Source organism: Telmatherina bonti (assembly GCF_933228915.1).
Source record: "Telmatherina bonti genome assembly, chromosome: 24".
NCBI lineage: Eukaryota > Metazoa > Chordata > Actinopteri > Atheriniformes > Telmatherinidae > Telmatherina > Telmatherina bonti.
Window position 1 is genome coordinate 27833555 of NC_136633.1, and position 110488 is coordinate 27944042.

The window sequence follows — 110488 nt, forward strand, 5'->3', positions numbered from 1 at the left end:
TGCTGTAAACGTGTTTATTCCTGCAGCTAACGTGTGTATTCCTGCTGCAAACATGTTTATTTCTGCTTTAAACGTGTTTATTCCTGCTGTAAACGTGTTTATTTCTGCTGTAAATGTGTTTATTTCTGCTGTAAATGTGTTTATTACTACAGCTAACGTGTTTATTTCTGCTGTAACCATGTAAATTCCTGCTGCATACGTGTTTATTTCTGCTGTAAGCGTGGTTAGTCCTGCTCTAAACATGTTTATTCCTGCTGTAAACGTGTTTATTTCTGCTGTAAACGTGTGTATTCCTGCTGTAAACGTGTTTATTCCTGCCTTTAAAATGTTTATTCCTGCTGTAAAGGTGTTTATTCTTGCTTTAAACGTGCTTATTCCTGCTGTAAACATGTTTATTTCTGCTGTCAACATGTTTATTCCTGCTGTAAACGTGTTTATTTCTGCAGCTAATGTGTTTCTTTCTGCTACAAACATGTGTATTCCTGCTGTAAACATGTTTATTCCTGCAGCTAACGTGTTTATTCCTGCTGTAAACATGTTTATTCCTGCTGTAAAGGTGTTTATTCCTGCAGCTAACGTGTGTATTCCTGTTGTAAACGTGTTTATTCCTGCTGTAAACGTGTTTATTCCTGCCTTAAAAATGTTTATTTCTGCTCTAACCGTATGTATTCCTGCTGTAAACGTGTTTATTCCTGCAGCTAACGTGTGTATTCCTGCTGCAAACATGTTTATTTCTGCTTTAAACGTGTTTATTCCTGCTGTAAACGTGTTTATTTCTGCTGTAAATGTGTTTATTTCTGCTGTAAATGTGTTTATTACTACAGCTAACGTGTTTATTTCTGCTGTAACCATGTAAATTCCTGCTGCATACGTGTTTATTTCTGCTGTAAGCGTGTTTAATCCTGCTCTAAACATGTTTATTCCTGCTGTAAACGTGTTTATTTCTGCTGTAAACGTGTGTATTCCTGCTGTAAACGTGTTTATTCCTGCCTTTAAAATGTTTATTCCTGCTGTAAAGGTGTTTATTCCTGCTGTAAACGTGCTTATTCCTGCTGTAAACGTGTTTATTTCTGCTGTAAACATGTTTATTCCTGCTGTAAACGTGTTTATTTCTGCAGCTAATGTGTTTATTTCTGCTGCAAACATGTGTATTCCTGCTGTAAACATGTTTTTATTCCTGCAGCTAACATGTTAATTCCTGTTGTAAACGTGTTTATTCCTGCTGTAAACATGTTTATTCCTGCTGTAAACGTGTTTATGTCAGCTGTAAACGTGTGTATTCCTGCTGTAAACGTGTTTATTCCTGCCTTTAAAATGTTTATTTCTGCTCTAACCGTATGTATTCCTGCTGTAAACATGTTTATTCCTGCTGTAAACGTGTGTATTCCTGCTGTAAATGTGTTTATTCCTGCTGTAAATGTGTTTATTCCTCCAGCTAACTTGTGTATTCCTGCTGTAAACATGTTTATTCCTGCTGTAAACATGTTTATTCCTGCTGTAAACGTGTTTATTCCTGCAGCTAATGTGTGTATTCCTGTTGTAAACGTGTTTATTCCTGCTGTAAACGTGTTTATGTCTGCTGTAAACGTGTTTATTTCTGCAGCTAACATGTTTATTTCTGCTGTCAACATGTTTATTCCTGCTGTAAACGTGTGTATTCCTGCTATAAACGTGTTTATTCCTGCTGTAAACGTGTTTATTCCTGCAGCTAACGTGTGTATTCCTGCTTTAAGCGTGTTTATTCCTGCTTTAAACGTGTTTATGTCTGCTGTAAACGTGTTTATTTCTGCAGCTAACGTTTATTTCTGCTGTAAACGTGTTTGTCTCCTGTAAACGTGTTTATTTCTGCAGCTAACATGTTCATTTCTGCTGTAAACGTGTTTATTTCTGCTGTAAACGTGTTGATTTTTGCTGTAAATGTGTATTTCTGCTGTCAATGTATTAATTTCTGCAGCTAACATGTTTATTTCTGCTGTCAACATGTTTATTCCTGCTGTAAACGTGTTTATTTCTGCAGCTAATGTGTTTCTTTCTGCTACAAACATGTGTATTCCTGCTGTAAACATGTTTATTCCTGCAGCTAACGTGTTTATTCCTGCTGTAAACATGTTTATTCCTGCTGTAAAGGTGTTTATTCCTGCAGCTAACGTGTGTATTCCTGTTGTAAACGTGTTTATTCCTGCTGTAAACGTGTTTATTCCTGCCTTAAAAATGTTTATTTCTGCTCTAACCGTATGTATTCCTGCTGTAAACGTGTTTATTCCTGCAGCTAACGTGTGTATTCCTGCTGCAAACATGTTTATTTCTGCTTTAAACGTGTTTATTCCTGCTGTAAACGTGTTTATTTCTGCTGTAAATGTGTTTATTACTACAGCTAACGTGTTTATTTCTGCTGTAACCATGTAAATTCCTGCTGCATACGTGTTTATTTCTGCTGTAAGCGTGGTTAGTCCTGCTCTAAACATGTTTATTCCTGCTGTAAACGTGTTTATTTCTGCTGTAAACGTGTGTATTCCTGCTGTAAACGTGTTTATTCCTGCCTTTAAAATGTTTATTCCTGCTGTAAAGGTGTTTATTCTTGCTGTAAACGTGCTTATTCCTGCTGTAAACGTGTTTATTTCTGTTGTAAACATGTTTATTCCTGCTGTAAACGTGTTTATTTCTGCAGCTAATGTGTTTATTTCTGCTGCAAACATGTGTATTCCTGCTGTAAACATGTTTATTCCTGCAGCTAACATGTTTATTCCTGTTGTAAACGTGTTTATTCCTGCTGTAAACATGTTTATTCCTGCTGTAAACGTGTTTATGTCAGCTGTAAACGTGTGTATTCCTGCTGTAAACGTGTTTATTCCTGCCTTTAAAATGTTTATTTCTGCTCTAACCGTATGTATTCCTGCTGTAAACATGTTTATTCCTGCTGTAAACGTGTGTATTCCTGCTGTAAATGTGTTTATTCCTGCTGTAAATGTGTTTATTCCTGCAGCTAACTTGTGTATTCCTGCTGTAAACATGTTTATTCCTGCTGTAAACATGTTTATTCCTGCTGTAAACGTGTTTATTCCTGCAGCTAATGTGTGTATTCCTGTTGTAAACGTGTTTATTCCTGCTGTAAACGTGTTTATGTCTGCTGTAAACGTGTTTATTTCTGCAGCTAACATGTTTATTTCTGCTGTCAACATGTTTATTCCTGCTGTAAACGTGTGTATTCCTGCTATAAACGTGTTTATTCCTGCTGTAAACGTGTTTATTCCTGCAGCTAACGTGTGTATTCCTGCTTTAAGCGTGTTTATTCCTGCTGTAAACGTGTTTATGTCTGCTGTAAACGTGTTTATTTCTGCAGCTAACGTTTATTTCTGCTGTCAACATGTTTATTCCTGCTGTAAACGTGTTTAGTTCTGCTGTAAATGTGTGTATTCCTGCTGTAAATGTGTTTATTCCTGCTGTAAACGTGTTTATTCCTGCAGCTAACGTGTGTATTCCTGCTGTAAACATGTTTATTCCTGCTGTAACCATGTAAATTCCTGCTGCATACGTGTTTATTTCTGCTGTAAACGTGTTTAATCCTGCTGTAAACGTGTTTAATCCTGCTGTAAACATGTTTATTCCTGCTGTAAACGTGTTTATTTCTGCAGCTAATGTGTTTATTTCTGCTGCAAACGTGTATTCCTGCTGTAAACATGTTTATTCCTGCAGCTAACATGTTTATTCCTGTTGTAAACGTGTTTATTCCTGCTGTAAACATGTTTATTCCTGCTGTAAACGTGTTTATGTCAGCTGTAAACGTGTGTATTCCTGCTGTAAACGTGTTTATTCCTGCCTTTAAAATGTTTATTTCTGCTCTAACCGTATGTATTCCTGCTGTAAACGTATTTATTCCTGCTGTAAACATGTTTATTTCTGCTGTAAACGTGTTTAATCCTGCTGTAAACATGTTTATTCCTGCAGCTAACATGTTTATTCCTGCTGTAAACGTGTTTATTTCTGCTCTAAACGTGTTTAGTTCTGCTGTAAACGTGTGTATTCCTGCTATAAATGTGTTTATTCCTGCTGTAAACGTGTTTATTCCTTCAGCTAACGTGTTTATTCCTGCTGTAAACATGTTTATTCCTGCTGTAAACGTGTTTATTCCTGCAGCTAATGTGTGTATTCCTGTTGTAAACGTGTTTATTCCTGCTGTAAACGTGTTTATGTCTGCTGTAAACGTGTTTATTTCTGCAGCTAACATGTTTATTGCTGCTGTCAACATGTTTATTCCTGCTGTAAACGTGTTTATTCCTGCTATAAACGTGTTTATTCCTGCTGTAAACGTGTTTATTCCTGCAGCTAACGTGTGTATTCCTGCTTTAAGCGTGTTTATTCCTGCTGTAAACGTGTTTAATCCTGCAGCTAACGTGTGTATTCCTGCTGTAAACATGTTTATTCCTGCTGTAAAAAATGTTTATTTCTGCTGCAAACATGTTTATTTCTGCTTTAAACGTGTTTATTCCTGCTGTAAACGTGTTTATTTCTGCTGTAAATGTGTTTATTTCTGCTGTAAATGTGTTTATTACTACAGCTAACGTGTTTATTTCTGCTGTAACCATGTAAATTCCTGCTGCATACGTGTTTATTTCTGCTGTAAGCGTGTTTAATCCTGCTCTAAACATGTTTATTCCTGCTGTAAACGTGTTTATTTCTGCTGTAAACGTGTGTATTCCTGCTGTAAACGTGTTTATTCCTGCCTTTAAAATGTTTATTCCTGCTGTAAAGGTGTTTATTCCTGCTTTAAACGTGTTCATTTCTGCTGTAAACGTGTTTAGTTCTGCTGTAAACGTGTGTATTCCTGCTGTAAATGTGTTAATTCCTGCTGTAAATATGTTTATTCCTGCAGCTAACGTGTGTATTACTGCTGTAAACATGTTTATTCCTGCTGTAAAAATGTTTATTTCTGCAGCTAACGTGTTTATTTCTGCTGCAAACATGTTTATTCCTGCTTTAAACGTGTTTATTCCTGCTGTAAACGTGTTTATTTCTGCTGTAAATGTGTTTATTTCTGCTGTAAATGTGTTTATCATTGCAGCTAACGTGTTTATTTCTGCTGCAAACATGTTTATTCCTGCTTTAAACGTGTTTATTCCTGCTGTAAACGTGTTTATTTCTGCTGTAAACGTGTTTAATCCTGCTGTAAACGTGTTTAATCCTGCTTTAAACGTGTTCATTTCTGCTGTAAACGTGTTTAGTTCTGCTGTAAACGTGTGTATTCCTGCTGTAAATGTGTTAATTCCTGCTGGAAACTTGTTTATTTCTGCTGTAAACATGTTTATTCCTGCTGTAAACGTGTTTATTTCTGCAGCTAATGTGTTTCTTTCTGCTGCAAACATGTGTATTCCTGCTGTAAACATGTTTATTCCTGCAGCTAACGTGTTTATTCCTGCTGTAAACATGTTTATTCCTGCTGTAAAGGTGTTTATTCCTGCAGCTAACATGTGTATTCCTGTTGTAAACGTGTTTATTCCTGCTGTAAACGTGTTTATTCCTGCCTTAAAAATGTTTATTTCTGCTCTAACCGTATGTATTCCTGCTGTAAACATGTTTATTTCTGCTGGAAACGTGTTTAATCCTGCTGTAAACATGTTTATTCCTGCTGTAAATGTCTTTATTTCTGCTGTAAACGTGTTTATTCCTACTTTAAACGTGTTTATTCCTGCTGTAAACGTGTTTGTCTCCTGTAAACGTGTTTATTTCTGCAGCTAACATGTTCATTTCTGCTGTAAACGTGTTTATTTCTGCTGTAAACGTGTTGATTTTTGCTGTAAATGTGTATTTCTGCTGTCAATGTATTAAATTCTGCGGCTAACATGTTTATTTCTGCTGTCAACATGTTTATTCCTGCTGTAAACGTGTTTATTTCTGCAGCTAATGTGTTTCTTTCTGCTACAAACATGTGTATTCCTGCTGTAAACATGTTTATTCCTGCAGCTAACGTGTTTATTCCTGCTGTAAACATGTTTATTCCTGCTGTAAACGTGTTTATTCCTGCAGCTAACGTGTGTATTCCTGTTGTAAACGTGTTTATTCCTGCTGTAAACGTGTTTATTCCTGCCTTAAAAATGTTTATTTCTGCTCTAACCGTATGTATTCCTGCTGTAAACGTGTTTATTCCTGCAGCTAACGTGTGTATTCCTGCTGCAAACATGTTTATTTCTGCTTTAAACGTGTTTATTCCTGCTGTAAACGTGTTTATTTCTGCTGTAAATGTGTTTATTTCTGCTGTAAATGTGTTTATTACTACAGCTAACGTGTTTATTTCTGCTGTAACCATGTAAATTCCTGCTGCATACGTGTTTATTTCTGCTGTAAGCGTGTTTAATCCTGCTCTAAACATGTTTATTCCTGCTGTAAACGTGTTTATTTCTGCTGTAAACGTGTGTATTCCTGCTGTAAACGTGTTTATTCCTGCCTTTAAAATGTTTATTCCTGCTGTAAAGGTGTTTATTCCTGCTGTAAACGTGCTTATTCCTGCTGTAAACGTGTTTATTTCTGCTGTAAACATGTTTATTCCTGCTGTAAACGTGTTTATTTCTGCAGCTAATGTGTATTTCTGCTGCAAACATGTGTATTCCTGCTGTAAACATGTTTATTCCTGCAGCTAACATGTTTATTCCTGTTGTAAACGTGTTTATTCCTGCTGTAAACATGTTTATTCCTGCTGTAAACGTGTTTATGTCAGCTGTAAACGTGTGTATTCCTGCTGTAAACGTGTTTATTCCTGCCTTTAAAATGTTTATTTCTGCTCTAACCGTATGTATTCCTGCTGTAAACATGTTTATTCCTGCTGTAAACGTGTGTATTCCTGCTGTAAATGTGTTTATTCCTGCTGTAAATGTGTTTATTCCTCCAGCTAACTTGTGTATTCCTGCTGTAAACATGTTTATTCCTGCTGTAAACATGTTTATTCCTGCTGTAAACGTGTTTATTCCTGCAGCTAATGTGTGTATTCCTGTTGTAAACGTGTTTATTCCTGCTGTAAACGTGTTTATGTCTGCTGTAAACGTGTTTATTTCTGCAGCTAACATGTTTATTTCTGCTGTCAACATGTTTATTCCTGCTGTAAACGTGTGTATTCCTGCTATAAACGTGTTTATTCCTGCTGTAAACGTGTTTATTCCTGCAGCTAACGTGTGTATTCCTGCTTTAAGCGTGTTTATTCCTGCTGTAAACGTGTTTATGTCTGCTGTAAACGTGTTTATTTCTGCAGCTAACGTTTATTTCTGCTGTCAACATGTTTATTCCTGCTGTAAACGTGTTTGTCTCCTGTAAACGTGTTTATTTCTGCAGCTAACATGTTCATTTCTGCTGTAAACGTGTTTATTTCTGCTGTAAACGTGTTGATTTTTGCTGTAAATGTGTATTTCTGCTGTCAATGTATTAATTTCTGCAGCTAACATGTTTATTTCTGCTGTCAACATGTTTATTCCTGCTGTAAACGTGTTTATTTCTGCAGCTAATGTGTTTCTTTCTGCTACAAACATGTGTATTCCTGCTGTAAACATGTTTATTCCTGCAGCTAACGTGTTTATTCCTGCTGTAAACATGTTTATTCCTGCTGTAAACGTGTTTATTCCTGCAGCTAACGTGTGTATTCCTGCTGTAAACGTGTTTATTCCTGCTGTAAACGTGTTTATTCCTGCCTTAAAAATGTTTATTTCTGCTCTAACCGTATGTATTCCTGCTGTAAACGTGTTTATTCCTGCAGCTAACGTGTGTATTCCTGCTGCAAACATGTTTATTTCTGCTTTAAACGTGTTTATTCCTGCTGTAAACGTGTTTATTTCTGCTGTAAATGTGTTTATTTCTGCTGTAAATGTGTTTATTACTACAGCTAACGTGTTTATTTCTGCTGTAACCATGTAAATTCCTGCTGCATACGTGTTTATTTCTGCTGTAAGCGTGGTTAGTCCTGCTCTAAACATGTTCATTCCTGCTGTAAACGTGTTTATTTCTGCTGTAAACGTGTGTATTCCTGCTGTAAACGTGTTTATTCCTGCCTTTAAAATGTTTATTCCTGCTGTAAAGGTGTTTATTCCTGCTGTAAACGTGCTTATTCCTGCTGTAAACGTGTTTATTTCTGTTGTAAACATGTTTATTCCTGCTGTAAACGTGTTTATTTCTGCAGCTAATGTGTTTATTTCTGCTGCAAACATGTGTATTCCTGCTGTAAACATGTTTATTCCTGCAGCTAACATGTTTATTCCTGTTGTAAACGTGTTTATTCCTGCTGTAAACATGTTTATTCCTGCTGTAAACGTGTTTATGTCAGCTGTAAACGTGTGTATTCCTGCTGTAAACGTGTTTATTCCTGCCTTTAAAATGTTTATTTCTGCTCTAACCGTATGTATTCCTGCTGTAAACATGTTTATTCCTGCTGTAAACGTGTGTATTCCTGCTGTAAATGTGTTTATTCCTGCTTTAAATGTGTTTATTCCTGCAGCTAACTTGTGTATTCCTGCTGTAAACATGTTTATTCCTGCTGTAAACATGTTTATTCCTGCTGTAAACGTGTTTATTCCTGCAGCTAATGTGTGTATTCCTGTTGTAAACGTGTTTATTCCTGCTGTAAACGTGTTTATGTCTGCTGTAAACGTGTTTATTTCTGCAGCTAACATGTTTATTTCTGCTGTCAACATGTTTATTCCTGCTGTAAACGTGTGTATTCCTGCTATAAACGTGTTTATTCCTGCTGTAAACGTGTTTATTCCTGCAGCTAACGTGTGTATTCCTGCTTTAAGCGTGTTTATTCCTGCTGTAAACGTGTTTATGTCTGCTGTAAACGTGTTTATTTCTGCAGCTAACGTTTATTTCTGCTGTCAACATGTTTATTCCTGCTGTAAACGTGTTTAGTCCTGCTGTAAATGTGTGTATTCCTGCTGTAAATGTGTTTATTCCTGCTGTAAACGTGTTTATTCCTGCAGCTAACGTGTGTATTCCTGCTGTAAACATGTTTATTCCTGCTGTAACCATGTAAATTCCTGCTGCATACGTGTTTATTTCTGCTGTAAACGTGTTTAATCCTGCTGTAAACGTGTTTAATCCTGCTGTAAACATGTTTATTCCTGCTGTAAACGTGTTTATTTCTGCAGCTAATGTGTTTATTTCTGCTGCAAACGTGTATTCCTGCTGTAAACATGTTTATTCCTGCAGCTAACATGTTTATTCCTGTTGTAAACGTGTTTATTCCTGCTGTAAACATGTTTATTCCTGCTGTAAACGTGTTTATGTCAGCTGTAAACGTGTGTATTCCTGCTGTAAACGTGTTTATTCCTGCCTTTAAAATGTTTATTTCTGCTCTAACCGTATGTATTCCTGCTGTAAACGTATTTATTCCTACTGTAAACATGTTTATTTCTGCTGTAAACGTGTTTAATCCTGCTGTAAACATGTTTATTCCTGCTGTAAACGTGTGTATTCCTGCTGTAAATGTGTTTATTCCTGCTGTAAATGTGTTTATTCCTGCAGCTAACTTGTGTATTCCTGCTGTAAACATGTTTATTCCTGCTGTAAACGTGTTTATTTCTGCTCTAAACGTGTTTAGTTCTGCTGTAAACGTGTGTATTCCTGCTATAAATGTGTTTATTCCTGCTGTAAACGTGTTTATTCCTTCAGCTAACGTGTTTATTCCTGCTGTAAACATGTTTATTCCTGCTGTAAACGTGTTTATTCCTGCAGCTAATGTGTGTATTCCTGTTGTAAACGTGTTTATTCCTGCTGTAAACGTTTTTATGTCTGCTGTAAACGTGTTTATTTCTGCAGCTAACATGTTTATTGCTGCTGTCAACATGTTTATTCCTGCTGTAAACGTGTTTATTCCTGCTATAAACGTGTTTATTCCTGCTGTAAACGTGTTTATTCCTGCAGCTAACGTGTGTATTCCTGCTTTAAGCGTGTTTATTCCTGCTGTAAACGTGTTTATGTCTGTTGTAAACGTGTTTATTTCTGCAGCTAACGTTTATTTCTGCTGTCAACATGTTTATTCCTGCTGTAAACGTGTTTAGTTCTGCTGTAAATGTGTGTATTCCTGCTGTAAATGTGTTTATTCCTGCTGTAAATGTGTTTATTCCTGCAGCTAACGTGTGTATTCCTGCTGTAAACATGTTTATTCCTGCTGTAAAAATGTTTATTTCTGCAGCTAACGTGTTTATTTCTGCTGCAAACATGTTTATTCCTGCTTTAAACGTGTTTATTCCTGCTGTAAACGTGTTTATTTCTGCTGTAAATGTGTTTATTTCTGCTGTAAATGTGTTTATTACCGCAGCTAACGTGTTTATTTCTGCTGTAACCATGTAAATTCCTGCTGCATACGTGTTTATTTCTGCTGTAAACGTGTTTAATCCTGCTGTAAACGTGTGTATTCCTGCTGTAAACATGTTTATTCCTGCTGTAACCATGTAAATTCCTGCTGCATACGTGTTTATTTCTGCTGTAAACGTGTTTAATCCTGCTGTAAACGTGTTTAATCCTGCTGTAAACATGTTTATTCCTGCTGTAAACGTGTTTATTTCTGCAGCTAATGTGTTTATTTCTGCTGCAAACGTGTATTCCTGCTGTAAACATGTTTATTCCTGCAGCTAACATGTTTATTCCTGTTGTAAACGTGTGTATTCCTGCTGTAAACGTGTTTATTCCTGCCTTTAAAATGTTTATTTCTGCTCTAACCGTATGTATTCCTGCTGTAAACGTATTTATTCCTACTGTAAACATGTTTATTTCTGCTGTAAACGTGTTTAATCCTGCTGTAAACATGTTTATTCCTGCTGTAAACGTGTGTATTCCTGCTGTAAATGTGTTTATTCCTGCTGCAAACATGTTTATTCCTGCTTTAAACGTGTGTATTCCTGCTGTAAACATGTTTATTCCTGCTGTAAACGTGTTTATTTCTGCTCTAAACGTGTTTAGTTCTGCTGTAAACGTGTGTATTCCTGCTATAAATGTGTTTATTCCTGCTGTAAACGTGTTTATTCCTTCAGCTAACGTGTTTATTCCTGCTGTAAACATGTTTATTCCTGCTGTAAACGTGTTTATTCCTGCAGCTAATGTGTGTATTCCTGTTGTAAACGTGTTTATTCCTGCTGTAAACGTTTTTATGTCTGCTGTAAACGTGTTTATTTCTGCAGCTAACATGTTTATTGCTGCTGTCAACATGTTTATTCCTGCTGTAAACGTGTTTATTCCTGCTATAAACGTGTTTATTCCTGCTGTAAACGTGTTTATTCCTGCAGCTAACGTGTGTATTCCTGCTTTAAGCGTGTTTATTCCTGCTGTAAACGTGTTTATGTCTGTTGTAAACGTGTTTATTTCTGCAGCTAACGTTTATTTCTGCTGTCAACATGTTTATTCCTGCTGTAAACGTGTTTAGTTCTGCTGTAAATGTGTGTATTCCTGCTGTAAATGTGTTTATTCCTGCTGTAAATGTGTTTATTCCTGCAGCTAACGTGTGTATTCCTGCTGTAAACATGTTTATTCCTGCTGTAAAAATGTTTATTTCTGCAGCTAACGTGTTTATTTCTGCTGCAAACATGTTTATTCCTGCTTTAAACGTGTTTATTCCTGCTGTAAACGTGTTTATTTCTGCTGTAAATGTGTTTATTTCTGCTGTAAATGTGTTTATTACCGCAGCTAACGTGTTTATTTCTGCTGTAACCATGTAAATTCCTGCTGCATACGTGTTTATTTCTGCTGTAAACGTGTTTAATCCTGCTGTAAACGTGTTTAATCCTGCTGTAAACATGTTTATTCCTGCTGTAAACATGTTTATTTCTGCTGTAAACGTGTTTATTCCTGCTGTAAATGTGTTTATTCCTGCTGTAAACGTGCTTATTCCTGCTGTAAACGTGTTTATTTCTGCTGTAAACATGTTTATTCCTTCTGTAAACGTGTTTATTTCTGCAGCTAATGTGTTTATTTCTGCTGCAAACATGTGTATTCCTGCTGTAAATGTTTATTTCTGCTGTAAACGTGTTTATTCCTGCTGTAAAGGTGTTTATTCCTGCTGTAGATATGTTTATTTCTGCTGTAAACGTGTTTATTTCTGCTGTAAACGTGTTTATTCCTGCTGTAAACGTGTTTATTCCTGCAGCTAACGTGTGTATTCCTGCTGTGAACGTGTGTATTCCTGCTGTAAATGTGTTTATTCCTGCTGTAAATGTGTTTATTCCTGCAGCTAACGTGTGTATTCCTGCTGTAAACATGTTTTTTCCTGCTGTAAAGGTGTTTATTCCTGCTGTAGATATGTTTATTTCTGCTGTAAACGTGTTTACTTCTGCTGTAAACGTGTTTATTCCTGCAGCTAACGTGTGTATTCCTTTTGTGAACGTGTGTAATCCTGCTGTAAACGTGTTTATTCCTGCCTTAAAAATGTTTATTTCTGCTCTAAACGTGTTTATTTCTGCAGCTAACATGTTCATTTCTGCTGTAAACGTGTTTATTTCTGCTGTAAACGTGTGTATTCCTGCTGTAAACATGTTTATTCCTGCTGTAACCATGTAAATTCCTGCTGCATACGTGTTTATTTCTGCTGTAAACGTGTTTAATCCTGCTGTAAACATGTTTATTCCTGCTGTAAACGTGTTTATTTCTGCAGCTAATGTGTTTATTTCTGCTGCAAACGTGTATTCCTGCTGTAAACATGTTTATTCCTGCAGCTAACATGTTTATTCCTGTTGTAAACGTGTGTATTCCTGCTGTAAACGTGTTTATTCCTGCCTTTAAAATGTTTATTTCTGCTCTAACCGTATGTATTCCTGCTGTAAACGTATTTATTCCTACTGTAAACATGTTTATTTCTGCTGTAAACGTGTTTAATCCTGCTGTAAACATGTTTATTCCTGCTGTAAACGTGTGTATTCCTGCTGTAAATGTGTTTATTCCTGCTGCAAACATGTTTATTCCTGCTTTAAACGTGTGTATTCCTGCTGTAAACATGTTTATTCCTGCTGTAAACGTGTTTATTTCTGCTCTAAACGTGTTTAGTTCTGCTGTAAACGTGTGTATTCCTGCTATAAATGTGTTTATTCCTGCTGTAAACGTGTTTATTCCTTCAGCTAACGTGTTTATTCCTGCTGTAAACATGTTTATTCCTGCTGTAAACGTGTTTATTCCTGCAGCTAATGTGTGTATTCCTGTTGTAAACGTGTTTATTCCTGCTGTAAACGTTTTTATGTCTGCTGTAAACGTGTTTATTTCTGCAGCTAACATGTTTATTGCTGCTGTCAACATGTTTATTCCTGCTGTAAACGTGTTTATTCCTGCTATAAACGTGTTTATTCCTGCTGTAAACGTGTTTATTCCTGCAGCTAACGTGTGTATTCCTGCTTTAAGCGTGTTTATTCCTGCTGTAAACGTGTTTATGTCTGTTGTAAACGTGTTTATTTCTGCAGCTAACGTTTATTTCTGCTGTCAACATGTTTATTCCTGCTGTAAACGTGTTTAGTTCTGCTGTAAATGTGTGTATTCCTGCTGTAAATGTGTTTATTCCTGCTGTAAATGTGTTTATTCCTGCAGCTAACGTGTGTATTCCTGCTGTAAACATGTTTATTCCTGCTGTAAAAATGTTTATTTCTGCAGCTAACGTGTTTATTTCTGCTGCAAACATGTTTATTCCTGCTTTAAACGTGTTTATTCCTGCTGTAAACGTGTTTATTTCTGCTGTAAATGTGTTTATTTCTGCTGTAAATGTGTTTATTACCGCAGCTAACGTGTTTATTTCTGCTGTAACCATGTAAATTCCTGCTGCATACGTGTTTATTTCTGCTGTAAACGTGTTTAATCCTGCTGTAAACGTGTTTAATCCTGCTGTAAACATGTTTATTCCTGCTGTAAACATGTTTATTTCTGCTGTAAACGTGTTTATTCCTGCTGTAAATGTGTTTATTCCTGCTGTAAACGTGCTTATTCCTGCTGTAAACGTGTTTATTTCTGCTGTAAACATGTTTATTCCTTCTGTAAACGTGTTTATTTCTGCAGCTAATGTGTTTATTTCTGCTGCAAACATGTGTATTCCTGCTGTAAATGTTTATTTCTGCTGTAAACGTGTTTATTCCTGCTGTAAAGGTGTTTATTCCTGCTGTAGATATGTTTATTTCTGCTGTAAACGTGTTTATTTCTGCTGTAAACGTGTTTATTCCTGCTGTAAACGTGTTTATTCCTGCAGCTAACGTGTGTATTCCTGTTGTGAACGTGTGTATTCCTGCTGTAAATGTGTTTATTCCTGCTGTAAATGTGTTTATTCCTGCAGCTAACGTGTGTATTCCTGCTGTAAACATGTTTTTTCCTGCTGTAAAGGTGTTTATTCCTGCTGTAGATATGTTTATTTCTGCTGTAAACGTGTTTACTTCTGCTGTAAACGTGTTTATTCCTGCAGCTAACGTGTGTATTCCTTTTGTGAACGTGTGTAATCCTGCTGTAAACGTGTTTATTCCTGCCTTAAAAATGTTTATTTCTGCTCTAAACGTGTTTATTTCTGCAGCTAACATGTTCATTTCTGCTGTAAACGTGTTTATTTCTGCTGTAAGCATGTTGATTTTTGCTGTAAATGTGTATTTCTGCTGTCAATGTGTTTATTTCTGCAGCTAACATGTTTATTTCTGCTGTCAACATGTTTATTCCTGCTGTAAACGTGTTTAGTTCTGCTGTAAACGTGTGTATTCCTGCTGTAAATGTGTTTATTCCTGCTGTAAATGTGTTTATTCCTGCAGCTACCGTGTGTATTCCTGCTGTAAACATGTTTATTCCTGCTGTAAAAATGTTTATTTCTGCAGCTAACGTGTTTATTTCTGCTGCAAACATGTTTATTCCTGCTTTAAACGTGTGTATTCCTGCTGTAAACATGTTTATTCCTGCTGTAAAAATGTTTATTTCTGCAGCTAACGTGTTTATTTCTGCTGCAAACATGTTTATTCCTGCTTTAAACGTGTTTATTCCTGCTGTAAACGTGTTTATTTCTGCTGCAAACATGTTTATTCCTGCTTTAAACGTGTGTATTCCTGCTGTAAACATGTTTATTCCTGCTGTAAATGTGTTTATTCCTGCAGCTAACGTGTGTATTCCTGCTGTAAACATGTTTATTCCTGCTGTAAAGGTGTTTATTCCAGCTGTAGATATGTTTATTTCTGCTGTAAACATGTTTATTTCTGCTGTAAACGTGTTTATTCCTGAAGCTAACGTGTGTATTCCTGTTGTGAACGTGTGTTTTCCTGCTGTAAATGTGTTTATTCCTGCTGTAAATGTGTTTATTCCTGCAGCTAACGTGTGTATTCCTGCTGTAAACATGTTCATTCCTGCTGTAAAGGTGTTTATTCCTGCTGTAGATATGTTTATTTCTGCTGTAAACGTGTTTATTCCTGCAGCTAACGTGTGTATTCCTGTTGTGAACGTGTGTATTCCTGCTGTAAACGTGTTTATTCCTGCCTTAAAAATGTTTATTTCTGCTCTAAACGTGTTTATTTCTGCAGCTAACATGTTCATTTCTGCTGTAAACGTGTTTATTTCTGCTGTAAACATGTTGATTTTTGCTGTAAATGTGTATTTCTGCTGTCAATGTGTTTATTTCTGCAGCTAACATGTTTATTTCTGCTGTCAACATGTTTATTCCTGCTGTAAACGTGTTTAGTTCTGCTATAAATGTGTGTATTCCTGCTGTAAATGTGTTTATTCCTGCTGTAAATGTGTTTATTCCTGCAGCTAACGTGTGTATTCCTGCTGTAAACATGTTTATTCCTGCTGTAAAAATGTTTATTTCTGCAGCTAACGTGTTTATTTCTGCTGCAAACATGTTTATTCCTGCTTTAAACGTGTGTATTCCTGCTGTAAACATGTTTATTCCTGCTGTAAAAATGTTTATTTCTGCAGCTAACGTGTTTATTTCTGCTGCAAACATGTTTATTCCTGCTTTAAACGTGTTTATTCCTGCTGTAAACGTGTTTATTTCTGCTGCAAACATGTTTATTCCTGCTTTAAACGTGTGTATTCCTGCTGTAAACATGTTTATTCCTGCTGTAAAAATGTTTATTCCTGCTGTAAACGTGTTTATTTCTGCTGCAAACATGTTTATTCCTGCTTTAAACGTGTTTATTCCTGCTGTAAACGTGTTTATTTCTGCTGTAAATGTGTTTATTTCTGCTGTAAATGTGTTTATTTCTTCTGTAAATGTGTTTATTACTGCAGCTAACGTGTTTATTTCTGCTGTAACCATGTAAATTCCTGCTGCATACGTGTTTATTTCTGCTGTAAACGTGTTTAATCCTGCTGTAAACGTGTTTAATCCTGCTGTAAACATGTTTATTCCTGCTGTAAACATGTTTATTTCTGCTGTAAACGTGTTTATTCCTGCTGTAAAGGTGTTTATTCCTGCTGTAAACGTGCTTATTCCTGCTGTAAACGTGTTTATTTCTGCTGTAAACATGTTTATTCCTTCTGTAAACGTGTTTATTTCTGCAGCTAATGTGTTTATTTCTGCTGCAAACATGTGTATTCCTGCTTTAAACATGTTTATTCCTGCAGCTAACGTGTTTATTCCTGCTGTAAATGTTTATTTCTGCTGTAAACGTGTTTATTCCTGCTGTAAAGGTGTTTATTCCTGCTGTAGATAGGTTTATTTCTGCTGTAAACGTGTTTATTTCTGCTGTAAACGTGTTTATTCCTGCTGTAAACGTGTTTATTCCTGCAGCTAACGTGTGTATTCCTGTTGTGAACGTGTGTATTCCTGATGTAAATGTGTTTATTCCTGCTGTAAATGTGTTTATTCCTGCAGCTAACGTGTGTATTCCTGCTGTAAACATGTTTATTCCTGCTGTAAAAGTGTTTATTCCTGCTGTAGATATGTTTATTTCTGCTGTAAACGTGTTTATTTCTGCTGTAAACGTGTTTATTCCTGCTGTAAACGTGTTTATTCCTGCAGCTAACGTGTGTATTCCTGTTGTGAACGTGTGTATTCCTGCTGTAAACGTGTTTATTCCTGCCTTAAAAATGTTTATTTCTGCTCTAAACGTGTTTATTTCTGCAGCTAACATGTTCATTTCTGCTGTAAACGTGTTTATTTCTGCTGTAAACGTGTTGATTTTTGCTGTAAATGTATATTTCTGCTGTCAATGTGTTTATTTCTGCAGCTAACATGTTTATTTCTGCTGTCAACATGTTTATTCCTGCTGTAAACGTGTTTAGTTCTGCTGTAAACGTGTGTATTCCTGCTGTAAATGTGTTTATTCCTGCTGTAAATGTGTTTATTCCTGCAGCTAACGTGTGTATTCCTGCTGTAAACATGTTTATTCCTGCTGTAAAAATGTTTATTTCTGCAGCTAACGTGTTTATTTCTGCTGCAAACATGTTTATTCCTGCTTTTAACGTGTGTATTCCTGCTGTAAACATGTTTATTCCTGCTGTAAAAATGTTTATTTCTGCAGCTAACGTGTTTATTTCTGCTGCAAACATGTTTATTCCTGCTTTAAACGTGTTTATTCCTGCTGTAAACGTGTTTATTTCTGCTGCAAACATGTTTATTCCTGCAGCTAACGTGTTTATTCCTGCTGTAAACATGTTTATTCCTGCTGTAAACGTGTTTATTCCTGCAGCTAATGTGTGTATTCCTGTTGTAAACGTGTTTATTCCTGCTGTAAACGTGTTTATGTCTGCTGTAAACGTGTTTATTTCTGCAGCTAACATGTTTATTGCTGCTGTCAACATGTTTATTCCTGCTGTAAACGTGTGTATTCCTGCTATAAACGTGTTTATTCCTGCTGTAAACGTGTTTATTCCTGCAGCTAACGTGTGTATTCCTGCTTTAAGCGTGTTTATTCCTGCTGTAAACGTGTTTATGTCTGCTGTAAACGTGTTTATTTCTGCAGCTAACGTTTATGTCTGCAGTCAACATGTTTATTCCTGCTGTAAACGTGTTTAGTTCTGCTGTAAATGTGTGTATTCCTGCTGTAAATGTGTTTATTCCTGCTGTAAATGTGTTTATTCCTGCAGCTAACGTGTGTATTCCTGCTGTAAACATGTTTATTCCTGCTGTAAAAATGTTTATTTCTGCAGCTAACGTGTTTATTTCTGCTGTAACCATGTAAATTCCTGCTGCATACGTGTTTAATCCTGCTGTAAACGTGTTTAATCCTGCTGTAAACGTGTTTATTCCTGCTGTAAAGGTGTTTATTCCTGCTGTAAACGTGCTTATTCCTGCTGTAAACGTGTTTATTTCTGCTGTAAACATGTTTATTCCTTCTGTAAACGTGTTTATTTCTGCAGCTAATGTGTTTATTTCTGCTGCAAACATGTGTATTCCTGCTTTAAACATGTTTATTCCTGCAGCTAACGTGTTTATTCCTGCTGTAAATGTTTATTTCTGCTGTAAACGTGTTTATTCCTGCTGTAAAGGTGTTTATTCCTGCTGTAGATATGTTTATTTCTGCTGTAAACGTGTTTATTTCTGCTGTAAACGTGTTTATTCCTGCTGTAAACGTGTTTATTCCTGCAGCTAACGTGTGTATTCCTGTTGTGAACGTGTGTATTCCTGCTGTAAATGTGTTTATTCCTGCTGTAACTGTGTTTATTCCTGCAGCTAACGTGTGTATTCCTGCTGTAAACATGTTTATTCCTGCTGTAAAGGTGTTTATTCCTGCTGTAGATATGTTTATTTCTGCTGTAAACGTGTTTATTTCTGCTGTAAACGTGTTTATTCCTGCTGTAAACGTGTTTATTCCTGCAGCTAACGTGTGTATTCCTGTTGTGAACGTGTGTATTCCTGCTGTAAACGTGTTTATTCATGCCTTAAAAATGTTCATTTCTGCTCTAAACGTGTTTATTTCTGCAGCTAACATGTTCATTTCTGCTGTAAACGCGTTTATTTCTGCTGTAAACGTGTTGATTTTTGCTGTAAATGTGTATTTCTGCTGTCAATGTGTTTATTTCTGCAGCTAACATGTTTATTTCCGGTGTCAACATGTTTATTCCTGCTGTAAACGTGTTTAGTTCTGCTGTAAACGTGTGTATTCCTGCTGTAAATGTGTTTATTCCTGCTGTAAATGTGTTTATTCCTGCAGCTAACGTGTGTATTCCTGCTGTAAACATGTTTATTCCTGCTGTAAAAATGTTTATTTCTGCAGCTAACGTGTTTATTTCTGCTGCAAACATGTTTATTCCTGCTTTAAACGTGTGTATTCCTGCTGTAAACATGTTTATTCCTGCTGTAAAAATGTTTATTTCTGCAGCTAACGTGTTTATTTCTGCTGCAAACATGTTTATTCCTGCCTTAAACGTGTTTATTCCTGCTGTAAACGTGTTTATTTCTGCTGCAAACATGTTTATTCCTGCTTTAAACGTGTTTATTCCTGCTGTAAACGTGTTTATTTCTGCTGTAAATGTGTTTATTTCTGCTGTAAATGTGTTTATTTCTGCTGTAAATGTGTTTATTACTGCAGCTAACGTGTTTATTTCTGCTGTAACCATGTAAATTCCTGCTGCATACGTGTTTATTTCTGCTGTAAACGTGTTTAATCCTGCTGTAAACGTGTTTAATCCTGCTGTAAACATGTTTATTCCTGGTGTAAACATGTTTATTTCTGCTGTAAACGTGTTTATTCCTGCTGTAAAGGTGTTTATTCCTGCTGTAAACGTGCTTATTCCTGCTGTAAACGTGTTTATTTCTGCTGTAAACATGTTTATTCCTTCTGTAAACGTGTTTATTTCTGCAGCTAATGTGTTTATTTCTGCTGCAAACATGTGTATTTCTGCTTTAAACGTGTTTATTCCTGCTGTAAACGTGTTTATTTCTGCTGTAAATGTGTTTATTTCTGCTGTAAATGTGTTTATTTCTGCTGTAAATGTGTTTATTACTGCAGCTAACGTGTTTATTTCTGCTGTAACCATGTAAATTCCTGCTGCATACGTGTTTATTTCTGCTGTAAACGTGTTTAATCCTGCTGTAAACATGTTTATTCCTGCTGTAAACATGTTTATTTCTGCTGTAAACATGTTTATTCCTGCTGTAAAGGTGTTTATTCCTGCTGTAAACGTGCTTATTCCTGCTGTAAACGTGTTTATTTCTGCTGTAAACATGTTTATTCCTTCTGTAAACGTGTTTATTTCTGCTGTAAACGTGTTGATTTTTGCTGTAAATGTGTATTTCTGCTGTCAATGTGTTTATTTCTGCAGCTAACATGTTTATTTCTGCTGTCAACATGTTTATTCCTGCTGTAAACGTGTTTAGTTATGCTGTAAACGTGTGTATTCCTGCTGTAAATGTGTTTATTCCTGCTGTAAATGTGTTTATTCCTGCAGCTAACGTGTGTATTCCTGCTGTAAACATGTTTATTCCTGCTGTAAAAATGTTTATTTCTGCAGCTAACGTGTTTATTTCTGCTGCAAACATGTTTATTCCTGCTTTAAACATGTGTATTCCTGCTGTAAACATGTTTATTCCTGCTGTAAAAATGTTTATTTCTGCAGCTAACGTGTTTATTTCTGCTGCAAACATGTTTATTCCTGCTTTAAACGTGTTTATTCCTGCTGTAAACGTGTTTATTTCTGCTGCAAACATGTTTATTCCTGCTTTAAACGTGTTTATTCCTGCTGTAAACGTGTTTATTTCTGCTGTAAATGTGTTTATTTCTGCTGTAAATGTGTTTATTTCTGCTTTAAATGTGTTTATTACTGCAGCTAACGTGTTTATTTCTGCTGTAACCATGTAAATTCCTGCTGCATACGTGTTTATTTCTGCTGTAAACGTGTTTAATCCTGCTGTAAACGTGTTTAATCCTGCTGTAAACATGTTTATTCCTGCTGTAAACATGTTTATTTCTGCTGTAAACGTGTTTATTCCTGCTGTAAAGGTGTTTATTCCTGCTGTAAACGTGCTTATTCCTGCTGTAAACGTGTTTATTTCTGCTGTAAACATGTTTATTCCTTCTGTAAACGTGTTTATTTCTGCTGTAAACGTGTTGATTTTTGCTGTAAATGTGTATTTCTGCTGTCAATGTGTTTATTTCTGCAGCTAACATGTTTATTTCTGCTGTCAACATGTTTATTCCTGCTGTAAACGTGTTTAGTTATGCTGTAAACGTGTGTATTCCTGCTGTAAATGTGTTTATTCCTGCTGTAAATGTGTTTATTCCTGCAGCTAACGTGTGTATTCCTGCTGTAAACATGTTTATTCCTGCTGTAAAAATGTTTATTTCTGCAGCTAACGTGTTTATTTCTGCTGCAAACATGTTTATTCCTGCTTTAAACATGTGTATTCCTGCTGTAAACATGTTTATTCCTGCTGTAAAAATGTTTATTTCTGCAGCTAACGTGTTTATTTCTGCTGCAAACATGTTTATTCCTGCTTTAAACGTGTTTATTCCTGCTGTAAACGTGTTTATTTCTGCTGCAAACATGTTTATTCCTGCTTTAAACGTGTTTATTCCTGCTGTAAACGTGTTTATTTCTGCTGTAAATGTGTTTATTTCTGCTGTAAATGTGTTTATTTCTGCTGTAAATGTGTTTATTACTGCAGCTAACATGTTTATTTCTGCTGTAACCATGTAAATTCCTGCTGCATACGTGTTTATTTCTGCTGTAAACGTCTTTAATCCTGCTGTAAACGTGTTTAATCCTGCTGTAAACATGTTTATTCCTGCTGTAAACATGTTTATTTCTGCTGTAAACGTGTTTATTCCTGCTGTAAAGGTGTTTATTCCTGCTGTAAACGTGCTTATTCCTGCTGTAAACGTGTTTATTTCTGCTGTAAACATGTTTATTCCTTCTGTAAACGTGTTTATTTCTGCAGCTAATGTGTTTATTTCTGCTGCAAACATGTATATTCCTGCTTTGAACGTGTTTATTTCTGCTGTAAATGTGTTTATTTCTGCTGTAAATGTGTATTACTGCAGCTAACGTGTTTATTTCTGCTGTAACCATGTAAATTCCTGCTGCATACGTGTTGATTTCTGCAGCTAATGTGTTTATTTCTGCTGCAAACATGTGTATTCCTGCTTTAAACATGTTTATTCCTGCAGCTAACGTGTTTATTCCTGCTGTAAATGTTTATTTCTGCTGTAAACGTGTTTATTCCTGCTGTAAAGGTGTTTATTCCTGCTGTAAACGTGCTTATTCCTGCTGTAAACGTGTTTATTTCTGCTGTAAACATGTTTATTCCTTCTGTAAACGTGTTTATTTCTGCTGTAAACGTGTTGATTTTTGCTGTAAATGTGTATTTCTGCTGTCAATGTGTTTATTTCTGCAGCTAACATGTTTATTTCTGCTGTCAACATGTTTATTCCTGCTGTAAACGTGTTTAGTTATGCTGTAAACGTGTGTATTCCTGCTGTAAATGTGTTTATTCCTGCTGTAAATGTGTTTATTCCTGCAGCTAACGTGTGTATTCCTGCTGTAAACATGTTTATTCCTGCTGTAAAAATGTTTATTTCTGCAGCTAACGTGTTTATTTCTGCTGCAAACATGTTTATTCCTGCTTTAAACATGTGTATTCCTGCTGTAAACATGTTTATTCCTGCTGTAAACGTGTTTATTCCTGCCTTAAAAATGTTTATTTCTGCTCTAAACGTGTTTATTCCTGCTGTAAACGTGTTTATTTCTGCTGTAAATGTGTTTATTTCTGCTGTAAACGTGTTTATTTCTGCTGTAAATGTGTTTATTTCTGCTGTAAATGTGTTTATTTCTGCTGTAAATGTGTTTATTTCTGCTGTAAATGTGTTTATTTCTGCTGTAACCATGTAAATTCCTGCTGCATACGTGTTTATTTCTGCTGTAAACGTGTTTAATCCTGCTGTAAACGTGTTTAATCCTGCTGTAAACATGTTTATTCCTGCTGTAAACATATTTCTGCTGTAAACGTGTTTATTCCTGCTGTAAAGGTGTTTATTCCTGCTGTAAACGTGCTTATTCCTGCTGTAAACGTGTTTATTTCTGCTGTAAACATGTTTATTCCTTCTGTAAACGTGTTTATTTCTGCTGTAAACGTGTTGATTTTTGCTGTAAATGTGTATTTCTGCTGTCAATGTGTTTATTTCTGCAGCTAACATGTTTATTTCTGCTGTCAACATGTTTATTCCTGCTGTAAACGTGTTTAGTTATGCTGTAAACGTGTGTATTCCTGCTGTAAATGTGTTTATTCCTGCTGTAAATGTGTTTATTCCTGCAGCTAACGTGTGTATTCCTGCTGTAAACATGTTTATTCCTGCTGTAAAAATGTTTATTTCTGCAGCTAACGTGTTTATTTCTGCTGCAAACATGTTTATTCCTGCTTTAAACATGTGTATTCCTGCTGTAAACATGTTTATTCCTGCTGTAAACGTGTTTATTCCTGCCTTAAAAATGTTTATTTCTGCTCTAAACGTGTTTATTCCTGCTGTAAACGTGTTTATTTCTGCTGTAAATGTGTTTATTTCTGCTGTAAATGTGTTTATTTCTGCTGTAAATGTGTTTATTACTGCAGCTAACGTGTTTATTTCTGCTGTAACCATGTAAATTCCTGCTGCATACGTGTTTATTTCTGCTGTAAACGTGTTTAATCCTGCTGTAAACGTGTTTAATCCTGCTGTAAACATGTTTATTCCTGCTGTAAACATGTTTATTTCTGCTGTAAACGTGTTTATTCCTGCTGTAAAGGTGTTTATTCCTGCTGTAAACGTGCTTATTCCTGCTGTAAACGTGTTTATTTCTGCTGTAAACATGTTTATTCCTGCTGTAAACGTGTTTATTTCTGCAGCTAATGTGTTTATTTCTGCTGCAAACATGTGTATTCCTGCTTTAAACGTGTTTATTTCTGCTGTAAATGTGTTTATTTCTGCTGTAAATGTGTATTACTGCAGCTAACGTGTTTATTTCTGCTGTAACCATGTAAATTCCTGCTGCATACGTGTTTATTTCTGCTGTAAACGTGTTTAATCCTGCTGTAAACATGTGTATTCCTGCTGTAAACATGTTTATTTCTGCTGTAAACGTGTTTATTCCTGCTGTAAAGGTGTTTATTCCTGCTGTAAACGTGCTTATTCCTGCTGTAAACGTGTTTATTTCTGCTGTAAACATGTTTATTCCTTCTGTAAACGTGTTTATTTCTGCAGCTAATGTGTTTATTTCTGCTGCAAACATGTGTATTCCTGCTTTAAACATGTTTATTCCTGCAGCTAACGTGTTTATTCCTGCTGTAAATGTTTATTTCTGCTGTAAACATGTTTATTCCTTCTGTAAACGTGTTTATTTCTGCAGCTAATGTGTTTATTTCTGCTGCAAACATGTGTATTCCTGCTGTAAAGGTGTTTATTCCTGCTGTAAACGTGTTTATTTCTGCTGTAAACATGTTTATTCCTTCTGTAAACGTGTTTATTTCTGCAGCTAATGTGTTTATTTCTGCTGCAAACATGTGTATTCCTGCTTTAAACATGTTTATTCCTGCAGCTAACGTGTTTATTCCTGCTGTAAATGTTTATTTCTGCTGTAAACGTGTTTATTCCTGCTGTAAAGGTGTTTATTCCTGCTGTAAACGTGCTTATTCCTGCTGTAAACGTGTTTATTTCTGCTGTAAACATGTTTATTCCTTCTGTAAACGTGTTTATTTCTGCAGCTAATGTGTTTATTTCTGCTGCAAACATGTGTATTCCTGCTTTAAACATGTTTATTCCTGCAGCTAACGTGTTTATTCCTGCTGTAAATGTTTATTTCTGCTGTAAACGTGTTTATTCCTGCTGTAAAGGTGTTTATTCCTGCTGTAGATATGTTTATTTCTGCTGTAAACGTGTTTATTCCTGCTGTAAACGTGTTTATTCCTGCAGCTAACGTGTGTATTCCTGTTGTGAACGTGTGTATTCCTGCTGTAAATGTGTTTATTCCTGCTGTAAATGTGTTTATTCCTGCAGCTAACGTGTGTATTCCTGCTGTAAACATGTTTATTCCTGCTGTAAAAATGTTTATTTCTGCAGCTAACGTGTTTATTTCTGCTGCAAACATGTTTATTCCTGCTTTAAACATGTGTATTCCTGCTGTAAACATGTTTATTCCTGCTGTAAACGTGTTTATTCCTGCCTTAAAAATGTTTATTTCTGCTCTAAACGTGTTTATTCCTGCTGTAAACGTGTTTATTTCTGCTGTAAATGTGTTTATTTCTGCTGTAAATGTGTTTATTTCTGCTGTAAATGTGTTTATTACTGCAGCTAACGTGTTTATTTCTGCTGTAACCATGTAAATTCCTGCTGCATACGTGTTTATTTCTGCTGTAAACGTGTTTAATCCTGCTGTAAACGTGTTTAATCCTGCTGTAAACATGTTTATTCCTGCTGTAAACATGTTTATTTCTGCTGTAAACGTGTTTATTCCTGCTGTAAAGGTGTTTATTCCTGCTGTAAACGTGCTTATTCCTGCTGTAAACGTGTTTATTTCTGCTGTAAACATGTTTATTCCTTCTGTAAACGTGTTTATTTCTGCTGTAAACGTGTTGATTTTTGCTGTAAATGTGTATTTCTGCTGTCAATGTGTTTATTTCTGCAGCTAACATGTTTATTTCTGCTGTCAACATGTTTATTCCTGCTGTAAACGTGTTTAGTTATGCTGTAAACGTGTGTATTCCTGCTGTAAATGTGTTTATTCCTGCTGTAAATGTGTTTATTCCTGCAGCTAACGTGTGTATTCCTGCTGTAAACATGTTTATTCCTGCTGTAAAAATGTTTATTTCTGCAGCTAACGTGTTTATTTCTGCTGCAAACATGTTTATTCCTGCTTTAAACATGTGTATTCCTGCTGTAAACATGTTTATTCCTGCTGTAAAAATGTTTATTTCTGCAGCTAACGTGTTTATTTCTGCTGCAAACATGTTTATTCCTGCTTTAAACGTGTTTATTCCTGCTGTAAACGTGTTTATTTCTGCTGCAAACATGTTTATTCCTGCTTTAAACGTGTTTATTCCTGCTGTAAACGTGTTTATTTCTGCTGTAAATGTGTTTATTTCTGCTGTAAATGTGTTTATTTCTGCTGTAAATGTGTTTATTACTGCAGCTAACGTGTTTATTTCTGCTGTAACCATGTAAATTCCTGCTGCATACGTGTTTATTTCTGCTGTAAACGTGTTTAATCCTGCTGTAAACATGTTTAATCCTGCTGTAAACATGTTTATTCCTGCTGTAAACATGTTTATTTCTGCTGTAAACGTGTTTATTCCTGCTGTAAAGGTGTTTATTCCTGCTGTAAACGTGCTTATTCCTGCTGTAAACGTGTTTAATCCTGCTGTAAACATGTTTATTTCTGCTGTAAACGTGTTTATTCCTGCTGTAAAGGTGTTTATTCCTGCTGTAAATGTGCTTATTCCTGCTGTAAACGTGTTTATTTCTGCTGTAAACATGTTTATTCCTTCTGTAAACGTGTTTATTTCTGCAGCTAATGTGTTTATTTCTGCTGCAAACATGTGTATTCCTGCTTTAAACATGTTTATTCCTGCAGCTAACGTGTTTATTCCTGCTGTAAATGTTTATTTCTGCTGTAAACATGTTTATTCCTTCTGTAAACGTGTTTATTTCTGCAGCTAATGTGTTTATTTCTGCTGCAAACATGTGTATTCCTGCTGTAAAGGTGTTTATTCCTGCTGTAAACGTGTTTATTTCTGCTGTAAACATGTTTATTCCTTCTGTAAACGTGTTTATTTCTGCAGCTAATGTGTTTATTTCTGCTGCAAACATGTGTATTCCTGCTTTAAACATGTTTATTCCTGCAGCTAACGTGTTTATTCCTGCTGTAAATGTTTATTTCTGCTGTAAACGTGTTTATTCCTGCTGTAAAGGTGTTTATTCCTGCTGTAAACGTGCTTATTCCTGCTGTAAACGTGTTTATTTCTGCTGTAAACATGTTTATTCCTTCTGTAAACGTGTTTATTTCTGCAGCTAATGTGTTTATTTCTGCTGCAAACATGTGTATTCCTGCTTTAAACATGTTTATTCCTGCAGCTAACGTGTTTATTCCTCCCGTAAATGTTTATTTCTGCTGTAAACGTGTTTATTCCTGCTGTAAAGGTGTTTATTCCTGCTGTAGATATGTTTATTTCTGCTGTAAACGTGTTTATTCCTGCTGTAAACGTGTTTATTCCTGCAGCTAACGTGTGTATTCCTGTTGTGAACGTGTGTATTCCTGCTGTAAATGTGTTTATTCCTGCTGTAAATGTGTTTATTCCTGCAGCTAACGTGTGTATTCCTGCTGTAAACATGTTTATTCCTGCTGTAAAAATGTTTATTTCTGCAGCTAACGTGTTTATTTCTGCTGCAAACATGTTTATTCCTGCTTTAAACATGTGTATTCCTGCTGTAAACATGTTTATTCCTGCTGTAAACGTGTTTATTCCTGCCTTAAAAATGTTTATTTCTGCTCTAAACGTGTTTATTCCTGCTGTAAACGTGTTTATTTCTGCTGTAAATGTGTTTATTTCTGCTGTAAATGTGTTTATTTCTGCTCTAAACGTGTTTATTCCTGCTGTAAACGTGTTTATTTCTGCTGTAAATGTGTTTATTTCTGCTGTAAATGTGTTTATTTCTGCTGTAAATGTGTTTATTACTGCAGCTAACGTGTTTATTTCTGCTGTAACCATGTAAATTCCTGCTGCATACGTGTTTATTTCTGCTGTAAACGTGTTTAATCCTGCTGTAAACGTGTTTAATCCTGCTGTAAACATGTTTATTCCTGCTGTAAACATGTTTATTTCTGCTGTAAACGTGTTTATTCCTGCTGTAAAGGTGTTTATTCCTGCTGTAAACGTGCTTATTCCTGCTGTAAACGTGTTTATTTCTGCTGTAAACATGTTTATTCCTTCTGTAAACGTGTTTATTTCTGCTGTAAACGTGTTTATTTCTGCTGTCAACATGTTTATTCCTGCTGTAAACGTGTTTAGTTATGCTGTAAACGTGTGTATTCCTGCTGTAAATGTGTTTATTCCTGCTGTAAATGTGTTTATTCCTGCAGCTAACGTGTGTATTCCTGCTGTAAACATGTTTATTCCTGCTGTAAAAATGTTTATTTCTGCAGCTAACGTGTTTATTTCTGCTGCAAACATGTTTATTCCTGCTTTAAACATGTGTATTCCTGCTGTAAACATGTTTATTCCTGCTGTAAAAATGTTTATTTCTGCAGCTAACGTGTTTATTTCTGCTGCAAACATGTTTATTCCTGCTTTAAACGTGTTTATTCCTGCTGTAAACGTGTTTATTTCTGCTGCAAACATGTTTATTCCTGCTTTAAACGTGTTTATTCCTGCTGTAAACGTGTTTATTTCTGCTGTAAATGTGTTTATTTCTGCTGTAAATGTGTTTATTTCTGCTGTAAATGTGTTTATTACTGCAGCTAACGTGTTTATTTCTGCTGTAACCATGTAAATTCCTGCTGCATACGTGTTTATTTCTGCTGTAAACGTGTTTAATCCTGCTGTAAACGTGTTTAATCCTGCTGTAAACATGTTTATTCCTGCTGTAAACATGTTTATTTCTGCTGTAAACGTGTTTATTCCTGCTGTAAAGGTGTTTATTCCTGCTGTAAACGTGCTTATTCCTGCTGTAAACGTGTTTAATCCTGCTGTAAACATGTTTATTCCTGCTGTAAACATGTTTATTTCTGCTGTAAACGTGTTTATTCCTGCTGTAAAGGTGTTTATTCCTGCTGTAAACGTGCTTATTCCTGCTGTAAACGTGTTTATTTCTGCTGTAAACATGTTTATTCCTTCTGTAAACGTGTTTATTTCTCCAGCTAATGTGTTTATTTCTGCTGCAAACATGTGTATTCCTGCTTTAAACGTGTTTATTTCTGCTGTAAATGTGTTTATTTCTGCTGTAAATGTGTATTACTGCAGCTAACATGTTTATTTCTGCTGTAACCATGTAAATTCCTGCTGCATACGTGTTTATTTCTGCTGTAAACGTGTTTAATCCTGCTGTAAACATGTTTATTCCTGCTGTAAACATGTTTATTTCTGCTGTAAACGTGTTTATTCCTGCTGTAAAGGTGTTTAATCCTGCTGTAAACGTGCTTATTCCTGCTGTAAACGTGTTTATTTCTGCTGTAAACATGTTTATTCCTTCTGTAAACGTGTTTATTTCTGCAGCTAATGTGTTTATTTCTGCTGCAAACATGTGTATTCCTGCTTTAAACATGTTTATTCCTGCAGCTAACGTGTTTATTCCTGCTGTAAATGTTTATTTCTGCTGTAAACGTGTTTATTCCTGCTGTAAAGGTGTTTATTCCTGCTGTAAACGTGCTTATTCCTGCTGTAAACGTGTTTAATCCTGCTGTAAACATGTTTATTCCTGCTGTAAACATGTTTATTTCTGCTGTAAACGTGTTTATTCCTGCTGTAAAGGTGTTTATTCCTGCTGTAAACGTGCTTATTCCTGCTGTAAACGTGTTTATTTCTGCTGTAAACATGTTTATTCCTTCTGTAAACGTGTTTATTTCTCCAGCTAATGTGTTTATTTCTGCTGCAAACATGTGTATTCCTGCTTTAAACGTGTTTATTTCTGCTGTAAATGTGTTTATTTCTGCTGTAAATGTGTATTACTGCAGCTAACGTGTTTATTTCTGCTGTAACCATGTAAATTCCTGCTGCATACGTGTTTATTTCTGCTGTAAACGTGTTTAATCCTGCTGTAAACATGTTTATTCCTGCTGTAAACATGTTTATTTCTGCTGTAAACGTGTTTATTCCTGCTGTAAAGGTGTTTATTCCTGCTGTAAACGTGCTTATTCCTGCTGTAAACGTGTTTATTTCTGCTGTAAACATGTTTATTCCTTCTGTAAACGTGTTTATTTCTGCAGCTAATGTGTTTATTTCTGCTGCAAACATGTGTATTCCTGCTTTAAACATGTTTATTCCTGCAGCTAACGTGTTTATTCCTGCTGTAAATGTTTATTTCTGCTGTAAACGTGTTTATTCCTGCTGTAAAGGTGTTTATTCCTGCTGTAAACGTGCTTATTCCTGCTGTAAACGTGTTTATTTCTGCTGTAAACATGTTTATTCCTTCTGTAAACGTGTTTATTTCTGCTGTAAACGTGTTGATTTTTGCTGTAAATGTGTATTTCTGCTGTCAATGTGTTTATTTCTGCAGCTAACATGTTTATTTCTGCTGTCAACATGTTTATTCCTGCTGTAAACGTGTTTAGTTATGCTGTAAACGTGTGTATTCCTGCTGTAAATGTGTTTATTCCTGCTGTAAATGTGTTTATTCCTGCAGCTAACGTGTGTATTCCTGCTGTAAACATGTTTATTCCTGCTGTAAAAATGTTTATTTCTGCAGCTAACGTGTTTATTTCTGCTGCAAACATGTTTATTCCTGCTTTAAACATGTGTATTCCTGCTGTAAACATGTTTATTCCTGCTGTAAACGTGTTTATTCCTGCCTTAAAAATGTTTATTTCTGCTCTAAACGTGTTTATTCCTGCTGTAAACGTGTTTATTTCTGCTGTAAATGTGTTTATTTCTGCTGTAAATGTGTTTATTTCTGCTGTAAATGTGTTTATTACTGCAGCTAACGTGTTTATTTCTGCTGTAACCATGTAAATTCCTGCTGCATACGTGTTTATTTCTGCTGTAAACGTGTTTAATCCTGCTGTAAACGTGTTTAATCCTGCTGTAAACATGTTTATTCCTGCTGTAAACATGTTTATTTCTGCTGTAAACGTGTTTATTCCTGCTGTAAAGGTGTTTATTCCTGCTGTAAACGTGCTTATTCCTGCTGTAAACGTGTTTATTTCTGCTGTAAACATGTTTATTCCTGCTGTAAACGTGTTTATTTCTGCAGCTAATGTGTTTATTTCTGCTGCAAACATGTGTATTCCTGCTTTAAACGTGTTTATTTCTGCTGTAAATGTGTTTATTTCTGCTGTAAATGTGTATTACTGCAGCTAACGTGTTTATTTCTGCTGTAACCATGTAAATTCCTGCTGCATACGTGTTTATTTCTGCTGTAAACGTGTTTAATCCTGCTGTAAACATGTTTATTCCTGCTGTAAACATGTTTATTTCTGCTGTAAACGTGTTTATTCCTGCTGTAAAGGTGTTTATTCCTGCTGTAAACGTGCTTATTCCTGCTGTAAACGTGTTTATTTCTGCTGTAAACATGTTTATTCCTACTGTAAACGTGTTTATTTCTGCAGCTAATGTGTTTATTTCTGCTGCAAACATGTGTATTCCTGCTTTAAACATGTTTATTCCTGCAGCTAACGTGTTTATTCCTGCTGTAAATGTTTATTTCTGCTGTAAACATGTTTATTCCTTCTGTAAACGTGTTTATTTCTGCAGCTAATGTGTTTATTTCTGCTGCAAACATGTGTATTCCTGCTGTAAAGGTGTTTATTCCTGCTGTAAACGTGTTTATTTCTGCTGTAATTATGTTTATTCCTTCTGTAAACGTGTTTATTTCTGCAGCTAATGTGTTTATTTCTGCTGCAAACATGTGTATTCCTGCTTTAAACATGTTTATTCCTGCAGCTAACGTGTTTATTCCTGCTGTAAATGTTTATTTCTGCTGTAAACGTGTTTATTCCTGCTGTAAAGGTGTTTATTCCTGCTGTAAACGTGCTTATTCCTGCTGTAAACGTGTTTATTTCTGCTGTAAACATGTTTATTCCTTCTGTAAACGTGTTTATTTCTGCAGCTAATGTGTTTATTTCTGCTGCAAACATGTGTATTCCTGCTTTAAACATGTTTATTCCTGCAGCTAACGTGTTTATTCCTGCTGTAAATGTTTATTTCTGCTGTAAACGTGTTTATTCCTGCTGTAAAGGTGTTTATTCCTGCTGTAGATATGTTTATTTCTGCTGTAAACGTGTTTATTCCTGCTGTAAACGTGTTTATTCCTGCAGCTAACGTGTGTATTCCTGTTGTGAACGTGTGTATTCCTGCTGTAAATGTGTTTATTCCTGCTGTAAATGTGTTTATTCCTGCAGCTAACGTGTGTATTCCTGCTGTAAACATGTTTATTCCTGCTGTAAAAATGTTTATTTCTGCAGCTAACGTGTTTATTTCTGCTGCAAACATGTTTATTCCTGCTTTAAACGTGTTTATTTCTGCTGTAAACGTGTTTATTTCTGCTGTAAATGTTTATTCCCACTGCAAACGTGTTTATTCCTGCTGTAGACGTGTTTATTTCTGCTGTAAACGTGTTTATTTCTGCTGTAAATGTTTATTCCTGCTGCAAACGTGTCTATATCTGCTCTAAACGTGTTTATTCCTGCTGTAAACGTTTATTCTTGCAGCAAATGTGTTTATTCCTGCTGTAAACATGTTTATTTCTGCAGCTGTCCTGAGATACGGTGAGACAGCAGCAACCCATCCAGACTAAAGTTAGCGTGTAGAAAGCCTGTAGACATGGAACTTCTGAGGTGGTTGCGGTCATGCCTAATTCATGACATATGACAGACTTTCTCTTTTCCTCATGTGGATTTTATTTTAAAGCTGCACAGACTTGTGAAGCTGTCAGTCTCTTATGTCAAAGTACATGTTGTTCATACAACCCCTCCCCCCCCCAGCCCCTCTAAAGTCACGCTAGCATCACGTTACAGAACATGGCAGAGCAGAGAGGAGCTTCAGGGAAAACTCCTGTTGTAGCGCTTAGAAATGGCAGACTGATCTTCACATCACCTTCACTCTGTGGCTTTTAGACCTTTTAGTCAGGTTTGTTGCAGGAGCGCCACGCTTCACGCCGCCGCTTCACGTCGCCGCTTCATGTCAACACCAAGAAACATCTTTCATTTCATTTCAAAAGCGGAGAAACTCTAAATGTAAAAAATAAACAGAATGATGCAAGACTTTCTCCACACTGCTGTGGGACGGATGTCTCGTCGTCATCGTGAAGAGTCTCGATAACTGTTCTGGAAAGTTTCGGTCCGATCCGAAACGCTGTGGGACGGTTCTGATGAGGATCATCCCTACAGTTCCATCCTCATCGGCTTCCCGTTGAACCCAGAACTGGATTTAAACTTCTCCTCGCTGATGAAACTTGCAGAGACCAGGATCCACTGGATCTAAAAGACCCGAAACTTCCAGATATTCCCGCCAGAGCTCCTCTCTCAGACTGCAGGTTCACCGCCGGTTCCTGAACTGGACCTGGACCCAGACGCTGTAGAACCGGATCCCAGTTCAGCTTCAGGATCAGAGCTCCTCTATACCTTCAGACAGTAGGAGGTGTCTCTCCAACCAGTAGGAGGTCTCTCTCCAACCAGTAGGAGGTCTCTCTCCAACCAGTAGGAGGTCTCTCTCCAACCAGTAGGAGGTCTCTCTCCAACCAGTAGGAGGTCTCTCTCCAACCAGTAGGAGGTCTCTCTCCAACCAAAAGGAGGTGTCTCTCCAACCAGTAGCAGGTCTCCCTCCAACCAGTAGGAGGTGTCTCTCCAACCAGTAGGAGGTCTCTCTCCAACCAATAGGAGGTCTCTCTCCAACCAATAGGAGGTGTCTCTCCAACCAGTAGGAGGTGTCTCTCCAACCAGTAGGAGGTCTCTCTCCAACCAATAGGAGGTGTCTCTCCAACCAGTAGGAGGTGTCTCTCCAACCAGTAGGAGGTGTCTCTCCAACCAGTAGCAGGTGTCTCTCCAACCAGTAGGAGGTCTCCCTCCAACCAGTAGCAGGTGTCTCTCCAACCAGTAGCAGGTGTCTCTCCAACCAGTAGCAGGTGTCTCTCTAACCAGTAGGAGGTGTCTCTCCAGCCAGTAGGAGGTGTCTCTCCAACCAGTAGGAGGTGTCTCTCCAACCAGTAGCAGGTGTCTCTCCAACCAGTAGGAGGTGTCTCTCCAACCAGTAGCAGGTGTCTCTCCAACCAGTAGGAGGTGTCTCTCCAACCAGTAGGAGGTGTCCCTCCAACCAGTAGGAGGTGTCTCTCCAACCAGTAGGAGGTGTCTCTCTAACCAGTAGGAGGTGTCTCTCCAGCCAGTAGGAGGTGTCTCTCCAACCAGTAGGAGGTGTCTCTCCAACCAGTAGCAGGTGTCTCTCCAACCAGTAGCAGGTGTCTCTCCAACCAGTAGGAGGTGTCTCTCCAACCAGTAGCAGGTGTCTCTCCAACCAGTAGGAGGTGTCTCTCCAACCAGTAGGAGGTGTCCCTCCAACCAGTAGGAGGTGTCTCTCCAACCAGTAGGAGGTGTCTCTCCAACCAGTAGGAGGTGTCTCTCCAGCCAGTAGGAGGTGTCTCTCCAGCCAGTAGGAGGTGTCTCTCCTACCAGTAGGAGGTGTCTCTCCAACCAGTAGGAGGTGTCTCTCCAACCAGTAGCAGGTGTCTCTCCAACCAGTAGGAGGTGTCTCTCCAACCAGTAGCAGGTGTCTCTCCAACCAGTAGGAGGTGTCTCTCCAACCAGTAGGAGGTGTCCCTCCAACCAGTAGGAGGTGTCTCTCCAACCAGTAGGAGGTGTCTCTCCAACCAGTAGGAGGTGTCTCTCCAGCCAGTAGGAGGTGTCTCTCCAGCCAGTAGGAGGTGTCTCTCCTACCAGTAGGAGGTGTCTCTCCAACCAGTAGGAGGTTTCTCTCCAACCAGTAGGAGGTGTCTCTCCAACCAGTAGCAGGTGTCTCTCCAACCAGTAGGAGGTGTCTCTCCAACCAGTAGCAGGTGTCTCTCCAACCAGTAGGAGGTGTCCTACTGCTTGGTGTTGCATCAGCATGAAGGGAGGATTAAACCAAACGATGGGAAACGTCCAGGTCCAGACCCTGCAGGTCCAGAATCATCAGGCCTTGATTAAAAATGGACAAGAATCATAAAAACACAGCAATGCGTGTCGGCTGAGCCTTCCTCCGGCTGTGTTTTTAATAAAAACTGACCACTTTTAATGGCTGGACCTGGATTTTTTCCCATCTTTTGGATTTAACTCTTCTCCCTTATTTCTCTTTTTCATTCCCAGTGAAACTCCAGATGAATACATGGACAAAAAAGTTATTTTTCAAACAATCTTCCTTTGATGCGAATCTTTCTGTCCAACATTTCTCAGGTCGGGCATTCAGGCGTTTAAATCTCTACTTGCTGGAGCTTTCAGGCTCAACAAGCTTCTGAAATGTTTCTGAGCAGAAACAAGAAGAGCAAAAACATTTTCAGACAAACCAAAGATTCTGGATGAAAGAATGAAATGAAGTCGCGTTTTGTTGCTTTTTGGAGGAACTGGAGCGTCTCGTCGTGAAGGGAAACCTCGTCTTCTCGTGTCAAACCGTCCGCTCCACTGGCCCCACATCTCCAGTCTGCAGTGTTTTCTGTGGAAATGAAGAGAAGTGGAATCATGTTTTTCTGTATCCAGACTCAGGAAAGCTTCATGCGGGACTAAAAATGTCTCAGATGCAGAGCTTTAAATCTAAAGCCTTAAAAAGTCTTAAAAACGCCCAGATTTTCATTCAGTCTTCAGCCGTTCAGGTCCGACGCAGGAAAAAGCGAAGAAAAGCATTTTCTTTTATATATTTATTTGGACCTTTAACAAAATGCGACTAAAAGCCAGAATATTTAGCATTTACCACCATGCAGTTTGTCAGAACTATGGTCCAGGTATGTATGAGGAGGCAGGAGACACGTATCACACTGTGTTCAACAGGATTCTCAGCTATTTTTCCATAAAATGATGCAAAACATCTTGAAAACTTTCTGTCTCAAATATGAAATGTTTAGCTTCACTACAGAAACTGGACTAAATTAGATAGAATTTATTTTTACTGACAGATGTTTCGGTTTGTTAAACTCGTGACAACAGAGTTTTTTACCGTCCTGAGTTCCTCAACGTTCCGTTGGCCTGATAAATACAGCAAAACGGCGTGATCACAAAGGGGTCATGATGCGTTTAAGTTGGGGATTCTGAGCGCTCCACGTGACATCAGCAGGACGTTGCAGCTCCCGTTGCGCCGACTGGGAAAATACAAGCGGCTGAAAAAGTCTTACAAACCAAGAAAATGAGAAACCTGCTGGAAAAACGCGTAAACAACGGGAACGCCACGACGTTTAACGAACAAGCCGCCGCATCAACGTGATCAAGGCCAAAAGACGCTGCTGTGTACGTGACAAGCTAACGGACACAAATACGTCATAAAGGGTTTTAATGACTCAACAACAGACAAGCGGGAGCAGCATCTTAAAATCTGGGATCTCTGGTTTCAGTTTCCAGCCGAAAGATCGTGTCGTCATTTCCGACAGAAATTTCTGGTAATTCTGCGTTTGGAGGACGAGCAGAACGCTACTGGTGATTAAACTACAAACCACACCTGCTGGCAACAAACCGAGCAGTTGGAGGAGTTTCTGGGATGGACTGAATGTTTCTGGCAATTCGCCGTGTTGGTCCGACATTCCATTCGCTAGAACCCGGTGGCGGCTCGGTCTGGTCCGGCTCACCTGTCTGGCCGCCTCCATCAGGGCTGCTGCCTCCGCCTGGCCCGTCTGCTGCACCATCTTGTAGAAAGCGCCATCTTTGTTCTGCAGGAGGGTGAAGGGTCGGTCTAATTCCTGGACGACGCCGCCGTCCAGCACCTAAAAGGAAGATGTTTAGTCGCAGACTACGACAAGGTGAAGCATCAGTTAGAAGGGCGACTCACCAGTATGCGGTCGCTGTCTACGACGGTGTTGAGGCGATGAGCGATGGTGAGCACGGTGCATTCCCTGAACTTGTCCCGGATGGTTTTCTGGATTCCGTCCTGAAGCAAAAAAACAGGTTTAAAAAAAAGCCGCCGAGCTCCGTGTGACTCCCGTGTAGCGGTTCCGTCTCTGGGGTACCTGGGGTCTACGTTGGCCGTGGCCTCGTCGATGATGAGGATGCGGTTCTTCCTCAGGATGGCTCTGGCCAGACACACCAGCTGCCTCTGACCCACGCTGAAGTTGGACCCGGACTCGGCCAGAACCGTCTCCAGCTTTCCAGGCAGCTCCTCCACCACCGCCTTCAGCTGCACCTGGATCCAACATGGAGGACAGTTCAGCCAAACCAGGAACCAGTGGCTGCTGGGATCGCTCGATTCGTTTTGAAACTTCTCTTTCTTTCAGCAAGAAGTACAGAAAAAAAATCCAGAGTTTAAAAAAAACGCAAAACATTCGTCCCACATTTTACACGCCAACTCAAGAACCAATCAGATTTCTCTAATTTGCCGTCCAATCCCGGTTTGACGTGGTGAAGCCTGACGAGCTGCCAACGGTAACACTCCGCTATAAATAGGGGTGGGAAAATTCAATTGAAAAATCAGAAATCTGGATATTTTTCAAATAAATAAAATTAATGCACTATAAAATTTTTGTCATTTATTGATCTTTTTACTTGTCTTCTTGGGCATTATAGCAGCAGAATGCTGTTCTGGCTACTTTGTTGTTTTTTCACATTAAAATAAAGAAAAATGACGAGAAAAAAGTTTTATACATTTTTTTTTTAATCTACAAAAATCAGCAACATTGGAGAATTGTGAGAATCGCAATTTAAATCGAATTGGCACCCAAAAAAAATCACAATTGAATCGGGACAGAAGCATATATATATATATATATATATATATATATATATATCGTTGTCTTCTTCTCTGGTTTGTTCCTGTCTCTGGTTGCATGTCAGCTATACAACTCAACGCTGCCCCCGTGTGGTTTCCGCTGGTATTGCTCTGTTTTCTGCATTACGACGTAACCAGACAGGTGAAACTACTCGTCTGCCTGCGTCTTCATCTCCTGCACCTGTTCTGCAGGACACTAACCTCTTCCAGAACTCTCCACAGGTCTTCGTCGGTATGCTGGTTGAAAGGGTCCAGGTTCTTCCTCAATGAGTCTGTGAACAGCACCGGGTCCTGCAGAGAAGTTGGTTTACCCAGCAGTTATTACGGAGATATCTCAGCTTCCTTCTGTGGGTAAAAACAGTCCAGCACGTTTAAAACTTGCTCACTGGAGGAAAAATGTGCATCTGGCCTTAACCTGACCTGAAATGATCCTGCATTCCCTTCAGGGTTCGACAGGAACATATCGTGCTGAGCCTCTGTAAGTCATTCAGGCGCCTCGAGCACACCTGTATGATGTTCATGGTCTGTCTGACTGCAGCACACTTACATTCATTCCGCGACAGATTGATGGTCTAAGCCTCCCACACATACCAGGCAGCTCGCTGTCATGATCATCTCTGCTGCAGGAACATATTTACAGCATATTTACAGAATTTTAATTTTACTGCTGCAGGAGGAACATTTGCCAAACCTAGAGGACTTCGTCTTCATTGGAAATGGACTGATGTGCATGAAAAACTGCTGACTCTTGACTTCTGCTACAAAAAGGCCATGCAGGTTATTCAGGTTGGCATAAACTACACTGACTATATGGTTGAATTAATACAAAAATAATTTATGTACTGTTTTTTTTTTATGTGTGTGACAAATCTTCATATAGAATGTTGTAACGCCTCACGCGGTTTCAGATTGTAAAGTGTATCCGACTGCAGAAAATCCAGCCAACATGGAGGCAACGTAGCGTTTAAATCCACTCCTCTGATCCCTTCAAGCCCGACCAGAGATATATGAGAAAGATTTTTTTCAATTCTTAAAATTTCAAGTCTTTTTTTGACACAAAAATATTAAGTTAACATTTTTTGCTCAATATTTATTACAGTTTGATGCATCAGAATTTTGCATATGATGTCCACCAGGGGGCAGAAGACTGGTAACATATTAGATAGAACAAGAAATTAAATGTAATAAATGCAGGATTTAAGGGTTAAAGGGTTAAAAATGTATAAAAATGCTGTAAATGTAAATAATGATTTGCTTCTAAATTAATTTTATAACGATTAGATGACTGTGACTTGTATAGCAGACGCGCAACCAGAGGAAAGAACAAACCAGAGAAGAAGAAGAGGAACAGGGAAGAAGATGCCAAATAAAAAGCACCTGAAGAAGAGAACAGCCAAAACTTTGTGGTTTTCTTCTTCTGGTGTTTTCAGACGGTTGGAGACAACTTTATAGCGCTGCGTTACCGCTAGCAACCGGTGTGAAAATGTGGAACTGAACCCAGCACTGCCCACTAGTGGAAGAACTGACTTAACCACGACAAAGTAAAAGACACGCTGAGGACAGCGAACTGAAACCGATGTCCTCATTAACGTAAGTAAGAAACGGACCGTTAACTTACAGCTAGGTCTCCGCCGCACGTTGTCCAAGTTCCAGCTGAACCTCTGATTGGTGGTCGAACTTATTACACGCTCCATCTTTTATGTTTCGTTGCACAGTGGAGATCCGGAACGGCACTGGAATATTTTTGGTTCTGCAGTCCGACCCAGACCAGGAGAACCTTTTTAAGTCATCTCAAAGAATCGGAACGGGATTGTTCACGCTGCTCACATCCTGACAGCACAAGTTGTAAATATCATAAAATTATCCAATTTATTTACATTCTAGTTATTTCTTATGGTTTACTGGGATTATCGTCGTTTCTATGACAACTGAGATTATGATGGTTCTGTTTGTGGATATAATTACTAAAACTGAGTTACTATCTTTCTTTACTTGCATTTCATTCAGCTTTACTGACATCTGAACAGCCTACTTGGGGAATGATGGACATCTTCTGGCGAAGGTCACGGAGGCCGATGTCAGAGGTCAGAACGCCGTCGATGTAGATCTCCCCGCGAGGTTCTGCCAGGCGGAACAGAGCCGAGATCAGGGAGCTTTTCCCGGCACCAGTTCTTCCAACGATACTGACCTGCTCCAGAGCAGAGACAACAGATCCATCATCATCGCCCATCAGGCCGCGCCTCTGCTGGCGAGAAAGGGTCACCTTCTCGCCGGGTTGGAACGTGGCGCTGATGTCTTTGAGGACCAGCGGGCCGTCTGCGCTGTAGGAGAAGCTGACCCGGTCAAAGGTCACCGTTCCTTGGCTCGGCCAATCAGAGGGAGGACGCTGATGAGTTTCCAAAGGTGCTTCGCTTCCAAGTTCCGAATACTCCACCACCCTCTCCACCGAGGTCATCTGACAACACGAGAGGATAAAAAGCAATAAAGCGCTTCCTGTCAACAATCGCTGCCTCTGCAGGACACACACACACACACACACACACACCTGTACAAGTTTAATGTCAGGAATACCATCACACCACGGCTTAATGGGAAAAAAAAGTCTTAACTTTACATCTGTTTTTTAAACTGTGTCAAATGTGAGATTTGACTTTATAGGAGTCAGACTGTTTTTTTATGCTGTACAATGTTTCACCTTTTAATGTATATTTGAGTTGGATCCCGGGAAGAAGGGGATCTAAATTAATTAATAAACAAGTAATTAAATCTGCTCTTACCATGTTCTCCATCTCAGCGCTTTGTCTCACCGTCCACTGGAAATTTCCCACCAGGGTCATAGCGTAGGTCAGCACCAGGCCCACCTGTCCAGCCTCCAGACCTGCTCATAAACGACAGGTAAAATAATGTGAATATTGAGCTGAATGCAACATATTTGTAAATAAAGAATCTGATCGAGTTCAGATTACGCAACAGACACTGTCTAAGGTTTCCAGCATTGCACCAGCTTCACTATATTACCCACAATGCATTGTGCTTTCTCCACATAAACTGGCATCGATGTAGTCCTGCTCTGAAATGGAAGCGAACGTTAAAGATAAGAGCTGCAGATGCAACATCCACGTCACCTGCTTCATGAGCTTCACCTGCTTCGTGAGCTTCACATGCTTCATGAGCTTCACCTGCTTCATGAGCTTCACATGCTTCATGAGCTTCACATGCTTCATGAGCTTCACCTGCTTCATGAGCTTCACATGCTTCATGAGCTTCACATGCTTCATGAGCTTCACATGCTTCATGAGCTTCACATGCTTCATGAGCTTCACATGCTTCATGAGCTTGACCTGCTTCATGAGCTTCACATGCTTCGTGAGCTTCACATGCTTCATGAGCTTGACCTGCTTCATGAGCTTGACCTGCTTCATGAGCTTCACATGCTTCGTGAGCTTCACATGCTTCGTGAGCTTTACATGCTTCATGAGCTTGACCTGCTTCGTGAGCTTCACCTGCTTCGTGAGCTTCACATGCTTCGTGAGCTTCACATGCTTCGTGAGCTTTACATGCTTCGTGAGCTTTACATGCTTCGTGAGCTTCACATGCTTCGTGAGCTTCACATGCTTCATGAGCTTGACCTGCTTCATGAGCTTCACATGCTTCGTGAGCTTCACATGCTTCGTGAGCTTCACATGCTTCATGAGCTTCACATGCTTCATGAGCTTGACCTGCTTCATGAGCTTCACATGCTTCGTGAGCTTCACATGCTTCATGAGCTTGACCTGCTTCATGAGCTTGACCTGCTTCATGAGCTTCACATGCTTCGTGAGCTTCACATGCTTCGTGAGCTTCACATGCTTCATGAGCTTGACCTGCTTCGTGAGCTTCACATGCTTCGTGAGCTTCACATGCTTCGTGAGCTTTACATGCTTCGTGAGCTTTACATGCTTCGTGAGCTTCACATGCTTCATGAGCTTGACCTGCTTCATGAGCTTCACATGCTTCGTGAGCTTCACATGCTTCGTGAGCTTCACATGCTTCATGAGCTTCACATGCTTCATGAGCTTCACATGCTTCGTGAGCTGTACATGCTTCGTGAGCTTCACATGCTTCATGAGCTTGACCTGCTTCATGAGCTTCACATGCTTCATGAGCTTCACATGCTTCATGAGCTTCACATGCTTCATGAGCTTGACCTGCTTCATGAGCTTCACATGCTTCGTGAGCTTCACATGCTTCATGAGCTTGACCTGCTTCATGAGCTTCACATGCTTCATGAGCTTCACATGCTTCATGAGCTTCACATGCTTCATGAGCTTCACATGCTTCGTGAGCTTCACATGCTTCGTGAGCTTCACATGCTTCGTGAGCTTCACCTGCTTCGTGAGCTTCACATGCTTCATGAGCTTCACCTGCTTCGTGAGCTTCACATGCTTCGTGAGCTTTACATGCTTCGTGAGCTTCACATGCTTCATGAGCTTCACCTGCTTCGTGAGCTTCACATGCTTCGTGAGCTTCACCTGCTTCATGAGCTTCACATGCTTCGTGAGCTTCACATGCTTCATGAGCTTGACCTGCTTCATGAGCTTCACCTGCTTCATGAGCTTCACCTGCTTCATGAGCTTCACCTGCTTCGTGAGCTTCACATGCTTCATGAGCTTCACATGCTTCATGAGCTTCACATGCTTCGTGAGCTTCACATGCTTCGTGAGCTTCACCTGCTTCGTGAACTTCACATGCTTCGTGAGCTGTACATGCTTCGTGAGCTTCACATGCTTCATGAGCTTCACCTGCTTCGTGAGCTTCACATGCTTCGTGAGCTTCACATGCTTCGTGAGCTTGACATGCTTCGTGAGCTTCACATGCTTCGTGAGCTTCACCTGCTTCGTGAGCTTCACATGCTTCGTGAGCTTTACATGCTTCGCGAGCTTCACATGCTTCGTGAGCTTCACATGCTTCGTGAGCTTTACATGCTTTGCGAGCTTCACCTGCTTCGTGAGCTTCACCTGCTTCGTGAGCTTCACATGCTTCGTGAGCTTTACATGCTTTGCGAGCTTCACCTGCTTCGTGAGCTTCACCTGCTTCGTGAGCTTCACATGCTTCATGAGCTTTACATGCTTCGCGAGCTTCACATGCTTCGTGAGCTTCACATGCTTCATGAGCTTGACCTGCTTCATGAGCTTCACCTGCTTCATGAGCTTCACATGCTTCGTGAGCTTCACATGCTTCATGAGCTTCACATGCTTCATGAGCTTGACCTGCTTCATGAGCTTCACATGCTTCATGAGCTTCACCTGCTTCGCGAGCTTCACATGCTTCATGAGCTTGACCTGCTTCATGAGCTTCACCTGCTTCGCGAGCTTCACATGCTTCATGAGCTTGACCTGCTTCATGAGCTTCACATGCTTCATGAGCTTCACCTGCTTCGCGAGCTTCACATGCTTCAGGAGCTTCACCTGCTTCATGAGCTTCACATGCTTCGTGAGCTTCACCTGCTTCATGAGCTTGACCTGCTTCATGAGCTTCACATGCTTCATGAGCTTCACATGCTTCGCGAGCTTCACATGCTTCATGAGCTTCACATGCTTCAGGAGCTTCACCTGCTTCATGAGCTTCACATGCTTCGTGAGCTTCACATGCTTCATGAGCTTGACCTGCTTCATGAGCTTCACATGCTTCATGAGCTTCACATGCTTCGCGAGCTTCACATGCTTCATGAGCTTCACATGCTTCGTGAGCTTCACATGCTTCGTGAGCTTCACCTGCTTCGCGAGCTTCACATGCTTCATGAGCTTCACATGCTTCGTGAGCTTTACATGCTTCGCGAGCTTCACATGCTTCGTGAGCTTCACATGGTTTCCACTCCTGCTCTCGGCGAAGGCAGACGCTTCTATCTGCGCTCCTGTTTCCTCTCTCTCCTCCCACTCTGGCCTGCGACTTTGTCCTGTCTGACTCTGAGCCTCTTTTTACATCTCTTTACTTCCACTCAAACTACATCATGGATCGGCTGGTCTCTCAACGCAATTGATTAAATTTTCTCAACCCAAAGATCGGGCAGAGGACATGTCCTGAGGGGACGTTTCTGTCTGGATACATTCAGGACTCATGGGCCAGATGGAGACCGATGTGTCTGGCGGTTCTGTCCTCTGAGGACGTGGAGGATGTTTACATCTTTGGATTATTGGTGATCGGGATTCTGCTGCTTGGCGCTGGTGGAGTTCTGATCTACCTGAAGACCCGTGAGATTCTGGCAACAACTGGCAGGCTGCCTGAATTCTGCAATGGTATGTGCCGAGCTAGCAGTGCACAGACTCTTGCGTTGACCGGACTCGACCGTAAGCAGGATGCCAGTCTGGCTCATACTGGTCATCTGGCCGCGGTCTCGGAGCTGGTCTGCAAAATCGATAATAACATGGAGAAAATGTCTGCTAGGATTGGTGGAAATTGACCCCCCCATTCGGCTGTCTGGAGCTGCCTGTCTGAGACCTGCTATGGACTCAAGGCCGAGGGCAAATTGTTTTCCTCACCTGGAACCCAAACAACAATCATACCTGGATTCGGCTTCCCAGCAGCCTTGGGCCGGTGCAACCCCCCCCCCTGAGAACGGAAGAAGACATGTTCATAGACGCTCTGTTCCCCTCCTCATCTACCCCCAGTCCTCTCCCACATGACTCACCGCCTTCCTGGACTTTGTGTGCCTTGTTTAGTCTGTGCTTCAGTGTATGAGGTTTTTTTCTATGTATTTTCGGACCGCTTCTTCCTGGCGCGGCCCGGAGTTACATGACCTTTTTTGCCCTCGACCCCCTATGATCCTAATGTATCTCTGTTCTTATCTATTGTAAGGCAGCGCTGGTATAATAGCTGCATGGCCTGAAGCTCTCAAATCAAATCAAAGATACTTTATTCAAGCTTGGTTCTGTATTGCTCTTTTGTCATGAATGTTACATGTCTGTATGTCTGACCTTGGACAAGCTGGCTTGAAATCTGAATTTCCCCTCGGGGATGAATAAAGTATCTTTGATTTGATTTGAGAGCTTCAAATGCTTCATGAGGTTCAGACTCTTCCTGAGCTTCACATTCTTCACATGCTTCATGAGTTTCACATGCTTCGTGATCTTCACCTCCTATGTGAGCTTCACATGCTTCACATAATTCATGTGCTTCACATTCCTCATTAACAGTTCATACACTCAACGAGAAAAAGCAAGTTCAAACATTCAAACAATTATAAAATGGAATAGCAATATTATTTAACTACGACAAAATATAATTATTAAAGTTTTTTGGCATTATGACATTAATACAATCATTGTTTTTATGTTAATAAAATATTACTATGACGAAAACTTTTTTTACTATTCTTGCTATAATAAAAAAAGACTAACTTAGTTATCATCCCACTGAAGCCCTTTATTTTAGTGCAGATTGACTTCCATAAAAAGTTTTTCTTCAAAAAGACATGATAACTAAACATAAACACAGATGAAAATAGGTCTTTATGCATCAACAAATTTTTGTTTTGCTTGTCTTTATTAAACTGATTGACTTGAGGGGTTTGAAATGACCAAGTCCCTAAAAATGTTATTGCAGAAGTAGGAATTTCTGCTTTTTGTGCTGTACGACTGATGGAGTCTTCTTGACCACATGGAGCTACTCACCATCTTTAAACACGATGCAGCCAAAAGCTGCGAAGGCAACAAATACGGAACAGATGGTGTCGAGGCGAAGGGCAAACCAGCGAGAGGTCATCAGGAACAGAAACCATGCCTCTGAAACAAGACAAACGTTCCTGAGATAAATACTGACCCAAAATCAGCCGGTTAGGTTCGATGTTAACCGTTAAAAGAAAGCAGCGAACCTGAATGCAGGTCCTGGTGGGCATCAAAGGCTTTCCTAAACCTCTCCTCGGCTCTGAAGGCTCGGATCGTCCACAGACCCTGAAGAGACGAGGACAGGTGGGAGAAGACGGGACTCCGAGCTGCAGCGAAGGAAAAAATAATGAGAAAAATACAACAATCAGGGTGTTTGAATCCGTTTCAATCAACCAGAATCCGCCGTCTTACTGATCGCCTCGAGGCGTTTGACATCGCGCGACGTATGGAGGTAGTAGCGTCTCAAGTAAAGAAAGAACAGCAGCAGGGGGACGACAGGAATGAGGATGAGAGGGATGACGGACGCCGCCACCGCCACAACGCCGGCGTTCTGTAAAAATAACTGAGAAAGACGCGACACATTGAGTGTCGTTAGCTTCCACAGGATCTTCTTCCCACAGCGAAATCCTACCTGGTAGAAGTCCACGAAGGTCATGGGCAGCATGGAGTCCATCTGTCCGATGTCTCTGGAGAACCTGTTGAGGATCCTTCCTGCAACAAAACGTCTTTCCTTACCAGCTGGATCAACTTTTCCTTTAACTCAGAACTTAGGAAAAGGTGACTGTTGCTCACCGATAGGATGGACGTCGAAGAAGCGAACATGCGTGCGAAGGACAGCGTCGAACATGCGATTGTGGAGAGTCTGAGCTGATTTCACCAAGCCGTGAAATATGACTAAACTGCGGACATAACCGAAGACCACGGCTGCTGCTGTCAGACCTGCAGGTGGAAGCGTAAATAACCTCACTTTGGATCGAACCAACAGACTTCATAGAGGTCTGGAGTTTAACCATGAGGCGAGAAGCAGAAAGTTTACCTGAGTAAATGCCGAGGTAAAAGGGGAGATTAAACTCTCCATCACCGCGAGTTACATTAACTCCATTTCTGAAGCCAATGACAGCAGCTGTGCTGTTGGAAAACTCTTCTCGAGCCCTGATCGGGAACAAAAACACACCAAACAGACGTCATTAATCACCCAATCTGACAGAATCAACCACTCATTAAATTGCTTATCATTTCTGACAATGATATTGTGTTAAAACGAAAGAACCAGAAATAATTCTGTCTCCTCTTTACTCCCACTTTTATCTAAAACAGCCAACAAACTCGTAGATGAGCTCAGCTCCACATGTACAGACGTCAGTGTTTCCCCTGCCACTATTACAGCGGTTACCCCCAATGGCAACTCTCGCCTAGCCTAGGAGTTCAAGTTCCTGTTCTCACCACCGCCTCTCTGGATCCTGTCATCAATACTCAGATGCCAGAAAACAGACAAAGAACTGGATGTTGTGGAGTCTTTTGCTCCTCCAAGAATGAAGACGGTCTCAAGTAATTGCTCAACAGAGGTGTATCATCCAGGTGCTATAAAGAAAAAGGCCTGCCATGTTTTTGGATCTACCGGTGCATTAAGAACAGGTGTTTTCACTACCAGGATCGTCTACCTGCAGTGAAGCTCATTAGCTGGTTTAGTGACTTTTACTTCATGGCATCTCGATTGTACACCTCTGCATACATGTCAAGTTCATCTTCATCTTTATCTTCTGCTGCTTATCCGGGGTCGGGTCGCAGGGGCAGCAGCCTAAGCAGGGAAGCCCAGACTTCCCTCTCCCCAGCCACATTTGCCAACTCTGCGGGAGGATCCCGAGGCGTTCCCAGGCCAGCCGAGAGATATAATCCCTCCAGCGTGTCCTGGGTCTTCCCCGGGGTCTCCTCCCAGAGGGACGTGCCTGGAACACCTCACCAGGGAGATCCAGGAGGCATCCTGACCAGATGCCCGAGCCACCTCAACTGGTTCCTCTCGATGCGGAGGAGCAGCGGCTCTACTCTGATCTCCTCCCGGATGACCGAGCTCCTCACCCTATCTCTAAGGGAGAGCCCGGCCGCCCTGCGGAGGAAACCCATTTCAGCCGCCTGTATACAAGATCTCGTTCTTTTGGTCACGACCCACAGCTCATGACCATAGGTGAGGGTAGGAACGTAGATCGACTGGTAAATGGAGAGCTTCGCCTTCTGACTCAGCTCCTTCTTCACCACGACAGACCGGCGCAGAGTCTGCATTACTGCAGACGCCGCACCGATCCGTCTGTCGATCTTGCGCTCCATCCTTCCCTCACTCATGAACAAGACCCCGAGATATTTAAACTCCTCCACTTGAGGCAGGACCTGACTCCCGACCCGGAGAGGGCAATCCACCCTATTCCGGCTGAGGACCATGGTCTCAGATTTGGAGGTGCTGATTCTCATCCCAGCCACTTCACACTCGGCTCTCAAGTGAGAGCTGGAGATCAAGACCACATGAAGCCAACAGGACCACGTCATCCGCAAAAAGCAGGGACCCAATCCTGAGGCCACCAAGTCGGATCCCCTCAACACCTCGGCTGCGCCTAGAAATTCTGTCCATATAAGTTATGAACAGAATCGGTGATAAAGGGCAGCCTTGGCGGAGTCCAACCCTCACTGGAAACGAATCCGACTTACTACCGGCAATGTGGACCAAGCTCTGACACCTGTCGTACAGGGACCGAACAGCTCGTACAAGGGGGTCCGGTACCCCATACTCCCGGAGTACCCCCCACAGGAGCCCCCGGGGGACACGGTCGAATGCCTTCTCCAGGTCCACAAAACACATGTAGACTGGTTGGGCAAACTCCCATGCCCCCTCCAGGACCCCAGAGAGGGTATAGAGCTGGTCCACTGTTCCGCGACCAGGACGAAAACCACACTGCTCCTCCTCAATCCGGGATTCGACAATCCGGCGGACCCTCCTCTCCAGGACCCCTGAATAGACCTTACCAGGGAGGCTGAAGAGTGTGATTCCCCTGTAATTGGAACACACTCTCCGGTCCCCCTTCTTAAAAAGGGGGACCCCCAGTCTGCCAATCCAGCGGTACTGCCCCCGATGTCCACGCGATGCTGCACAGGCGTGTCAGCCAGGACAGCCCCACAGCATCCAGAACCTTAAGGAACTCCGGGCGGATCTCATCCACCCCCGGGGCCTTGCCGCCAAGGAGCTTTTTGACCACCTCAGCGACTTCAGCCCCAGAGATAGGAGAGTCCACCCCTGAGTCCATCAGCTCTGCTTCCTCATGGGAAGACGTGTTGGTAGGATTGAGGAGGTCTTCGAAGTATTCCTTCCACCAACCCACTACATCCTGAGTTAAGGTCAGTAGCTCCCCATCTCCACTGTACACAGTATTGACGGAGCACTGCTTCCCCCTCCTGAGCCGCCGGATAGTGGACCAGAATCTCCTCGAAGCCGTCCGGAAGTCTTTCTCCATGGCCTCGCCGAACTCCTCCCATGCCCGAGTTTTTGCCTCGGCAACAGCCGAAGCCGCATGCCGCTTAGCCTGTCGGTACCCATCAGCTGCCTCCAGAGTCCCACAGCCCAAGAAGGCCCGATAGGACTCCTTCTTCAGCTTGACGGCATCCCTCACTGCTGGTGTCCACCAACGAGTCCTGGGATTACCGCCACGACAGGCACCAACGACCTTACAGCCACAGCTCCGGCCGGCCGCCTCAGCAATAGAGGCACGGAACACAGCCCATTCGGACTCAATGTCCCCCGCCTCACTCAGGACATGGTTGAAGCTCGCTGAAGGTGGGAGTTGAAGCTCGCTCTGACAGGGGACTCAGCCAGACGTTCCCAGCAGACCCTCACAACACGTTTGGGCCTGCCAGATCTGACCGGCTTCCTCCCCCACCATCTGAGCCAACTCACCACCAGGTGGTGATCAGTTGACAGGTCCGCCCCCCTCTTCACCCGAGTGTCCAAGGCATGTGGCCGCAGGTCCGACGATACGACTACAAAATCGATCATCGAACTGCGGCCCAGGGAATCCTGATGCCAGGTGTACATATGGACACTCTTATGTTGGAACATGGTGTTCGTTATGGACAATCCATGACGAGCACAGAAGTCCAATAACAAAACACCATTTGGGTTCAGAGGGGGGGGACACCATGCCTCCCAATCACCATGCCTCCCAATGGGGGCTGATGAGAATGCCCACATCTGCCCGACCGGGCCCCATGGGTAAAGGCCCGGCCACCAGACGCTCGCTCTCGTACCCCACCTCCAGGCCTGGCTCCAGAGGGGGGTCCCGGTAACACGCGTCCGGGCAAGGGAACATTTATGCCCAGGTTGGTCGTCATCATAGAGGTCGATGAGCCGTGCTTGGTCTGGTCCCTCCCCTAGACACCTGTTTGCCATGGGTGACCCTACCAGGGGCAAAAAGCCCCAGGCAACATAGCTGCTAGGATCTTCGGGACGCACAAACCCCTCCACCACGATAAGGTGACGGCTCAGGGAGGGGTGACGGCTCAGGGAGGGGAGAGAAAAGAAAACACTAGAAAATAAAAATATGGACAGTGGCAGGAAACAGGGAAAATATCGTAGTTTCTCAGCCAAAACGGGATATTTGATAACTATGCACCTCAATCACTGGACTGTTCTGCAGCTTCATGGCTGTCCGAGTTTTACTGAAAATGTCACCAAAAATCCATCCATAACGTTCTGAGTTATGTTCCTAACAGACAGACAAACCAACACGGCTGGAAACACGGCCTCCCGCTTGGTGGAGGTAACGACTATAAGGCCATAAAACCACAAATTCTAAAGATTAGAAAAAAAGCAGCTTTACGAATTCTTAACATCTGTTTCGATGACTTTCAGTCAGGATTTGGAGTGTTGACACTGCCCTCTTTGAGGTCGAAGATCTGTATGAACAAAACGTTGTGGAGTTCCCAAGGCTCCATGCTGGGCCCCTTATTGTTCAGCATCCACATGCTCGGATCAATGAGACAATAAGTTCTACGTCATCGTCTCATCTGGTGATATCAGACAGACGACTGATGATCAGCTTAACACGTAACCTTCTTGATGAAGATGTTTAAGATGTATTTTTCATTGATGATTGTTTCTATCACACATAATTCTCACTTGATTGTCCGATGAAATGATTTTAACATGTAAAACTGTTGTCTTGTAAATTAAATGTGTTTTACAAATAAACCTGCTTTGCCTTCAACAGTATTTGGGATCCACATTGAAGTACTCACCAGTAGACCAGCCACCAGTCCTGCAGGACGTATGCAGCCTATGGGAGCAAAGATCAGGAGACTTTTCAAAACGAAACACAGTGAAACCATCTTTATTACAGGCTCATCAAATTGGAAACAAAAGTAAAATTCAGTCTGTAGTTAAAGGTTTTTGGCAGCAGCAAAGACCAGTGTTGCCATGACGCTTTTAGCAACACAGTACCCATGTAAATTCTTTTTCCAGCCAAGTACCCCCCACCACTGCAAAGTACTTTTGGTCAAGAAAGAAAGATGGAAAACAGCACTTTGTCATTTGTGTTTAGTTTGTTAAACTTTAATCGTGCAAAACAATGCCAAACGTTTTGCACATCTCTACTGCGCTCCAGCTTTTGCGTTGTCAAGGCGACAGTGACTGACAGATAGGATTCAGCTCGTAGTGGGTGGGGTTCAATTCATGTCTGAATGTGGGATTTTGGGAGGAATAAAATGGTGTAAGTCTAAATGTAAATTCAGTTTATGAATGTTCACCAAGATCATCCAATGGGCATTATGGGCGCAGGCCAGGGGCCCAAGCCCACTTGGGGCCCATGTGGGGCCCACATTGGGAAAACACCAGCAGTTTGTACATAAAAAAAGTACATTAAAGCCAGTTTCACCACAGTGTCTAGTGTATTGCCATTGGTACCACCGGCTGAGATGTTATAAATATCGTTTCACACAGTATCATTCACAATTTTCACAATGTTTTGGTGGGGAAGGGGGCCCCTGGATCACTCTGACCCCAGGGGCCTGTGCACTTTTCATCTGGCCCTGATGTACACTTACATTCATTAAAATATATTAAATCTTTCTATTATTTTATTCATTTGAGGATGTTTTAAAGAAAACATAAAAAGGTGTATGTCTTAAAAAGATTTCCCAAACCCCCTGGAATGCCTTGAAGTCCCCCCAGGGTACGCGTACCCCCATTTGACAAACAGTGTTGTAGAGAATGAAAAGTTAAATAAACCTCTCAGTCATCTCAAACGTGATGGAAATTACATCTGTCAGTCCAGAAAGCTGACTGTCAGTCGTCCCTCTGGGCTCTTTGGCGCATTTTCCCAAAAAACATCAGTTTTCAGGCCTGTTAAAACACGACGCTCCTATATTAGATGTCTGTCGTGTCCGTGATACAACGCTGCTTTTTTTAACCACTATATGAAGAATTTAAAGCTGATAAACCTTCATAACGCCGAAAATCAACTCGAAATGAATGAAACTTAACGTGTTGCTTTTAATTTGTCCTGACAGAACCTATGCCAAACTCGATGTTCACATGGCTACATGTAAAGCCCCGTCGTGCTCCAGATCAGCTTCTGTCGCTGATATAATGTCCCACCTCGGCTGTGACGCTGAGCAGGAACGTGACCATCAAAAGCCCAAAGTTCCAGCTTCCTCTGAAGTACTTCACATAAACACGGCGGCTGATGCTTCCTTCAGCTCGACTCTCCTCTGCAACGCTGGCAGCTTCATCCTCCTGCAAGACAAACCGTTGAACTGCTGACTTTACATTCAGAAACAACTAAACTAAACAGAGTTACGGCCCAGATGAGGAGGAGAGCTTTGCAACGTGTCTTCGTTTGGAAACCTGGACGAACGGTTTAAGTTCACGTGTAGAAAACTACGGAGCTGGTGGACTCGTCTCCAAACCCGCCAACAGGACGATGTGGTTCAGGTGTCCTCACCCTCAGATACCTGAACCAACCAACCAGCGTCTAGTTTTCCCTCCTCAGCTCTGTCGCCACCTCAACCGACCGGAGCAGCTTCTGATGAAGTTTAAGACACACCACAGCACGGTTGCCGTTTTCCCGCCAGGCGCCGCCGATCGACGGCTAACGCAGCCTCCATCTTGCATCCCTCATCGGCGACGATGTGCGTTCACAGCAGTGTGTTTACGTCCGTTTTCTGACATGTGAAGCGACACTGCTGCAGCGTCCCGGATGTAAAAGATCTGTAGTGTCGGGTTCTCAGCCCCGGGACGCTGCTGGGCAGCAGCGGCTCTAGATGTATACATGATAGATGTCACTGTGTCATCGGACAAGTCCGGGACGCCGAGTTTTAAGGTTAGAAAGTTACGTAATGCGTCTTTAATCTGGGCTCCGGCTCATATTTTAACTGATTCCAGACGATTTAAGAAGTCATACAGGGAGGCTTGATGTTCATCTGGATCATAAATGGTAAGAAAACTTCAAATCTGGGCTTCTGTATCTGAAGAGCTCGACACCAGCAACCAATAAAAGCAGAATGAAAGACGGAAAAGCTGGGTTTAACCGTGTAAACTTACAGGAATCTGGTGGCTGCAGCTGCTGTCTGGTGGCAGGAGGTTGATGCTAGAACAGTGTGAACCGTGGGAGAAATCTGTCCTCTGGCTCTGCAGAGACAGTCTGTCCAAGTCAGCTGACTGAGACCATCGCTCCTGGTCTTCACTTCTCAGCAGAGAAACCATGTCCAGACCTGAACTCTGCAGCTCCTTGTAGGTTCCCTGGACCACCACGCGGCCCTGGAGACACAAAGCAAACCTAGTTCACTCAGAAATGAGGAATCCAGAGGTTGCAGAGCTCCTTCAGCTCCAGTTTATAACATTTCAGGCCGCTTAGGGAGGAAAAAAGGAGGAAAAGTTTGATGTAAACGTTGTACGAACCTCCTTGAGGACTAAAATGTTGTCGGCCGCTCTCAGGTGCTGCAGCTGGTGCGTGACCAGTACACGACATCGGTTCTTCAGAAGACCACAGATGCACCTGATGGACACACAGACAACAGCTTTCTGAAGACGAGGAGGAGGAAAACTAGGGGAGGGAAAACAAATCGAAAAATCTACATTTGTTTGTTTCACAATTTTAAAATAGATTTTAAAACATTTTTAAAAAAATTTTTAGAATCATCCATTGTAAAATTTTTTGTCATTTTTATTGTTTTTATTGATCTTTTTACGAATCTTCTTGGCTTTATAGCAGCAGAATGATGGTCTGGCTGCTGGGTTGTTTTTTTCTAACTGAAATCAAGAAAAATAACAAGCAAAACAAAGTTTTGTACATTTTTTTTATTTTTAATTTACAAAAATCAGCAATATCAAAAATTGTGAGAATCGTAATTTAAATCAAATTGGCACCCAAAACATCCGAATTAAATTAGGATGTATATATACAGCCACAGCAAAAAAAATGCTGTTTTTCTCAATCGACTTGTATCGAATCAGCTGGAAAATCGGACATAAACAAAAAAAAAAAAACTGTTTTCTGTTCGTTTAAGATTCAACAAGACACTATATGTTAAATGCTGCATTTGAACCCGTGCCTTGTATGTGTACCTGTGTACCGGTGCAGAAAATGGACCAATCACTGAGCTGGTGTCCGTTTTGTCCAATCACTGGAGAGGATTTTTAACATTTGGCAAAAATGTGAATAACTTGAAACATTTACATGTTAGAAAGACCAAAGGTCATAGCATATATCTCCTGAACGAGCTGAAAAGTTTGACATTTGAATGGTTGAAGTGAGGCCAAAGGTGTAGGATGAGTAGCGTGCCAAACATTTTGCAGGAAAGACTATGGGGATTGGAACTTGATGAACTGGACACTGCAAACTGGTGCAGAGCTCCGAAACCCCCGTTGAAGCTGTTTTCAGCTCATTATGCAAAAACTGACCAATCGCAGAGCTGAATCTTTGCAACGTCCAATGCACAGTGGGTTTGAAAGAGTTTCATCCAATCACAAAGCTGAATTTATTTTTGGAAAATGTTAAATATCTCAAAAACTACAAAGATTTGAAATGACAAAAGTCATACCACACTTCTCATGAAGAAGCTGCAGGGTTTAAGATGTGAATGGTTGAAATGACATGAATTGTGTAGGAGGAGTAGCATGGCAAAATTTGGCGGAATAATATTGAAAATGGCCGAGCAGAGGTGCCATCGAGCAGAGGTGCCATCGAGCAGAGGTGCCATAGAGCAGAGGTGCCATAGAGTAGAGGTGCCATAGAGTAGAGGTGCCATAGAGCAGAGGTGCCATAGAGTAGAGGTGCCATAGAGCAGAGGTGCCATAGAGTAGAGGTGCCATAAAGCAGAGGTGCCATAAAGCAGAGGTGCCATAGAGTAGAGGTGCCATAGGGCAGAGGTGCCAGAGAGCAGAGGTGCCATAGAGCAGAGGTGCCATAGAGCAGAGGTGCCATAAAGTAGAGGTGCCATAAAGCAGAGGTGCCATAGAGTAGAGGTGCCATAGGGCAGAGGTGCCAGAGAGCAGAGGTTTGAAGAAGTTCTTATCTGCATACAGACTAGAGTGTCTCTTAAACCTTGGCACAGCAGACATGGAATGGCCCAAACAAATCTGTTAGTCCAAAAAGAGACTGGTCTGAATGTTGGGCATCTGACTGCACATTGTCTACGTAGAAAAGGCCCAGTGAGACTCTATAACTAATCAAAGTTCTTACGTTCATCATATGAGAATAAGCAGCATCACAGAGCAGCTTGGAAAAGAAGCTAACGACCGAAGACGTCATCGAAGACGTCATAGCGGTTGCTATGGGGACCAGTTTGATTGAATGCACTGGAACATTTTCCACAACTGGTCCAGACATCAGGAGATGAAGAGTTTTCTGGATGTTTATTGGTTTCAGCTGAAATAGTTTAACATTTAAACTTGTGTTTTACTTCCTGCCTCCAGAGGCCGACATGTAGCCGACAGGGAAACATTGATTGTTGGGGTTTGGTAGGTCAGCTCTGCGGCCCCACAGGCAGAAGGTTGCTGGTTTCAAGCCCCGGCTTGGGGGGGGGGGGGCAGTTGGAACAGTGGCCTTTCTGTGCAGAAGGAGAAGCCACCCAGAACCTACCAGAGACTGGGAAACAGATGTTGGTTTTTACTTACTGGTCAAACAGATGTTTTCCAACTTCTGCATCCACGGCGCTCAGCGGATCATCCAGGAGGTAAACGTCGGCGTCCTCGTAGACGGCTCTGAAAACAGCCACAAAGCCACACAGTTCCATCACTTAACAAGACGTCTTCAGACTTCCTCAGAACCGTCGCATGACGTGACCACAGAGATGAAGGCTGCGACCGTCTTCACACCTCGCCAGGTTGATTCGGGCTTTCTGGCCGCCGCTGAGCGTTGCTCCCCGGTCTCCAATCAGGGTCAGATCTCCATCTGGAAGCAGCTCCAGGTCCTGTCATCACACATAAAAAACACAATGAAGGCTTACCACAAACAGAAAGCAACATCTTGGTCACGCAGCAAACTGCAGCGGTTAAAAGTGAAACCAAAAACTGCAGTTCCCCCTTCATCCACTAGGGGCTCCAAAACAGAGCAAATCCCCATGGACTCCAATGATAAAAAGACCAACTTCACAGCAGCAATAAACATGTTTACAGCAGGAATAAACATGTTTACAGAAGAAATAAACATGTTTACAGCAGAAATAAACAGGTTTACAGCAGATATAAACACGATAACAGCAGGAATAAACATGTTTATAGCAGAAATAAACACGATAACAGCAGGAATAAACATGTTTACAGCAGAAATAAACAGGTTTACAGCAGATATAACCACAATAACAGCAGGAATAAACATGTTTACAGCAGAAATAAACATGTTTACAGCAGGAATAAACATGTTTACAGCAGAAACAAACATGTTTACAGCAGAAATAAACAGGTTTACAGCAGATATAAACACGATAACAGCAGAAATAACCATGATAACAGCAGAAATAAACATGACAACAGCAGGAATAAACATGTTTACAGCAGGAATAAACACGTTTACAGCAGAAATAAACATGTTTACAGCAGGAATAAACATGTTTACAGCAGAAATAAACATGTTTACAGCAGAAATAAACACGTTTACAGCAGAAATAAACATGTTTACAGCAGAAATAAACACAATAACAGCAGGAATAAACATGTTTACAGCAGAAATAAACATGTTTACAGCAGAAATAAACACAATAACAGCAGGAATAAACATGTTTACAGCAGAAATAAACACAGCTTGGTACAAAAATCCATTTTTGGTTTAATAGGTCAAGTTTGCCTTCATGACAACTGTGGGGGGAGTGAATTTTTTCTAACTCGCCTGTTTAAAAGTCATTTAATCTTAACACTCTGCATAGAATCCAGCTTCAGGCCTCAGGTGTTTAATAACGGTGTTACCAGGTAAATTTCTCAGGAAGCTGTCAGCTGATAATGACTATGGACACCTCTTGCGATGGTCAGAGTCAGGAGAATCCAGGGACAGACCCCACATTCACCTCGGAAACACCACCATAAACACCAGAGTTTATGACAGTAAGAGAAGAGAAGAGAAGAGAAGAGAAGAGAAGAGAAGAGAAGAGAAGAGAAGAGAAGAGAAGAGAAGAGAAGAGAAGAGAAGATTCAAATCTTTTCTGAGGATTTCATGCCGGTTCGGAGGTTGTGCTGCAAGGGAGATTTTTCTGCATATTTGTGGCTCTGTCATGATGAGTCTCCATGGCAATGAAAGACTTGTTTACAATCGGGATCAACTGATTAACCTCTCCCAAATCAGGATTATCAGCAAAACAACACATCAAATCCCAATAGAGTTGAAAAAGAAAGAGAAGAGGATGCAGAGCAGGAGTGAGACAGAGGAGAAAGAGATGGAGATTTAAACCATTTCTCCCGACCGTCGTCATGGATAATGTGAGATCGCTAGCTAACAAAACGGACGAGCTGGAGATGCTAACAAGGTCTCAGAAAGAATACAGAGAGTGCAGTATTATGTGCTTCACCGAGACATGGCTGCATGAACACATCCCTGACTGTAATGTGTCTGTACCGGGCTTTAAAACGTGCAGACCGCAGTAGACAACACAGCGGAAAGCTAAAGGGTGGTGGAATTGCAGTGCTGGTTAACCAGCATTGGTGTCATCCTGGACATGTTACTGTCAAGGAGAAGATATGCACAAGGGACATGGAACTGTTAGCTGTGAGCTTCCGTCCATATTATTTACCCAGAGAGTTTACCTGTGTTATTCTGGTAGCGGTTTATATAATACCTGGTACCGCACCAGACACAGCCTGTGACGTCATCAGCTCCGTCGTTGCTCGGCTACAAACACAGCATCCAAACTCATTCATGGTGATCTCCGGAGACTTCAACAACGTCTCCCTCTCTGCAACTCTACCAACATTCCAGCAGTTTGTCAGCTGCTCCAGCAGAGAAAATAAGATGTTGGACTTATTTTATGCAAATATGAATAATGGATCCAGTTGTTCTGCCCTGCCTCCTTTAGGAAGATCTGACCATAATCTGGTTCTTCTCACCTCCACCTACAAGCCCATCGTTCAGCAGCAACCAGTCATCACAAAGACTATCAAAATCTGGTCTGCTGAAGCTGAAGATGCTCTTAGAGGAGGCTTTGAGGCTACAGACTGGAACGTCCTCTGTGAACCTCATGGAGACGACATCAATGCCATGACTGAGTGTGTGACAGATTACATAAACTTCTGTGTGGACAGCATCGTCCCAACAAGAACAGTGAGGTGCTTCCCCAATAACAAACCCTGGATCACCAGTGACCTGAAAAAGCTGCTGAACATCAAAAAGAAAGCCTTCAGGGATGGAGACAGGGAGTTATTGAGGGCAACACAAAAACAACTTAAAACACAAACTAAGAAGTGCAAGGAGGACTACAGGAAGAAGTTAGAAAGTCAGCTCCAGCAGAATAACCTGAGGGATGTGTGGTCTGGAATGAAGAAGATCACCGGCTTCAAGTTAAAGGGGGACCAGCCTGATGGAGGTCTGGACAGAGCTAATGAGCTGAACATATTCTTCAACAGGGTCAGTTCACCCCCTACCTCCAGCCCAACAGACCACACACCCTCCATAAGCCCACTGCTTTCCTGTCACGCCTCCAATCTGTCACCCTGCAGCTCAGTCATGGACCAGAACACAGCTTCATCTCCCTCCACATCAGGACATCCTGAGACCTCCACCTTGTTTGTCTCCTGCAATCAGGTTAAGAAGCAACTTGAGAAACTGAACCAGAACAAGGCTGCAGGTCCAGATGGTGTCAGTCCCAGAGTTCTCAAGACCTGCTCAGAACAACTATGTCCGATTCTCCAGCACCTTTTCAACACCAGTCTGAGACAAAATAGAGTCCCAGTGCTGTGGAAAACCTCCTGCCTTGTTCCAGTGCCTAAAAAAACACAACCAGCTGAACCAAGTGACTACAGACCAGTTGCCCTGACATCTCACATCATGAAAGTCCTGGAGAGACTCTTACTGGCTCACCTCAACAAGCAAGTAAACACCTTTCAGGACCCATTCCAGTTTGCATATTGTAATGGACTTGGGGTTGAAGATGCCATCATATACCTGCTCCAGAGAGCACACTCTCATCTGGACCATTCAGGCAGCACTCTGAGGGTCATGTTCTTTCATTTTCTCAAGTGCTTTTAATACCATTCAGCCTGCTTTGTTATGTGAGAAGCTCCATAAATTCCAGGTGGATACCTCCACAACCACCTGGATCTATGACTACCTCACAAACAGACATTTCATTTCATTAATGGTTCACTATAAACCTCCCTCGCCATAAAAACTTTCCTCCATGAAACAGAAGAGTAAGACATATTTCTTTAACTCTCGCCTGGTTTGTTTCACCATGACAACCAGATCACACCGACATGAAGAATTTCCACCATATTCCATCTTTTCCCAACGATTCCAGCTTCTTTGTTAAACTTCGTCCCAGTTTACCACATCAAATCAAATCAAAATGTATTTGTACAGCACTTTACACACATGAAGCAGCTCAAAGTGTTTTATGGATATTATATGGACACACAGTCATTCACACAGACTCTGGAGGAATAATCTGTGTCTTTATCTAAACACAGTGCAGTAACTGAGCCATTCGAGCCAGAAGTAGCCCAGATTAGACCCCAACATGTCTGCTGTCTGGCGAAGCTCTTCCTGTACTGGGTAGCTGATAAAAACCTCACCCTCTTCAGAGCGCAGGCTCTGAGGACTCTCTCGTACTTCTTGGGATTCAGTTCCCTCCCAAACAAGATGTTACTGCGGATGCTTCCAGGGAAGACCCAGGGCTGCTGGGACGCGTAGGTCAGCTGACCTTTCACCGTCAGCGTCCCCGAGTCGCGAGGCAGCTCTCCCAGGATGGCGCTCAGCAGGGACGACTGGAGGGAACACGGAAGTTACGGACATGCCAGTTAGAAAGGGACTCTGGGACGTAATGTGGTTTACAGCCGCCGCTGTCCTGACCTTTCCACCCCCCACTGGTCCAATTACAGCCAGAAGTTGATGTGATTTTGCCCTTACAGAAACATCCTGCAGAGACGGGGAGTCCAGAGTTTTGTAAGGAGGAACTCGCAGCTTTGCTTGTTAAAGATGTTATCTCTTGTCTCTGCAGCTGTAACCTAAAAGATCAGATAAGGTGCTGTTATGTCATCCCAGCTGTGGAAGAAACACACACTTGTGACAAATGACTTCTTGGTTGTACAGCCGAGTGCTGACTACACCCTCAGGACAAACGTGACCTCGTGATCATGCAAGGCTCGTGCTGGAACAGATCTAGTGACAGAAACCCTCAGGAGTAACAATAACAGCTCGCTGAGACACCTGTCAGATAAAACCTGCCTTTTCAACACAAAATAAGTCATATTTGTAAGTTTTGACAAACAACAGTTGTTTGGCGCATTAGCCTCAATTCTTGTAAAATCTCTGGCGGCTAATGCGAGCTAGCCACGTAGCGTCATTTCGGGGTTTCCTACTTCTGCAGAGAATTTTTTTTTTATTTATCTCGAACACATATACAGTAGAAGAACAAAAATTCACATAACAGTTTACCTCATAAGAAGGAGCAGTAGGAAGCCCAAGGCTTATTTAGATACTACTCCTTATTTACAGTCTTTTGTTTTGTACAACTACATAGCAAACCTTACATACCGAATCATCAGTCAGAAGACTAAATTAAAACAACAAAGTCAAGTATTATTTGTTTTCTTTTTCTATGTTTATCAAATAAAAAATCCTTATGATTGTTTTTTAAATCATCACTTAGTCCATTTCACGAGTTTACTTCATAAATGGATTTACATCTGCTGAGAATTTGCTTCGGCTTTTTGAAGCTCATCCATCCATCTTCTGCCGCTTATCCGGGGTCGGGTCGCGGGGGCAGCAGCCTAAGCAGGGAAGCCCAGACTTCCCTCTCCCCAGCCACATTTGCCAACTCTGCAGGAGGATCCCGAGGCGTTCCCAGGCCAGCCGAGAGATGTAATCCCTCCAGCGTGTCCTGGGTCTTCACGGGGTCTCCTCCCAGAGGGACGTGCCTGGAACACCTCACCAGGGAGGTCCAGGAGGCATCCTGACCAGATGCCCGAGCCACCTCAACTGGTTGCTCTTGATGGGAAGGAGCAGCGGCTCTACTCTGATCTCCTCCCGGATGACCGAGCTCCTCACCCTATCTCTAAGGGAGAGCCCGGCCACCCTGCGGAGGAAACTCATTTCAGCCGCCTGTATACGAGATCTCCTTCTTTCGGTCACGACCCACAGCTCATGACCATAGGTGAGGGTAGGAACGTAGATCGACTGGTAAATCGAGAGCTTCGCCTTCTGGCTCAGCTCCTTCTTCACCACGACAGACCGGCACAGAGTCCGCATTACTGCAGACGCCGCACCGATCCGTCTATTGATCTCACGCTCCATCCTTCCCTCACTTGTGAACCAGACCCTGAGATATTTAAACTCCTCCACTTAAGGCAGGACCTTGAAGCTTTTCTACCTCAGTTTATTTTCTAAAACTCTGAGATTCGCTGTTTGTTCCGCACTGCGCCACCTTCACTGGACATTAACTGGTCAAATGACCCCCCCACGCCACATCCGGGGACACTAAATGCAAAAATACATTGTTTCCATCCCACTTTACAAAATGATTCTGTGTCAAAACCGCATCATGAGAGCGTGCAATCTTTTTAGTGATATTTAAGTCTTATCTTAAAATGTAGGTGTTTCCATTTGCGGTTTTTTTTTTTTTGGGGGGGGGGGGTATTCAGTTTTTAAGTAATTGTAGATGTAACGAAAACGCAGCTTATAGTCAACATATTTCACTTCAAACCGAGGCCAGATTTACCTCGATCCTGTGAATGCTCACTAAGGTCTCAGACATCTTCTCGATGGCCTGAGGAAAGAACAGGGCGACTGTGAGCTTTATGGTACCGTAGAGGGACACGGTGACGAAGATGCTGCTGGCAGTGATGGGGTTGCCCAGGACAGCGTAGACGGTGAAGGTGATGAAGACGGTGATCTTGCTGCTGGCGAAGAAGGAAGCCATGTTGAGCCCTCGTAGGTAGGAGCTCTTCAATATCTGACTGATTTCTTTCCTGTAAATAAAAAAATAAAAACATCTTTGAGGACTTTTTAAGTCGTCTAATGAGCTGTTTCTACGAACGGAAATGTAGACGTCAGTTTCAAATGTTGACACGCTTCCATGTGTTGTCTATGTTGCCATGGTTAAGTCAGTCCATCCACTAGGGGGCAGAGCCGAGTTCAGAGTTCAATTCTACATTTTAACACCGGTAACGGTGATACTACTAACTATAAAGTTGCTTACAACCGTCTGAAAACACCAGAGGAAGAAGAAAACCACAAACTGCCCGTCTGTCTGCGTATTCTGCTTCGAGTCGACCATAAATGGGCTTTTAGTTTGATTCCTGCAGGAGACTTAACGACATGAACTTTAACTGCTTGTACTTTTACAGCCAGCAGTTGCCTTTGACACTGTGGACCACCAGATCCATCATGAGTGAAACACTCCAGAGGTTTAGAGCTGACTTTTCTGGAAATAGTTTGTCTGAATTGATGATTTTACTTCCAGAAGTGCCACCAGGCTCTGTTCTTGGGCCGCTACTTCTCTGTGTACTCTGCCTTTGGGCACAACTCTGAGGAAATACCACGTCTCCATCCATTTGTCATCTGCTTTGGTTGGTCAGTTTAATCTTCCATTCACGCATAAACAATGTGAATGACGGAATTTCTGAATTTCAATGGGAAAAAAGGACTAAAGTTGTTTACGTTTGACCTTGTAGCATTCGCAGAACCCCCGCTGTCGACCCTTCTTCACTTTCCCCTCATATGAAGCTGCTAAAACTGGATAAAAATATAAAAGCAGGTGTTAAAGACCTGTTTCTTACATTTTTATTCTGCTGGACGGGTGTGTGTTTTTAAGTAGCGCTGAAAAAAAGCCACTTGTCTTGACCTCTACCATGAAACTAAATCTCTCCCTGAAACACCAAATTTTAACCTTTTTAAGCACCAACAACACACCAAAGGTAACTTTTAAACACATGGCTGTGGATTCAATCTACCAAACATGAAAGAAATCTGACAGAAAAGTTAAATCCAACACATTCCCTCTCTGTTCATACGAGGCTGTTCACATGTACAAAAAGTCAACCGGATTACATAAATAAACATAAACATTAAGCTATTGAATCTCTTTATTTTCACTTCTTTTTCACTAATGTGCAAAAACTCGAAGACGTGGAGCACAGCTAAATAATTCCACTATTTCCACGCAGCTTTTTAAAAGCTGCTTGATGTGTTACTCAGTGTTTTACCACATGCTCCTGTTATTTATTACCGAACAACTAGAGTTTTACTGAATCAGCAGTGCTTTAAGTGGGCCGGTACGCAGCAGTACGCAGTATTGCCAGTTTAAAATTCTATCCCTTTGCATCCCAAGACTATTTTTTACAGCGTAAATAGCATACAGGGACTATTTTTTACAGCGTACATTGCATACAGGGACTATTTTTTACAGCGTACAGTGCATACAGGGACTATTTTTTACAGCGTACATTGCATACAGGGACTATTTTTTACAGCGTACATTGCATAGTGTAATAGTAATACTCTGTTAAATTAGTCTGGTAATAAGCTAAATAAGTCTACATGTAGAACTTTTTTTGTTTTTAACCCTTTCATGCATAGTGACCCTGTAGTGGACACCTATTTACAAGCTTTTTTCTTGCATATTCATAAATGAGGAGGGCATTTTTGTAAATAAACCACTTCAGTGAATGTTAGTGAGTCATCCAATATGTTTCCACTCACTGGAGAATAAATAAATGTATGATATAATTGAATGTAATGTAATTATGCAGCTTTGTCTTTGCAATAAATAGGAAAAGAAAATGGTACAGCTATATTATATAGAAGATTTACATAAAATAATTATGATTATATGTTATTTTAGAACTATTTTGTAGAGTACATTAAAATAAATCATAAAAAAAATCTAAATATCTCACAAAAAAGTAAAATACTGTATTTTAAAAATGTTGCATTGTTTTATTATTAATTCATGCATGAAAGGGTTAATGAACTTTAAGTTTCTGTATTTATTTTTCAGTGTTATTTTTAATGTCCAGCAATGAGGCTTGAAGTTCATAAAAGTGTCTCCATGATACTTTGAATCTGGCAAATGTGGATTGGATTTAGAACTTGCTGTGTTTATTTTTTGTCATTTCTGTGCTATAAAACTATTAATCTACAGATTAATGTAAAGATCTACAAGTAAGTATCGTCCATGTTTTTGTCCCATATTTGCACAACAAACTGGCAGCTAGTCATTAAGGGAGAACCACCACTTATTTTGTTCCACTTAAAGCGCTGTGAATCAGTGAAAAGCTAAATCAGTACTGTGGCTAAAGACCAGCTCATTCCATGTCTCAGAGTAACATCATAATTAAGCATGGTTCAGTAATACATGGTTAACGTAGCTCCAGGTAACTTTCCAACCTTAAAAAACTACTTCTGACTCGTTTTGGTGTCACAACACCATTACGTACATTCCTGAAGCCGTTGTTGCCCTGCAGCATCTTCAGGCTGAAAAACCACATTGAGTTCAAGTCTGGAGCATCACGGGAAAGCAGTGCTGCATTTCCCGGCACCGGCTTACTGGGTATGAACGTACTGGCAACATGCACCGTAACTGGCTGATTCAGAGGAAGACAGGAAAAGAGAGACAACTAAACCAAGCAAGAAGTAAGACAAGTCTTACCTCTTGTCTTAGACCGACTTTTACTGGCTGGAGAGATCTCAGAGAAGAGACAGGATGAGGATGGAAGCAATGATCCCAAAATGGGCCAAAATGTCCATTATAAAGACCTCGTCTGAACCATCATAAAGCTTTATTGAGTTCTCCTTCCCTTGATGGTCTTTGCAGAGATAATGTTCAGATAGAGCTTTCAGCCTTATTTCACCAGTGGGTCCACTTCAGTAAACTTTTTATAGCCTTTTTATTTCTTTTGCATTTCCACAGGAAGAAACTGGGAAGGGTCCCAGAACATCCAACCTGAACAGTCCCACATTTCTGGAATCCTTCCATCAGGGTCTTACGCTAAAGATTGAAGCTTCACGCGCTCCAATCCACTGATTGGCTGAAGGAATGAGCCCTGAAGGCAAAGTCTCAACTCATATTTAAATATACGGTGGATTTATGTCGAGAAGAATGAAAAACTGCTGGACATCCATGATTCTCTTGTTTATGTCTCATGTTCCGTTATAACTTGAGGAAGGGTCTCGCCATCATGAATAGACAGCTGACGTATATAGCGGCCTACAGCGGTACAACTGGCTGTAGAAACACAGCAAACGGCAGGTTTTAGCCAACCAAACCGCCCCCGTAGCAACCTGGACCCGTTAGTGGATCATCATATTTATCCTGAAACTGTTTGTGGCACACTTTTTTCCATTTGTACAGTATGCAATCTTCAATTCTGCTCCCGCCAGTAACACATTTTGTTTCTCAGTATTGATCATTTCTTGTTTTATTTTAGGTGTGGGGCGATAGGGAGCACAAGTCTGACCCGCTGCTCTGAGAGTTTTAGATGCTTCCCTGCTCCAACACACAATTCAGCAACTTCAGGGAATCCAAGAACTTGTTAAGTTCTGTGCAATGATCCGTTTCAGTCAATCCTGCTGATGCAGGGTTTAAATTTCAATCATGACTGTAAAAGTACTTAGGGACTAATCATTTCAGGGAGGATCACACACCAGGCTTTTAAAGAAAAGGTTCATTTTATAGCTTAAAACCTCCTTAAATATCTTCATTACAGCACCTTTAACAGGTCCACCTGTTCAACTGAATAAAACAAATGAGCTATCTGCTAATCACATCTTTTCAGCTCTTTTGGACCCTAAATGGCTTTTAATTTAGCATCATTCAGAGCCTCTACCTTAGTATTATTTAGCAATTATGAACAGCTCATTTGTTGGCTCCTTTTTATTTAGTTTTTTTTCTTTGCGCATTTATTTTTTGCCGTTTTAGAAGAAACACAGCACGTAGCATTTAGCATGCAGCACGTAGCCGGCAGCACGTAGCATGTAGTGCATAGCAACTAAAATGCAGCACGTTACATGCAGCACGTAACACACCGAATGTAGCATGTAGCATGCAACACGTAGCATGTAGCACGCAGCATGCAACACGTAGCAGGCAGCACATAGCGCGTAGCATGCAGCACGTAACACACAGTATGTAGCATGTAGCATGCAACACGTAGCATGTAGCACGCAGCATGCAACACGTAGCAGGCAGCACATAGCGCATAGCATGCAGCACGTAACACACAGTATGTAGCATGCAACATGTAGCACATAGCATGCAGCTTGCAACATGTAGCAGACAGTATGTAGCATGTGCCATGTAGCATTTAGCAACTAGAATGCAGCACGTAGCATGTAGAACTTAGCATGTAGCAACTAGAATACAGCACATAGTATGCAACACGTAGCATGTAGCAACTAGAATGCAGCATGTAGCATGTGCCATGTAGCATTTAGCAACTAGAATGCAGCACGTAGCATGTAGAACTTATCATGTAGCAACTAGAATACAGCACATAGTATGCAACACGTAGCATGTAGCAACTAGAATGCAGGATGTAGCATGGAGCACGCAGCATGCAATTCGTAGCATGTAACCTGTAGCATGTAGCACGTAGTATGTAGCACGTAGCATGCAACCTGTAGCATGTAGCACATAGCATGTAGCAACTAGAATGCAGCATGCAACATGTAGCACGTGGCATGTAGCAAGCAGCATGTACCAGGCAGCCAGCAGCGGCTTTTCGTATGTCAAATCAAGTGATCAATTATGGCCATTTGACCAACAAAAGGTTACAGAAACAAAAGAAAAAAACTTGCTGAAGTCTAAATAAAGATAATTTTTTTTTTAAAGACTTCGGTTGATACCACAAAGAAAAAGTGATTCTTTTTGTCATGACGTATTTGTATTGTAGTGCCACCTGGTGGTTGTTGATAGTAAAACCCTCTGAGCTCTTACTTTGAAAGGAAGTTTGGGTGTTTCGAAACAGGAAGTAACTCACGTTACTTCACAGAGCAGTTCAGCCATGTTCATGCTTTCCAAAACGTTTTTGTCTTGAAGAAACATTGTGAGTATAGACCAGTGAATTGGTCTTATAAGCCTCTTTAGTTTAACCTTTCGGCAGTTTTATTCTATTTGTTACGCATTTTTCAGGTTAATAAACAAGGTCAGGTTGTTTAATATTGTAAGCTGATGTGTAATTTCTCCCTTTACTGTGAAACAAAGACGGCAGTAAGTTTGTTCATATGCTTAATGTGGCCATATCTTTGAGTTAAATGTTTAGTGACATGGGGAAAGCCTTGTAACACGCAGCTAAATGTTCGTTGGACAGAAACCAGAGTAAAGCTTTGAATCCATCTGTCTGTAGCTATCTGTCCAGTTTTCATTTCAAACATGTCCTTATTTTCTTCCATTCTTCTCTACGCAGGACTTTGGGTTTGTGACTGTGTTTCTTGTTGCAATGCCAACAATCCCAAACAAATATTTCTCTTTAATGTTGCAAAGCTGTTTAAACCCCCTAAACCCAGTTCCTCCCCAACAAAACAAAAGTTTCTGTAGAAAATATGAGGAAATTCTGCATAGACAAGTGTCCAAAAGCATTTTAGTCAGATACATCCAAAATACATGAAAATGATTTGCTTTGTGAGCCACAGAGGAAATGAAAATCTACAGTTTTCCAATCAAACGCTCTGCAAGAGCTTGAATTTGTCATTTTCCACTCAGATTCACAGAACTTCACCAACAATTCATCTGAAACAGCAAAAAGTAAAAACACAAAGGAGATGCACCCTCTCCGATGCTGAAAATATTGTTTTAGGACTAAAAGTCATGACAACTGCTGGGCCCACTTAGCATTTAGCATTTAGCATTTAGCATTAGCACGGCGTGGCGTGCTTTAACCAGCACAGCCTGCCTGAGTCCTGCTGCTGACCATGTCCATCCCTTTCTGAACACAGTGTAGCATCTTCTGATGGAAACTTCCAGCAGGATGATGCACCATGTCACAAAGCTCACATCATATGACGATGCGTTCGCTGTATGCCAATAAGAGGGCAGTTCTACAGAATAAAATGGCGTCCAACCCAGTCCAAGCAATGTGGACCCGATAGAGTGGTTTTCTTCTGAAACTTGCTGAAAAATCACATTAATTTCAGGTAAAATTGAGATTTGATCATTTTTCTTTTCAACTTTTCACTCCTGCTGTGACTGACTTGTTGCTCGTCGTGTTTTACAGTAAATGAAACTGACAGTTTAATGTGGGTAAAACCTCCTCCTGCCTTCCGCGCTGTCATCCCAGAGGAAAGATGGAAAAAATCTGCATTTGGTCACGTCTGACAGGATAATGAGACTGCAGATGGATTGATTTAATTAGAAGGAACATGAGTTTGAAGATCTGCCTCTGGCTGGCTGTAAAATGTACATTTTAGCTCTGAGGTTAAGTAGCAGGTGTACACATGATCTGAACTGGGATAAAAATGGAATATGACACATGGTAGTCTGTATCCTATTTTATCCCTCCCAGTATGATACTAGTATGCCTGTTCCTAAATACAGGAACAGCTTTTATGTCTTACCTTCTGATTTCAGTAACCAGAGCGGAGAATGCTTTCTCCCAGGCGTACATCTTTATTATCCTGATGCCGGACACCACTTCGTTCATCACACGGATTCTGCTGTCAGTAATGATGGCCGTTCTGCTCCTAAAAACATCCGAAACATGCCGGTTTTCCAACAAGGGAACATTTCTGCTTCACATGAGAAATCAGGTCTGTCAGTTTCTTGCCTAAAGGTGCCGAAGAGTTTTCCAAACCAGGTCTGCAGAGGCATCATGAGCGCAATCACGGCCATGCCCGCCAGGCACGCCGGGCCGATCTCGTACCACAGGAAGACCATGATGACCACTGCTTGAAGAGGTCCCACCCACAGGTAGTGCAGGTTCAGTATAATCTACAATACATTGATGCACTGATTTAACAATTCACCTTTAAAACTCTTGCCCTGTTTTGTAAAACCTCACATAGACGGAATTATTTTATTCCTAGTAAACATGCTCATCTGCACATCATTCTGTCACGTCTGAAACACACACACACACACACACACACACACACACACACACACAGTTTCCATGTTTCCACACGTCTTCCTGCTACTATCTACCTGCTATCCTCACTGCAGCACCTCCACCTCAGCTGCATCCCAAACATCTTCCTGGCTTTATTCCAGCCATAGAGGATCATTATTTTCCTGCTTTTCTCATCACTTGTTGATCTTTGGCTGCTCCTGATTGGACGTTACCGTCAGTTTAAGCTCTCTGATTGATGGAAAGTCTGACAGGAACAAGCACTGATTTTAAGCGTGGTGGTTCAGTCGGCTAGGAGAGTTACTGCTAGAGTTCCTGTCTTGGTTTCGGGTCTTTGTTTGGTGCCGGGCTCTGTTGTTACGTTTCTCTAAGATCAACAACAGCTGAGTCCATGAGGCGGGTCACACTCCCTGTTCACCGCTGGGGGCAAGTGTGAAGGACTGTATTTTTTAACATGTCAATTAGACATTGAATGACTTTATCAGGCCACATTTTAAGTTGAACTGTTCATTAGAAGTTTTATTTACAAGATGTTTCCAAATGTTGTTTGTTCTGAATTAATACAGAAGGGAATTAAAACAGTTACCAGGAGACGCCAGCAGGGGGAGCTGTAAAACGAGACACCGCTTCCTAGCTTCAGGTAAATACATGCAGGAGCCAAGGAAAGCTGCTGTCCGTGTATTTTATAACAAATTCTTCCCTTATCAGGTGAGAACCCCTTTTAATTGTAATCTGAGTTCTAAAAAGCAAATATTAAATATGGTCTTGTTGTTTTGTGAAATTGAATATTTAAATGTAATAAAGTTCTGTGGCAACTGTTAGCCATATGCCGAGTTGAATGAACTAGCTTAAAGCTAATCGTGTCCTATGCTAACTGGTTCACTGTACATCAGCTTGGAGTAATGATAAGAACCATAGAATTTGCTGTGCTGTAATTTTCAGTGTTTTGTGTTTAATTCATGTACTGTTGGTTGTGGAGTAACAAAAGGTTAGAGAATCCTCTCAATTCTGGCAACAAACTCATCTGCAGTATTTCAGTTTTCTTTCCTGTATAATATTTGATCTGAAAATGTTGGTAACAAAGCTGTACATGTAGTGTTACCTGTTCCCAATGTTGTATGCAACTTCTGTGATGTCTTAGCTGAAGTTAAATACATGCAGGAGTCAAGGAAAGCTGCTGTCCATGTCTTTCATAACAAGTTCTTCCCTTATCAGGGCTTTTACACAAGCAGAAAGAGGCGGTTTCAGCCGGCTGCGAAATCAAGCTGAGTGGACCCAGCTGTGTCAGCCTCAGGTACTGAAGCCTCCCAGGAGCGCCGTCGCGTCAGCCCACATCGGGTTCAGACCACTAAAGGGTAAAGACCTGCCGAGTCCACCGAGCAAAGAGACGAGCAGCCGCAGCCAAGCTCACATTACTACGTGTCTCCAACCCATCTCTGTCAGCCATGGGTACAGACCAACCCGTGTCTCCCACAGACAACGCAACCCGCTAAACGACCAATGTCTCGCACACTATCTGCATTCTCTGTCGCCTCCCGTCTCTGCAACTGTCAGTCTGCAGTTATCAAAACAGAATTCATCTGTTCATTCATGTCAGTCTCAGACGTTCAGGTCCTGGTCCTGACTGAGACCTGGATCTGTCCAGAAAACACAGCGACTCCCTCTCCCCTAACGCAGATTTTACTCATGCACCTCGCTCTACCGGATGAGGAGGTGGAACGGGCGTCTTGCTTCCTGAAGAATGGAACTTCACCTCTCTGTGTCCTTTGGCTTCCCACTCGGCACTCGGATATCATGCAATAAAGGTCTCTGCACCTACCAATACATACATTCTGGTCATATATCGCCCTCCAGGAGGCAACATGAATGACTTTATCTCTGAGATGGACATGTTACTCTCTGACACACCTGATGATGTCACACCGCTGGTTGTCATGGAGACTTAAATATTCACACTGGCAAAACTCGGGCCAATGACTTTATGAACCTCATCAACTCCTTCAGTCAGGCTGGTCCAGACTCCTCCAACACACAAAGCCGGCCATGCTCTTGACTTGGTTCTGACCAGAAACTGGTCCTCAGTTGATCTGTTTGTCACTCCGCTGCACCTTTCAGACACTTCCTGGTCACATTCTCAGCCCTTCTCTCTCGTGGCGCTCAAGAGGCTCCGAGGACGGTTTCCTACCACAGAAACCTGAGATCGCTAAGTCCCGCTCAGCTGTCTGATGAGGTTTACTCTACCCTCCCCTATGACTCAGACTTCTCCTCACTGTCTACTGATGAGGCTCCAGAAACACTCTGCTCCTCTCTGGACAAACTCTGTCCTCTGCTGTCTAAACCAGCCAGACAGAAGCCTCCCAGTCCATGGCTCACTGAGGTTCTAAGACGTCACAGAGCAGGTCTCAGGCCAGCAGAAAGAAAGCCCATTCACACCTGCAATCAGTGCAACAGCAGAGCATGAGAGGGGCGGGTCATGTTCTTTATTGAATAATTGATTTGGAAGTGATTAGTGGTATAAAAGATAACACTAAGAAGTGTATAAATGGTAATATGAACCTATGTGAATTATGTATTCATGTGTTGGATTTTTAAATGTGAGATGTTTTCAAAAGAATCATGTTTTGTGAATAATTCTATTGTCTAATTCTCTTCAGAAATATGTGGTGATTGGCTTATTGAACTGAGAGGTTTTATTATAACTTTGTAAGACACACTTATGATGAAACAATTGAATGACCCATTGATCTGTAAATATCAATGGTTGTTCAATCAGACAAACCCTGAATTCCTTCTCCCCGTCACCTAGTCCAGCTCATCCAGTGAATCCCAGGACATTCAGCTATGGATATTTTGTTTATATTTCATGTTTATACATATGTTTGATGTTTGTTTGTTTTGTTTTTTTTACATGTGCTCTGCTTTTATAGTTTGATAGTTCTAAACTGTTTAGGTCTGTGAAGATCTTTGTTTCAGCTGTGCATGTTTGAAAGTTCTTTATAAATAACGTTGATGTGGCATACTACCCACTATTGGTGATCATGGGTGTAGGAGGATATATCAACCAATAAATCATAGAAAGCAATATCAACCGATAAATGGTAGGAAGATATATCAGCTGATAAATCTTAGAAAAATATATCAATCAATAAATCGTAGGAAAATATATCAACCGATAAATCGTAGGAAGATATATCGACCAATAAATCATAAGAAGATATTGCAACCATTAATCATTGCAAGATATATCAACCGATAAATCGTAGGAAGATACATCAACTGATAAATCAAAAGCTTTAACTTTTGGTTCAGCTCCTTCATCACGACACACGGATCCAGTTTACATCTATGCAGACGATACATCAGTCTACCACTAGAACTGTCCCTCTACCCTTCCTACACTGCTGAACAAGAACCCAAGATACCTCAATCTTCCACTTAGGACAGGACCTCATTCCAAACCTCAACAGGACACTCCACCCATTTCCCTATCCACTGAATCGTTTGAACCAGAAAGGTTGGACTCTCCATCCAGTCAATCAATGTATGGTATCATGGCAAAACTTGTAATTCAAAGCCCTACCTATAAAACACACTTCCATACATATAAAACACAAACGAAAAAACAAGCTTAAGGTTATCATACCTCATCAAAACGATTGACGTCATTTGAGAGGAGGTTCACAATCTGTCCGGTGGTGGTTTGTCCCATGGCCTTGCTGCTGAGACAAAGAGCCTGGCGGGGAAAATGTCCATTGCTGGTGTTACTGAAAGAGTTCAGCACAACTCAAAAAGGGCAGCGACAGTTTAAAAACTACATTTGCCAAAACTGACCTTTTTGTAGATCATGTGACAGATGGCCACTCTACTCTTCATGCCGATTCTTTGAGCATTATAGAAGCAAAGATGCTGAAGAATTGTCAATCCAAAGGTGGAGATGGATATCACTGCAGCATAACCATATGCCATGTATAAACTCCTCTGGTCGTCTGGGTCGTAGTTCTCAAAGTACCGAATTATTTTCCCCAGAAGAAGAGGCTGGATCACTTTAATCGCTTCTTTTATGGAAGAAAAAAAAACGGCCACAAAATGTTAAGGAAATAATTAAAAAACTGAAATGCATCCATAACAGAACTAATTTGAGGACTTTAGTTAAAAATTTTTCCCATCAGTTAGAGAGAACATACCAACAAAACCTGAAACAACCCGGCCACTGCGTACAACTTACCATGGCACCTAATCAGAACGTTTGAGAGCTTTGGCCGCTGAAGATCCCTTGCAGCTTTTCTGACTTCCTGATCCCATAATCTACAAGGACAAACACGTAGAGAGACATTAATTTAGTCCTGAAATAGTGGTTCAAATGAGTCAGTGAAATCCCATTGTTAAGACACCATGTTGGGTGGCAAAAAGTTATCTGCTGTTATGAAGTAATCATTTAGGGCTGGGATGTAGTTGCAACGTAGACAAGTCTACACGGCAACGGTCCGCTACATCTCTGTACCGGCTTACCAAAACAGCAGAAGCCAAAACGTTCAATGAGGGTCACCGCTAAAGGGCCGTACACGGCACTTAGGTTTGGAAATAGTGAAAAGGCTAAGGTGCCAGTTACGTTGTATTTCTGGGAAAACATTTTACTAAATAGTTGCTTACTGTTAAAGTACAGTATTTGTTGATGATTAAACCAGGAAGAGACATCAAAGATGCTGGTAGGTTCGAATGAGGTTTGAGAGGCGCTCTTCAAAACTATCCGCTATCATGTTTCCCTCTGAACTCATTTTTATGCTGCTGCTCGCATGGGCACCTGTAGCAGTTCGGTCAATATTACAACTCGCACAAGTGACACACTGTCCCGTGTCAACGTGAGCAGCCTATGTGCAAAATGAATGTTACAAACGTGTTGTGGCCAAATAACGTATGCGGATGTGTTGCTAAAAGCAAATATATCTCTACTCTAAATTTGCTATTTGGTTAACAGAACCAGTCAGAACCAAGCGGCAACCTTTGGCAATTAAAAGCGAAGCCCATGCAGAAGTGCCGAAACCTGCAGTTCCCACCTCGTCCACTAGGGGCTCCAAAACAGAGCAAATCCCCATAGACTGCCATGTTAAAAAGACCAACTTCACAGCAGAAATAAACATGTTTACAGCATGGCACAAAAACGGGTATAATATATCAGGTTTACCTTTGTGACAACTTCTCAGTTTTGAAGTAATATTGCCTTGAAATTTGGCATATTTAGGGGAGTGTCCTTTTGACTGACAGGTACCTGATGTCCTGCTTCAAGAATGTAGAACAATTGCCATTTTTAGCCGGTCAACAGTGTGAATTAGCTTTAGCCTACTTACCTCTGTTAGCTGTTTAGTTCCTGTTAGTTGGTTAGTTCCTGTTAGCTGTTTAGTTCCCGGTAGCTGGTTAGTTCCCGGTAGCTGGTTAGTTCCTGTTAGCTGGTTAGTTCCCATTAGCTGTTTAGTTCCTGTTAGCTGTTTAGTTCCCGGTAGCTGTTTAGTTCCCGTTAGCTGGTTAGTTCCCGTTAGCTGTTTAGTTCCCGTTAGCTGTTTAGTTCCCGTTAGCTGTTTAGTTCCCAGTAGCTGTTCAGTTCCTGTTAGCTGGTTAGTTCCTGTTAGCTGGTTAGTTTCTGTTAGCTGGTTAGTTCCTGTTAGCTGGTTAGTTTCTGTTAGCGGTTTAGTTCCTGTTAGCTGGTTAATTCCTGTTAGCTGGTTAGTTCCTGTTAGCTGTTTAGTTCCCGGTAGCTGGTTAGTTCCCGGTAGCTGGTTAGTTCCTGTTAGCTGTTTAGTTCCCAGTAGCTGTTCAGTTCCTGTTAGCTGGTTAGTTCCTGTTAGCTGGTTAGTTCCTGTTAGCTGTTCAGTTCCTGTTAGCTCAAATAGATCTCAGCTACATATCGGTCGGAGTTTGTTAGATGTCAATCATCCATCCCCATGCTTACAGTCCCCCTCTCAGCCGCACCTATTTACCTATTTTTGTATTTTCCAAGACAGACAAGATGTGTCACTGCCAACATGGCGACGGTAGGAACCGCCCAATGAGCTTCAATTCAGCTCTTCAGAAATCTACAGGTGACGTCACGGCGGCTCCGCTCATCGGTTTATACACAGTCTATGGTCAGAACAAATGTAATCAGGTCAGACAGCCGTGTTGAAAACAGAAAAAAGACCTACATGGTTTTCCAAAATCCTGGCTTACAAACCTTAAAAACCGCCTGCTGACCTATTGTTGAGATATTGTGACCAGATTCAGCTTACCGTGACATTTACTATCACCATCAGTAATGTCAGTTCACAGGAGCAGAATTAAAAGCTTACAAGTCGTTACAAGCTTATAAATATTCTGAGGCAGGATGAGTACTAGCCCTTCAGCGGTGGAACATTTCCCAAACAAAGAATTTCCTATTCCTGCCAAAAGTGAGGGAAGAAACAGCAAATGCAGATGACATTATCATAATGCTGAATTCAGGAACGTCTCCGTGTTATATTTGGTGTCTATTCACACTACAAAGAAAAGTAAAGTCTGTGTCTTTTCATTAACAGTTAAATTGTCTTCACCATATTTGCATTTACAACATGGTGAAGGTTGAAAAAGTAAAAAATCCAACCAGATTTTTGGTTCATTTGCTGCTGAACATTGACACAACACAGCTGAGAGGCTTGTAGTTATGTTTGATGGCAGCAACACATTCATCCCGTCGCTCAGGAACTAGAAAATTAAATCCATCATTGAGAAGCTGATTGGAACATCCAAAGTCCCACGATCATCATTATTATTATTCTTAAAGCTAGATGCAGAAGCCGAGGTGGTAGCAGCATGAGAACAGTGACGAAAGCTGAGAATGGTCTATAATATTCTAAGTTAAGGGATGCGTGACGTCAGTGTTTGATGAAGTTCTCCTGCAGGATGTTTCCCAACTTCAGATGAAACAGATTTCCTCAACAGTTTACCGTCAAGTTCGCTACAAGGAGTTAAGGTCAAATGACCTAACTTTGGCACAGTTTTTGTACTTTAGCGCCCCCAAACGACATCTAATTTAACATCCTTCTTGGATCCTGTCTCTTCTCTGGAATCTCCCGAGCCAGTAAAAGTCAGTCCGATTCTTGTTTCATCGCTTGCTAGGTCGCTTACATCTTTTCCTACCTTTCTCCTGTAATGTCCTCTTGGAAAGTCTTGCTTCTTTGCTGAATCCGTCATGGTGAACATTAAAAACATCCAATAATAGAATAAATTTATTTAACTGACAGTAACATTCACAGCAATTCAGACTGAAAGGGAAGCCTGTTTGGTGTCAGCGTTTAACAAAACTTCCACCGGCAGTCCCAGTACAGTTGTTAAAACATGCAATACATAAGAAACAAAGAAAAGAACAAACAGGGAAATGTTTTTATATCTAGATGCTGGTGTGTAACAGTGGTCACATGTTTATGGCTGGAAAATTATGTTTAAAAAATTGTGAGTAGTTTCTCGGCTTCAGATATTCATCAAACCAAGTCAGAGACACATGTTTAAGGTTGGAAAGTTATGTAATGTTGTTGGGTGTATTGAGGCACGGATACACCCTTGAGGGCCATTTTCCTGCAGAATGCTTCCCTGCTTCAAGATGCTTGATTTAAATGAATATGTCATGAACAGGTTGTGCAGAAAGCTGTTGCAGAGATTGGTTTTGTTTAAATCTGACATGTTGAAGCAGGGAACCTGTAGAACAGCAGCCCTGAAGGATCGGAACTGGACATCCCAGTCCTGGGTGCAACCAAAGTACTTCACATCCATTTACATGTTGTTTTTTATGTCTAATATTGAGCATAATTCAACTTCTGTGCAATATTTGCTAAATTATGAGATGAATGTGATAGATTATGCAGTATTGCACCTGGACAGATGTTTGTATTGTAAACACATCTTCAATGGTAAGCTGCCATTGTCCAGATAGCCAAACCACAACAACCTGCTGCGATAAATGCCAGGTGGTTCAACATCTGGTGTTTTCTGATTTTTTTTTATAGCACTTTGACTGATTTCTGTTTACTTTTGCTTCGATCTGCTGATTAAGGCTGGGCGGATCGATCCAAATCACGATTGTATCAATACCAAGGCGAGTTATTGATATTGTTTGACAACAATGTGATGCGACTGAAATTTTCCTTGCAGACGTCTACAGTGGTAAAAACACAAATGTAAATGATGGCCAACCAATATAAAGACTTGCTTTTGTTTAGTTTGTTTTCACTGTTGACTTTATTTTTCTTTTCTTGTTTTCCTACATTGTTATATTGTTTACAAAAAAAAAAGATTAAATTTATATGTTCTTAGTTAATGAAAATGTCTAATTTGATCCAGTGTAACGTTCATATTATGACCATAATCAACAATTACAGAGAAAGTTATTTAGTAGTTCTGAAGTTTCAATCAAAAGTTTTGGTATTGGGGATAACTGCCTGGATTTACTTGGCCTCCGCTCGATGCCTAAATGTGCAGAATCGCCTGTTTATGGAAAGTAAACTGTTTATGTTTTTGTCGGGAGCGTGTGCTTACCAGTCCGATACCTGCTGCCTGTAGTAAGGTGAAAAACGTAGGCACGATAATTATGTTTTTACCAGCGTTTATCTGTTTGTGTTCAACATAACTCAAAAAGTTATGGACGGATTTTCATCTAATTTACAGGAGTTGTTGGGAATGTGAAAAGGAAGAACTGATTTAACTTTGGTGGTGATCCTGATCCCTGTTTGGACTATATGTGGAGGAAGGTGGCCCTTGCGTTCTCTGAGTACTTTTCTAATGAACGTTAAATTTAAGTTAAATTTTCCTTTTTCACCAAAGACATCCTGCAAATTCAAGACCTTTGCAGCAAAAACTGCAAACTCCAACAGAATGACTGTGGTGGAATTCATCCGATGAGAAATGTGTTTTTTGTTGTTTTTTTTCCTGAAGAATTGGTCTGTTTAACTCAGATCCCATCAAATTTTGGGAGTAATTCAGAAGGAATTATGGACATGGAAATTTGTTAAACGATACTTCACCACTGTGAGAAATCTTTTTTTTTATGTTAAGAAGCAACTACTCACATATCCAAATGTTTGTAAATATATTAATGTTTGCTTTACTGCTGAAATAAAAAAAAAAAACAACAACAACAAAGAACTGTCAAAAGGTTGCAATTGTTTTTAGATAATATTTGATCATAATACTTTTATTTCCACGCTAAAGGCATGCTTTAATCTTGAAGTTGAACTGAGAAGTGTTGGAAGTCACAACGTAGGTGGAGATGACCGGCCGGTCGGCGCTCTACGGCTGCTTTTTCACTTTTAAAATAAATATCAAGATGCAGCAAATCGTGCTGCAACGTTACAACTTTACTCTGGAAAATTATTCTCTCTTTCATTCAACTAGTTCCAGTCGAGTTTAATTCCAATTCTGGTTTCCTGTAACTGAAGGCACCAACACCAGATCCATTCGCTCATTAAATATTTAAATGAATAATAATTCTAATAATAATAATAATATAAATTAGGGGTGGGAAAATCAAATCGAAAAATCAAAAATCAGGATTTTTTTGCTTCACAATTTTAAAATTTGATTCGATTTTTTTTCAAACAAATAAAAATAATCCAGTATAAACATTTAGTCATTTTTATTGTTTTTATTGATCTTTTTACTTCTTCTGGGGCGTTAAAGCAGCATAACGATGATCTAGCTACTGTGTCATTTTTTTGTAATTGCAATCAAGAAATATTACGTGCAAAAAAATAAGTTTTATACATTTATTTTGTTTTTAATCTACAAACATCAACAATATCAAAGAATTGTGAGAATAGCAATTTTAAATCGAAACGGCACCCAAAAAATCGGAATTTAATCAAATCAGGACAAAAGTGTATCGTCACAGCCCTAATATAAATAATAATAAATAAATAAATAAATAAATAAATAAATAAAACATAAATAAATTTGCAAGAAGAAACAGGAAATGGAAACATCCAAACATGAAGAAACCCTTTACCAGACTACAACCTGCTGTCCAAACTCATATAGCTCCTTCAGTCATGGCCACTTTAACACTTTAAAACCAGGACAAACCGGTTTATGAACACATCTTTATGATCAAATATCCTTTTTGGGACGGTTCCTCATCTGGCTGCTGTTTGTTTTTAAATGTGTACCTGCAAAAGGTCGTCCATCCTCTCAAATAATGATTGTTTGCCATTTGACAACCACAGAGGTAAGATCCGGACAATTCTGCTGAACTCCTTCGTGAATCTGACAGTTTTCATAGAAATACAACAAAGGAACAGAGTTGTAAGAAGTTAGGAGTAAAAATCTTCCAGGTTCGGCAAATTTCTGGCCAGGAATTTGTCTTTGGAGAAAACTTCCTAGAAAATATTAGCTTGAGTTTCAGAAACAGAAATCAACAGCAGCAGTCTGTCCTAACGCCGGTGAGAGTCCCGTACCTCTGTAGCTCCCATCCCAGGGTCTCGGAACAATCCTCTGGAAGAACGCCGAACATGTCGTCCTCTTTGAGCCTCCGTTTATGGCCAAGCTGCAGCAGTGGCGTTAACCAGCTGAAAAACAGTCACAATATTAACGCCTCAATAAGTGCAAGAGCCATTTGTTTTATTGTAATTTCACCGTGGCTGGGTTAAAGTGGTGCTCCAGCTGGACTACATCACCACTTTTTGGCAATTTGCACCTTTTCAGGCCAAAATGTGACCTGCCGCTGTCACATGACCTCATGAAATTGCTATAAGAAGCAAGTAAAGTTTATTTAGGTGCTTTTCACTGTCCCAAAGTACTGTAATGCAAATAAAGGCCAGAAGAAGAAACGGCTGGCTGAAGGAGTGACATGCTGGCTCTTTAAGGGGCGGAGCCTGGACGACCAGGCCGGAAGGCAGAAAAGGAACGAGCCGAGGACTTTCTTCCAGTCTGAAGTTCAGTTCTTCACTTTAAGCCTCGTTTGTACCATCTCTGGTCCAAAAACATAAAACAATACATCATAATCAACAATTACACAAATTATATGCAAACAATACATCAGATCCAGACAAGACAAGACAAACTCCTACACGTCTCCACACTCCTGCCCAGATGGAAGACACAAGGATTACACAGCGGGGGATCAGAATCAGGGATTACTGAACCCGTCACGGAATCTGGAAAAAAAAAAAAGGCAATAATCTAAAGAGCAATATGAGAATAAATTATGTGATAAATTATTTTTAGTAATCCTTATTATTTTTTTCTTTTTCTTCTCCTTTCTTCTTGTTTACTTACACTGGATTCCCCACTACACAAAGTAATGACATTCCCAGGGATCACACATGAACAACATTACAGTAATGATAACAAAAAATAAATAAATATAATGATAAATAAATCAATACTTCAAAAAGGAGTATGTTATTCAATCTCGCACAGAATAATGTAATAAAACTAGAAACATTGACAAAGAGTTTTAAGATGAACAGATAAAGGTGACTTAAATAAACCAAACGATGTTAACCCCACTTCAATGTTTTTGTACGTGAAATCCAGTAAGTTAAGTTTGTAAAACAGTTTATTTTGGAGAAATCTGTGTTGTTTTGCTTAAATGATGCCATGCACCGTTCACATGCAGTTCATGAGGCACTGAGGCAGCTTCGTTATAGAAAGCCTGCTTGTTATGCTAAAATTGTAATATGTTTGCATGATTATTTAGTGGCTGATATCCAACTTCATTTCTGTCCTGAAACCACAATTCATGTTGAGTGTCAAGAGGACGGATTGGAAACTTCAGCTGGTTAAATAAACGCCGTTAAAGTGCAAACGACTCGTTCTTTAGAGTTCTAACCGGACTCGATCTGAACGCTCCAACCAGCATGGCACCGTCTTCCAAAGAAGCCAGAAAATAAACTGGCAGTTAAAAGTCTGACATCTGCATGTATGCTCATGACCCTGAGAGATGAGTCAGGTGCAGGGCCGGATTAAAAGTGCACTGGCTCCCGGGCCCAGAGTGTTCCAGGGGCCCCTTCCCCACACCAACATTGTAAAAACTGTGAATGATACACGATGAAACAACATCTCTCAGCCGGCGGTACCAACAGCAACACACTGGACACTGTGGTGGAACTATCTGGCCTTTATGTACATTTCATGTCCAAACTGCTGGTGTTTGCCCCAATGGGCCCCAATGGGACCCAATGGGACCCAATGGACCCCAATGGGTCTCAAGTGGGAGTGGGCCCCTGGGCCTGTGCCCATAATTCCCATTGGACAATCCAGCCTTGGTCAGGTGTGTTGCAGCAGGGAAACTTCTAAAACCTGCAAGCAACTGTAGTGTAACATTTTGAAAAAGCCTGGGAGAAAAGCAGGACATGTTTGTTGGTCATCGAGCTGCGAGGGCTGTACGGACGGAGTTTACATTGGCGTGTCGGCTTTTCAGCATCGCTCGGGAAGTTGGGGAAGGATTTTTATTCAGTTCACAGGACACATCGGGAATGGAAGAAGGAACAAGTGACAACATTTTGAAGGTGATCTCGGATCAGCAGGGGTGCCTAAAGTCGGTCCAAGAGGGCCGCAGTCCTGCAGATTTTCCATGTATCCCTGCTCCAACACACCTGGCTTCCATTAAATGGATCAAACAGCCAATGAAGTTCTGCACAATTATTGATTATAGTTTGAGTCAGGTGTGTTGGAGCAGGGAAACATGGAAATCCTGCAGGATTGTGGCCCTGAAGGACCAAAGCTTGGTATCTTTAAAGGGTTCCTTACAGTTTGGAGAAAAGGATACTTCCGACATGAGTGCTTCTAACCTAACAATGCCCAGAATCATTTGAGAAATTATAAAATAAACTAAAAGCACGATAACATCAGCGTATATGTAAAATACACCAACAGCTAACCTCCAGGGCCTCCATCACAGAAAAGGCTGATTCTTCACTTCACAACTTCAACTTGAAGTTTGTTTCTGCAACTGCCCGAACAATAAAACAACAAACACTCCGCGGTTTGGAATCAGTTCTGGAGCATTAAGGCAGAAAACGGAGCAGTTCCACCAGAAACGAGACAACGCAGAAGTCACATGATGAAAAGCACCAGAAGACGCAATAAAAGTTAAAAACTCTTCAAACTTTGTGCTTTTATTCTTTTTCTGGGGTTTTTGGATGGTTTTAAATGACTTTAAAGATTAATACTGAAAACCGTAACAAAAAGCCAGTCATGTAAAACATGCAAAGAGTTATTATGCTAGTGGTAAATGGTTGTTGGCGTGGGCTGAAAAAACCCTTTGGAAGTGTAAATAACTAACATTATATATAATTAAAACCGCATTTCTCAAAAATGCATGATTTTTTTTCCACTTTGCTCATAAAATACAGGAATATTATGAAGTTCTTTTTTTTTGTTTGTTTTTTTTAAATCACATTCTTGCCCTCGTTTTAAGAGAAAATAAACCTTTTAACTGTTCCGCGAGTAGAGCGACTGAAAGCAGACCGTACCAGACCGTGTCTGCTTTTGCTTCAGATTTGAGACGACGCTGATGTGTGACCTGACAGAGGTTCACAGCTGCAGAAGCTTCGTTCCGGAGATTCATTACAAAAATGTTGCTTTTTTTAAGCAGGTCTGAATTTTTTTATTTCTGCCATGTTCCATCTTCATTAAATCTTCATAGGTAACACGAACGCTTCACATCTGAGTAAATCCTCCGCTGCTATGACTGTGGAAGTATTTAAATAGACCTGTGGTTGCAGTGATGCATGCCTTTCGTTTTTATGGTTTGGAATTTACAAGCGGAGGCTTTAAACATGTTGAACATTTAGTTAAGTAAATTTCATCTGCCAGTTAAATACAGCCAACATGAGTTCATTTCTACCTCAGATTAGATTTCCAGACTGGATTTATGCCACTTCTAACTGGAGTAATATAGTTCTCATCCTGCATCCCTGATAAAAAGTCATCTCACATGCCTCACATGATGTTGAGTTCACTTACAACAAGAAAACTCTGGAAAAAAGCCCAGCGGCGGCCAGTGGGTTCAGTCCTCTGGTCTTTCTCGTCTCCATGATGCCATCAGTTCAGCTCAGACTGTCAGAAGCTGCTCAAACCAAAAGAACATGCAGCTCTCTGGCATCACAAAGCCAAATGTCAGCCAATAAATGGAAGGCAGGGTGGAGTCACTCCTCAGGTGCAGTCACGCTGCAGAAGGGGTGTTTGGGTGCGTGTCCTCCTGAATCTCAGACACCTGTGGACGAGTTGTGAAATGCGTGATCCGGGCGTGGAACTGTTACCCAACCACGACCTCAGGTTCTTATTTAACACCCATCTGCATGTTTCTTTGGTCACTTTACCTCTCAGAAGCTGAAATCCTCCACCTGAGAGCCAAATATGCAAAACCCGGAAATGATATGAAACGTCATTTCTGGTCTGATGCAGCAGGGTTAGTGCAGCCAGCGTGCTTGTCTGGGGTTATGAGTGCGGGTCTGGATCAGTACATGCTGGGAAATGTCCCGACCCCCCTTCACACACACACACACACACACACACACACACACACACACACACACACACACACACACACATGCTCTTATGACAGCAGGAAGAAACATAACCACCCCTCAGGATTGTGCAAAACACAACACATGTTCAGTCATTAATGGGAAAAAGCTGCGAGATGCTGCAAATCATCCCATTAATTAAAAGCAGGGCTGGAAGGGAGAAACATCCAGTAAGAGTAAAAAAGAAATTTTACTTAAAAAATATAAGGAAAATATAGGATCACTTCATAAAAATGGCCCAAAAATATGAATACAGGATGAAAGAAAAAAAAAACAAGAATAAAATAAAAGCAGGATGGCAAAAAGCTGCAATAAGTTCTAAAGTTAAAAGAAGCAAAATGTTGAACTAGAGCTCAGTCCCAGAGCTGGTTTACGGCAGTACGAGGTGCGGGTTTTACGTCCGGATTACGAGAGTACAAAGAGCGGGTTTACGGCCGGATTACGAGAGTACAAAGAGCGGGTTTACGGCCGGATTACGAGAGTACGAAGAGCGGGTTTACGGCCGGATTACGAGAGTACGAAGAGCGGGTTTACGGCCAGATTACGAGAGTACGAAGAGCGGGTTTACGGCCGGATTACGAGAGTACGAAGAGCCGGTTTACGGTCAGATTACGAGAGTACGAAGAGCCGGTTTACGGTCAGATTACGAGAGTACGAAGAGCCGGTTTACGGTCAGATTACGAGAGTACAAAGAGCAGGTTTACGGCCGGATTACGAGAGTACAAAGAGCAGGTTTACGGCCGGATTACGAGAGTACGAAGAGCGGGTTTACGGCCGGATTACGAGAGTACGAAGAGCGGGTTTACGGTCAGATTACGAGAGTACGAAGAGCCGGTTTACGGTCGGATTACGAGAGTACGAAGAGCCGGTTTACGGTCAGATTACGAGAGTACGAAGAGCCGGTTTACGGTCAGATTACGAGAGTACGAAGAGCCGGTTTACGGTCAGATTACGAGAGTACGAAGAGCCGGTTTACGGTCAGATTACGAGAGTACTAAGAGCGGGTTTACGGTTGGATTACGAGAGTACGAAGAGCCGGTTTACGGTCAGATTACGAGAGTACGAAGAGCGGGTTTACGGTCAGATTACGAGAGTACGAAGAGCGGGTTTACGGTCAGATTACGAGAGTACGAAGAGCCGGTTTACGGTCAGATTACGAGAGTACGAAGAGCCGGTTTACGGTCAGATTACGAGAGTACGAAGAGCAGGTTTACGGTCAGATTACGAGAGTACGAAGAGCCGGTTTACGGTCGGATTACGAGAGTACGAAGAGCGGGTTTACGGTCGGATTACGAGAGTATGAAGAGCAGGTTTACGGTCGGATTACGAGAGTATGAAGAGCGGGTTTACGGTCGGATTACGAGAGTACGAAGAGCGGGTTTACGGTCGGATTACGAGAGTACGAAGAGCGGGTTTACGGTCGGATTACGAGAGTACGAAGAGCGGGTTTACGGTCGGATTACGAGAGTACGAAGAGCGGGTTTACGGTCGGATTACGAGAGTACGAGGAATCAGTTTGCGGCAGAACAAGGAGCCGGTTTACAACCGGATTACGAGAGTACGAGGAGCTGGTTTACGGCCGGATTACGAGAGTACGAAGAGCGGGTTTACGGTCGGATTATGAGAGTACGAAGAGCGGGTTTATGGTCGGATTACAAGAGTACAAGGAATCAGTTTACGGCAGAACAAGGAGCCGGTTTACAACCGGATTACGAGAGTACGAGGAGTCGGTTTACGGCCGATGGTGTCTACTCTACACCATCCCCCCAGTCTCGTTATTCTATACACCTTTTAGTGGAAACCAAAAAACTCTAAATTTTTTCGTCTCCTGCTGATTCAATCAGTTCTAAATAAGATCTGCATGTTTAAAAGAGTTCATGGCTAAATATGCTCATTATTTGGTTTTATATTAACCTTTTAGCTCTGTTGAACTGAGCTGTGTGAGTAAAAACCACAGACTGTATATAAAAGATGGGCGGAGCCTCTGTGACGTCCCCCGTAGGTTTCTGAAGAGCTGAATTGAAGCTCGGTGGGCGGTTCCTACCATCACCATCTTGGCAGGGTCACGTGTGTCATCTCGCCCGGAAAATATAAATATGGGCAAAGAGGTGGAGCTGAGAGGGGGGCTGTGAGCGTCATGGTGGATGATTGACATCATGCGAACTCCGAGCTGCCTGTAGCTAAGAGCTAACCGAGCTAACCTGGAGATAACAGGAGCTAACCAGCTAACGGAGGTAAGTGGGCTAAAGCTAAGTCATGTTGTTAACCGGCTAAAAACCGCGGTTGTTCTACGTTCTTCTGACGTTCTTCTGAAGCGGGAGATCGGGTACCTGTCAATCAAAAGGACACGCCCCTAAATATGCAGAATTTCGAGATTAAATTACTTTTAAACGAGTGAGAGAAATTCACCCCCCCACAGTTGTCATGAAGGTAAACCTGACCTATAAACCGATGTTAGGAACCGGGTGATGGTAGGAACCGCCCACCGAGCTTTAATTCAGCTCTTCAGAAACCCACGGGTGACGTCACGGAGGCTCCGCCCATCTTTTTATCGACTATCTATGATTCTTCTGCGATGAAAACGTGCAAAGTAATTCGTAATTCGTCGTGCACAGCAGATCAGGGATGAAGCTGTTCTTCACAAGCGGAGCTTTAGTTTTCGGAAGATGGCAAGGCGTCACCATGGTAACCAAAGGCAACCCAAACACGCAGACACGTGAACACCACATCTCAATAAACCAGAGAAGAAGAAATATAACTCATCTGGACAAAACTCCCTTTAATGGTTCTGCTGGATGGGAATATTTTCCATAAAATGTGTTTTGAGACAATATTTCTGTAGACGATAACATGACGATATTAACGTAAACGTATCCTGTCATAAGCTTTTTTTTTTTTTTTTTTTTTTTTACATCTGGGTGACGCAGCGCTTCCTGGTCAGACAACGGGAACATTGATCATTCCTGCTCTGTTCAAACGGTTTGATCAGCTACCTGTCATTCGGCTACAGGTGCTGCGTTTAAAAAAGCGTCCTGCAGTGAAAGCAGCCCCTCACATGGAGCGCAGTAACAGCATCTCGCCTGTAGATGGCGCGTTTCCATTCACAAAAGCCGGAAGTTTCCTGCTGAGTGTATAAACCCCCCCAAAGTCACCAGTTATTGATGATCCTGGTCTGAGTGAACTTTAGGAAGACAATGCCGGGACCAACAGGGTGCAGTAAGCAGTACTAACTCCGGACCACATGTGGAGGCTCTGAAACATCTGGAGGAGAGACGATCAGACTGGAGGAAGTTCATAAATAACTTTTATTTCACAAAGTCTCAGCATGCAGGACCAAAATGTCTGCTGATTGGGTCTCCTGGTCTCCAGTAAGCTGGACCAGTAAAACACCAGTACAGCAAGCTTTAAATAACAAGAACTTCACTTTCTTCTTTGTAGTAGTACAAAAAAATAAAAATATATAAAATAATGATCATAATATTTATCCGTTCAGAAAACATAAAGCAGATGTTTCTGAAAATAAAGTACCATTTAGAAAAATAAAAATTCCTCCTTTTTTTTTCAGGTCATCCTTCACATATTTATCAAACAAGTTTACATTTTTAAACTTATTTTTAAAAAAACCAAAAAAAACCCAACAATAAATCTGTAAAAAAAAAACAAAAAAAAACAAACATGTTAAAAGTGTATTTATGAAATTCATTCATTTTAATAATTTTAAATTATTACATTCAGAAACATAAAATATATTTTATATGTTACATATTTGATCGCTGAATATTTTTAAATGATTTTTATAGTTTTTGCTGCTGCCTTCTGCATTTTAATGCTTCTTCACATCATCTGTAAAGCTTTTAATATTTAAAGTCGTCTGCAAAAATATTCATACCCTCCCAATAAAAAAAACCAAAACTGCTGTAAGATAAGATGAAATAGACAAAAATAATAAAAATTTTATGAAAATTATCACATATTCTAATTCTGATTCAATAGAATATTAAAAAAAGAAAATATGATGAAATATGTTCCATCAGTCATAAACTACTATTTAGCAGAACACAATGTTTTCTGTTCCTCCCAGTCAGACCTGCTGACAGGTATTTTATCCCAGTTTATCAGAAAAATGCTCCAATTTAATTAACCCGTTTGTTTTTCTTCAACTCAATTAAATGAAAAAAAAACTGTTTCATATCAATAAATTATAATTTAGTAAATTTTCCAATGGTAGTTTTGCTTTCTAATAACTTGTAAATTCAGCCTTTTATTTAATAAAACAGGACAAAGATATACGAGGACGGCTGCCTGCTCCTTGTCTTGTACATGCCGTGTATAAATAAAGTTTCCTTGCTTTGAGGAGTTAAAAATCCAGTATTTTCCATCATTACAGCACCGTTTTACGCTCCAGAAGTCGTTTAAGAAGTACATGTGTGCATCTCTTCGCATGTATGTGGAAGACTGGGTGTAATTCTGTGACGCTGCCAGCAGAGGGAGCTGCAAGCCTGTTCATGCTGAGAGTTCTGGAAAACCTGAGATTTAATCTGGACGTTGAAGGAAAAACTGCTCAAACTGGATTTACTGGGAATTTGGGAAGAAGTCTCAGAAGTTGGAGATGGAATAAGCTTCAGCGATTCCTCACTTCTGCAAACATTTCAGGCTCTTCCAGCCCACCTGCTCAGGTTTGTTTCAGGTTCCTGTGGGTTCCTGTTTACCTGAACTTCTCACGCTGTGGAAAGTGCACACTGGCTGTCCACGTGCACGTCGGCAGTCCTGGCTGCATGGCAGGCCCCAGCTGCTGCTAAGTCGCATCTTGTTTACAGCAGGGCCGATGCTACGTTTGACCTAGTTGCTGAGAAGCCCGGGAGGCAAAAGCAACGTGCAGATAAGCGACATGTTGGTGGAGAGAAGAAGAAGAGGGTTAAACGTGGTTTTCCTTTAGGTTTTTTGGAGCTGAACTGGCAGAACATGTTGCTGCCGAGTTAAACAGTTTCATCAACTCTTCACTATTCATGTAGGATATGTTTATATATTATGTTTATTTAGTAAAACGTCACTGAGCCTGGAATTATAAGAAAAGATACCAGAATATGCAGCAGTTTAGCAACATGATAAAATATAAACAAAGTACCTTAGAGAGGTAGAATCTGACTCTGGACTGAGGCTCAGGAAGCTGCTGGAAGACGCTGCAGGTTCATCCAGAAGAGCCCAGACAGACGAGACGGTTTGCATCACTTCTGAACACAACCGGACTCGTCTTCTGTCCCTGCAGACAGCAGGACTTCACTGGAATTTAGACACATCACATGGTAATAAACGGTAAAAATCCCTAAAATGAGTCATTTTTAACATCTGATGAGAACACCTGCTGTAGTAAAATGGTCTTTTCCAATCAGTCCTTCATGGGTCGGGTCTCTTATACACACCAAGTCCTCTGGGTGTGATCTCGGTTACTCGTTACCGAGTCCAGTAAATTCATCTTGAACAGGAAGTAGAACCAGTTCGCTCCCTTTAAAAGGAAACTGCAGGATTTCAGGACGGCTGAAGACACGGAGGAGGGAAAAGGTGAAACTGAGCAAGTTTCCAGGAGTTACCAGGTGAATATCTCAGGAAGGCGTCAGCTGATGATGATGGACATCTCTATACAGGGACTGACCTCACATTCACCTCAGAGACACCACAATGTGACGCTGAGTCATCTGCAGGTTTATTACTAACAGCAGATAGTTTTATTTCCACATTTCTGATTTAACTTGGTCGTTTCCGGACGTCCAGCAGAGGGAATCTATGGTTGGAACGTGTGTAAATGTGTGTGTGTGTGTGTGTGTGTATAGGCAGGTGCGTATGTGTGTATATGCGTATGTATGCATGTTTTTCTCCCTCTTTATCTAAGAGGTGTTTTGTCTGTTTTCTTTTTTCCAATTCTCTCTCTGTCCCTTTTCCATCCTCTCTGGTCTGGTCCAGCAGTACAGACTCTGTAATATGAACAATTATGCAAAATAGATAGAAAAATGAAAGAAAATCAAGGGGATCGTTATGTCTTTAAAGCTCCTGAACAGCATCCAGACCATCATTCTGCTGCTTCAAAGCTGGACAAGACAAGGAAAAAAAAAACACCACGATAGTTAATGACAGGAACAGAATACTTCCCAAAAACCCTTCTAATTGACTAGTTCTAACTAACGGAGACCTTCGTCTTCGTAGAAACTAGCAGGACCTCCGTCTCAGTAGAAACCAGCAGGACCTTCGTCTCCGTAGAAACCAGCAGGACCTTCGTCTCCGTAGAAACCAGCAGGACCTTCGTCTCCGTAGAAACCAGCAGGACCTTCGTCTCCGTAGAAACTAGCAGGACCTTCGTCTTCGTAGAAACTAGCAGGACCAACGTCTCTGTGGAAACCAGCAGTAACTTTGTCTCCGTAGAAACTAGCAGGACCTTCGTCTTCGTAGAAACTAGCAGGACCAACGTCTCTGTGGAAACCAGCAGGACCTTCGTCTCCGTAGAAACCAGCAGGACCTTCGTCTCCGTAGAAACTAGCAGGACCTTCGTCTCCGTAGAAACTAGCAGGACCTTCGTCTTCGTAGAAACTAGCAGGACCAACGTCTCTGTGGAAACCAGCAGTAACTTTGTCTCCGTAGAAACTAGCAGGACCTTCGTCTTCGTAGAAACTAGCATAACCAACGTCTCTGTGGAAACCAGCAGGACCTTCGTCTCCGTAGAAACTAGCAGGACCTTCGTCTCCATGGAAACTAGCAGGACCTTCGTCTCCGTGGAAACTAGCAGGACCTTCGTCTTCGTGGAAACTAGCAGGACCTTCGTCTCCGTAGAAACTAGCAGGACCTTCGTCTCCATGGAAACTAGCAGGACCTTCGTCTCAGTAGAAACCAGCAGGACCTTCGTCTCAGTAGAAACTAGCAGGACCTTCGTCTCCGTAGAAACTAGCAGGACCTTCGTCTCCATGGAAACTAGCAGGACCTTCGTCTCAGTAGAAACCAGCAGGACCTTCGTCTCAGTAGAAACCAGCAGGACCTTCGTCTCCGTAGAAACCAGCAGGACCTTCGTCTCCGTAGAAACTAGCAGGACCTTCGTCTCCGTAGAAACTAGCAGGACCTTCGTCTCCGTGGAAACTAGCAGGACCTTCGTCTTCGTGGAAACTAGCAGGACCTTCGTCTCCGTAGAAACTAGCAGGACCTTCGTCTCCATGGAAACTAGCAGGACCTTCGTCTCAGTAGAAACTAGCAGGACCTTCGTCTCCGTGGAAACTAGCAGGACCTTCGTCTTCGTAGAAACTAGCAGGACCAACGTCTCTGTGGGAACCAGCAGGACCTTCGTCTCCGTAGAAACTAGCAGGACCTTCGTCTCCGTGGAAACTAGCAGGACCTTCGTCTCCGTGGAAACTAGCAGGACCTTCGTCTCCGTAGAAACTAGCAGGACCTTCGTCTCCATGGAAACTAGCAGGACCTTCGTCTCAGTAGAAACTAGCAGGACCTTCGTCTCCGTAGAAACTAGCAGGACCAACGTCTCTGTGGAAACCAGCAGTAACTTTGTCTCCGTAGAAACTAGCAGGACCTTCGTCTTCGTAGAAACTAGCAGGACCAACGTCTCTGTGGGAACCAGCAGGACCTTCGTCTCCGTAGAAACTAGCAGGACCTTCGTCTCCGTGGAAACTAGCAGGACCTTCGTCTCCGTAGAAACTAGCAGGACCTTAGTCTCCGTAGAAACTAGCAGGACCTTCGTCTCCATGGAAACTAGCAGGACCTTCGTCTCAGTAGAAACTAGCAGGACCTTCGTCTCCGTAGAAACTAGCAGGACCAACGTCTCTGTGGAAACCAGCAGTAACTTTGTCTCCGTAGAAACTAGTAGGACCTTCGTCTTCGTAGAAACTAGCAGGACCAACGTCTCTGTGGAAACCAGCAGGACCTTCGTCTCCGTGGAAACTAGCAGGACCTTCGTCTTCGTGGAAACCAGCAGGACCTTCGTCTCCGTGGAAACTAGCAGGACCTTCGTCTCCGTGGAAACTAGCAGGACCTTCGTCTCCGTAGAAACTAGCAGGACCTTCGTCTCCATGGAAACTAGCAGGACCTTCGTCTCCATGGAAACTAGCAGGACCTTCGTCTCCATGGAAACTAGCAGGACCTTCGTCTCAGTAGGAACTAGCAGGACCTTCGTCTCAGTAGGAACTAGCAGGACCTTCGTCTCTGTGGAAACCAGCAGGACCTTCGTCTCCGTATAAACTAGCAGGACCTTCGTCTCCGTGGAAACTAGCAGGACCTTCGTCTCCGTGGAAACTAGCAGGACCTTCGTCTCCGTGGAAACTAGCAGGACCAACGTCTCTGTGGAAACCAGCAGTAACTTTGTCTCCGTAGAAACTAGTAGGACCTTCGTCTTCGTAGAAACTAGCAAGACCAACGTCTCTGTGGAAACCAGCAGGACCTTCGTCTCCATGGAAACTAGCAGGACCTTCGTCTCCGTGGAAACTAGCAGGACCTTCGTCTTCGTGGAAACTAGCAGGACCTTTGTCTCCGTAGAAACTAGCAGGACCTTCGTCTTCGTGGAAACTAGTAGGACATTTGTTTTAGTGGAAACTAGCAGGACTTCGTCTCCATGGAAACTAGCAGGACCTTCGTCTCAGTAGAAACTAGCAGGACCTTCGTCTCAGTAGGAACTAGCAGGACCTTCGTCTCAGTAGAAACTAGCAGGACCAACGTCTCTGTGGAAACCAGCAGTAACTTTGTCTCCGTAGAAACTAGTAGGACCTTCGTCTTCGTAGAAACTAGCAGGACCAACGTCTCTGTGGAAACCAGCAGGACCTTCGTCTCCATGGAAACTAGCAGGACCTTCGTCTCCGTGGAAACTAGCAGGACCTTCGTCTCCGTGGAAACTAGCAGGACCTTCGTCTTCGTGGAAACTAGCAGGACCTTTGTCTCCGTAGAAACTAGCAGGACCTTCATCTTCGTGGAAACTAGTAGGACATTTGTTTTAGTGGAAACTAGCAGGACTTCGTCTCCATGGAAACTAGCAGGACCTTCGTCTCAGTAGGAACTAGCAGGACCTTCGTCTCAGTAGGAACTAGCAGGACCAACGTCTTCATAGAAACTAGCAGGACCAACGTCTCTGTGGAAACCAGCAGTAACTTTGTCTCCGTAGAAACTAGCAGGACCTTCGTCTTCGTAGAAACTAGCAGGACCAACGTCTCTGTGGAAACCAGCAGGACCTTCGTCTCCGTAGAAACCAGCATGACCTTCGTCTCCGTGGAAACTAGCAGGACCTTCGTCTCCGTGGAAACTAGCAGGACCTTCGTCTCCGTGGAAACTAGCAGGACCTTCGTCTTCGTGGAAACTAGCAGGACCTTCGTCTCCGTAGAAACTAGCAGGACCTTCGTCTTCGTGGAAACTAGCAGGACCTTCGTCTCCGTAGAAACTAGCAGGACCTTCGTCTTCGTGGAAACTAGCAGGACATTTGTTTTAGTGGAAACTAGCAGGACTTCGTCTCTGTGGAAAGCAGAAGGACCTTCGTCTCCGTAGAAACTAGCAGGACCTTCGTCTCCATGGAAACTAGCAGGACCTTCGTCTCCATGGAAACTAGCAGGACCTTCGTCTCAGTAGGAACTAGCAGGACCTTCGTCTCAGTAGAAACTAGCAGGACCTTCCTCTCAGTAGGAACTAGCAGGACCTTCGTCTCAGTAGGAACTAGCAGGACCAACGTCTTCATAGAAACTAGCAGGACCAACGTCTCTGTGGAAACCAGCAGGACCTTCGTCTCCGTAGAAACTAGCAGGACCTTCGTCTCCGTGGAAACTAGCAGGACCTTCGTCTCCGTGGAAACTAGCAGGACCTTCGTCTCCGTGGAAACTAGCAGGACCTTCGTCTCCGTAGAAACTAGCAGGACCTTCGTCTTCGTAGAAACTAGCAGGACCAACGTCTCTGTGGAAACCAGCAGTAACTCTGTCTCCGTAGAAACTAGTAGGACCTTCGTCTCTGTGGAAACCAGCAGGACCTTCGTCTCCATGGAAACTAGCAGGACCTTCGTCTCTGTGGAAACCAGCAGTAACTTTGTCTCCGTAGAAACTAGTAGGACCTTCGTCTTCGTAGAAACTAGCAGGACCAACGTCTCTGTGGAAACCAGCAGGACCTTCGTCTCCATGGAAACTAGCAGGACCTTCGTCTCCGTGGAAACTAGCAGGACCTTCGTCTCCGTGGAAACTAGCAGGACCTTCGTCTTCGTGGAAACTAGCAGGACCTTTGTCTCCGTAGAAACTAGCAGGACCTTCGTCTTCGTGGAAACTAGTAGGACATTTGTTTTAGTGGAAACTAGCAGGACTTCGTCTCCATGGAAACTAGCAGGACCTTCGTCTCAGTAGGAACTAGCAGGACCTTCGTCTCAGTAGGAACTAGCAGGACCAACGTCTTCATAGAAACTAGCAGGACCAACGTCTCTGTGGAAACCAGCAGTAACTTTGTCTCCGTAGAAACTAGCAGGACCTTCGTCTTCGTAGAAACTAGCAGGACCAACGTCTCTGTGGAAACCAGCAGGACCTTCGTCTCCGTAGAAACCAGCATGACCTTCGTCTCCGTGGAAACTAGCAGGACCTTCGTCTCCGTGGAAACTAGCAGGACCTTCGTCTCCGTGGAAACTAGCAGGACCTTCGTCTTCGTGGAAACTAGCAGGACCTTCGTCTCCGTAGAAACTAGCAGGACCTTCGTCTTCGTGGAAACTAGCAGGACCTTCGTCTCCGTAGAAACTAGCAGGACCTTCGTCTTCGTGGAAACTAGCAGGACATTTGTTTTAGTGGAAACTAGCAGGACTTCGTCTCTGTGGAAAGCAGAAGGACCTTCGTCTCCGTAGAAACTAGCAGGACCTTCGTCTCCATGGAAACTAGCAGGACCTTCGTCTCCATGGAAACTAGCAGGACCTTCGTCTCAGTAGGAACTAGCAGGACCTTCGTCTCAGTAGAAACTAGCAGGACCTTCCTCTCAGTAGGAACTAGCAGGACCTTCGTCTCAGTAGGAACTAGCAGGACCAACGTCTTCATAGAAACTAGCAGGACCAACGTCTCTGTGGAAACCAGCAGTAACTTTGTCTCCGTAGAAACTAGTAGGACCTTCGTCTACGTAGAAACTAGCAGGACCAACGTCTCTGTGGAAACCAGCAGGACCTTCGTCTCCGTGGAAACTAGCAGGACCTTCGTCTTCGTGGAAACCAGCAGGACCTTCGTCTCCGTAGAAACTAGCAGGACCTTCGTCTCCGTGGAAACTAGCAGGACCTTAGTCTCCGTAGAAACTAGCAGGACCTTCGTCTCCATGGAAACTAGCAGGACCTTCGTCTCCATGGAAACTAGCAGGACCTTCGTCTCCATGGAAACTAGCAGGACCTTCGTCTCAGTAGGAACTAGCAGGACCTTCGTCTCCGTAGAAACTAGCAGGACCTTCGTCTTCGTAGAAACTAGCAGGACCAACGTCTCTGTGGAAACCAGCAGGACCTTCGTCTCCGTAGAAACTAGCAGGACCTTCGTCTCCGTGGAAACTAGCAGGACCTTCGTCTCCGTGGAAACTAGCAGGACCTTCGTCTCCGTGGAAACTAGCAGGACCTTCGTCTCCGTGGAAACTAGCAGGACCTTCGTCTCCGTAGAAACTAGCAGGACCTTCGTCTCCGTAGAAACTAGCAGGACCTTCGTCTTCGTAGAAACTAGCAGGACCAACGTCTCTGTGGAAACCAGCAGTAACTTTGTCTCCGTAGAAACTAGTAGGACCTTCGTCTTCGTAGAAACTAGCAGGACCAACGTCTCTGTGGAAACCAGCAGGACCTTCGTCTCCATGGAAACTAGCAGGACCTTCGTCTCCGTGGAAACTAGCAGGACCTTCGTCTTCGTGGAAACTAGCAGGACCTTTGTCTCCGTAGAAACTAGCAGGACCTTCGTCTTCGTGTAAACTAGTAGGACATTTGTTTTAGTGGAAACTAGCAGGACTTCGTCTCCATGGAAACTAGCAGGACCTTCGTCTCAGTAGAAACTAGCAGGACCTTCGTCTCAGTAGGAACTAGCAGGACCTTCGTCTCAGTAGAAACTAGCAGGACCAACGTCTCTGTGGAAACCAGCAGTAACTTTGTCTCCGTAGAAACTAGCAGGACCTTCTTCTTCGTAGAAACTAGCAGGACCAACGTCTCTGTGGAAACCAGCAGGACCTTCGTCTCCGTGGAAACTAGCAGGACCTTCGTCTCCGTGGAAACTAGCAGGACCTTCGTCTTCGTGGAAACTAGCAGGACCTTTGTCTCCGTAGAAACTAGCAGGACCTTCGTCTCAGTAGGAACTAGCAGGACCCTCGTCTCAGTAGAAACTAGCAGGACCTTCGTCTCAGTAGGAACTAGCAGGACCCTCGTCTCAGTAGAAACTAGCAGGACCTTCGTCTCAGTAGGAACTAGCAGGACCTTCGTCTCAGTAGAAACTAGCAGGACATTTGTTTTAGTGGAAACTAGCAGGACTTCGTCTCTGTGGAAACCAGAAGGACCTTCGTCTCCGTAGAAACTAGCAGGACCTTCGTCTTCGTGGAAACTAGCGGGACATTTGTTTTAGTGGAAACCAGCAGGACCTCGTCTCTGTGGAAACCAGCAGGACCTTCGTCTCCGTAGAAACTAGCAGGACATTCGTCTCCATGGAAACTAGCAGGACCTTCGTCTCCATGGAAACTAGCAGGACCTTCGTCTCCATGGAAACTAGCAGGACCTTCGTCTCCATGGAAACTAGCAGGACCTTCGTCTCCATGGAAACTAGCAGGACCTTCGTCTCAGTAGAAACTAGCAGGACCTTCGTCTCAGTAGGAACTAGCAGGACCTTCGTCTCCGTCGAAACTAGCAGGACCTTCGTCTCCGTGGAAACTAGCGGGACCTTCGTCTCCGTAGAAACTAGCAGGACCTTCGTCTTCGTAGAAACTAGCAGGACCAACGTCTCTGTGGAAACCAGCAGGACCTTCGTCTCCGTGGAAACTAGCAGGACCTTCGTCTTCGTGGAAACTAGCAGGACCTTCGTCTCCGTAGAAACTAGCAGGACCTTCGTCTTCGTGGAAACTAGCAGGACATTTGTTTTAGTGGAAACTAGCAGGACTTCGTCTCTGTGGAAACTAGCAGGACCTTCGTCTCCATGGAAACTAGCAGGACCTTCGTCTCAGTAGGAACTAGCAGGACCTTCGTCTCAGTAGAAACTAGCAGGACCAACGTCTCTGTGGAAACCAGCAGTAACTTTGTCTCCGTAGAAACTAGTAGGACCTTCGTCTTCGTAGAAACTAGCAGGACCAACGTCTCTGTGGAAACCAGCAGGACCTTCGTCTCCATGGAAACTAGCAGGACCTTCGTCTCCGTGGCAACTAGCAGGACCTTCGTCTTCGTGGAAACTAGCAGGACCTTTGTCTCCGTGGAAACTAGCAGGACCTTCGTCTTCGTGGAAACTAGCAGGACATTCGTTTTAGTGGAAACCAGCAGGACCTCATCTCTGTGGAAACCAGCAGGACCTTCGTCTCCGTAGAAACTAGCAGGACATTCGTCTCCATGGAAACTAGCAGGACCTTCGTCTCCATGGAAACTAGCAGGACCTTCGTCTCCATGGAAACTAGCAGGACCTTCGTCTCCATGGAAACTAGCAGGACCTTCGTCTCCATGGAAACTAGCAGGACCTTCGTCTCAGTAGAAACTAGCAGGACCTTCGTCTCAGTAGGAACTAGCAGGACCTTCGTCTCCGTGGAAACTAGCAGGACCTTCGTCTCCGTGGAAACTAGCAGGACCTTCGTCTCCATGGAAACTAGCAGGACCTTCGTCTTCGTAGAAACTAGCAGGACCAACGTCTCTGTGGAAACCAGCAGGACCTTCGTCTCCGTGGAAACTAGCAGGACCTTCGTCTTCGTGGAAACTAGCAGGACCTTCGTCTCCGTAGAAACTAGCAGGACCTTCGTCTTCGTGGAAACTAGCAGGACATTTGTTTTAGTGGAAACTAGCAGGACTTCGTCTCTGTGGAAACTAGCAGGACCTTCGTCTCCATGGAAACTAGCAGGACCTTCGTCTCAGTAGGAACTAGCAGGACCTTCGTCTCAGTAGAAACTAGCAGGACCAACGTCTCTGTGGAAACCAGCAGTAACTTTGTCTCCGTAGAAACTAGTAGGACCTTCGTCTTCGTAGAAACTAGCAGGACCAACGTCTCTGTGGAAACCAGCAGGACCTTCGTCTCCATGGAAACTAGCAGGACCTTCGTCTCCGTGGCAACTAGCAGGACCTTCGTCTTCGTGGAAACTAGCAGGACCTTTGTCTCCGTAGAAACTAGCAGGACCTTCGTCTTCGTGGAAACTAGCAGGACATTTGTTTTAGTGGAAACTAGCAGGACCTTCGTCTCAGTAGAAACTAGCAGGACCTTCGTCTCAGTAGGAACTAGCAGGACCTTCGTCTCAGTAGGAACTAGCAGGACCAACGTCTTCATAGAAACTAGCAGGACATTTGTTTTAGTGGAAACTAGCAGGACTTCGTCTCTGTGGAAAGCAGAAGGACCTTCGTCTCCGTAGAAACTAGCAGGACCTTCGTCTCCATGGAAACTAGCAGGACCTTCGTCTCCATGGAAACTAGCAGGACCTTCGTCTCCATGGAAACTAGCGGGACCTTCGTCTCAGTAGGAACTAGCGGGACCTTCGTCTCAGTGGAAACTAGCAGGACCTTCGTCTCAGTAGGAACTAGCAGGACCTTCGTCTCAGTAGGAACTAGCAGGACCAACGTCTTCATAGAAACTAGCAGGACCAACGTCTCTGTGGAATCCAGCAGTAACTTTGTCTCCGTAGAAACTAGCAGGACCTTCGTCTTCGTAGAAACCAGCAGGACCTTCGTCTCCGTGGAAACTAGCAGGACCTTCGTCTTCGTGGAAACTAGCAGGACCTTCGTCTCCGTAGAAACTAGCAGGACCTTCGTCTTCGTGGAAACTAGCAGGACATTTGTTTTAGTGGAAACTAGCAGGACTTCGTCTCTGTGGAAACTAGCAGGACCTTCGTCTCCATGGAAACTAGCAGGACCTTCGTCTCAGTAGGAACTAGCAGGACCTTCGTCTCAGTAGAAACTAGCAGGACCAACGTCTCTGTGGAAACCAGCAGTAACTTTGTCTCCGTAGAAACTAGTAGGACCTTCGTCTTCGTAGAAACTAGCAGGACCAACGTCTCTGTGGAAACCAGCAGGACCTTCGTCTCCATGGAAACTAGCAGGACCTTCGTCTCCGTGGCAACTAGCAGGACCTTCGTCTTCGTGGAAACTAGCAGGACCTTTGTCTCCGTAGAAACTAGCAGGACCTTCGTCTTCGTGGAAACTAGCAGGACATTCGTTTTAGTGGAAACCAGCAGGACCTCATCTCTGTGGAAACCAGCAGGACCTTCGTCTCCGTAGAAACTAGCAGGACCTTCGTCTCCATGGAAACTAGCAGGACCTTCGTCTCCATGGAAACTAGCAGGACCTTCGTCTCCATGGAAACTAGCAGGACCTTCGTCTCCATAGAAACTAGGAGGACCTTCGTCTCCATGGAAACTAGCAGGACCTTCGTCTCAGTAGAAACTAGCAGGACCTTCGTCTCAGTAGGAACTAGCAGGACCTTCGTCTCCGTGGAAACTAGCAGGACCTTCGTCTCCGTGGAAACTAGCAGGACCTTCGTCCCCGTAGAAACTAGCAGGACCTTCGTCTTCGTAGAAACTAGCAGGACCAACGTCTCTGTGGAAACCAGCAGGACCTTCGTCTCCGTGGAAACTAGCAGGACCTTCGTCTTCGTGGAAACTAGCAGGACCTTCGTCTCCGTAGAAACTAGCAGGACCTTCGTCTTCGTGGAAACTAGCAGGACATTTGTTTTAGTGGAAACTAGCAGGACTTCGTCTCTGTGGAAACTAGCAGGACCTTCGTCTCCATGGAAACTAGCAGGACCTTCGTCTCAGTAGGAACTAGCAGGACCTTCGTCTCAGTAGAAACTAGCAGGACCAACGTCTCTGTGGAAACCAGCAGTAACTTTGTCTCCGTAGAAACTAGTAGGACCTTCGTCTTCGTAGAAACTAGCAGGACCAACGTCTCTGTGGAAACCAGCAGGACCTTCGTCTCCATGGAAACTAGCAGGACCTTCGTCTCCGTGGCAACTAGCAGGACCTTCGTCTTCGTGGAAACTAGCAGGACCTTTGTCTCCGTAGAAACTAGCAGGACCTTCGTCTTCGTGGAAACTAGCAGGACATTTGTTTTAGTGGAAACTAGCAGGACCTTCGTCTCAGTAGAAACTAGCAGGACCTTCGTCTCAGTAGGAACTAGCAGGACCTTCGTCTCAGTAGGAACTAGCAGGACCAACGTCTTCATAGAAACTAGCAGGACATTTGTTTTAGTGGAAACTAGCAGGACTTCGTCTCTGTGGAAAGCAGAAGGACCTTCGTCTCCGTAGAAACTAGCAGGACCTTCGTCTCCATGGAAACTAGCAGGACCTTCGTCTCCATGGAAACTAGCAGGACCTTCGTCTCCATGGAAACTAGCAGGACCTTCGTCTCAGTAGGAACTAGCGGGACCTTCGTCTCAGTGGAAACTAGCAGGACCTTCGTCTCAGTAGGAACTAGCAGGACCTTCGTCTCAGTAGGAACTAGCAGGACCAACGTCTTCATAGAAACTAGCAGGACCAACGTCTCTGTGGAATCCAGCAGTAACTTTGTCTCCGTAGAAACTAGCAGGACCTTCGTCTTCGTAGAAACTAGCAGGACCAACGTCTCTGTGGAAACCAGCAGTAACTTTGTCTCCGTAGAAACTAGTAGGACCTTCGTCTTCGTAGAAACTAGCAGGACCAACGTCTCTGTGGAAACCAGCAGGACCTTCGTCTCCATGGAAACTAGCAGGACCTTCGTCTCCGTGGAAACTAGCAGGACCTTCGTCTTCGTGGAAACTAGCAGGACCTTTGTCTCCGTAGAAACTAGCAGGACCTTCGTCTTCGTGTAAACTAGTAGGACATTTGTTTTAGTGGAAACTAGCAGGACTTCGTCTCCATGGAAACTAGCAGGACCTTCGTCTCAGTAGAAACTAGCAGGACCTTCGTCTCAGTAGGAACTAGCAGGACCTTCGTCTCAGTAGAAACTAGCAGGACCAACGTCTCTGTGGAAACCAGCAGTAACTTTGTCTCCGTAGAAACTAGCAGGACCTTCTTCTTCGTAGAAACTAGCAGGACCAACGTCTCTGTGGAAACCAGCAGGACCTTCGTCTCCGTGGAAACTAGCAGGACCTTCGTCTCCGTGGAAACTAGCAGGACCTTCGTCTTCGTGGAAACTAGCAGGACCTTTGTCTCCGTAGAAACTAGCAGGACCTTCGTCTCAGTAGGAACTAGCAGGACCCTCGTCTCAGTAGAAACTAGCAGGACCTTCGTCTCAGTAGGAACTAGCAGGACCCTCGTCTCAGTAGAAACTAGCAGGACCTTCGTCTCAGTAGGAACTAGCAGGACCTTCGTCTCAGTAGAAACTAGCAGGACATTTGTTTTAGTGGAAACTAGCAGGACTTCGTCTCTGTGGAAACCAGAAGGACCTTCGTCTCCGTAGAAACTAGCAGGACCTTCGTCTTCGTGGAAACTAGCGGGACATTTGTTTTAGTGGAAACCAGCAGGACCTCGTCTCTGTGGAAACCAGCAGGACCTTCGTCTCCGTAGAAACTAGCAGGACATTCGTCTCCATGGAAACTAGCAGGACCTTCGTCTCCATGGAAACTAGCAGGACCTTCGTCTCCATGGAAACTAGCAGGACCTTCGTCTCCATGGAAACTAGCAGGACCTTCGTCTCCATGGAAACTAGCAGGACCTTCGTCTCAGTAGAAACTAGCAGGACCTTCGTCTCAGTAGGAACTAGCAGGACCTTCGTCTCCGTCGAAACTAGCAGGACCTTCGTCTCCGTGGAAACTAGCGGGACCTTCGTCTCCGTAGAAACTAGCAGGACCTTCGTCTTCGTAGAAACTAGCAGGACCAACGTCTCTGTGGAAACCAGCAGGACCTTCGTCTCCGTGGAAACTAGCAGGACCTTCGTCTTCGTGGAAACTAGCAGGACCTTCGTCTCCGTAGAAACTAGCAGGACCTTCGTCTTCGTGGAAACTAGCAGGACATTTGTTTTAGTGGAAACTAGCAGGACTTCGTCTCTGTGGAAACTAGCAGGACCTTCGTCTCCATGGAAACTAGCAGGACCTTCGTCTCAGTAGGAACTAGCAGGACCTTCGTCTCAGTAGAAACTAGCAGGACCAACGTCTCTGTGGAAACCAGCAGTAACTTTGTCTCCGTAGAAACTAGTAGGACCTTCGTCTTCGTAGAAACTAGCAGGACCAACGTCTCTGTGGAAACCAGCAGGACCTTCGTCTCCATGGAAACTAGCAGGACCTTCGTCTCCGTGGCAACTAGCAGGACCTTCGTCTTCGTGGAAACTAGCAGGACCTTTGTCTCCGTAGAAACTAGCAGGACCTTCGTCTTCGTGGAAACTAGCAGGACATTCGTTTTAGTGGAAACCAGCAGGACCTCATCTCTGTGGAAACCAGCAGGACCTTCGTCTCCGTAGAAACTAGCAGGACATTCGTCTCCATGGAAACTAGCAGGACCTTCGTCTCCATGGAAACTAGCAGGACCTTCGTCTCCATGGAAACTAGCAGGACCTTCGTCTCCATGGAAACTAGCAGGACCTTCGTCTCCATGGAAACTAGCAGGACCTTCGTCTCAGTAGAAACTAGCAGGACCTTCGTCTCAGTAGGAACTAGCAGGACCTTCGTCTCCGTGGAAACTAGCAGGACCTTCGTCTCCGTGGAAACTAGCAGGACCTTCGTCTCCATGGAAACTAGCAGGACCTTCGTCTTCGTAGAAACTAGCAGGACCAACGTCTCTGTGGAAACCAGCAGGACCTTCGTCTCCGTGGAAACTAGCAGGACCTTCGTCTTCGTGGAAACTAGCAGGACCTTCGTCTCCGTAGAAACTAGCAGGACCTTCGTCTTCGTGGAAACTAGCAGGACATTTGTTTTAGTGGAAACTAGCAGGACTTCGTCTCTGTGGAAACTAGCAGGACCTTCGTCTCCATGGAAACTAGCAGGACCTTCGTCTCAGTAGGAACTAGCAGGACCTTCGTCTCAGTAGAAACTAGCAGGACCAACGTCTCTGTGGAAACCAGCAGTAACTTTGTCTCCGTAGAAACTAGTAGGACCTTCGTCTTCGTAGAAACTAGCAGGACCAACGTCTCTGTGGAAACCAGCAGGACCTTCGTCTCCATGGAAACTAGCAGGACCTTCGTCTCCGTGGCAACTAGCAGGACCTTCGTCTTCGTGGAAACTAGCAGGACCTTTGTCTCCGTAGAAACTAGCAGGACCTTCGTCTTCGTGGAAACTAGCAGGACATTTGTTTTAGTGGAAACTAGCAGGACCTTCGTCTCAGTAGAAACTAGCAGGACCTTCGTCTCAGTAGGAACTAGCAGGACCTTCGTCTCAGTAGGAACTAGCAGGACCAACGTCTTCATAGAAACTAGCAGGACATTTGTTTTAGTGGAAACTAGCAGGACTTCGTCTCTGTGGAAAGCAGAAGGACCTTCGTCTCCGTAGAAACTAGCAGGACCTTCGTCTCCATGGAAACCAGCAGGACCTTCGTCTCCATGGAAACTAGCAGGACCTTCGTCTCCATGGAAACTAGCGGGACCTTCGTCTCAGTAGGAACTAGCGGGACCTTCGTCTCAGTGGAAACTAGCAGGACCTTCGTCTCAGTAGGAACTAGCAGGACCTTCGTCTCAGTAGGAACTAGCAGGACCAACGTCTTCATAGAAACTAGCAGGACCAACGTCTCTGTGGAATCCAGCAGTAACTTTGTCTCCGTAGAAACTAGCAGGACCTTCGTCTTCGTAGAAACCAGCAGGACCTTCGTCTCCGTGGAAACTAGCAGGACCTTCGTCTTCGTGGAAACTAGCAGGACCTTCGTCTCCGTAGAAACTAGCAGGACCTTCGTCTTCGTGGAAACTAGCAGGACATTTGTTTTAGTGGAAACTAGCAGGACTTCGTCTCTGTGGAAACTAGCAGGACCTTCGTCTCCATGGAAACTAGCAGGACCTTCGTCTCAGTAGGAACTAGCAGGACCTTCGTCTCAGTAGAAACTAGCAGGACCAACGTCTCTGTGGAAACCAGCAGTAACTTTGTCTCCGTAGAAACTAGTAGGACCTTCGTCTTCGTAGAAACTAGCAGGACCAACGTCTCTGTGGAAACCAGCAGGACCTTCGTCTCCATGGAAACTAGCAGGACCTTCGTCTCCGTGGCAACTAGCAGGACCTTCGTCTTCGTGGAAACTAGCAGGACCTTTGTCTCCGTAGAAACTAGCAGGACCTTCGTCTTCGTGGAAACTAGCAGGACATTCGTTTTAGTGGAAACCAGCAGGACCTCATCTCTGTGGAAACCAGCAGGACCTTCGTCTCCGTAGAAACTAGCAGGACCTTCGTCTCCATGGAAACTAGCAGGACCTTCGTCTCCATGGAAACTAGCAGGACCTTCGTCTCCATGGAAACTAGCAGGACCTTCGTCTCCATAGAAACTAGGAGGACCTTCGTCTCCATGGAAACTAGCAGGACCTTCGTCTCAGTAGAAACTAGCAGGACCTTCGTCTCAGTAGGAACTAGCAGGACCTTCGTCTCCGTGGAAACTAGCAGGACCTTCGTCTCCGTGGAAACTAGCAGGACCTTCGTCCCCGTAGAAACTAGCAGGACCTTCGTCTTCGTAGAAACTAGCAGGACCAACGTCTCTGTGGAAACCAGCAGGACCTTCGTCTCCGTGGAAACTAGCAGGACCTTCGTCTTCGTGGAAACTAGCAGGACCTTCGTCTCCGTAGAAACTAGCAGGACCTTCGTCTTCGTGGAAACTAGCAGGACATTTGTTTTAGTGGAAACTAGCAGGACTTCGTCTCTGTGGAAACTAGCAGGACCTTCGTCTCCATGGAAACTAGCAGGACCTTCGTCTCAGTAGGAACTAGCAGGACCTTCGTCTCAGTAGAAACTAGCAGGACCAACGTCTCTGTGGAAACCAGCAGTAACTTTGTCTCCGTAGAAACTAGTAGGACCTTCGTCTTCGTAGAAACTAGCAGGACCAACGTCTCTGTGGAAACCAGCAGGACCTTCGTCTCCATGGAAACTAGCAGGACCTTCGTCTCCGTGGCAACTAGCAGGACCTTCGTCTTCGTGGAAACTAGCAGGACCTTTGTCTCCGTAGAAACTAGCAGGACCTTCGTCTTCGTGGAAACTAGCAGGACATTTGTTTTAGTGGAAACTAGCAGGACCTTCGTCTCAGTAGAAACTAGCAGGACCTTCGTCTCAGTAGGAACTAGCAGGACCTTCGTCTCAGTAGGAACTAGCAGGACCAACGTCTTCATAGAAACTAGCAGGACATTTGTTTTAGTGGAAACTAGCAGGACTTCGTCTCTGTGGAAAGCAGAAGGACCTTCGTCTCCGTAGAAACTAGCAGGACCTTCGTCTCCATGGAAACTAGCAGGACCTTCGTCTCCATGGAAACTAGCAGGACCTTCGTCTCCATGGAAACTAGCAGGACCTTCGTCTCAGTAGGAACTAGCGGGACCTTCGTCTCAGTGGAAACTAGCAGGACCTTCGTCTCAGTAGGAACTAGCAGGACCTTCGTCTCAGTAGGAACTAGCAGGACCAACGTCTTCATAGAAACTAGCAGGACCAACGTCTCTGTGGAATCCAGCAGTAACTTTGTCTCCGTAGAAACTAGCAGGACCTTCGTCTTCGTAGAAACTAGCAGGACCAACGTCTCTGTGGAAACCAGCAGGACCTTCGTCTCCGTGGAAACTAGCAGGACCTTCGTCTCCGTGGAAACTAGCAGGACCTTCGTCTCCGTGGAAACTAGCAGGACCTTCGTCTTCGTGGAAACTAGCAGGACCTTCGTCTCCGTAGAAACTAGCAGGACCTTCGTCTTCGTGGAAACTAGCAGGACCTTCGTCCCCGTAGAAACTAGCAGGACCTTCGTCTTCGTGGAAACTAGCAGGACATTTGTTTTAGTGGAAACTAGCAGGACTTCGTCTCTGTGGAAACCAGAAGGACCTTCGTCTTCGTGGAAACTAGCAGGACATTTGTTTTAGTGGAAACTAGCAGGACCTTCGTCTTCGTGGAAACTAGCAGGACCTTCGTCTTCGTAGAAACTAGCAGGACCAACTTCTCTGTGGAAACCAGCAGGACCTTCGTCTCCGTGGAAACTAGCAGGACCTTCGTCTTCGTGGAAACTAGCAGGACCTTCGTCTCCGTAGAAACTAGCACGACCTTCGTCTTCGTGGAAACTAGCAGGACATTTGTTTTAGTGGAAACTAGCAGGACTTCGTCTCTGTGGAAACTAGCAGGACCTTCGTCTCCATGGACACTAGCAGGACCTTCGTCTCAGTCGGAACTAGCAGGACCTTCGTCTCAGTAGAAACTAGCAGGACCAACGTCTCTGTGGAAACCAGCAGTAACTTTGTCTCCGTAGAAACTAGTAGGACCTTCGTCTTCGTAGAAACTAGCAGGACCAACGTCTCTGTGGAAACCAGCAGGACCTTCGTCTCCATGGAAACTAGCAGGACCTTCGTCTCCGTGGCAACTAGCAGGACCTTCGTCTTCGTGGAAACTAGCAGGACCTTTTTCTCCGTAGAAACTAGCAGGACCTTCGTCTTCGTGGAAACTAGCAGGACATTCGTTTTAGTGGAAACCAGCAGGACCTCATCTCTGTGGAAACCAGCAGGACCTTCGTCTCCGTAGAAACTAGCAGGACATTCGTCTCCATGGAAACTAGCAGGACCTTCGTCTCCATGGAAACTAGCAGGACCTTCGTCTCCATGGAAACTAGCAGGACCTTCGTCTCCATGGAAACTAGCAGGACCTTCGTCTCCATGGAAACTAGCAGGACCTTCGTCTCAGTAGAAACTAGCAGGACCTTCGTCTCAGTAGAAACTAGCAGGACTTCGTCTCTGTGGAAACTAGCAGGACCTTCGTCTCCATGGAAACTAGCAGGACCTTCGTCTCAGTAGGAACTAGCGGGACCTTCGTCTCAGTGGAAACTAGCAGGACCTTCGTCTCAGTAGGAACTAGCAGGACCTTCGTCTCAGTAGGAACTAGCAGGACCAACGTCTTCATAGAAACTAGCAGGACCAACGTCTCTGTGGAATCCAGCAGTAACTTTGTCTCCGTAGAAACTAGCAGGACCTTCGTCTTCGTAGAAACTAGCAGGACCAACGTCTCTGTGGAAACCAGCAGGACCTTCGTCTCCGTAGAAACCAGCAGGACCTTCGTCTCCGTGGAAACTAGCAGGACCTTCGTCTCCGTGGAAACTAGCAGGACCTTCGTCTCCGTGGAAACTAGCAGGACCTTCGTCTTCGTGGAAACTAGCAGGACCTTCGTCTCCGTAGAAACTAGCAGGACCTTCGTCTTCGTGGAAACTAGCAGGACCTTCGTCGCCGTAGAAACTAGCAGGACCTTCGTCTTCGTGGAAACTAGCAGGACATTTGTTTTAGTGGAAACTAGCAGGACTTCGTCTCTGTGGAAACCAGAAGGACCTTCGTCTTCGTGGAAACTAGCAGGACATTTGTTTTAGTGGAAACTAGCAGGACCTTCGTCTTCGTGGAAACTAGCAGGACCTTCGTCTTCGTGGAAACTAGCAGGACATTTGTTTTAGTGGAAACTAGCAGGACCTTCGTCTCCGTGGAAACTAGCAGGACCTTTGTCTCCGTGGAAACTAGCAGGACCTTTGTCTCCGTGGAAACTAGCAGGACCTTTGTCTCCGTGGAAACTAGCAGGACCTTCGTCTTCGTGGAAACTAGCAGGACCTTCGTCTCCGTAGAAACTAGCAGGACCTTCGTCTTCGTGGAAACTAGCAGGACATTTGTTTTAGTGGAAACCAGCAGGACCTCGTCTCCGTGGAAACTAGCAGGACCTTCGTCTTCGTGGAAACTAGCAGGACCTTCGTCTCCGTAGAAACTAGCAGGACCTTCGTCTTCGTGGAAACTAGCAGGACCTTCGTCTTCGTGGAAACTAGCAGGACCTTCGTCTCCGTAGAAACTAGCAGGACCTTCGTCTTCGTGGAAACTAGCAGGACCTTCGTCTTCGTGGAAACTAGCAGGACATTTGTTTTAGTGGAAACTAGCAGGACTTCGTCTCTGTTGAAAGCAGAAGGACCTTCGTCTCCGTAGAAACTAGCAGGACCTTCGTCTCCATGGAAACTAGCAGGACCTTCGTCTCCATGAAAACTAGCAGGACCTTCGTCTCCATGGAAACTAGCAGGACCTTCGTCTCAGTAGGAACTAGCAGGACCTTCGTCTCAGTAGAAACTAGCAGGACCTTCGTCTCAGTAGGAACTAGCAGGACCTTCGTCTCAGTAGGAACTAGCAGGACCAACGTCTTCATAGAAACTAGCAGGACCAACGTCTCTGTGGAAACCAGCAGTAACTTTGTCTTCGTGGAAACTAGCAGGACCTTCGTCTTCGTAGAAACTAGCAGGACCAACGTCTCTGTGGAAACCAGCAGGACCTTCGTCTCCGTGGAAACTAGCAGGACCTTCGTCTCCGTGGAAACTAGCAGGACCTTCGTCTTCGTGGAAACTAGCAGGACCTTCGTCTCCGTAGAAACTAGCAGGACCTTCGTCTTCGTGGAAACTAGCAGGACCTTCGTCTTCGTGGAAACTAGCAGGACCTTCGTCTCCGTAGAAACTAGCAGGACCTTCGTCTCCGTGGAAACTAGCAGGACCTTCGTCTCCGTAGAAACTAGCAGGACCTTCGTCTCCGTAGAAACTAGCAGGACCTTCGTCTCCGTAGAAACTAGCAGGACCTTCGTCTCCGTAGAAACTAGCAGGACCAACGTCTCCGTGGAAACCAGCAGGACCTTCGTCTCCGTGGAAACCAGCAGGACCTTCGTCTCCGTGGAAACTAGCAGGACCTTCGTCTCCGTGGAAACTAGCAGGACCTTTGTCTCCGTGGAAACTAGCAGGACCTTTGTCTCCGTGGAAACTAGCAGGACCTTTGTCTCCGTGGAAACTAGCAGGACCTTCGTCTTCGTGGAAACTAGCAGGACCTTCGTCTTCGTGGAAACTAGCAGGACATTTGTTTTAGTGGAAACCAGCAGGACCTCGTCTCCGTGGAAACTAGCAGGACCTTCGTCTTCGTGGAAACTAGCAGGACCTTCGTCTCCGTAGAAACTAGCAGGACCTTCGTCTTCGTGGAAACTAGCAGGACCTTCGTCTTCGTGGAAACTAGCAGGACCTTCGTCTCCGTGGAAACTAGCAGGACATTTGTTTTAGTGGAAACTAGCAGGACTTCGTCTCTGTGGACAGCAGAAGGACCTTCGTCTCCGTAGAAACTAGCAGGACCTTTGTCTCCATGGAAACTAGCAGGACCTTAGTCTCCATGAAAACTAGCAGGACCTTCGTCTCCATGGAAACTAGCAGGACCTTCGTCTTCGTGGAAACTAGCAGGACCTTCGTCTTCGTGGAAACTAGCAGGACCTTCGTCTCCGTAGAAACTAGCAGGACCTTCGTCTTCGTGGAAACTAGCAGGACATTTGTTTTAGTGGAAACCAGCAGGACCTTCGTCTTCGTGGAAACTAGCAGGACCTTCGTCTCCGTAGAAACTAGCAGGATCTTCGTCTTCGTGGAAACTAGCAGGACATTTGTTTTAGTGGAAACCAGAAGGGCCTCGTCTCCGTGGAAACTAGCAGGACCTTCGTCTTCGTGGAAACTAGCAGGACCTTCGTCTCCGTAGAAACTAGCAGGACCTTCGTCTTCGTGGAAACTAGCAGGACCTTCGTCTTCGTGGAAACTAGCAGGACCTTCGTCTCCGTAGAAACTAGCAGGACCTTCGTCTTCGTCGAAACTAGCAGGACATTTGTTTTAGTGGAAACTAGCAGGACTTCGTCTCTGTGGAAAGCAGAAGGACCTTCGTCTCCGTAGAAACTAGCAGGACCTTCGTCTCCATTGAAACTAGCAGGACCTTCGTCTCCATGGAAACTAGCAGGACCTTCGTCTCCATGGAAACTAGCAGGACCTTCGTCTCAGTAGGAACTAGCGGGACCTTCGTCTCAGTGGAAACTAGCAGGACCTTCGTCTCAGTAGGAACTAGCAGGACCTTCGTCTCAGTAGGAACTAGCAGGACCAACGTCTTCATAGAAACTAGCAGGACCAACGTCTCTGTGGAATCCAGCAGTAACTTTGTCTCCGTAGAAACTAGCAGGACCTTCGTCTTCGTAGAAACTAGCAGGACCAACGTCTCTGTGGAAACCAGCAGGACCTTCGTCTCCGTAGAAACCAGCAGGACCTTCGTCTCCGTGGAAACTAGCAGGACCTTCGTCTCCGTGGAAACTAGCAGGACCTTCGTCTCCGTGGAAACTAGCAGGACCTTCGTCTTCGTGGAAACTAGCAGGACCTTCGTCTCCGTAGAAACTAGCAGGACCTTCGTCTTCGTGGAAACTAGCAGGACCTTCGTCGCCGTAGAAACTAGCAGGACCTTCGTCTTCGTGGAAACTAGCAGGACATTTGTTTTAGTGGAAACTAGCAGGACTTCGTCTCTGTGGAAACCAGAAGGACCTTCGTCTTCGTGGAACCTAGCAGGACATTTGTTTTAGTGGAAACTAGCAGGACCTTCGTCTTCGTGGAAACTAGCAGGACCTTCGTCTTCGTGGAAACTAGCAGGACATTTGTTTTAGTGGAAACTAGCAGGACCTTCGTCTCCGTGGAAACTAGCAGGACCTTTGTCTCCGTGGAAACTAGCAGGACCTTTGTCTCCGTGGAAACTAGCAGGACCTTTGTCTCCGTGGAAACTAGCAGGACCTTCGTCTTCGTGGAAACTAGCAGGACCTTCGTCTCCGTAGAAACTAGCAGGACCTTCGTCTTCGTGGAAACTAGCAGGACATTTGTTTTAGTGGAAACCAGCAGGACCTCGTCTCCGTGGAAACTAGCAGGACCTTCGTCTTCGTGGAAACTAGCAGGACCTTCGTCTCCGTAGAAACTAGCAGGACCTTCGTCTTCGTGGAAACTAGCAGGACCTTCGTCTTCGTGGAAACTAGCAGGACCTTCGTCTCCGTAGAAACTAGCAGGACCTTCGTCTTCGTGGAAACTAGCAGGACCTTCGTCTTCGTGGAAACTAGC

The 110488-nt window shown here is 42.9% G+C and overlaps 1 protein-coding gene across 1 annotated transcript; it reads right to left on the reverse strand.

Moving 5' to 3' along the window:
* Positions 1-35700: 35700 nt before the first annotated feature.
* Positions 35701-82905, reverse strand: LOC306774166 (ATP-binding cassette sub-family C member 4-like; the record flags this gene model as incomplete). The annotated part of the gene is made up of 29 exons (XM_079264146.1): positions 82808-82905; positions 79294-79404; positions 73023-73147; positions 72674-72894; positions 72486-72575; positions 68543-68706; positions 68334-68459; positions 61501-61750; positions 59634-59744; positions 59357-59548; positions 55457-55551; positions 55256-55342; positions 53039-53135; positions 52682-52897; positions 51737-51874; positions 50380-50417; positions 46139-46254; positions 45895-46041; positions 45734-45813; positions 45514-45664; positions 45309-45428; positions 45109-45219; positions 40237-40337; positions 39723-39914; positions 39492-39647; positions 37661-37750; positions 36527-36877; positions 36327-36461; positions 35701-35733 (listed from the first exon to the last, which is right to left on the reverse strand). Exons 1-29 carry the CDS (start codon positions 82876-82878, stop codon positions 35701-35703), a joined length of 3915 nt encoding a protein of 1304 aa, XP_079120272.1. The 5' UTR covers positions 82879-82905.
* Positions 82906-110488: the final 27583 nt, after the last annotated feature.